The following is a 141553-nucleotide window of genomic DNA, read 5'->3' on the forward strand; positions in this document are numbered from 1 at the left end:
CCCCAGTGTACATACAGTGATTCCTTTTGGGGATGGGCTGAAGACCAGGGGAGGAGCCAAAGGTTGACAGCTGGAGTGACCAAGACAAATGCTCCCTGGCAAACGGAATCCAGTGGGTGTCCTGCCTAGGATGGAGGTGGGAGGGACAAATTTAGGTCCAGCTTGTCAGCATGCTGCTGGAATGAGGGTCCAAAGTGATCAGACCTCTGATTATTCAGGAGAAAAATCCACGCAAAATTTTCATGCAAAATCTCATGATTAAAGGTATGGTAAGGAGTATATAGGATGATTCCATTTATAGAAAATTCACAACAGGCAAAACCAAGATAGTGGTTTCCTTTGAGGGAGGTGGGTGGTGCCTGGGAGGGAACATGAAGGATTTCAGGAAGCCAGCAACATTCTCTCTCTTAATCTGGGTGTTGGTGGCATGGGCATGTCCTCTTTGTAATCCTATGCTTCGTGCACTTTTCTACTGTGTATTATACTTCAATAAAAATGCTAGAATAATTTTAAAGCAAATAAATCAAGGCTGCAGTGCTGGGAGAAAAGACTACCTATAGGGGCCAAGCTGAACACACCTGCAGGCTGCCTTCTGACTCTGGGCTGGGGACGTGAGGCAGGCATGGGTGCTCTTGGCCCCTGACACCCTTAGGGGGCAGGTGCTTCCTCAGCCACACAGGAGGAACGCCCATCCTGCCCCACCCTGCTGCCTTGTCCAGAGAAGGCTGGACAGCCACAGTTCCTCTTAGCCAGATCTGCTGAGCTCACATTCTAGAGAAACAGACAAGTTCTGTCACTTAAATGATAAAGTCCCCCCAAAAACTCACCCTTATTTATTATACATTTTACTTTACCAAGAATGCCCAGAGGACAGTAATCAAAAGGCAGACTCAGGCCGGTTGTGGTGGCTCACACCTGTAATCCCAGCACTTTGGGAGGCAGTGATAGGCGGATCACCTGGGGTCAGGTGTTCGAGACCAGCCTGACCAATATGGTGAAATCCTGTCTCTACCAAATACACAAAAAAATTAGCCAGGCATGGTGGCGGGTGCCTATAATCCCAGCTACCTGGGAGTCTGAGGTGAGAGAATCACTTGAACCTGGGAGGAGGAGGTTGCAGTGAGCTGAGATCGCACCACTGCACTCCAGCCTGGTTGACTGAGCGAGACTCTGTCTTAAAAAAAAAAAAAAAAGCAAAAGAGGCAGATCCAGTTATGTTTCAAAAAAAGGCTTCCTAGAATCTGGATTTCACCAGCCCACTGCCAGCCCTGATCACCCTCACGAGGTAAACCCAAAGGCTACCAACTTGTATCGTCACTGGTGCCCAGGAGCCCCTGACGTCACAGGGGTTGTGGTTGGCAGTGGAATTGCCCCAGCTCCACCCCTCTGCCTGGTCCAGAAGTCTTGGTTTTATTTTTCTTTTCTTTTCTGAGGGCCAACAGGAGATGCACACACCTCCTACATAAAGCGGTACTAACCAAAACAAATGCACATCAAATGCATGTATTTGCACAAACACTCATAAAAACTTTACCAGACACCAAATAATTACAGGAAGGGGCGAACCTTCAATCCGCCAAGCCACAGCATTTTGAAGTGGATTTAAGATAAAGATCAAATAGGATGGGCACTGGCCCCAGCCTCACATCGGGCCCCCTTCCCCAGACACGGGCCCATGAGATAGAGACCAGGGAACTTTCTGGGTTTTGTGACTCTGCGTCCAATTCATAGAAAATGTCTTTCTGCGAGTTATTCTTAGTGTCTTAATGTGGCTTTTATGGTTTCAAATATGATCCTGGGTCTTCTCTGCTCTCACTGTGGTCCTCAGCTGGGGAAGCTCCCAGTTCCAGACAGGCTGCAGAAATAATCCAGCCCATCCATTTGGCAAGAAAGCCAAAGATTCTTGAAGAAAATAAATTTTAAAATATGTGACATCTTGAGAATCCCACGTGGTTGCTTTTGATGTAATGGGCTAACGCCCCTAATTCTGTGTCCCCGCCAGGGTCCAGCTCTGAGCAGCTACTTGCAGGCCCAGGCTCTAGAGCAGGGCCAGTGGCAAAGGCTGTGCCGGGCCTCTGGGCACTGCCTGGAGGTCTCCTGTGCCCAGCTCACACCTTCCTGGAGCTAAGCTTCACCTGCCCTGGAGGAAGGTACACAGGTGAGCCCAGGGGGTCTGTTTGCCCTCAAGCCCTGGTTGAAGGAGAAGCAGGGAGCTGTGATTTCCCCAAGTCTTGGTAGCATGGCCCCTCTTCCATCCAATTATTATGATTACTTGAGACGGAGTCTTGCTCTGTCACCCAGGCTGGAGTGCAGTGGTGCAATTTCGGTTCACTGCAACCTCCACCTCCCGGATTCAAGCGGTTCTCCTGCCTCAGCTTCCCAAATAGCTAGGATTACAGACACATGCCACCATGCCCAGCTAATTTTTGTATTTTTAGTAAAGATGGGGTTTCACCATGTTGGCCAGGTTGGTCTTGAACTCCTGACCTCGTGATCCACCGGCCTCACCCTCCCAAAGTGTCCATCCAATTATTTACCAAATATGTATAGAGGCCTGGTAGGTGCTGGGTGTTGTGGTGAGCACTTACGTTTCAGCCTCTCGACAACCCTGTGGGACAGATGAGGAAGCTGAGGTGCAGAGAGTAGGGCAGGACCTTCCTGAGGTCCCATGGCCAGATCCTGAACCAGATCTGGGTGGCTCCCCAAGATCTGCTCTTGACCACTCCCAGCCACTGTGAGACCTCAGCACTGGGCCACCCCGCCAGGGCACCGTCTCCCTCAGAGCTCCAGTCCCGAGAGCTGACAGCAGCCTGGGCTCTAAGGGAGCACCATCTCCTGACCCAATGTGGAGGAATCCCATGACTAAAGACCCAGACCTTGTGCTGGAAAGTCATGGGTCTGTGGCCAGAGCCCCTACCCACTGAAGGGGAAGCTACAGGAAGGACTTAGGGGCTTTGCTGGGGCTGGCTGTCTCCCCACTGCACACAGACACACACACTTGCATGCAGCCTCAGAGCCCCAGCTCTGCCTCACCAGCAAATTCTGCCACAAATCCTGTCTCCCTGCAGCCCCTCTCCCATCAGGCTGGAAAACCCCAATGGGAGAGAGAACCAGTTCCCAGCCCTGATTCAAAGGACCCCAGCTGGGCGCCATCACTTTACTCCTGTGTGTGGGCCTCCACCTGGGTTCAAGGTCGCTGTGAGGTCTCCCACCGGCACAGCAAGACCACAGACATTTGCACCGCTCTGCGGCAAGGTGGCTGTGTTACTCTGTGACGATCACACACGGCCATCTCTAGCTGAGAAGGGCCTGACCCTTTGGCCCATGTGCCCTGGGGTCCAGCCCCGCTGGGGTCCAAAAAGCATAACATGGTCACTGCTGGCTGGAAAGTTTCCAGCACTCAGTCTCTGGGTGTTCCCGCTCCACTTCCGGAGTCAGTGTGGTTCTCCCAGGACCCTAGACCCGGGGCCACCTCCCAGGAATATCAGCCCCCAACCTGGCCCACTGCTCGGGCGGCTCTGGTCCCCCCAGTCTGGCCGCCTCTCAAGGATCTGAGGCTCGGCAGGGCTGATGGCGCCGGGACAGCGTGGGACGGCCCAGGCTCTCTGCAGCCCTGGTTCTCCGGGCAGAGTGGAATAGAGACACTCGCAGCTCCTGGTCCTTGCCTTCCCACTCCTCCGAACCCGGCCAGGACTGCACCCTGCGCTGCCCCAGATCCGTGCCTCCAGCTGGGATGGTAAACTGGGAGGGGGCAGTGTGGCTCTGGCTCTGGTCAGAAGCACAAAACAATCCAGACAGCCCGGAGCGGGATGGACAGGGCTGGGTGGGGTGGGGGAGGGCAGCTCATAGAGCCGTGCTCGAGGGAGGCGGGTAGCGCAGAGGAGAGGGTGCAAGGCCCTAAGAAGAGGAGCAGGGGGGACTAGGGCGGGGCTCAATGGAGCTGGGGCGTCCGCAGACTGGAAGGAGCCGGGACCCCCGCTCCAGAGCCTCCCTTTCCATTCTCGCTTCTTCCAGTGATTCCGAGCCCCCGACTCAGTCTTTCCCCCAGGTAGAGAGAATCCGAGGCTGTTTCTGCCGCTGAAATCTGAGCGGGAGAGCATCCCGGAGCCGCCTGCGTGGAGCGAGCAGCCCCCGCGTCGTGGGCCAGAGGCGCCCGGGAGAATCTGCGGGTCACGGATCGCACCCGCAGGGGCCTGGCGGAGCAAGGTGCGGTTCGCCGCCTGCGGGCAGGAGCCGGCTCTGGGCCTCGGCCCCTGCTGTGCCGTCCAGTCGGCCGCTTCTTCGCTTCTTCGGCAAGGGAAGCGGTGGAGAGGCGCGGGAGCCCCGATTGTGCTGGAGAGATCTGGGGCCTCCGCGCGTCTGCGTGCGAAGGACCCGAGACCGGCCAACTCAGCTGGGAGCACGGGACACGAGGAGTGAGGACAAAGGGCAAGGAACGGGGCCTATAGGGAGGGTGTGTGTGTGTGTGTGTGTGTGTGTGTGTGTGTGTGTGTGTGTGTAGGGGGAATGAATGGACAGCGGGGAAGGCATGCAGAGGGACTCAAGGGGTGTGGACTCAGCAGCCCCACCCCAGACCAGAGAAGGCAGCCAGGCTCTGGCGTCCACCGAGCCAGCGCCCCTATCTGGGCGCGGGCCGCATGGCGGCAGACCGCCCTATATCCGCCTTGGTGGCGTGGGATATGACTGGCAGGAGCGCGGAAGAGCGCTGAGAATGCATGCGCCCCCGGACAGACCAGACGCGGCACGGAGGGGGGACTTCCCACAAGTCCTCCTGCCTTGAGACCAGGCCTTCGAGTGGTCCGGGGAATGCGCCTCCGGGCACAGCCAGCGGCCCCAGATCGGCACGGGACGCCAGCCCGAGTTAGAGAAGGCTGGGAGGCTGGATCGCAGGGGCCCTCATTCAGCCAAGGAGGGGGAAAGGAGAGCTGTAGGGTAGGAGAGGCCAGGCACAGGGAAGGTGGGGAGGGGATGGAGCCTTGCGCCAGGAGTTGGGGGTGCAGGGCCTGTGACGAGAGAGTATTACCATGTGCACCCTGAAGGAGAGGGAGAGGGTCTGGGCCTGGAACGAGGACTCTCGCCTGCAGGCAGTCGCCCAGCCCCGGTTGCAGGGACGGACCGCGACCAGCAGAGGGCAGAAAGTGCCTGGTCCGCCCGCCGGCCCCGAGCCGCGCTCCGCGCCTCGGGACTCTGGCTCTGTGCGCCGAAGCCTTGCCCGCCCGGCTTCTCCCTGCAGCAGCCGCGCCCCCGCCCCAGATGCCCGGAGAAGGCGGCTCAGGCCCAGCCCAACTTCACGGGTCCAGGCCTGGGGTTTCCAGGTCAAGCAAAGAGGGGACCGAGATGTGGGAGAGAAACTCTACATTGACTGTCCACTCTCCCCGACCTAGCCACACAAAGGCGCCTAGAAATACACGAAAGCACAAAGCCCCCCACCACACACAAACACACACACACACACACACACGCTAGGAGACACGCGAGCACACAGAAGCATTCAGAACCCCGGAGATACGCACAGATACGCAAAGCTGACAGAGACACCCATACAGAAAAGGATCGCAGACACAATACAGAGGCTGAGACACGCACAAAGACTTAGGCCCCCGCATGAAATGATGCGGACACACACCCCAGACACAGGCACGAAGGACCCACACATTCACATACACACGGGTGCAGGGGACTCAGACACAGATCCGCAGATTCACCCCTGGGAGTCTGGAAGGTTGCAGGGACACACATACCGTGTGTGCAGAGCCAAGGAGCACACGGAGGCAAGAGCCGCAGAGGCGGGGGCCCGACACGCACAGACACACACAGATACCCACAGACACACACGCAGGTAGGGTGGGGCGGGAGCCTCTAATCCTCCACAAAGCCGGGCCCCTCCGCGGGGCCCCGCGGCGCAGGGGGCCACTTCTGACCGAGCCTCCCGCAGGTTCCAAATCCGATCCGCCCTTTCGCCTCCAGCGAGGTCAGGGGACCCGCCCCCCATGCCCTCCGCCCCCGCCCGGCTCCGCGCCGCTGCCTCGCTCCGGGAGGGGCCGGGGCCGCCCCGCAGCGGATCGCGGGGGGTCAGCCCGCCGCTACCCCGGGCCGCACCCGCCCCCTGCTCCCCGGTGAGCCGCGCGTCGGTGGGGACCACGGGCCGCAGACAGCCGGTCCGACGCTGTGGCCTCTCGCACCGGACGCGGGTGCCAGGCCTGGCTGGCGCGGAAGTCGGCAGCTCCATCTCGCCAGCTTTCGCGTCCCGTTGCCGAGGTCCACTTTGCCCAGGCTGGCTAGAGCACTGTCCTTGATCCGCGCGTCCCAGCGACCCCTGGCCGGGCACCCGACCCGCCAAAGGACCCCGGCCTTGGCAGCCAACCTAATTTCTTCAGAGCCGCTACCCTGGGGCCACCACTCCCTCCTAGCGCCCCTCACTGCAAACCCTAGGAGGCCCGGGTCTTGCCCACTGCTCCTGCCCCTGCCCGGGGACCCCTTTTCCAGCCTTAGTTGTCCTCTAAACTCTCGGTCGCCTGAACCCAGGCCTGACCTTCCTTGTCGGCCCAGTGTCCCCTATTCTCGATCCCGGGGCCCCAACATCCCATCGGCTCAGTCCCCCGCCCAATCTCTGCCAGGCCCGGAGCTTTCCCAGACCCCTCACCCACACTCCAGGCTCACTCCCCGTTCCTGGGCCTGGGCCCCCCTTGCACGAGTCCAGGGCCAGCCGTCCTCGCCTTCTGCCCGCCCCCGTCCTTCGTTCCTGGGAGCCGGCCCTCTCCGCGGACCAAGCCGCCCCGAGCAGGCGCCGCCGCCCGGGGGACGCCGACTCAGCCCCCGCGACCTACCTCGGCCGACAGTCGGGGGTTCCCGAGCGGCCACTCCCGGCCGGCGCCGTCCCCTGGCGGAGCCGCCGCGCTCCCTGCCGTCCGCGCAGTCTGGCCTCGCTCGGGGCCACTCCTCGTAGCGCTGGAGCTTTACAAAATATTAATAATAAAGAAGGCAGGGGAGAAAAAAGAAAGCCTTCGCTCCCCAACTCCCAAATCAATTTTTCAAGGGGGTGGAGCAGAAGGATTTGTTTCGAAGACGATCAAAACTTCTGCGAGGGGCCCGCGGGGCGGCCGGCCGGGCCGGGGAGCCGGGGCCTGCGCTCGGGGCCAGGCGCGGCGCGGGGCGCGGGCCAGGGGCGCGGAGCCCCGGGGCGCGCGGGGGGGCGGGACGGCACTATTTGACGTGGAGCCGGCGGCGCATCCCGGCGCAGGGATACCGGACGCGGGGTTCAAATGTCAGGAAGTTTCGGGAGGTGAGGCGGCCCGTATCCCTCCGCCGCCAGCCCCAGCTCTAAACCCGGCGGCTCAGCGGGCGCACCATGGCACTGGAGTAGCGCGGGGAGCGCGCCCGGAGCCCCGCGGCCCGCTGCGCCCCGCCCGGGACCCCGCTGCGCCGCGCGCCCCCCCCGCGGCCCGCGGGGCCGCCCCTGCACCCCCACCCCCTCCCCCGCCCGCCGCCACCGCCACCGCCACCGCCACCGCCGACGCCGCCTCCTCCCCGCGGCTCCGTCTGCAGCAGCCGCCGCCGCCGGGCTCCGGGACTGACAAGCAGGTGACAGAGGAGCCGGCGCGCGTGGCTGCAAGTGTCCGGGAGAGCGCGGCGCGGGCTGCAGCCGCCCCGGCCCGCCCGCACGACGCCGGGGCCCGGGGCCAGCGCGTCGCCGCTCCACGATCGCCGGGGGCCGGCGCAACCCCTGCCCTGCGGGGGCCGCGCCTCCCCGGTTCCAGGGCCGCGGCGGCAGAGAGCGGGTGGACGGGCCGGCGGGCGAGCAGCCCAGCCGGCGGGGTCCGCAGCGCGCCCCGCGTCCCATGGATATAGCAACAGGTCCTGAGTCGCTGGAGAGGTGCTTCTCTCGCGGGCAGACGGACTGCGCCAAGATGTTGGACGGCATCAAGATGGAGGAGCACGCCCTGCGCCCCGGGCCCGCCACTCTGGGGGTGCTGCTGGGTGAGTGCGGGGTTGGAACGCCCGAGTGGTCTCGGGCGTGGGATGGGGCGTCGTCCGGCTGTGGACACGGGCGTCGGGGCCAACGGATAAAGGAAATGGGTTTGCAGGACATGGGGAGGAGGCAGAGACAGGACTCCTGGAGTGATCGCCAGAGGGCCGCAAGTACGCCTCCGGCAGGCGTCCTGAGGGGACAGGACAGCTCCAGTCGCCACCCACCATCCTTTCCAGGCCTAGGTTCTAGAGCTGCCACTCCGGTGTGGTAGGTGGCGGGTGGCAGGGGTGATGGAGGACCTAGCAATGACCTTGGCGAGCTTGGGAGAGGCGCAAGGTCACCTGGGGTGGGGGAGATTCTAAGAGAAAAACGTCTCCCTGGTCACTCAAACCACAGATTTTGGGGAGATCGGGGATAGAAGACCACGAACGCCACCGTGGGGCGTGTCAGCCAGCGAGCACCCCAGCCTCACCTCGCCTGTCTTGGTCCCAGCCGGCCACCCTGCGCCGTGCTCGTTGTCATTTGTCTTAACACGGAGCGCGGATTCTCCGGAGAAGGGGAGAGCACAGCGCCGAGCCAAGGCTCGAGGCCCGCGGCCTCTCCACGCCGGAGCCTGAGGACTGGGACGGACTAGCCGGGGCCGCCCGGCCCCTAGCGCGGCGGTCCGGGGAGCGCAGGCGGCAGGCGGTGATCCCGGGCGGCCCGAGCCCTCGGGGCCGGGGGCTGTGGGCCCGGTGCGACCGGGACGCCGGGGCTGGGCCGGGCGGCGCTGACGGCCGGGCTTTCGCCCTGTGCGCTACAGGCTCCGACTGCCCGCATCCCGCCGTCTGCGAGGGCTGCCAGCGGCCCATCTCCGACCGCTTCCTGATGCGAGTCAACGAGTCGTCCTGGCACGAGGAGTGTTTGCAGTGCGCGGCGTGTCAGCAAGCCCTCACCACCAGCTGCTACTTCCGGGATCGGAAACTGTACTGCAAACAAGACTACCAACAGTAAGCGCTTCTCGTCCTCCTTCCCCGCCACCGCCCGGCACTCGAGCCCGGTCAGCCCCCTGCCGGGCCCGGCCCGCGCCCGGCTCTGCCGCCGGCTCTGTGCGCGGCTGGGCCGGGCAGCTCCAAGGGTTCCGAGAGCTGCGCGTCTTGGGGCTGGGGCGGACCAGCCCAGCCCAGCCGGCACTGATGGGGTCCTGGGAGCCTCCGGACGGCCCCCAGTTGCCATCCGTTGTCCCGGAATCCTGCGCTGGGCCGGCCGAGGGATTTGGTGCCTGGGTCCTGGGATATAGGTCTGGCGCTACGGAGGCCTGAATTGGGAACCCAAAACTGATTTCCAAAGGAAAATAATGTTTTAGGGAGCCAGGCCTGGCGGACTGCTTCAAGGGCCTGGTGTGTGGGGGTTTGGGATTCCTGGAGCCTGGAGCCAGGAGCCAGGAGGTGGAGTGCTGGGACACTGAACGGCCTGAGCGGCAAGGGAGGCCCCCTTTCTGCCAGGCTCCCTGCTGCACTTTTAGTCCCTGATGGAGAGAAAAGAATGTCCATATTCCCCAAACCGTTCCATGCGGGAATTTTGCACTTGCAGTTTTCTTTGGTTGGAGAAGCATTCTAGGAAGAGGATCTCAAAAGGTGGCAAGTTACAATTTGGGGCTCCCAATGGGAGTGAGGAGCTGACTGAATCAGCCCTCCCCACAAGGCCTCCTTTCTGGTAGTGTGTATTGAGGGGGGAGATGGCCCGCTCTGCCCTGGTATAACCCAAACCTCAGGGCTGAGGCCAGAGATGTGGGTTGAGCCCTTCTTGCTAACTAGTTTTTAGCTGAGACTGGATTTGTATGGCCGGGACTGGGGACAGACAACAGGACATGCAGGCTTTTTCTTTTGACCTCCTGGGTTTTCTGCCTGGCACTGCAATTGGGAGGGAGGCAGTGAGGAGCCACAACTGAAAGAGGGATGTGGGGATTCCCAAAGCTCTGTTGCAGACACAGTGGGTGCCTGCGAAAACTTTAGTGATGCCAGAAAACCGTCCTGGATGAGGCTGCAGAGCGGGTAGGCTGCTTAGGTGGTTTGGTGCTCAGAGAGTGCTGTGTATGCCCAAGCCTCCAGGGAAGGAAAAGCTGGGCTGCCGGCGCCTCGTGGTGAGTGCAACCTACCTGTTCTGCCCAGGGATTGTCCCCAATCCAGGGCCTAGTGGAAAGCAGCGCAGCCCAACTGTTTAACTGAGGCCTGGAAACAGTGCAGGCCAGAGCCCTAGAGAGGGCATCGGATTCTACCCCAAAAGGCTCTGGCTGTGCCTGGTGGTCTGGGGGCTGAGCCTGAGCTGCTTTTTGCACCTAGCTCTTTCTTCCAGCTGAGGGATCTTTGGGTAGGGATTGGAGTCCATTCAGAGGTTCAGCTGTTTTGCTGGTCCCAGAGTGCAGCTGAGGCCTTCCTCTCAGTAGGAAGCACCCCAGATTTAGGCACACTGCCGTAGGTCGGCTTTGTGCTGTGCTCTGAACTAATATGATTCTAGTTCCGGGAGAGGGAGACGCCAGTCCGTTCAGTCACAGCCCAAGCATAGAGCAGCACAAATTGAATGGGGAAAATAGTTTGGGGTAGATGTGGCTGTGGGCTCTGGGCTGGCTAGAGGAGCCCCTCTGTAGGGTGCACCAGCCTCTAGCCCCCTCCCCACCACGCCCTGCACCCCTGGCCTCACTCTGCTTGCCTGATCCCGAGCTCTGGCAGTGCCACTTACACCCAGCTCAGCCACCAGCCTTTACGACAACACATGGGGGAAGGGGGCCCAGGAAACTAGAACCGGCCTCCGAATCATTTGCATGGCTTAAAAAAAAGAAAAAAACTTTTTAATATATTGAAAAGACTTATGAATCGCGTGTACATATTCTGCCCTCCCCCCACTCCCCATAATTATTTACGGAGCTTCTCTTTAAAAAAAGGAAAGGATAACCCCTGGTTCTTCAGGCACAGAATGGTAAAGTCACGAAATTTCAGCTGGATGTTGCCTTAGAGATGAGCGGCTCACCCCCTCATCTTACAAAACAATTAAACGTTAAGCATTTGCTACTGCTTTGTCCAAAGTATATTTGTTTTAAAAAGAAAAGGAAAAAGTCACCTAACAGCCAGCTTCTTCAGTGCAGTCCGGTGTGTTGAGAATGATTTTTGGCACAGGGCGAATCTCAGGTCCGAAGACCTCACTCAGTCTGGATCCTGTGGGGCTGAAGCCTGGGGTGGGGAGTGCATTATTCTAGCTGTGGACAGTTCACTCCTCCACCCTCATTCTATTTTTTCCAATAACGCCAATTAGGTATCTGCGTTAGGCCGGCCGGCAGGATGTGCTGGGGGTGGGGGGGTGGGGGTGGGGTGATTGTTATCAGGACAAATAGCCAGTGAGTCGTTTCACAGGGAGCTGGAGCGCCGCTCCAGTCAGGCAGCAGCCACTGGAAAGGGATGTTCTTTGCACAATAAAATTTTTTTTATTCACATTTCTTTTTTTCTTTGAGAATTGCAGATGCATATTTATTTCATCTGTGCGTAAATGCTTTTCAGACAGGAATCCAAGCAAGCGGGCGCAGAAACGTGCCTTCTTGATATTGTCGAGTCTGTGCGTCAGCGGTATTGGGAAATTAACAATCCCCCCACCAAACACAACTTCTGAAAAATGTGTCCTCACCCCTGGCTGAGTTGCAGGGCTCCGTCCTTAAAAAGAGGTTGCCATTTTTAGTAAGTGTCTCTTCTTCCTTTCGATTTGTTCTCAAAGATCCCAGACACCCAGAAGTGCCAAGTTCTCTTACGCACCACGGGGGTGATTAATTGACACTGGGGCACATTGAGCCGAATTTGATAAAAATCCTCTTGTACATCCTTGGCGGGCAGAGCAGAGCGCCGGCCGTGGAGTTGGGCATTTTCACTCTTAACTCCAAAAGTCTCCTTTTTCCCCATGTGTGATTTTTGGGGGCTCCTTCAAAAAAAAGAAAAAGCAGCCTTTTCGGACAGAAAACCAGTTAGGAAACGGAGAGGAAACGCAGCCTCCCCCAAATCAGAACACCTCTCACCGTCCTCCACCGGAGAACAAATGAAAAATAAGGCACGTTCCCCCCTCCCATGTTTTTATCTTGGCGGCCTGGCCGAATAGAATTATGTAACTCTCTTTTCTTGCCGTCTGTCGCTCGTCTGGAAAGGGTTTTTATCCTGAAGAGGTGGAGAATTCCTGGAGGAGGCTCCGGAAGGGGGGAGGGTCGGTGGGAGAGTCCAAAAATCTGTCACAAAATGGAGTCTAATCGCTTGTAAGACAGTTCCCAGGTTTGGCGACCCGAGACCCGCTGGGGTGCAAGCGGGCGCCTTTGTGCACGGCGAGACGCGGGGTTCCGGCCCGGGCCGCGCTCCTACCTCGGCGGCGGGGCCGCGGCGTCCTTCCGCCCGCAGGGCCTGCCCGGGCGGCCGAGCCTCTCGGCGGCACAGACTTCCAGGGCTCCGCCGGGCCCGCTGGGGGCCCTTTGGGCTCGCCTGTCCAGGTAGGATGTGCCTACGTTGGCAGCAGGGGAGCATCGAGGCTTTGATTGAGTTTCACAAAAACCCCTCTTGAGTCCTGGGGTGAGTTTTTTAAAAATTTCCCCCAGCTGGCTGTGGCTCCAGTGGCCCAACCGCTCTGCCCTGCGCATTCCTTTCCTTGGAAGTGTTTACCCCGGGAAAGACCTTCTTGGGAGGCTCACCTCTCCCCCCACACTCCCCATCCAGCTCCCGCGTTCGGGTGTGGCCCAGGGGGAGAGCAGTCAGGCTCCGGCCTTCTCTGGCTACTTCTTCTGCCAGCCTGGAAGGCCTCCCATAGGCCCTCCTGCAGGGTGCCAGTCTCAAGCAGCACCCCTTCCCCAGTGTGTACCCCAACCAACGAGCCCCCCTGCCCCAACCATCAAACTCATTCAGGGCTGCAGAGCGCCTGTCCTGGAAACTGCTTGGGAGGAGGAGCCAGGACTTTGCCTTACAAAAAGGCTTCTATGGTGCTGTCTCTGGGGGCTGAGGCCCAAAGGGCTCACCCTGGCAGCCCAAGTCTGGGGACCCTCTGGCCCTTTGGAGGGTACCTCTCCATTTAACCCCAGCACCTTGGCTGTGTGCAAGACGGTAAGCACAGGCCTTCCTGAGGCTGCAGTCCCCTGCTGCTGAACGGAGGCATTATTCACAGTGACTCCTGGCTCACCCTCGACTCCCTGGGCGCTGGGCTGGTGTGGCCTTATTTGTTTGCCCTATTTTTCTTGAGTGGGGGAAGCAGGCTGGGAGGATCTCCTCTGGGGTATGTGATTGGTGACTGTCAGCTCTTTACTGCCCTGTCCATTGGAGCCAGGCTTAGAGACCACACGGCCCTGGCACCTACCTGATCCTCCTCTGTGAAATGGGGACTTATTCTGCTGGGGGCAAGTATTCTTATAAGGACTTGAGATAAGGTGCCTCAAAGGACCTGGCATCTTGCCTGGCTTGTTATTAATACTCTGGAAGTTATTGCTGTTACTCTTCTCACCATGAGCATGGCAGGGAATACCTTGTCTCCAAGGACACACACCACACTGCCAACAGGTTCTATACCCAGGTTCCATGGTACACAGGGTTTACCATGAGCCTCTCCATGCAGGGAGGATGAGGAGCACCCTGGGGAAGCCATTGCCTTTCCCTTCGTAGGACACTGTAAAAGTCTTGCCTTCCTCAGCTGTGAAAAGAGCTTTAGACTCGGAGTCAGACCTGAGTTCACCTCCCAGCCCCAAGTCTTAGCAGCTGTGTGATCTTCGCTAAGTGGTTGCCCATCTCTGAGCCGGGGCCTCATCAACAAACTGGGGGTGATGATGTGACTTTGCAGGGTGGTTGTGAGGATTACACAGGCACCTGGTGGAATTTTAATAAATATTCCATTCTCCGGGGGATCCATTATCCTCTCCTGTGCCTCAAGAGAGGTGGAAAACCTGATTGTGTGGGTGCGCACAGGTGCCAACTGCATTATCAGAAAGGGCCACAACAGGGTGGCCAGCTGTGCTGGGCTCTTTCTCCTTTGGGGGCAGACGGGTGTGCTGTGCTCTTTCTCCCTGGGGACAGACGGAGGGTGGCCGGGTGTGCTGTGCTCTTTCTCCTTGGGGGCAGACGGAGGGTGGCCGGGTGTGCTGGCTCTTTTTGCTTTGGTGGCAAACAGAGGGTGGTCCAGAGCAACAGTATTTCCACCGGGAAACAATTGGCGTCTCCAGGGCCTCCATATAGCTTGGAAAAGCTTAATAATTCATATTTGAAGAACTGTTTGTACTTACTGTTTTGTGATTGAAGCCACAGAAAATAAAGCTCAGCCAATGGAGAAGGGGGTAGGTGAAGGAGAGGTCCGGGGGATTTGTCTATTTCTCAGAAGGAAGATGAGGTTTGAAAGGTGGAGAGACACCATTCCAGGAACTCGGAAGACCCCTCCAGCTCGGGCTCTGTGGCCTTGTGAGGTTTCCACCCATGGGTGGCTGGCGATGCTTCTCCAAGGAGCTGCCTTTGTCCTGAGGCTCTGGAGTTTCTAAAAAATAAAGAAAAGGAAGAGCAAAAACACCAGTCCTACTTTGGCATCAGTTAGGCTGAAGGATGGAGGATACTCTCACCGACATGAGTTATAACTTCCAATTTGTTGGACACCACAGTCAAGCCTCAGCCAGGGGAGGGAGGAAGGGAGGGATAGTCTACTCATCCAAGGAGCCGCGTGTGAGCTGTCAGTCAGTTGGGGGTGCCCGAGGACCCAGGGCCCTTGGCTGTCTGGCTGACCCAGCCGGAAGTTCCTCCGGCCCTCTCCAACCAGATTCTGTGCTGATGGCAGCAAAGAGCAAAACCAAAATTATATATATTTATTACCACTGCAGTCAGAAGTGGAGAGACGGTGGTAGTGAGAGAGGGCTAAGGCTGAAAACCATATTTGAAAAAGTTGATTCACGAAGGTAGAGGAAGCAAAGTGGCAGACGTTTGCCATTTCATCGACCGGCTGGTGTTCTCCATTCATGTCATAAATGTCTCCTGTCATTTGATGCCAAAAGCAACATGATTTGGTTCCCCGGTGGCCTATAGGGTTTTTCTCTCTCTCTCTCTTCCTTTTTTTTTTTTTTGCAGTAAATGTTTATTTGTTAATAATATACTTTAAACAGCCTAGCCTTGACCTCAAGTCTCCTGAAGCATCCATCTTCTCTCAGAAAAATGTTTCAAAGTTTGTGTAATTTTGGGGGGAAGGTGTAACTGACGGGGCAGTGAAGGGCTTGTGTTTGCTTTAACTACTGCTGCGGTGAGGAGTGGTGGGGCATAAGGGGCCACTGTGCTCGGAATGGCAACTTTCTTGGGTTTCAGGCCGGCTGACAGCACTTCCTCTCTGCCCTTTACCTTTGCTTCGCCTGATCAGTACAAATAAATTTCTGCGTGGGCCCTTCCTTTGTTATTCCCTGGATAATATTGTATCCATTTCTGCTCAGCATCTTGACTGGCAGCCGCTGGACCTGCCCTGCTGACCTTGGGGCCCCAAAGGGAGGATGAGGGGCTGGGGATCTGGGGAGGTGTGGGTACATTTGTGGGGAGGCTTTGTCTCAATTGGGAGCTTGGCTCAGACCAGCCCTGGACGAATGTCCTGGCTGATGGCAGAGCACCTGGCTGGCCTTGGCACTTGGTGAACTGGGGGGAAGTGTTGCTGAAGGAAAAACCCGGTTCCTGGAGCCTGGTTCCAGAAGAAACAAAGATGTTTGCTTCCTGGCCGGGCCAGTGCTGTGAGAGAGGCTTCCCCGGGAACTGTGGGGAGGTGGCTAGCTGGGGAAGGTTGTGACGGCCACCTAGAGCAACAGCGATGCCCACTGGGGCTGGCAGGAATGAGGAGGCCACCGAGCTGCTGGGTAGCTGAAGATGAGCTGAGCATGCTGAAACACAGGGCCGCCAGGGGTCCCTCCCCCAAGCGCCTCCCCGGGAGCTTCAGCAGCAGTGACGGGAAGGGAGGAGCAGCACTGGGTTGGGATGGGACAAGTTGGGTGTGACTGCTGTTCCCCCCTTCTCCCGCCTCCTGCCTTCCAAGGGGACTCTGTGACTCTTGTCATGTGATTCCTGGATTGCTATAGTTACTGGGCTGTTGGGTGTGGGCGCCAGACCAGGACTGAGCTGCCCAGGCCTTTGGGGTTCCAGAGGATCAAGGTGCTCTGGGGTGACCTCCTCCAAATGGAGGGGTCCTGGGTGGGGCACATTTTCTCAAAGGAAGAGCAAGCTTGTTGGCAGTTACAGAATGGGGATCCAGAATGTCTCCATCTCCCAGTGACAAAGGCCAAGGGCCTTTAGGGAAGGACTGACAGCTCTTCCTGAGCCTCAGTTCCCTTCTCTGTGAAAAGGGGGTAGTAATTCCAATCTTACAGGGTTGCTCTGAGAATAAAGTGGAACAAACCCAGATGCCAGCCAGTGTTGGGCATGCAGTCAATGTATGTTTTCTTCCTTCCTGCTGGGAAATGAGCCGAAGGCAGCCCCCTCTGGCAGGAATGCATTGTCTGTCCTGCGTGGGAGGCCCAGAAAGTGCAGCCTCCTGAACAGGCCTCCCAGAGGGGTCTTGCCCACCCTTCTGTTCCTCACCCAGGTTGGGAGCTTGTGTTTTTATTTTTATTTTTTCCCTTGAAAAGGGCATGGTGCCGGTCTGGATGCCAGAGGCTGCTCCTCGGAGCCAAGGCCAGCCTGTGGATGGGCCCTCATTACTACTGAGACACGTAGGTCCCATTTTTTCCAAGAGACTCCTAAGCATGGTCAGTGTAGATGTGAACTTGCAGGAGCAGCGCCTTACTGAACAGGGAGGCAGCCCGCAGTAGTGCCTCTAGAAGGGCAAGGCATTGGCGTTTGTTGAGCCCCTGTGAAGTTCACTGTCTGTACCGTCCCAACCCTGTGGTTAGGGGAGGAAACTGAGGCTGAGAAGCTTGAACAACTTCCCCAGGCCCAGAGTTAACTCTGTAGCAGATTTTTCCCGGCCCAGAGTTACCCTGTAGCAGATTTCCCCCCAGGCGGGTCCAACTCCCAAAGCCGGATGGGTTCTCTAAGTCCTCCTATACCGACCTTCCGGAAGGTGCGGGCTCTACACTGTTGCTAATCTCCCCCAGAACGCCCAGCCTGGGAGGGGTGGGGAGGGGGAGTCGCTACCCGAGGGCTGGGAGCAGGGTGTCACTGACCTCCTCTGCGCGGATTGCGCCCTGTAGGGCCAGCCCTGGCCAGAGGAAGAAAAAGGTTAGAATAATTGCCTTCCCCTGGGCGGAGAGCTTCCTTCGACGTCCGGACACGCGGATGGGGCGGCTTTCAGCGGCCTCCACCCGCGCACCCCTCCAGGCCCACCTCTCGGCGGTTCGTGCACCATGTTCTTTACTGGGAGTGGGATGACACCATGCATAGGCTCCTGGGCTCCGCAGCGGAGCCGCGGGAGCCAGCGGCGGTTGATGAATTTCGGTGTCACCAGGGGTTTAGCCCGGATTTGGGAACCGCGCGCTCTAATACGCGCACACGGTCCTGCCCTTTCTAAAGCGCAGCCCTTTCACCCGGCAGCTGATTTATGGAGGAATTCGATCCTGGGACGCGCTGGGCTGAAGCCCGGAGTCCAGGGCCCTGCAGCAGCCTTCGGGCTTCTCAGCGTTTCGGGGACCCTTGGTGGCTCGGGGGCTCTCCTGGGCTGGGGTCGGGGTGCCCCGCCAGGTGGGGCCTTACGCGGTCCAGAAAGAGCCAGTGATTCTCCTTGGAGCCACTGCAGGCTCCCGCTGGAGGGAGTAAGACTGGCGGGGAGAGTTGGCATTTTCATTCCTTGTTGAGCACAGCCCTCGCCCCTCCCCAAGCCCTCCTGCCGACCCCCTCGGGCTGGCCAAAAGCAGCAAGTTCGGGAGGTTTGTTTATTGAGAGAACAGAAAATTAGGGGTTGCGGGGGAGAATCTAAGACCCTTTTCCCGCCTGAGAAATGTGCAAAGTCCCTCAGCTCCTGGAGGCAACCAGGCGGCCCGAAAGCCGAGTTCCCGGCGCGGATGCTAGGGCCGACCCCAGCCCCCTCCCTCCTGCGCCCCAGCCCGAGGGCGGCGAGTGGCGGGTTTTTTTTTTTTTTTTTTTTTTTTTTGGATTTGGTTTGCAGGGGGGAAATGTGGTTGTATCAATCCACAAATATTTACTCTTAACAGACTTGTATCTGTGGAGATTTCGAACAAAGACAGTTTAGGGGGATTACAAAAACCCTAAACCCCGTTTTTCTCCCGGACTTGGTGCTTTAAATGCCAATTATAGGCGAGCCATATCCAACAGCAACGGGGAAAGGCGAGCAGGCTCCGGGGAGGGAGGTGGGGGGAGAGTCCGGCCATTAAATGTAACTTTTCATTATGAAAAGGATTTCGCCGGTTTTATCTTCTAATAAGATTATGTCACGAACACAAGTACCTAGGATGGTGCTGAGTGACAGGGCTCTGTCGTTTAATCAGAGGCTGTGCCGCTCAAACCGCGGGGCCCTTTGTCCCACGGAGTGAACGACGGAAACTTGCCGTCCTAATCCCCTTATTCATGTCAAGCACAGAAAAGAAGCCGAGCACCTTACAACCGTGTCCCCTCCACCCCTTCCGAGGACGGCGGGAAGAGGGGGCTCCGGCCCTGTAGCCCCCTGACGCTTTTCGTTTCCGAGCGCGCTTGGGCCTCAGGAGCCCGAGCGTTGCCATGGGGGCGGGGGAAGGGGTGGTTTTGCGGGTGCCTTAATTGGCAGCGTCTGGAAAATGGGGATAATGACCCCACGACTAGAGGATGAATGGGGGGAGGGTTAGTGGGATGTGTTTGCCTCCTCTGACCGAGAGCACGGGTCCTGCTCTGTCCCCTCTTCCCAGGAAAGGTGGCACTCTGGGTGCACACCCACCACCCCCATTAAAGCGGGATTGACCAGAAGAGAGAGGCCGAATGGAGATGCCAGGCTGGGGCCCTCAGCGGGGCAGATTTCGTTGGATCCCTGGGACTAATGTCGCAGCGCTCGCACTCCTGCAGGTCTCCAGGGTTGGCCATTCCCGGCTGCATGCTCGGCCCCTTTCTTCCGAGGGCGAATTCCTTTGTTCGACCCCCACGGAAACCCTCTTCTCCGCCAGGCCCGTGGCGCCTTTCTCGCCACCTCCGCCGCCGCCGCCGCCACCACCCTCGACCCACCGTTTGCAGGGCTTTCCTGCGGCGCCCTGGTCGCGGAGACCCAGCCCTGTCTGCCGACTGGCCCTTCGACGTCGCCGCCGTGCCTGAGCCCCGCTGCCTGCTCGGACAAGCAGAACTCCGGCAGGCGCAGCGGGCGCCGAGGCTTGGGCTTTAGCCGTGGCGCTCGCCTCGGCGCAGTGGGGAGCCGCGGGCGTCAGAGAAGCGGCCGCGCTGTTCCGGGTCGCTGCACCGGCTGAAAAAACCAAAAGCAAAACCAACACCCAGGAACGAAGCCTGCGTGCCCCCGGGGGCTCCGTTTTGCTCCCCTCATGGACATGGGGGTGGGGAGCTCGTGGGGTTTCAGCCCAAAGGCTCCAGTCAGTGGAACCGGAGGGGGACTTCGGAGGAATTTGTCTCTGATGTCCCGGCTCCCTGGCCTCCTATTAGAACTCGTAGAGGATCCGCTCTGGAGTCCCCGTGCGCCCTGGCAGAGGTCGGGGACGCCAGAGTGCACGCAGTCTCCTGCGCGCCGAGCCCAGGCTCCGGGCGCAGGGAGGATCGGGCTGAGAGCAGGGTGTCACCTCGTAAAAGCGACAGGCAAGGGCTGTTTTATGGGGAGGGAGAAGGAGCAGGAAGTGATGCTTCCATCTCTGACAGCATAGGGACCGGGAGCTCCGATGGAGGAAACCCTTTCCGGGCAGGACGAGTAGAGGGACAGGACAGGGCCGGGGACCATGGGATTCGCTGCCATTAAGTATGGGACGGGCAGGCGAGAGCGGGGAAGGGGACCGATGGAGCCAGAAGCCCTGAGCTCACCTCCCGCCCGTCCTCTCCTGGAGCCCCCTCTGCAATCCCGGCTCAGTCGGCAACCGGCCCTTCCTTCCAGGTCAGGGGTGGGGGAGAGACTTTCTCCCTCGAAACACTTGATACCAACTTTGTTTTTTTGGCAAGAAAAATAAGCCTTGTTTGGAAAGGGGTGGGTGGGGGGCATCGAGCGAGCGAGGGAAGGAGCGAGGAGGCGGCGGCGGAGCAAACTCTGCGGATTAGGTTTCAGCGCCTCCGCCCCACCCCCAGCCCCGCGGCGGTGATTTGTGTGCGGGGGTCTGTGACCCTGCAAGCATCAAACGGCCCGCGGGAACCGGCCGAGTTCAGAGGGACAGTGGGCCGAAGGGCGGCCTAAGACAACGCAGATGGTTCCTATCAGCCCGGCCGGGCCCGCAGCGTCCGCCCGTCCGTCCGGGCTCCTCGGCCGGGAAGAGGCCTTGGTCTTGGGGGAGGCCCCCACCTGAGCATTGATAAGGGTCTGGACGCAACATCCCACGCCCACTCGGCCCCAGTGGAAAGGAGGCCTCGGAGACTGGTGTCAGAGGGTTCCTTGGCCAGGCTGTCCTGACCTCACTGGGCTCAGGAGGAGCCTGATGTGCCTGGTCACCAGAGTGGCCTCTGAGTAGGGACCAGCAGGAAGAGAGACCCTCCGGTCTCCTCCCTGTGGCCGGGTTACCCTGTCCCTGCCCTGCAGGCAGCTGAGGCTCATCCACGATATAGTGCCCCTCCCCCAGGGACCCTTCTTCCCTTTTTTACTCAGAGAGGTGCCCTGCCCTGCCCTCAGCCTGCTTGCTTCTGACTTCATTGATTCTATGCAGTGATAGAATGCCCTGCTTCTTCCTGCCAGCTGGAGCCCTTCTGCTTGGCTTGAGCTAACTTTGAGGGACTCTTCTATTTTCTCCCTCCTGTCCCCAAGGGAAAGCAGAGAAGGAGGCTCACTCATGCCTTGGCCCAGAGCTTTGCCTTGGTGCTGGGAGCCCTGCTTGGTCAGGGTGGGAGGGGCTCTTCCCCCACCAGCCCTGGCCTCTGAGCCTGCTCCCCTTCTTTCCCCAGAGCTGGAGCAGGGCTGTCAACCTCAGCAGTCCCAGGCCTCCCTGGCCTGATTTCCAGGGCCTGGCCTTCTGCGTGGCCTCCAGTGACCACAGATGAGTGCAGCAGGGCCACACTCACAGGGACCTTGGGCTGCTTTAGGATATCCCAGCTAAAGGGCTCTTCAGGATCCCAGTAGAAATGGGAAAACCAAGGTCCAAGTGCAGCTAGGACTTGTCCTGTTGTAGCAGAGCAGAGGCGGAAATCCCAAGCTGCACGCTACCAGGCTTGGGGGCTGTGTGGCAACTCCACAGTCCTTTTGAGAACCCTCTCCCAAACTCTGGCTTTAACACTGGCCTACTCTGTCTTCCCTGGGCCCAGGTCTCAGGGATGGGAAGGTTCTTCAATCCCAGCTCTTTAAGAAGGGGTGACAGGTGGACCTGGACAATGAAATGATTTTGAGAGTTTTCTGGATAACACGGGGCCACGTGGCTTGGGAATTCTGTCTACTAAACTGGGACCTTGGGGGACAAAAGCCAGGTGAGGACAGTGCCACATCCCACCATCTTTCTTGTCTCTGACTCCCACATACCCTGGGCTTGGCCCTTCCTGTCTATAGTGGGTCATGGGGAGGCCAGAGGCCTGGCTGGGGACTCAGAGGGCCAGTGGGCTGCTAGGACCTCTCAAGACTCCATCTCCTAGGGTCCCTGCCTCAGGGGAGCAGCCGGCTGGGTCATCTGTGCACGGAAGACACATCTGTCCTCCACATGTTGCAGGCCGAGCAGAGGACATGTGGTTTGGGTCGTGTTATCTTAATCATATTTATTAGCCAATCCTGGGGGAAAAAAGAGTTTGATATTGTTATGATTCGGAAAAGGTCCCCAAATCTACAAGGCGACAGATCAGGAGAGGCCGCCAGCAACAGCCAGGTCTCAGCTGGGTTCAGGACATGGCTCTGGAAGTTCTTTGGGTTGTCTTAGTGCGGTGGAATCTCCATGCTGCGAAACAACACTTACTGCTTTCATTTTCCCAGAGATCTGAAGCGAAATTAATTACCCCGCCTTGACTGATAGTTGTTCTGTTGGAGTATGGTTCTAATCCTTATTAACATTCTCTAAAGTCAGGCATGAAATATGACTTTTATACCACACTCTTTGGCATATGTTTTTCTTTTCCAGGATATTTTTCAGGCTATCTCTAAGCCTCACTGCTGTTCATTATTTTTGCCATAGGTCTAAAGTTGCCATCCCCAAAGCCAGTCCCGCACAGAGCACAGCCAAGCGGGGAGGGGGGTGTGGGAGGAATGACACATCTCTGCTTGCGACGCAAATTGCTTCTGATTATTGAGCTTTGAATATTTTTCTCCATCGTGTTTTTATTAAAAACTCCAGCATATTTACGCTTGATGGTGTCTTCAATTAGGTTAAAAAAAAAAAGCAGGGGTTCCCCTTTCTATATCAGTATGTAAGGAAAATAGTTATGACCACAAAATTACCATCCAAACCTGGTTCTAGTAAAGCCAGTCCTGCTTTGACAAGCCCAGCAGGCTGGGTGCTTTTTTTCTAAGCGTTCCAGCTGCTAGGGAAACAGACCAGAGAGGAAGCCCACAGAAGCCTCCATTCTGCACGGTACTTGGGGCACCTCTCAGGACCTAACACTTCCCAAGTTTGTGAGCCACAGAAGGAAGCCCAGCTGCATGGGGCTTTCTGACGGGCCGGGCAGACCTGGAGCGTGCACGACAGCAGCAGCAATAATAACGCCAGCTGATGCTTGTTTAGCACTTGTGGTCCATCAGGCACTGCTCTCAGCACTTTCCATTCTTTAATGACACTACGACATGGCTTCCATTATTATTTGCATTTTCAGGTAAGACAACCGAGGCACAGAGAAGTTAAGTAACTTGCCCAAGGTCACACAGCTAGTAAATGGAACCCAGGCATTGTGTCACGAGAAAACTTTCAGCAGCCTTTTGGGAGGGTGGAGTCTGGCCTCTGGCTGGGGTTGGTGCCCCGGTGGTGGGCTGGTACTGCAACCCAATGTTGTTTGTTGAAGAAATGGCTCCTAATGAATGTCCAGTGTTCATTTCATGCTGCTTGTGGTAAAGCTTTGATGGGGATTCACTCACTGAATCTTCTTACTGCTCTGGGGGCAGGTTTTATTAATATTATTTCCCATTTTGCCAACATCAGAGCTTGACTTGGGTGCAGTGATTTCCCCAAGGTGGCAAGCTGATGATTGCCAGCTTCAGATGGCACCCTAGATCTTGATGAGACTTCCTAAAAGCACTGTGGTTGGCCGGGTGTGGTGGCTCTTGCCTGTAATCCCAGCACTTTGGGAGACCAAGGCGGGTGGATCATGAGGTCAGGACATCGAGACCATCCTGGTTAACACGGTGAAACCCCGTCTCCACTAAAAATACAAAAACATTAGCTGGGCGTCATGGCAGGCACCTGTGACCTACTCAGGAGTAGCTCTCAGCTACTCCGGAGGCTGAGGCAGGAGAATGGCGTGAACCCGGGAGGTGGAGCTTGCAGTGAGCCGAGATTGCGCCACTGCACTCCAGCCTGGGCGACAGAGCAAGACTCCGTCTCAAAAAAAAAAAAAAAAAAAAAAAAAAAAAGCACTATTGTTTGCCTGGGTTTCCAGGTGACAGAATTGGGGCTCAGAGGGGTGAAGCCACACACCTAGGGCCACACAGCCAGTGGGGGGCTATGCAGCACAGAGTCAGCATCTGCAGGTGCCACAACCTGCCCTTGGAACCACTTCTCAGCTCCCGGGAACCCAGGCTTGGGGGAGCACGTGCACTGAGCCTTCTCAGTGGGTCTGACTTGGCCTGAACAACTCTCCTGGCAGTAGGCAGGGCACATTTCATCACTGGGGGGAGGGTTGTTATCTGTGACCTGTCTGGTGCCAAACAGGCATGGCGTCATCCCTTCCAAACCCCATTTTACAGGGGAGGAAATTAAAGCACAGAGAACCTAAGTGTCTTGCCCTAGGTCACACAGCTAGTGAGCAGCTGATGGGAATCACACTCAGGTAGCCTGTCTTTGGGGCGGTGCCTCTCAGAGAGAGGCTCTGAATCATCATCTTCGTCCTCAGTGTTGTCAGCTTTATGCATGACCACCCCTGAGTGCCTTCTGAGTACTTTGCAAATATATAGTGAAAGCAGCGAGATTCAGAGAGGGAAGGTGATTTTCCAAGGATTACACCACAGGGTGGGGCCGGCCAGGGTCTGCCCTCCTGCCCAGGATAGTGGAAGTCCATGCCATGGATGGGAGCGTGGCCAGCCCTCACAGGGCCACCTTTACCCCTGCAGTGCCTTCCTGGCTCCGGGCTGCCGGTGCAGCAATTCAGGGCAGGCGTTGTCTGGCCTTTGAAGGGACGGCTGTCTGAGTGTGTCACTTTGAACTGCAAAGGGGCCTGTGGTGAGGGCTCGGCCCCCTCCCACGTGCCCCCGCCTGCCCACCCCTCCAGCTCTGGTTCTAGTCGGCAGGCCTGGAGCCAAAGGGGCGGGCAGGGCAGTGGCCCCCCTGTGGGATGTCAGCCTGATAAGTGAGCAGCGACAGACCCCTGGAGGAGGATGGAGCTGGCCGCCCACTGGTTGGGCTGTCCCACGTGGCAAGAGTTCAGGCCAGTCCCCGAGGTGCCATCCTCCCACAGACATGCCCTTACGGCTGCAGAGAAACATCTGCCTGAACGTCAAAAGATTTAAATTAAAATAACAGTAATGATAGTAATAATAATGATTTGTAAAAGGAAACATCTTGCCTTGGGGCACAGGGAGTATCAGGGACTCAACCCTGTGTTCTGCTTGGGGAGTGCTCGTGGCAGGAGGTCAGGAAGAAGAGGTATTAGGTAAGAGACCTAATGCCTATTAGGTCTGGGCTGCTGATTCCCAGGAGTCCAGCTGGGGGCCTTTTGAGTTGCTCAGCTTCCTAGCTCAGCTCGGCTGGGATGGGGCAGGCCTATCCTGCCCTCAGAGAGCTCCCAGGCTAAGTGGGTGGGTGGGGTGAGGTGGGGATAGGGGCGAGGGCAGAGTTGAGCAGAAATGAAGCCAGCACAGTCCCTGTGCCTGCAGTTATTGGCTCTTGGATTTTGTGACCCCAGAACTGATTCCTTGAGAGGCCGAGAACTTAACCAGATTTTTCACCAGTGCTTTGGAACCTCAGGTTTTACCACTTCCCGCTGTGTGACCTTAGGTTAGAGGCTTTAAATTCCCTGTGCCTCAGTTTCTTCAAAGTTTACTAAGGACCAGACCCCTGCCTCCGGGTAAGGATGATTCAGAGGGAGCAGATGCCATTCCTCTTTAGGTGAGTGGTTCCTGCCGATTTTGTTACTGATGCTCCCACAGTCCTTTGTGCTGGGCCTCAAAGGGGGCCACCTTTGACCATATGTATTGGGTCTCAGCTAGAAAAGGGAACGGTAGGTGCTCGGTTCGTACTGAAAGAAAGTATAAGGGTCTAGAGCTGGGCTGGACTCTGGGCTTGGCCTCTTTCTAGCTGTGTGACCTTTGACAAATTCCTTAGCTTCTCAGAGCCTCCACTCCCTCGCAAGCAAAATGCACGTAAAGAACCTACCTTCCAGGTGGTGGGGAGAGCGAGATGAGATGCTGTGTTCAAAGAGCCATACCAGTCCATGGGAGCCGTTTTTCTTAGAGGGAAGAGTTGTGGGCAGGGGCCTCGTTAGTCACACAAGAAGGCAGCAAGAGTGTGTGCCAGCTTACGCCAGGCAGGTGCCCGTGAGATGGGAGGCTGCAGCTTGGGAGGATTTGGGGAGGGCATTCCAGGAGGGGGCCCTGGCAGCAGGAATATTAGGGGTTAAATGGGTGGGCTGGGACAGTGAGTCTGGCGGAGGGGCTGCCGAGGGGCTGCTGGGACTGGAGGCTGCAGAGCAGGGCAGGAGCCTGTAGCTGTGCTCGGGCGTTTGGATTTTATCCTGTGGGCAGGAGGGAGCTATTGAAGGTTATTGGACAGGGGAGTGACAGGAACTGGAGAGGCACTTTATGGAGCTGATGCTGGCAACATGTGCCTGGGATTAGACCGGCGGGAGGAGGCTATTGCCACCTTGGAGGTGAGGGTAGTTGCGGGAACCAGAGAGGGAACAGGGCACAGGGAGGGTCACAGAGGCCTGGGGCTTGGAGCTGGGGTGGCTGGAACCCCAGGTACTCAGCTGCCTGGCTAAGGCCTTGAGGTCCTGAGCACTCTGGGCTGGTCCCAGCAGGGGTGACCCACTTAGCTGGGTCCCTGGAAGAGCCAGCTTGACCTGTGCAGCCCCACTGGGCCCCACACCCAGAAGGGTCCTTAGCTTGGTTTAATGCTCCTGCTGTCACACTCTTAAAATTCTTAATTTTTGAACAAGTGGCCCTGCCCCTGCCTTTTCATTCTGTGCTGAGCCCTGCAGGCGAGCCGCCAGCTCACCTGCCATTCCCACATGTCTCAGACACTTGCCCACATCAAGGTCTTACTCAGGCTGCGGTGGTTGCCCAGGAGGCGTCCCCTGGCCTCCATCATCCTTTCTTCTTCTGGAAAACTCTCCCTACTCCCAAGGCCTGGCACAAGAGTCACCGGTTTCATGGAGTCTCTCTGGCTCTGAGCCCCACCCCCGTCCTCCAGGCTTGGATCTGTCCTGTAGCACTTGCTAGACGTGCAGAATCCTAGATCTGTGAGGGAACTCGAACTCTCGAGGTGAAGCCCATGAGTCTACATTTCCAGATGGCCCCTGGGGGAAGCCTTGCCTGCTGAGGTATGAGAACCTCTGCCCAGGGCACCTCCAAGCCTGGCACAGGGCCTGGTACTTGGTAGGTGCATCCGTGTGTCATGTCATTGTGAAGGAATGAATGAACTGTGGTTACCTGTCCATCTGGATGGATGAAGCTCCCTGGGCCTAGCTCATTGCCTGGCATGGGTGGGTGGGTTGCAGCAAGTCTGCCTCCACAGGACAACTGGGAGGACACCTGGCCAATCCTGGGGACTGGCTGGGGCAGGGTTCTTCTTCTTCCTGAAACCTCGGGACTTGGGGGCCAGGCTGGGGGATGGAAGGGCAAAATTAGTACCCTCCGGGAGATGGGAAGTGGGCAGAGGCCACGGAGTCCACCAGCACATCCTCCCTGTAGCTGTCCCCTCCTCCGAAAGGACTGCCCACTCCTGACATGGTTATACAGCACGCACATAATTATACAGCATGATGGAAGAAGAGAGTTTGATTGTTATTTCCAGAGCCTTTACCCTGTGCAGCCACTGATTTAAGGATCACATTATTTCATCCAACCGTAAGCCTCATAGTCTGTGAGGCAGAGCCTGTTATTATACCCATTTCAGTGATATGGAGACTGAGGCACAGAAAGGGGTAGTCGGCAGTCCAAATTCACACAGCTTTGTGTGACCCCTCTGCCAGTTGGCCTCCGAGATGCCTCATTCCCCCTGTGGCTCCCGCTTTTGATGCCTCAGGGATACACCTGGCACAGTATGTACTCAGCGAATGTTTGGGGAAGGCAGGAGGGGGGGAAGAAGGAAGCCCAGCTCACTCATCCAACCGGAAGGACCCCTGCTCCAGGCAGGACTGGAATAACGCCAGGACTCCAAATGAGCAAGATAGTCCCAGCCTGGCCTGCCTGGGATAAGGAGCGGGCAGGGAAACCCAGAGGAGAAGCACCAACTTTGGCAGGATGGGGCATGTGAGGGCACCTGGAAGGCACTGTGGTGAAGCCCGGGACTGGAAAGCCTCCTTGCCCAGCAGTGACGGGGGCGCCATGGAGAGGCCTCACCGGGCAGGTCTCTGAAGACAGTGTCAGTTTCATACAGGCATTCCAGAAATACATGTGGAACTTCCTCCCTCCACGCCCTGTGTGGGTATCAGGGAGGCATGGGTAAGAAAATGCTCCAGGTCCTGCCCTCGGCTGCCACCATGGTGCTGAACAGGGTGAGTCTAGCCAAGGGACGGCAGATGCCAGGAGCAGACCCGGTGCACAATAGGTGTTCAGGGACTGTCCCCATGGAGATTTTCAGTTACCCACCTCCTGCATTAGCCTCTGGTGCCAGGCTCTGCACACCCCCCCACAATGCCACATCCATGAGCCACTATCTTGAGTCCTTTGACCTCTCTGAGCCTGAAGTTAGTCATCTATAAAATGGGTACAGCTATTCCTACTGTCCAGGTTGTTGTAGGGATTAATTTTGTAGCGATTAATCCAGGGGAGGGCCCCGCTGCGAGCGTACCTGGAAGAAGGGGTGCTGCCTGGAGAGGTGGGAGAGCTTTTACCAGGCAGGTGACATTTGGAGTCACGAAAGGGGAGGAGGAGGGCTTTGCAGGTGTGGGGTACAGTGTGGGCCAAAGCCCAGAGACATGGAAGCTCGTGGCCTGTTAGAAGCACAGGGCTCCCCGCTCCTTCTCCTCTCCTCTCTGCCCCTGGCTGTCCTCTCACCCTCAAGCCGGTGCCAGTGTGGCTCTGCAGATTTGCTTCTAAGCCCTAGCACCCGCTGCATGCCAGCCAGGCACAAGCACCATATGAAGCCTGCTGACATGCCTGGGAGACAGGTGTTACTGTCATTCCCATTTCACAGATGAGGGGACTGACACCCAAAACCCAGAGGCCACTTACCCAGGGCCACACGGCTGGGGAGCTTCACCACCAGGTCTGACTCCAGCTCCTGCTCACCCTTCCCCCAGCCCGCCCACTCCTCTTCTAGTCAGCTACTTGCCCCCACTCGCTCATTGCCCACACAGGGAGCAGGCCCGGGGCTCACACAAAGGCAAGGGAGGTAGACGGCTAGGACTTGGAAGACTGAGAACAGCTACATAGAGGAGGCGGGCACGAGAAGCTTCTGCAAAACCAGTTGCAGTCGGAGGAGATGCTATGGCGAGGGCACTCCAGGCTGAGGGCACTGCCTGGGCAAAGGCATGGAGGCTGACAAGCCCAGCCATGCTGATGATTGATGTCACAGCACAGTCACACACATGACCTTTGAGATTCGGGGGAATAACTGTTTCGGAGGAGGCTAGTGGTCTCAACCTTGGTTCCATCATTTTCTGCCACTTACCCTGTTTTTTTCACCTGTAAAATTGTTATTCTAAAAACCCAAATCAGGGGTTCCAGCAAACGAGGAAATGCTAGCTGCTAGATGATTATTAGCCAAGTCTCACAAAATTGCAGCTCAAGAAACTGGGGCTCTGAGAGGTTAAGTTACTGCTCCGAGGCCACCCAGCTGGGGAGTGAGTTGTTTGGATTAGGGCCTGACTAAATAGCACCAAGGACTGCACATCTTAGGTGCCATGGGCTGTGGCCTCTCAAAGGAAAGGAGGGGAGGGCCTGAGGCTTAACTGAACACTTGCAGGCTGAGCCAGAACCTGCCCTGTGGGCTGCCAGCCCTTCAGGGGTGTGCAGGGAGAGGCGTCCCACTCCCATGGCCCAGGGAGGAGCACTGGGAATGAGTGATGGGAGTGGGAGCCACTTCCTGCTAGAAGACAGCCCAATGAGTTCCCTGGGTGTCCTTTACACTGGAGCCCTCCCCTCTATGACCCTTTTGGACCCAAGCCTTCTGCAGGCCCCACTCTCACTTAGGCTAGGACCCCACAAGCAGCTTCCTCCCTTCCTCCTTTCTGATACTTACTGAGGCTGCTGTGTGCCTTGTCCTGGGTACTAAAGACACAAGGCAGACACAGCCCTCCCCAGTGGCAGTAGCTTGTAAAGGCCCTGATGGAGGGAACACAGGGCATTGTGGTCCCAGAGGATAGGGCTCCTCACCCAGACTTAGGAGCTGGAAGAGGGCTTCCTGGAGGGAGAGCTGTTGAAGCTGAGAGCAGAGGAATTATCCAGGGAAAGAGGGCAGGAGAGCAGGTTTCAGGCAAAGATCAGCATGCACAAGGGCCTGGAGAGGTCAGGTCACAAAAGGTCTTGAAGTCTGTGCTAGAGAGTCTGGCCTTTACTCCAGGGCCCCTGGAAGCCATGAAAAGGTTCTAAGCAGGGGGGTGTCATGTCAGATTTGAGGTTACAACATGCACTCTGGCTGCTGTGTGGATTGCAAGGGGAGGTGGGGGGCCAGAAAAGAGAGTGGATGGAGGCTGTGGACACGGGGAGAGGGGCGCTACAAGGTAGTGTTCAAGTGCGTGCACCCTAGTGCACAGGACTGCAAGTACACGTGTGCGTAGGTGTGTGTAGGGGGTGTCAGGGACTTGAGCTGAATGAGAGCCCCACCTTGTCCTCTAGGTCAGGGCTCACCCAGCATCCGGCACAGGGAATGGCCCATGGTAGAGACTCAGTGAATATGTGCAGTTCAGATCTCAGTGGGCACCAGGCGTCCGTGGCTGTGTGTGCGTGCATGCAGGCACATGTATGTGCGAGTGTGTCTCTAGAGATGTATGTGCACATGACAAGTGGTGAGGTGGCATCTCTCTGGCCATACTCCCTGGGTGGGACCCAGGAAACCTTGGGCAAGAGGGTAGGCAGCTCTTGGCCTGGTCTGGCCTGGCCCAGCCTGGCATGGACACCTTGCACCCAGCCAGAGGCCACCAGCATAAGCTCTGCTTAGCTTTCGTGCCAGTGCTATCAGTCAGGGAGTTATCGCTGCTGCAAGCATACCTGCCTTACTCACTGCAGCTGAGCTGATCACAGGCAGTGGTGGGCGGTGGCACTGTGCTCTGGAACCAGCAGCATCTGGAGAGGCAGGCTCAGCTCCTCCTTGGGGACTCTGGCTTATTCTTCTGAATTCAGATGCCAGAGCATACGGCAGGAGCGGCACCTGTGTCAGTGTGTGTGTCCCTGTGTGTGCTGTGGGGGTGTCCCTGAGCCTGCACGTCACTCTCTGTGCCTGTGGCTGAGGGTGCCCACCTGTCACTTTGTGAGCACAGCTCAGGGTGCCCTGTATCTGTGTGCACTGGTGCAGTCAGGCGTGTGCGTGTGCATTTGTGTGTGGGGGTGGGGGGTTGTGGGTGATTCTGTGGTGTGTGGCATACAGGCTCATCCTGAGGATGCTGTGTGAGTCTGGGTGTCCGTGTGGTGTTGGCCATTGTGGGCTAATGTGTCAGGGCGTGGGAAGGGCGTGCACCTGTGTCACTGTGGGCCCTGCGGGTGTGATGTATGGATGCGGGCTGGGTGTGACAGGCAGAGCAGCAGATGGCCAATCCTGCCCTGTGACGTCCATGACCAAGGCTCTGAGAGCCAGCCCAGGTTTCGGTGGGAATTTCCTCTCACCTCTATCACGTGCAGGGGAGGGCGGGGTGATGATGGGTGACTGCCTTCAGGGACTGTGGTGCCTGTCCTCCCCCCCCACCCCCCGCTCTCTGTACTGGGAACAATACAGTACCCTCCCCTCCTCTCTGTCTTCTCAGGAACTTGGCCCTGCTGTAGCCTCAGGGCCAAACGGATGGACACCCAGGGCCCCCTCCCACCATGGGCCCTAAACCCCGAGAGGAGGCACAAACCCCACTCACTCCTCCCCCTCCGCAGCCCTGCCTGGGGACCTGCTTTGGCCCATGGCAGGCAGCCTTGTCCAGGCTGGGATCTCAGGGTCTGGAAGCACCCAGGCTGCCTGGGGAAGCATGGGGAGAGGGGACAGCAGTTCCAGGGCAGGGGGCAGGTTCCCGAAGCCTGAGGAACTCCCGGCCCAGATGAGCCCCTCTCTGCTGGTGTCCCTGGCAGGTGGGTCCCGACAGGAATGCCCCGGTGGGGGTGCCCTGCTGCTGTGCCCTCCCAGGTGCACCTGCCCATCTCTCCCAACAGGTGTGCCCTGACAGGTGTGCCCGGATGGAGTTTCCCTGGGAGGAGCAAGGTGAACGACGGGGCCTCCAGGGCTCCGCAGGACTCCCTGCAGCCTCTGCACCACCCTGCAGCCCAGGAGGCCAGCGCCCTCCCCGCTGCCACTGGCTGCCCTGCCCGCGGCCCTGCCACCCTGGGGAGCTGACCCCGACCCCACCCGGCCCCCCACGTCCCAGCTCGGGGGCTCACAAAGGGAGAGGAGGGAAGAGCAAAATCGCAGAGATTTGTCTTGTCTGGGGCTGACAGCGGAGCGAGTGATTGCCAGGCCCGCTTGGCAGTTTTTAATCATTTTATCTCTGTTCTCGGCTCTCCGGGGAGACAGCCAGTGCTTAGCAGTCTGCTCAGAAAGACCTCGGGGCGCGTGGCGCAGCGGCGGCTCGGAGCTCCCATTATTAGCTGTGCTCTTCGGAGCGCGCTCCGATCTCTCCCGGGGGAGCCGGTGAAAAATTAACACGGGCCGGCGGCGCGGGCGCCCGATGTAACTGTAATTACTCCATTGATATTCCTCACACAATAGCGCTGTCATCAGTCATTTACATAAACTTTCTCTCCCCAGGACGGGCGGAGGTGCCTAATCCTATTGGGCGCTTCCACTGCATGCATTATACATGGCAGCTCCTAGGTGCGGACTGAGGGAGGGGCGGATCGCCGGACTCTAGGTGAGGAGGGAGGGAAAGGGGGAGGGAATAATTGGGAAGGAGAATTGGAGAGGAGGAGAGAGAAGGGGGAGGAGAGGAGGAAAGGGGAGGGGAAAGGAGAGTTGGTAAGGAGAATTGGAGAGGAGAGAAGAGGCTGGTAGGAGAGGAGGGGAGGGGAGGGGAAGGAAGGGAATAATTGGACAAGAGAAAAGGAGAGGAAAGAGACTAGGGGAGGGAGAGACAGTGAGGCAGGGGCAGAGCCAGAAGCTATCTCTAGAGGGTGGGGCCCCCAGATGGGCTGGAGCCCAGTGGCGCTGGGGTCCCGCTTTGCCGGGTGAGGGTCCCTCTGCATCCTGGGGCCGGTCCCCGAGGCCTCGGTAATGGGGCTCCCAGCCAGCCTGCCCCTCCATCATCTGTCTGGCCTGGAGCAGGTGAATCTGATTCTCCAGGGGCCTCGAACAAAGCCCGGCCCATGCCCCACCCCTCTACCCGCCTGGAGGGTCTCACCCTAAGCTCCACTGGGCTCGGGCTGGAGGCTCTTCAGCGGCTAAGGAGTTAAAACCTCCCTGGAAATTATCCTGTAATGACCTAATTAAAGACTTCGGGCCACCTACTCTGGGGTGAAAGCTAATAACACACGCCCAACAATAATAATCCCAGCGGAGCCCCCCTGTTATTGCCGCAGCCTGGCCCCTTCCCACCAACCTCAGCTGACAGTCTCCCCTGGCCCTGCCTGTGCAAGCTGTTAGTGACTGGGGAGGGGGGGCAGAGGAGGGCTCAGGATGGGACCAAGGGGAGAGGCCCAGGATAGTCAAATTTCCGTTGCTGAATATTTAATGAGGCCCATGCGGTTTATTTGGTTGGCCTGTCGATTTTTATTCTTCTGTCAATAGCTTCTCATATGTGGGGCTGTGATGATCTTTAGCAGGGCCTCTCCAGGGACGGCTGCCACTAAATGCAATTATGGATTTTATACCTCAATGTGTTTGATATTTCCACTGATCTAATTTGCAGCCTGGTAGTTTATTGTTTGGCATTTTAATGGCGCTCAAATGCTATGGGAAATTTGATTTCTTTTTATAATTCCTCCTTAACGCAGTTAATGCGGGTGGCGGGATGGCCCAGATTTTAGAGCCCAATGTATAGAAAGAAGAAGGGAGGAGGAAAAAAAGAGAACACCCCGTTGTGTATATTTAAAGATGTGTCCGTTGAAGAGGGAGCCCTTTGGGCCCTGGGTCCCAGAAGTCTGCTGCTTCCAGAGCGGGGACCTCTGAGGACTGGCCTAGGGAGCTGGGGCTGAGGTGTGGGGGTGCTGGTGGTGGTACCAAGGTTCAGTCAGAGGGACCAGCAGGCAGCCCTGTGCCTCAGGTATCCTGAGCTCTGTACCCTGTAGGCCTTGGTATGGGACCCCTCCAAGTGGCTTCAGGTGACTGTCCTACCCAGTCTGGGCAGCTGCAGAGCCAAGAAGGCCAGTCCTTCCACTGGCACCAGTTTTTGTGTCCTGTATCTGAGGGCAGGGGCTGCACCAGTCCTGGGCCTTTGAGGGTGGGGGTGATTCTGTGACATGCCTGTCATGTATGTGACAAGACCTTGTGGGGTCTCACCATGTTCACCAGATGTGTCCTCTTCCCAAGTTCCCAGGCCAGGGGTATCTGCCTCTGTACCCGCCTGCACCTCTCCTTCTTGTCCTGGCCTCCTTGGGAAGGGTAGGTGTGGGAGCATGGCCAGGATAGGCCAGGGCTGATCACTGTCCCAGAGCTCTGTTCCAGGCTGTGCTGGTCCTTTTTTCAGGCTGGACTGAGGGCAGACAGGATGCTGGCGTCCCAGAGCAAGCTGGAGGCTCCCACCTCTTCGGGCAGTTCCCCCAAGCTAAGCTTCCTGCTTTCCTGACAGTGAGTCCGCAGGCTGGGTGGCCAGCCAGGGGTGGCCTTCTGCCCTCAGATAGCAGGGTGGGGTCAGAGGGGACACTCGGAGAGCCATATAGCAGGACAGCTCGGGCCAGACTACCAGCAATTGTTCTGGACTTTCTAAAACAGCCTCTGGGGAAAAGGAGTTGAGAGAGACTCCGGAAGCACTTCCAAGTGACCTGCCTGGAAGTGACCAGGGGAAACGGTCCAAGACAAGTACACCGAGTTTCTTCACGAGGCACAGAGCTGGGCAGGCTGCCTGGCACGGGGGCATGTGGAAGGAGCTGTGGGAAACAGCCTTGGGCCTTCTGGGGAGGTCTGTGCAGGCTCCTCTGGCCTGTAGGCCCCGAGTTCTGGTCTGGAAGGTCCCCTTTCCTGGAGCACAGGGGAGCCTGAAGTCCAGGCCTCTGAGATTATAGTCATAATTAAAGCTGCTGTTGACTGAACACTTTCTGCGTGCTGAGCACTGTACTAAGTGCCTTGCAACCATCATCTCTCTGCATCCTCAGGAAGCATAGGTACCATCAGTATCCTCCTCTTATGGAGGCACAGACTGAGGCTCTGAGAGTTTTATGTCACCTGCCTGAGGTCATAGCTAATAGCAGGAACAGAACATGAACCCATGTATGCATATCTTCATGGGCCCTGCACTTAGCCATGGTGCCTGATAGTATGGTCTTCTTGGGCCTGAGCTGGGCTGGGCTGGGTTAGGCGACCACCCCCACCCAGCTGGGTTCCTCCCCGTCTTGCCACCTCCCGCTTCTGTTCAGCAGCTCAAGTTTCTGTCCTTGAGCCAGTCCCTCCACCAGAACCCACCACGCTGCTTGCTCAGCTGCACTGGGGAGGCTCTTTCTTCAAGGGGACTCTCTTCTCCCTCCTCCTGGGGGATTCCAGTCTCACCATCTCTCCCAGGTTTCTGCTGGATCCAATCCACCTTCCACACAGCTGCTGTCCACAGCACCCAGCCTCTTGCCACTCATGCATGAGCAATTGTGGTCACAGCTGATGTGTCCCCATCCTGGCGAGGCCCTGGGCAGAGCACTTCACCCACATTCTCTCAGAACTCTGTGAGATAGGGACCAGCTTATCCCCATTTTACAGATGATGCAACAGCCTCAGAGCAGACCCATTCCTGCTGGGGTCCTAGCTAAGACTCACAGCTTCCCCCAACAACCCCTTCGAAGCCCCCACCTGGAACAGTTCTTCCACCCCACAGCTCTGTGGTGTGTCTCGTGGCACCTAATGCCAAGGCAGTTTGTGCTCATATGTGTGTCCCTGGCCAGCCTAGGAGGCTGGAGCTGAGTCTGTCCTGCTCGCAGTCTGCCTGCTGCTGCTACAACAGGGCCTGGCACACCCGGGCCTGGGAAAGATTCCTGAGCACGCAGCTGGCTGAGCGGACCAGTGAGTGCATATGTGTGCGTGAGTGAAGTCCCCAGAGCCTGTGTCCCAAACCTCTCCTCACAGCCATTCCAAGATCTCCTGGCCCCTTCCAGAGAGATTGCAGTCCTGATGCCAGGGCTTCAGGTGGTTCACCGTCTTTCTTCCACCCGCCCTCGGTGCTATCACCAGAGCTTCAGTGCCACCCACACTCCCACTTCCCCTGTCTACACTGTTTCCTCCACCAAGAACGCTTTTTTCCTTCTCTTCACGGGGCAAACTCTGCTTCTCCCAGGTCATCCCCCGAAGAGCCACCCCAGTTGCCTGGAGGGGCTGGCCCTGCCTCCTCTGGGCACCCCCAGCTGTCCCAGCCCTTGTCATGTGGCTTTGCCACCGTATCCCTCACTGCATGGGTGTTCCCGGAGGGTGGGTCTCTACTGCCATAACATAGACATTGGGGAGGGTCTGCTGAGTGAATGGAGTGAAACAAGGGGGAAGAAACGCTTCTGTTGATCATCTCAGATCATTCTCCTTGTCTTGGAGGCATGAGACAGACTGCCTTTCTGCTCATTCAGAAATTCCCACCCTGGGGTGGAAGGGAAAATGGACTGAAACCCCGTCAGCCCTGGTTGTGGACAGGGACCCCGTCCAGGGATGATGGATCTGCAGTCTGGGAAATCGGGAATCGGCCTCACCCTGTGTCTGGGTGTTAAGTGGACTGTGCTCTCTTCCCACCCCCAGTCAGTGAAATCAGACCTGAATAATCTGATGTTCCACTTAGGAAAGAAAACAGGATTCCCCAGCCTGGGAGGAGCTGAGGCTGCAGTGGGCAGGGGGACAGCTTGCTGGTGTCAGTATCAGCCATCAGGGGCCTGATAAGATCTTCACAGCTTGTTATCCCGGGTCAGGCTGACTTGTGTGCACAGCTGGGGGCTAGGGGTGGAGGCTGGGGGGCAGTTCTCCAGGTAGCTGGATCAGCTCTCAGTAACCTGCCTGTGGTGGGGTGAGGAGCTGGGTACTTTCCAGACAGCTGCAGGAGGAACTGGGGGTCTCAGGGCCTCTGTCTGCCCCTGGGAGCGCCAACTCTCTTTGAGGCTCGAGTGCACCTTTGACAGAGCCAGCAGAACAGATGAATGGGGATAGCATGGTGCAGTGGGTCATGCAGACTCGGCAGTGTGACCCTGGCTCAGTCACTGCCTGTTGTGTGGCCTTGGGCAAGTCACAAAACCTCTCTGAACCTCTGTTTCCTCCTCTCTAACTGGGGACCACAATCTCTACTCCCCTGGATTGTTGACAAGATTTAGTGATATCCTGTTTGTCCTTGACACAACTGAGCAGCTCAGCAAATTAGGTGTACATAGCAATCATTCATTATCCCAGCTGGGACACTTTTGGAGTGAAAGGGGATGTCATTAGTAATTATGCTGGGACCACAAGTATAAGCCAGGACTGTCCTGAGCATCCTGGGATCTCTGGTCACCTGTCAGTACAGGGCCACAGGGTGTGTCCGTGGACTCCTTTGTCTTTCCCCAGTACTTGGTGGTGGTTGAAGGGCTTCTGGGGTCTTAAAAAGGAATTAACTCGAATCAATACTGTATAACCTTTATGGAGCACTTCTTGCGTGCCAGGCACTGTGTTTTCTCATTGAATTGTCACAGTAGCCCTACCAGGTAGACGCCACTTTCATGCTCACTTTGCACATGAGGAAACTGAGGCTCGGGGTCAAGTGACTTGCCAAGGTCTCACAGCCAGAAAGTGGCAGAACTAGAAACAGGTCTGGCCAGCTCTGCCAAGGGAGTCTCAGTCACTGGCCCGCACTGCCCAGCAGCAGAGAGGAGAAGAGGCCCGGCTGATAAAGGCCATCTGGAGGCCAGGTGGGAGTCATCTCACCCTGCCAGGTAACGGGGCTGGTGGGCCCGTGCTGGTCTCTCCAGGTCCTCGGTGTCCTGCGCCCCCACCGGGGGGCATCTGCTGAAGTCGTTTCCCAGGCTGGAGAGTCTCCCCCATCAGCTCAGCAGCTGTCAGGATTAAAGAATGAGATGAGGAGAGAAATCCATAAAGTGCGAGTTTGGAAAAACCTGTTTGTTGGGTGAGCTATTGATCGACCGACCGGCCCTTCCCAAGTCAGCATTTAAGCTTTAATGGCCAACAGAGGATGGTGGGGTCAGGCTCAGAAGAGGGAGGGGGGAAAGTTCACTCTCTCCCACACTATTCTTCTCCCGCATAACTGGCTCCCTTCTCCAGGACGGGGTTAGGGAGTGCCCGCCCTTCCCGCAGCCTTAGGACAGTTATCTTTAGGGATCAGTTGTTCCCTAGTCTGAGGCTCGTTGTTTAATTCTGCAAAGCCCCATGGCCCCCTGCATTGTGGGATTATAGAGTGAAATGCTCAGAGTGGTCCCTCCATGAAACAGGGCTCAGGGAAGAGAATGGCTTTGCCTTCTGGCTCGGCCGAGTGAGAACTCTACTTTGCCACTTCCTGGCTGTGTCACTGCCCTTCCCTGAGCCTCGGCTTCCCTGTCTGTAAAATGGGACCACCACCCTCGCAGGGTATGTAGTCGGGGGTTGAAGCTGATGGAAGTTCCTGGCTGTAGCTTCCTTAGGCGGGAGCTGGTGGAGACAGGCGTGTTTCACCTGGGGTTCTCTCAACCAAGACAGGCCCTTTCAGCAATTCTGTTGAGTTCCTCAGAATCCCTGCCAAGCGCTGACAAGGACGGAGGGCCTGGGGGCTTCTCCTGCCCTCCTAGCCCACCTGCTGTCAGTCTGCCCTGATAGAGCCCCCGCCCTATGGAGACACTCGGCTCCCTGTCCCACCTGGCCCAGCGGCATAGGCATCCTGCCGCGCTGTGTTGTTCCAGCTCGCTTTGAATGGCGTTCATCTGGCTGGGTTCCCCCCCTACCACCCCCAACCGCCCCACTGGAGGTCCACATGGAAGAGCATCGCTCAGACCAGGGATCTCACCTCCCAGAGACCACCTCTCCCACACCAGATGGGCACCTTTCTCCAGAACTCTGCGCTTGATCCCTGGCAGACCCCTTCACTGGCATCTCCCCTGGGCCTAGTCAGCCCTGTGGAGGGACACAGGGAGGATTCAGACCCGGAGCCTGTCCTTGGGGAGCACCCAGTCTTGTCAGTCTTGTGAGGGAGACATACATGGGATCCCAAATCCCTGCTGTGCTTGAGTTCTGTCCTCCAGCCAGGCAGGGAGCAGGGCCATCTCTAACCCACTCCTTCTTGCAAGGGACATCATTCCCAAGCTGAGCACAGACTGAATTTCAACCCACTCACTCCTCCGAGGAGCATCTTGTTCAGTGAACAACCTACACAACCACATAGGGCAGCCTGCTGGGGGAAGATCCTCGGAGGAGAAGTCAACAGTGTAGATCCCTTAAGTCAGAGATGCTGCTGGCAAGGCTGAGGGTGGAAGACCTGCCCTCCAGGAGCCTTGAGCACACAAGGAGGGAGGGCAGGGGATGATGTCTCTGGAGAACCATTCCAGGAGGAGCTAGCGAGGAAGTGGGCTTTGTCCTCGGAATTCATGGATTCCATGTTTAAGAGTTGGAGTAGACTCTCGAGTCCAAAGGGAGCCACAGGGGATTTCCAGCAAGAGAGCTCTGGAACCCCAACTGCTTTGTGGAGGATGGGGTGGGGGAGAAGCCGCTGAGGGAGGGAGGTCAGGAAAACAGCCCCACCGTGCCCCTGAGATAGAAGTCCAGTGAGGGTAGGGCCTGCTCTGGCTCTCAGAACATGCTTGGTACCATATCTGCCACCTAGTAGGCACTGGAGAAATACTTCCTGAGCCGATTATTAAACCAGGGGAAAGGGTTAGAATCCTAGCTCACTTCTCATTTGAGGCCTGAGATCCCTGCCTTCTTGGCAGTGTGATTAGGGGCAGAATATTGGGCTAAACTCTGTTCCTCCTCTCAGAAAACCTCTTTTTGCTCTATGGTGATATGAAGTGACATGTCAGGGTAAAATATGGATGACAAGAGGGAAGTCTGCATGTCTAAAAAAGCAGGAAGGTGTGCCTGATCCCTCCCACTCTCGTTTGTCCATCCACCTACCTACTCATCCAGCCACCTACCTATCCATCCATCTACCTACCCATCCATCCATCTACCTACCCATCCACCCATCTATCCGCTTATCCGCCTACCTGTCCATCAGTCTACCCGTCCGTCCATCCATCCGTCCATCCATCCAGCCCTCCCTCCGTCTTTCCATCCATGCAGTAGTCACTCAGGATCCACTTCATACAGACCCCATGTTAGGCAAATAAAGATACAGTGAAACCTACAGGCATCACCTGCCCTCGGGGGCCCACAGTCCAGGGGAGAGATTGACTGTCCAGGTGGCCAGGTGCAGCCTGCCCCTCTCCCGTGGGGCCAGAGCCAGGTTGCACCCCTGTAAGATGAGCCCCTCAGCCCCTGGGTTCTACTTCTGGTGGATGAGCAGAGTCTGCCAGAGACTGTGTTCCGAGAACCAGACTCTTGGTCCAATCAGTAAATCTTTGTCAAGCTCCTGCCCTGTGCAGACCCTGCCCTTTCACTGAGACACAGCAGACCAGGTTCCTGTTCCTACTCACCCTTTGCTCCTTGTGCTGGCTCTGGAATCGCTAAGGTACATTGAACAACCGGCTCCTAGCACTGAGGTCACAGTCTAACAAGGGGGTAGGGGGGTGGAGCACACAATGTGATAGGTGCTCTGTCGTTAAGGTTCAAGGGGTCGTTAAAAGGAAAGACTAACACATTTTGCTTTGGTGGATCAGGGAAGGTCTTATGTAAGAGGAAACAAATGAGATCACTCTTTTGATCAAATATTCTTTTAAAAATTATTACAAAAGCAGTATGGTGCATGCCTGTTCCCAGCCAGTCAGGAGACAGGCTGGCGGATCACTTGAGCCCAGGAGTTCAAGTCTGCAGTGTGCTATGATGGCACCTGTGAATAGCCACTGCACTCCAGCCTGAGCAACAGAGTGAGACTCCATCTCAAGAAAAAAAAAATGCTAGGAAAAGTTCAAATAATGCAGACTATATAAGCAAAGAAATGAAAGATCCTTCCCCCTACTCCAAGCCTAGTCCCTGAAGATAAACTCCCTTAGAAGGTGGAATAACTTCCTCTGGACATTGTTCGACACATTTACATTCTGTTCTACATGCATAACTTTGGGACACGCCGGGACCGTGCTGCACATGCTTTTTGGCAGCTTGCATTTTTCACTTGCCCGTTCCTTTCACCTTGGCGCCTTCAGCTCCTCCTCACTGTGCACCGGCATAGTGTTCATTTAACTAGTCCCCTGATGATGGACAGTGGGGTTTGCATCCTGGCCTTTTGACCCCTTGACTTTCACTCAAATCTGCCTGGTTTAAGAATGGTCAGTGGCTCAGGTTGCTGAAGTGTTGTGTGCTTCAGGGGGAAATCCATGACCCAGCAGTTCCTTCCAGGAAGCCACGCAGGGAGGACCCTTGGAACTGATGGCTCCTGCACAGGGCAGTGTGGAGCCCTGGCCCAAGCATGAGGTTACTAGCTTCTTGGGGAAGCCCAGGGATGTTAGCACAACCCCAGGCCCAACTCTGCAAGCCCACACTGTGTCCTTTGGGAAATGAGAAGCCTCGAGCAGCCAGCCTGAGGCAGTTCCAGGCATGGACTGGGTGAGTTCACAGGGACACAGGCCTCTCTCCCCAGAGATCCGACATCTGCCCCCAACCCTCCATCCTCCTGTCCCCAGGGAGCTGCCGTCTGTGCCCTCCCACTCTGCTCTCCTGACCCTGGCAGCTCCCTGGGTGATGGGAAAGGCAGCTTTCCAGCTTGTGGCCCTGACTCTATGCACAATGCATTTTTATTTTTTCAGCACGTTGTGAAATTCATAACACCCAGTAATGACTTCCTCACTGAACTGGGAAAAGGGAAGGGGAAAAAAAGGGCCTAGAAGAAAAATGAACCGTGGCAGGCGTGGACTCCATTTGTAACAATATGGAAATTGATTGTTGAGTCAGAGGAATATTTTGTAGTTTGCTTAGCTGTGCTCGGCACTAATAGCCGGGAACATTAGTGAACCCAGGGAATGAGTTATAGGCGCATTAAGGAGGCTTCGAGGCTCCCTAGCCTCCCTCGAAGGCAGGTCCCAGCCCTGCGGGTCTGCCCACCCTGCCACTGGCTCCTTCCTGCCCTGGGAGAACCAGGCCAGGCTCTGTGCTAGAGAAAAATGCAAGCACCATCTTGATGGAGTGTTGGGGGCGGGACCCGGCTTCAAATCTCAACTCCTCCCTCCTGTGAGCTGTGGTACCCAGGGCAGGTGACTTGGCTTCTCCCAGTCTTGATTTTCTCATCTGTAAAATGGTGTTAATTATCCATCTCAGGGGGCATGAGAGGACTGGGGACGATCATTAATATAAAGCAAGGAGCACAGAGATTGGGCATGTTGGTGGCACAGCAAGCTGGATGGATAGATCGATGGACAGGTGCATGGGTGATGACTCTTCAGGTGAAGATGAGGGCTGGAATCTGGGGGATGCTGGGCTGCCCGTTGGAGGCACCAGGGGTGGCAAGGCTGCCTAGGACCATAGAGGTTACCAGGACTGAGGGGGCTGTGACAGTAGGGACTGAAAGTTGGGACCAGGTAATCGGGTGGAGGGAGGCAATGGCTTGCAGCCTCCTCTGCACGTGGTCAACTCCCAGAGGCAGAGCTCCACCCGGATCAGGCCATGCCAAACGGGAAGCTCTGCTGGTCCTTTAGAAGCAGCATGATCTGAAGTCATGGTCCTTACACCCGCCCATCCAGAACCTGGCCTGCTTGCCTGCTTCCTGTCTTGGTGAGAGGCACCTACCATCTTCCCAGGTTCTTAGGTCTAAGCTACCTGTGTCTTCCTTGTTGCTCCCTCTCCCTCACCTACAGGCTGACCATTTGACCCCGTGACCATCACTCAAATCTGTCCCCTTCTCTCCATCCCCTTCGCCTCCCCTATCCCAGGCCTCCCCATCCCTCCTCTGAACAACTGCATCAACCTCTTCCTGGCCTCCCTGCCTGCTCTCTGCCTCCCCGGCCCTGAAGTCAGAGTGAACTTTTTTAAGGTCTGACCCTGTCACTTGCTTGCTTAAAAGCCTTCCATGCTCTTATCACCCTTTCAGGGACTCAAGACCTCTAGGAATCTTCCAGAGGCATCTCTCCTGCTTTTCCTCCCTGCATCCTCCCAGCCCCGTCCCTTGTGTGCTCTAGAACCAGAGTTCTCCAACTCAAGCAGGCCTCAGAATCCCCTGGCAAGCCTGTTCAACTATGGATTGCCACCCCTACTTTCCCAGAGTTTCTGATTTAGTGAGTCTGGGCTGGGGCCCAAGAATTTGCATATCTAACAAGATCCCAGGTGATGCTGAGGCCACTGATGGGGGAACCTCATCTTGAGAACCTCTGTTGTTTTATTTTTATTTTTTTGAGACAGGGTCTTGCTCTGTCCCCCAGGCTGGAGTGCAGTGGCGCAGTCTTGGCTCACTGCCATCTCTGCCTCTTGGACTCAAGTGATCCTCCCCATCTCAGCCTCCCAAGTAGCTGGGACTATGGGCATATGCCACCATGCCTGGCTAATTTTTGTATTTTTGTGTAGAGACCAGGTTTCGCCATGTTTCCCAGGCTAGTCTCAAACTCCTGAGCTCAAGCAATCTGCCCACCTTGGCCTCCCAAAGTGCTAGGATTACAGGTGTGAGCCACCGAGCCTGGCAGAGAACCACTGGTGCAAGCACAACAAATTTTGTACTGTTCTCAAACATCAGTTTCATCCCTGCTTGCAAAGCTTGGCACCTGCTGTGCCTGCTGTTGAGAATGTTCCTTCTTCCGCTTCTCAGCTTGGTGAGCCCCTGTTCATCCTCTCCTACATCCCCCAGCAGAGGCAGCAGCCAGGAGCCCCTCTGTTCAGCAGCCTTTTATCTCTGTTTGTCCCAATGCTGGGGACTCCTGAGCCCACTGAGGAGGGCTGGGCATAGGAGACTTCAGATAAGGAGCTTCCTGCCCTGCCCCGAAGTCGGTGGCATGTCCTGGCACGTCAAGTGAGGGACTTGGCCGCCAGGGATGTGGGCCATCTGTAGGGTCACAGACCTTGGTCATCTTTTCTAGGGGCCAGAGGGAGCAGGGGCCTCTGGGAAGCCGAGACCAGAGCCGCAGCTCTGACCGGTCAGCTGAGAGGCAGGCGGGAGCTCCGAGGGGGCAGCCTTGTTTTGTTTTAATCATGGGTGAGATGCTGATGTGGCCCTCCCTGGGGACGATAAAGGGGAGGCAAGCCCCATGGGCGGTGGAGGCGCTTCTGCAAACAGCGAGGGAAACCCGAGTCAGCAGCGGCCAGGGAGAAGGACCAGTTGTCCTGGAAAGAGGATGTTAATGACACCGGAGGGCAGCGGGAAAGCCCCAGGCAGGCCTGGTGGCCCCCTCACTCCTGGCCTCTCGGCACTGCCCACCGCTCGGGCCAGCCCTTCTCCCTTCCTGAGGCCAGTGTGGCCGGGGCAGGCAGGAGCCCGCTAGGAGCCTCCAAGCAGCTGGAAGTTGTTGGCTGCAGCAAAACTTGCTGCGCATCCTTTCTGTGGGTGCCCTGGGCGGCCCTCGGCAGGCAGGGAAACTGCTCGCCATACCTATTTTAAACACCAGTGTAATGGTTTATGGCCCATAGAGGGATAATTACGGAGTGCAGAACCCAGCTTTTATGGCCCCTCCTCCCCGGGGCACACTTAGAGAACAGTATGTGTCATGTAGCCAATTTAGATAATGATTCTGATAAAGATAAACGGAATTGTTTATTATAAGTAATTGGGTCTGCTAAGGCCCAGATGAGGCGGTGATGGGGAAGGACTCCTAGGATGTGGGGACATGGGGACAGGTCCTGGATGGGGCACCAGGGCGGAGGAGAAGGGCCTGCCCCCCTCTCCCTCCCCATCTCTCTCTCTCTCTCTCTCTCTCTCCCCATCTCTCTCTCTCTCCCTCCTTCTCTCCGTGCTGGGGCTGACTGATCCTCCTCCATCCTGGGCAGAGGCTGCTCCTGGGCATAAATAAATCATGGGGTTTTCTGTTGAGTCAGCTGAGTGGGGGAGGCACCTGGAAGGAGGGACTGGGGGGTGGCTCCAAGCTGCCCCAGGCAGGGCAGCCTGGCCTATCTGTCCCCAGACCCCGAGGGCTGCCATCCTCCTCAGCAGGCAGCTGGCAGGTGCAGGGGGTGGGGCACAGGGGGCGGGGGTCAGCCCAGAGCTGAGACTGCAGGGTTGTCTCAAGGGGACAGTGGCCTCCTGTTGGGGGTCTTTGTGAAGGATAAACAAAACGAAGGCCCTTGGAGCCCACCTTCTCCTCCCCCCCCCCGCCCCCTCCCAACAACACACACACCTGAGACCTCTAATTACGCCTTAGCCCCAGGCAGGGCCATGGGAACGCTGCCCTGTAACCCACTGCCTGACCCCTCTCCCCTGGGCCCCGCTCCTCTCCTGAGGCCGACTCAGTTCTCACTGCAGGGAGGAGAGGGGTCCCACAGACCCAGATTCAGGAACATGGGGTGCTCAGAAATTAGAGCCTCTGAGAACAGGGTCCCTGTCCCCAGCATCTCTGAGATGAGGATCCCACAGACCAGGGTCTGAGCTGGGAGTTCAACAGGCGGGGTCTGCTCTGAGGAATCCAACAAACTGGTGAGTCCCCTTTGAGTAGGACCCTACAAGCCAGGGTCCTAGGTGGAGGATCCCACAATCTAGTTTGAACAGTGACCCTACCAGCCAGGGCCATCGAGACAAAAAGAAACCCAAATCAAACCACAAGCCTCGGTAGTGGCCAGAGATGGGAGGGGGCCTGCCTGCGGTAGGATACTCCAAGGCTTGGGGGTCCCAACAGCAGCAAGGAGGACCCTTGAGGCAGGGTCCTCACAACAGAGATCCAGTGGCCCCTCAGACCAGGTGGAGGGGCCCGGCTTGCCTGCCTGAGGCTGCAGCTCTCCCGATTGAAACCCAAACCGGAGGAGCTGCCTGTCACGGTGCCTGTGATCCTGTGATCCGAGGCATGATTGAGAGGGGGCGCGGCGGGAGGGGGCTGCAGGCCCCCAGGCAGCCCCTGTGTGGAGCAGCAGGAGTCTGAGGAGGGGAAAGGGGGGGGGGATTTTCTCTTTCTTCCCGGCCTGCTTATCTGATCACAGAGGAGGGAAGGGCTCCCGTTCAAAGGCAGTCTCTCCTTATCAGCTGGGGGTTTGTTTGGAACGATAACTGCACCTGGCAGGGAAGCCTTCCTGCAGGTGGGGGTGCGGCCGCATGGGCGGGGCTGGCTCCAGGGTGTGTGTGTCCACACGGGAACGTGGCTACCGCTAATGCTACGTGAATGTGCACCCCATGGTCTTCGTGTGTGCAGGTCTGTCCTCCGTCTGTACACATCTCCAGGCCAGTTTGTGCTCCCACCTGTGCGTGACTGTGTGTGTGTGTGGATGGGCACAGAGTACATCTGCCCTCGGCACAGGAAAAAGAAGGGACTCAGATCTGGGCCTGTCCTGGACTGGGCACTGCTTGGCGTCCACATGATGGGGGTCCCTGCCAATCCCACCCATGTCCTGTCTCCAGAGTGAAGTACCTGGAGCCTGTGGGAACAAGGGGATGGGTCAGGAGCAGAGGTTGTGACATCACAGTTCACTTGTGGGCACAGCAGGGACAATGGGGAAGAGGCTCCATGGATGCTGAGGTGTAGCCCCAGCGGGTGTTGATGGAGAAGAAAAGAGCCTGTGGAGAGGCCAAGGCACGGGCCAGATCACGGGAGCAGGATGGGCCAGCTGAGGGCTGGGCAAGACTGAAAACAAACCCAGCAAAAGGGCCCAGGGTTGCCTGAAGATGGGAACAGAGCGGGGCCTGGGTGTTTTTGTGCTAGGAGCTGACTTAGCTTAAAGCACATCCCCCATCCCAAACCCAAACCCATTCCCCTCTGTGTTTTGTTTTGTTTCAAGTAGATGCTTTTTTTTTTTTTTTTTTGAGACAAGGTCTCACTTGGTCACCCGGGCTGGAGTGCAGTGGCACAATTACAGCTCTCTGCAGCCTTGACCTGCCAGGCTGAAGCAATTCTCCTACCTCAGCTACCCCCGATGAGCTGGGACTACAGGTGAGTGCCACCACATCCACTAATTTTTTGTATTTTTTTGTAGAGATGGGGTTTTGCCATGTTGCTCAACCTGGTCTCCAACTTCTGGGCTCAATTGCTCTGCCTGCCTTGACCTCCCGAAGTGTTGGGATTACAGGCTTGACCCACCATGCCTGGCACTAAGTAGATGCTTTTTAATTCAGCTTTTTATTTTGAGATAATTGTGGATTCATAGGCAATTGCAAAAAAATAGAGAGGTCCCTGTACCCTTTGCCCAGTCTTGCACAGCTGCGGGACAACATCACAGCTAGGACGTCCACGTCAACACCGTGCCAACTGCACTTAGACTTCTCCAGTGCTGGGTGCGTTTGTGCATGGAGCTCTGTGCCAATTTATCACATGTGAACGTTCCCGGATCTGCCCCCACCGGATCCCTCCTGTTGCCCTTTCATGACCACACTCAGCTCCCTCCCACCCTTCATCCCCAGCCCCCTGGGTTGTGTTGTGTTGTTTTGTTATTTAATCTTATTAAATGGCACCTCCACCTCCCAGGCCCCCAAGCTGAACATTAGGACGTTGTCTTGGTATCTCTCATCTTTACTCCCCACCCCCCTGCATCAGGCCAATGGTTGGCCATCCAGGCCTGGACATTCACCCTACTAATCATTTCTGGAACTCTCCCCTTCTCTCCATTGGACCTGGACTCCCAGCCCCCAGGCTTGGTCTTGCCAATCCACCCAGCACTCACTGCCATACCCCGATCCCCTACAGCTCCACCATTCTTAGGATAAGAATGTGGAATATGCCGCTGCTGGGGCCCTACTCATCCCACCAGTCTCCACTCTCTGTGTTTGTTCCAGCCCTTCTGAGCCACTCCCGAGATGCCACACTGTCCTGGCAGTGCCCACGCGGGCTTCCTCCTCTTGGGCAGCTCCTGCCCTTGTGCAGGTTTCAGCTGAACGTCCTATCCCGGGAACCTTCCCTGACACTCTGCTCAGGGTTGCTGCCCCCTGGCTGGGCTCCCACAGACCCCCGTGCCTCCCCCACTCCAGCCCTGATTTCACGTATTGTCATGGTCTGTTTACTCAGCAGCCTTCCCCAGAGACAGCAAATAACTTGGAGGCAGAGACTGTGTCTGGTTTAGTGTGGTGAGCCTGTCTATGAGGTGGGGAACGGGCACCTGAATCTAGTTTGTGTGAATGATGAACGGGTAGGTTGGTGGTAGGTACCAGGTCGGCCTGGCATGCCCACTTAGGGTGGAGGCAGCCAGCCAGGGGCTGGAGCAGGTAGAAGGAGGGACTGTTTGCTTCTCTCTTGCCCAAACTGTAGCCACACATCCCAGAATGGAGCCTTCCCCATGTGCCCTCTGTCTTCTCCCAGTGACTCCACTGCCGAGGTCTGAGCACCTGGCTCTAGAGAAGGAAACGAGGAGCAACTGCTGAGTGCCTGCTGGATGCCAGACTCTGAGCATGCCACGGAGAGCCGGGTGGGCCCGTGAGAAGAGGAGAGCGTAGGCTTGGTATCTCTCATCTTTACTCCCCACCCCCTGCATCAGGCCAATGGTTGGCCATCCAGGCCTAGACATTCACCCTACTAATCATTTCTGGAACTCTCCCCTTCTCTCCACTGGACCTGGGCTCCCAGCCCCCAGGCCTGGTCTTGCCAACCTACCCAGCACTCACTGCCATACCCCCATCCCCCACAGCTGTGACACCCAGCCCTGGGTCTGTTGCTTCCTGTTGTGACCTGGGGCAAGTCCCTTTACCCTGTGAAATGGGGCGGTGGTGTTAGGATCTTCCTCATGCACTCCTGGGAGGAGCAAAGGAAGAGGTGATGGGAGTGAATGTGACGAAGACTTGTGCTTTTGCCATGGGATAATCAACTTTTTGGAGGTGCCCAAAGATGCCCTGGCCTGGGACCACTGTCAGGAGGTTGTCCGCAGCTCAGCCCTGACCACTGCTTGGCCTCGGAGGCCTTGTGAGCCTTGCCCCTCACCCGATGTGGTGGCCCCCTTCGATGGGGGCATCTGAGGGTCTTGGCTGCCCTAGACCACCCCTCCAGCACTGGAGGCAGTGGCAGGTGCTGGAGGAGGATGCCGGTGGGGGTGAGGGAGCTGGCCAGGGACACCTGCCCAGCACAGAGGAATTCTGTCTCAAGAGGGAAGACAAACAGACGGGAAGGGGAGCTTTAAGGTGAGCGTGTCATGGAGTGGAATCCCGGCTTTGTCCCCTACTAGCTGAGAGGCCCTCCACGTCGTAAGCAGCAAGGAGGGAGAGGTTTCTCCTGTTTTGTTCACGGATGTATTCTTAGACCCAGAGCAATGCCTGGCACATAGTAGGGGCTAAAAGAAGTGCTTGTTGAATAAATGAATCAACCTTGGGTGAATCACTTTGCTAAGCTTCCCTTGGAAATGGAGATATAATGATGCTGTTTGTTTTGTTTTAGGTATTGTTTTCATAACATAAAATTTCACATAACATAAAATTCACCATTTCGAAGTGTACAATTCAGTGGTTTTTAGTATGCTCACAAAGTTGGGTGCTGCTGTTTTGATCATTGAAAGTAGTGCCTGGCTCACAGCTGCGTCATGGATGTCGGGTCGTCTTTTCGTTTATGATGCACACCTGCTACTTCCCAAAAGGGTACAGACAGCTTCCAAGAGGAGGCGAAGAGTCAGTCAGGTTCTCAAAAATAAAAGCAGAGGATCAAATCCCTAGAGTGTACGGGGGAAGTATGTCAAATGCCCAGGCCAATCTCCACTGAAGTAGAGGATTAAATTGAACTCTGAGCATCCTGGCAGCCCAGATGGAAGGAAAAATGGGATGAGAGAGAGAATTCACATTGTCTGACCACAGGAGGCTGATGAGTTCATTGGGAGAATAGATATATTTTTACCAAATTTATTTTTTGCAGTTTCCTTAGATGAGGAATGGAAAACAGACAGGTGTCAATGAGCACCTCTGTTGAAGTGAAATATTAAACAAGATCTTCAGGCTGGATGCAGTAGCTCACACCTGTAATCCCAGCACTTTGAGAGGCCAAGGCAGGCAGATCACTTGAGCTCAGGAGTTCAAGACCAGCCTGGGCAACATAGTGAGATCTGGTCTTTAGATAGATAGATAGATAGATAGATAGATAGATAGATAGATAGATAGATAGGATAGATAGGATAGATAGATCTTCAGAGGCCATCTCCCCAGGCTCATGGTTTCAGACAGACAAGGATGAAGGCCTCAGAAGCCACTTGGAGGAGGCATTTCTGAAGGCCACTGTACCGAGGAAGGAAGGGATGCGATGCCTCAGGGAACTCTTGGGACATGGGGAGAGGTGGGAGCCTAGCTGGAGGGCAGTGGTGTGTTCCTCCTGCATGCTCTCAGCAGGTGAGAGCTGAGTTCTCTGACATATGAGTCTAAAACAGTTGACTGCAAGGTTTCTCAGGCTCAGCAGGTTGATGTGGTGGGTCAGCTCATGCTTTGTTGCGGGAGGCTGTCCTATGCATGTAGGGTGTTCAGCAGCATCTCAGCTGCCACTCACAGGATGCCACTGGCACCGCATCCCCCAGTCCATGGCCATCAAAAATGTCTCCAGACATGGCTGAATGCCCCTTGAGGCAAAATCACCTCTAATTGAGAAGCACTGAGTAGGGAAAGACACCAGGCCCTCTGACCTTCTATGTGCCAGACCCTCAAAACTCCCTCTATCCCAGATCTGGCTTTTTCCTATCGCCTGATGAAAGAAGGATTCACACTCTTAGGGGTGGCCCTGGTCACCTAACACTTGCCTGGCCCTACTGCCACCTTTTAAGCAGCACTTGTGCAATTTTTTCAATATTTTATTGCATTTTGTTCTGAGATTTTGAAAAAGTAAAATAAGTGAGAACTGGGCAAAATAAAAGCACTATTACTAGTAAGAAGAAACATTCTTCCCACAAAGGTAGACATCACCAGCTTGGCAAAGTGAACATAAGACTGTCTGATGGTGAAGAGAAATAATGACATTTAAACACATAAATATGGTAGAGCATAAAATGCTGGCAAGTATCTTTCTTGGTCAGGTATCTGATATGACGCACAAAATGCATGAAATAGGCAAAGCATATTTGAGAATCTGACCATACTTTCAGTTCTCTGCAAGCAGAACTCTGCTTATGTGCAAGTCTGTTCCCCAATGGTGACGTGTTTCCAGGATCACCTTATCCTTGGGAGCAAGGGATGCCTGCCTGCATCTGGGGTCAGGACTGGGGTTGGGGGGAGAAGATCCACAGACTTTGGATCCCAGAAGCCTCCTCAGGGAGGCTGGCTGGGCATCCTCACCACAGAGCCCTTGCCATTTCCACAGGGGCACGCATGCCCTGGCTCTGCAGCTCCCGGGCCAGAGTTTTGGAAGTGGGAGAATCTTGACGCATCCATTCATTCATTCAGGCAAGCATTCGGCCACTAGTGAGGACTTGCTTATGCGCCAGCCAGCGTATGAGATGAAGAACATACCAAGATAAGTCAAGGAACCGCAGGGAGCTCCCAGTTTTGTGAGATCACCTAAGGCTGTCCATTTCTGTGATGCAGGACATTCCCTGCATGAGGGCACCCAGCCTAGGAGTGAGTTGGGGACTGGACCTGGCACAGTCCTTTGTCTGGCCAGAAGAAGGGGTGCCTGCCTCACTTAGCAGTACAGTCCAGTGTGGGCTAGCCGTCCAGTGATCAGAGTTTCCAGAAGAGGATGGGCAAGAGGCCCTACTTAGGTCCTTGCTTGGGGGAATAAGCAGTGGGACGGGGAGGTCTTAGAAGAGGGGCCAAGGGACCTGAGTGGGAACAACCAAGCCGGAGACTCCTGGGTATGAAGGGCAGAGAGGGAATCCCCAGCCAAGTGCACAGGTCAGGGGTCTGTGTCTGGGGAATGTGGGGGCTGGGTTGTAGGAGTGGGACAGGGCAGGAGGGGGGTGAGTCTGCAAAGGGTACCAAATGTCAGGCTTGGGGTTTGGAGAAAGGGAGTCAAGCCTCTAAAAGGAGGGAGGGACTTACTAGCTCTGGATCCCTTTGGCCAGGGTGGGGAGTGGGTAACAGCAAGCCAGCCTCAAATTCGGCTGGCCCTCCCCCAGGCTGCCGGGCCTGGGGCACCCCTCCTGCTGACCCCCTGCCCTCCCTGCCGCCTGCCAGCCCCCTCCCTCTGGTCCACATTCCCAGCTCCTGATTAGATTTGGGAAGGACTAATTAGATATAATTCATTATCCTCAAAAATGAGATCAGAAATCAGGAGCTCTCCTCAGAAGAAGGTGGCCTCGCCCTCATCCATCATGCCTCTAAGTAACCAATTTAAAGGCAGGCGGCCGCACGCGGCAGCGTTATTACCTTGTCATAAATAGTTAGGGGAAGGCCCCCGAACGAGGCAGCTTTATAAATGGCTTTTATCACATTAGTTTGCAGTTATTTGTCATCCACTTTGCTTAAGATAAATGCCGAACAAATAATCAAATTATCAAGCCAAAACCTGGGAAAGTCATTTGCATTAATTGCAGCAGGAGAGACCGGGGGTTCAAATTCAGAAAGCCCCCTTGCCTGTATCAGGCCTGGTTTGCTGTGGAGGGAAGGAGGACTTCCTGGGGACATGAGAAGTCCATACTGGAGGCGAGAGGCACCCAGAGGCCCCACATAGGATGGGGCAGGCCTGATCCAAGGCTGGGATACAGGGTGGGAGGGACCCTTCAGGGGGCTGAGAGGCGGGTGTTCTGGGGCTGGGGTCTGCCGAGGTATCCTCTCCTTCATGCACGCACAGAGAGGCATGCAGACGCTCAGACGCACTCACAGGCACACTTCTTACTGTCTGTTGCTGGGAGCCAGGGCCTTTTGTCTAGCCCCAGAAGGGCCCTATCACAGGCCTGAATGGGCCCCCTTCCCCCATAGAGAGTGACAGCTTCAGGCAACTCATGCCCCAAGCCTGTCTGGTTCTTGTCCTGGCCACCAGTGCTGGGCAGGTGGTGAGGAGGGTCCCAGGCCTGGGCAGAACGTGTCCAGGGGCGCTGCTGACCCTCTCCCAGCTGGGCTGGGAAGGCTCCCTCCAGCAGCGGCTCCTTAGTGGAGAATGGCAATTTCACGCTGTCCCCAGGAGGCTGTCCTGTGCTCCAGCTGGGCCAGGGCTAGGTCGGCCCTGCAGGCCCCCATCCCTCCTCATCCCAGCAGGGTGGGCATGGCCCATCCAGCCTCTCCACACACTCTCATGCCAGGGGCTCTGCTGGCTCTGATGATGCTGGCTTAGCTTCAGAGGTGGTCCTGTGTGGGGGTGCCTATACCGGCCTTAGAGATTGTCCTGGATGTGCATCTATACTGGCCTTAGAGATTGTCCTGTGTGTGTGTCTATACTAGCCTTAGAGATTGTCCTATGTGGGAATGTCTACACTGGCTTCAGAGATTATCTTGTATGTGTGTCTACACAGGCCTTGGAGATTGTCCTGTGTGGGAGTGTCTGCACTGGCCTTAGAGATTGTCCTATCTGGGGTGCCTACACTGGTCTTAGAGATTGTCCTGTGTGTTCGTCTACACTAGCCTTAGAGATTGTCTTGTGTGGGAGTGTCTATACTGGGTTCAGAGGTTATCTTGTGTGTGTGTCTACACTGGCCTTAGAGATTGTCCTGTGTGGGGGTATCTACACTGGCTTCAAAGGTTGTCCTGTGTGTGTCTACACTGGCCTTGGAAATTGTCCTATGTGGGGGGCGTCTACAATGGCCTTAGAGATTGTCCCGTGTGGGGGTGTACACTGGTTTCAGAGGTTGTCCTGTGTGGGGGTGTCTACACTGGCCTTAGAGATTGTCCTGTGTGGGGGTGTCTACACTGCCCTTAGAGATTATCCTGTGTGGGGATGTCTACACTGGCCTTAGAGATTGTCTTGTGTGGGGGTATCTACACTGGCTTCAGAGGTTGTCCTGCGTGGGGGTGTCTACACTGGCTTCAGAGGTTGTCCTGTGCGGGGGTGTCTACACTGCCCTTAGAGATTGTCCTGTGTGGGGATGTCTACACTGGCCTTAGAGATTGTCCTGTGTGGGGGTGTCTACACTGGCTTCAGAGGTTGTCCTGTGTGGGGGTGTCTACACTGGCCTTAGAGATTTTTCTGTGTGGGGGTGTCTACCCTAGCCTTAGAGGTTGTCCTGTGTGGGGGTGTCTACACTGGCTTCAGAGGTTGTCCTATGTGTGTGTCTACGCTGGCCTTATAGTTTGTCCTGGTGTGGCCAAGGCAATGTAAGCTTTCTGTGGTCCGTGTACAACTGCTTGGAGCTGCCCAAGAAGTGACTTCTAAGGCCAATGTAAATAGTATAGCAATGAATGTGGATGCTGCAGCCAGGTGGCCTGGGGTCAAACCCCAGCTCGACTACTGTGAGACTTTGGACAAGACACTCACCCTCTTTGTGCCCCAGTTTTCTCATCTGTAAACTGGAGTTAGTAGCAGTAGCCACCTCCACTGGTCACTGTGAGAGTTAACTGAGTTAACATTGTGAAAGGCTTGTATCAAAGCCTAGAACATGGTAAACCCATAGAAGAGCTTGGAATCCATGTGAGGGGGATTGCAAAGGCTGATGTGAACCCTTGGGGTGATCTCCACTGAACTCTACTATTTATCTGCCCCTTCCTTCACCTAACAACAGTATTCCCTGAGCCCGTAGTGTGGCTGTGGCGGCAGCTCCAACCAAGCCAGTTGAAGTCAATGCCTGCTGTGGTTCTTGGGTTGGACTCAACACAAATGATGAAACAGACAGTGACAGGGCATTTTGGGAGACGCCATGATAGGGGACCCACAGGCGGCTGCTGGAGAGTCAGAACAGGAGTGCTCAACCAGTCAAGGGACCCCACAGAGGATGTCCCTACAAAAGCAACGTCTAAACTAAGAGCTGGGATCTGGGATGGGTAAGAGGTAGCCAAGGGAAGAAGAATGGAAATTTGGAAAACATCCCACATGGGACAGCCTCACACAGGGCAGCCTCTAACCGTAGTAGACACGCCCATACACAGGACAACCTCTGAGGCCAGTGTGGACGCCCTGACACAGGGCAACCCCTCAAGCCAATGTGGACACCCCACGCAGGGCAACCTCTCAGGCCAGCGTGGACGCCCCATGCAGGGCGACCTCTCAGGCCAGCGTGGACGCCCCGTGCAGGGCGACCTCTCAGGCCGGCATGGACGCCTCATGCCTGGCCCCCTTCAAGGCCCTGTTGGCTTCTCTCCAGGAACTCTGTCTGTCGGGGCCAGAGTGGGTTTCTGAGCAGTAGGACAGACTAGGCAGCCAGGATGGGGCAGCTGCTCTGGGTATGGTGGGCGGAGGGCCACTGTGGGGGGCACAGAGGCTGAGCCGAAGCACATGGTCGCTGTCTGTTTGTGGGGCAGCAGGAGCAGGTTTAATGGGCCAGCCCCGGAGGCCATGGAGAGGCGGCTTTCAGAGGAACCCTAGACAAGGGAGGCCCCTCCCTCCTGCCCCAACTGCCCCAGCTCAGCTGGGCCACCAGGAGCCTGGGGCTCTGTGGAGCCCTGTGGGGCCCCGCCCACCCCTCCCCACCTGCCAGCCTGCAGTGTGGCTGCGGGCCCGAGTTGAGCAGGCACCTGAGAATGCCAGGCCCCAGTGGGAGGGGCTTGGCCTGCCCCTCTCTATCCTTGGAGCCCTGAGGGTTTCCTGCAAGGTGTGGCCGCTGCAGAGGGGAGGGGGACACCTGGCCAGGCCTGCAGCGCCCCCTGGACCAGTGGCCCCTGCAGCCCTCAGCCGCCTCAATCAGTCATCTCCCTACCCTCTGAACAGCTGGTGCTTCCAGGGAAATTACCTAATGAATCAACAATGCAGGGATTGTGGAGGCGGAACTGCAGCAGGAAGGGGCCTTTCTCCCGCCCTAGGCCCACTAGGCATGGGACACCTGCAGGGCAGCCGAGCCCCCTGCACCCCTCCCCCACACAGCGCCCTGCAGAATAAAGAAAGCTGGAGTCAGACAGACACAGGGCTGCTGCTACCAGTCCCTGCTTTGCTGTTTGCCCGCTGTGTGTCCTTATGCAAGTGTCTTTACCTCTCTGGGCTTCAGGTTTCTCATCTGTACAAATGGGGTTAATATGGTGCCTTGTACTGGGAGGCTGTGCTGATTAAGAGTAGTGGCCCCTGTGTGGTGCTTAGCATGAGCCTGGGGCAAGTGACTGCTCAGTACATGGTGGTTTAATAATAATAATGATTATCATTACTATACCTTCTCAGGAGACATTCATCTGTGTATAGTTCCCAGTGATCCTTGTCAGGGAATTCCCTTTGAGCCTCAATTTCCTCGGCTGTAAAGTGGGGCCAGGATCTGTTTGCTTGAGGGTAGTGGCAGGGACTGGTTCCTGCCCCTGGAGACCTCCTGGCTCCCAGCCCAGTCTGGGAGAGCAGCCCTGAGAATTCTGCAGAACCAGTTCCCTGGTCTAGCCATGGGAGGCTTCCACGCCCTGCCCTCAGGAGGAAGGAGGCCTGCTCCCAGGGTGGGCACAGGGGCCCAGAGAGGTATGGGTGGAAGTGTGGGCTGGGCTGGGAGCCGGTGGGCGGCCTGTTGGAGCAGGCCCCAAGCTGGGCACAGAGGGCCCATTGTTGCTGGGCTCAGCCAGGCCAGGACCACGAGAGCGGCCACCGCTGCCGGGATTCAAGAAGTGTCTAGACAGGGCAGCCCCAGGCACTGGCCTAAGCTTCCTCCAGGTGGGGCTGTGCCACCGGGGACATATAGGGCGCCTGGTGCCCTCAGCTCAAATGGGACCTGACAGACAGAGGAGACTGAGGCAGAGGCAGGACTACCCGTCAGGAAGACAGACAAACACAATCCAAACACACTGCTGGCAAGGAGGGTGGCGTTGGCAGTGGTGACTCACTTGGGATCTGGAGAGGAGCTTGGACCTGGGAGTCAGAAAATCTGGGTTCCAGTCCTGGCTCTATTGCTGTGCAACCCAGGGCAAGCGAATGTCCCTCTCTGAGCCTTATTGACCTCAGCTGAACAACCTAAGGCTTAAGAATTTTGAGGCTGGTGCAGTGGCTCACACCTGTAATCACAGCACTTTGGGAGGTTGAGGCAGGCGGATCACTTGAGGTCAGGAGTTCGAGACCAGCCTGACCAACATGGTGAAACCCCATCTCTACTAAAAATACAAAGAATTAGCCAGGCATGGTGCATGCCTGTAGTCCCAGCTACTCGGGAGGCTGAGGCAGGAGAATCACTTAACCCGGGAGGCAGAGGTTGCAGTGAGCCGAGAACACACCACTGCACTCCAACCTAGGCGACAAGGCAAGAATCTTTCTCAAAAAAAAAAGAAAAAAGAAAAAAAAAGAATTTTGAGAGCAGAGGGACTTGGGTTAAAATCCCAGCTCTGCCACTTCCACAGTTGTGTGACCTTGGCAAGGAATTTGACCTCTTTGAGCCTCAGTTTCTCATTTATAAAATGCGGATAATAGTAACCCTTGTCTCTAAAATGAGATAAACACATACGATGTTTGGAGTAGTGCCTGGCGCCTAATGACTATGCAGTAAACATTAACGCCTGCCTCCATTGTTATCACCATTTCAATTTGTTTTGGTTGACACCAAGCTTGTGGATCGCTTGCCAGGCAGTGTCTGGCACATAGTCAACACACGGTACTTGAGAATGCTTTTCCCAAGACGATGTGCTTGGCCCTTGCCCTCTCCTTGGCCTTGGTTGCCCTGCTTGGGAAATGGGCTCATCCCAGACCAGGCCACCCATGGGGCGGGGCAGCAGGCCAGGCTGTCTTTGGGGAATCCCGGGGGCCTCTCTGCCTCCCAGTATGGGGCTATTTTTAGCCAGGTGGGTAGGAGTTGCTGCTCTTATCTCTGCCTGGTATTTTTGGCACATCTTGACTGCCAGGGCTCCTCTGCCCTCCCACGCCAGCTGCACCCATGGAGCCCAAGTCTGAGTCCTGTGCCAGGCTCTTGTCTCCCAACCCCAGCCCAGGGGATACCAGGTGGAGGATGCCTGTCCAGCCAGCCCTCGTCTGCCTCCAGCCACCTCCAGGCCACCCACAGCTGGCCCCAGGTCTGAGGCTGTCGGGGGGGTCTCACATCTGTAAAGGGGAGCCGCGCCATACTCCCCTCCCCCAACGCTCTGTGTCGTTTCCATGGCGGTGAGCACAAATCCCCCAGCCCTACACACAGGAACCTTGTTTGTTTCGCCTGCATAACTTGGAGACCAAATCACAGGACCAGGCCCCCCAAGTTACCCCCGCAGCGCAGCCCAGCCCAGCCCAATCCCCCACCCAAACAGACAGCCTCAGGGATGGGGGTGGGGAGGCAGTTATACCCCTTCCCCTTGAACCAGGCCAAGGGGCCCTGTGGGCAAGGAGCCAAGAGGTGTCACCTCCAAGTCCCTTCCCTGCTGGGAGTCTCACTTCCCTTGTCTGTAGAATGGGAACATGTCACAGAGATAGCGCATGGCCCATACTAGGTGCTTAATAAATGCACAAGTTGGCAGGGCGCGGTGGCTCACGCCTGTAATCCCAGCATTTTGGGAGGCTGAGGTGGGCAGATCACCAGGTCAGGAGTGCAAGACCAGCCTGACCAACATGGTGAGACCCCGTCGCTACTAAAAAATACAAAAATTAGCTGGGTGTGGTGGTGGGCGCCTGTAATCCCACCTACTTAGGAGGCTGAGGCAGGAGAATCGCTTGAACCTGGCAGGCGGAGGTTGCAGTGAGCCAAGATCACGCCATTGCAGTCCAGCCTGGGCAACAGAGAGACTCCGTCTCGAAAAAAATAAATAAATGCACACGTTGTGCAAGTATTTCCTGACCTTGACCAAAGTAATTCAGCTTCCTGAGCCTCAGTTTCTCTACCTACGAAGTTGGGATGAAGGTATCTCTCTCATTGGAGAGGCTGAAGCATTAAACACAGAGATGCCTGTACCGTCCTTAGCGCTGTGCTTGCGTTGGGCAAGTGTCCATTCAGGAATTGCTTGTCTTCTTCCTGCCAGTGCTGCTGTTCTTGTTAGTTTCATTATTATTATCCCCAGGTGGAGGTGGGGTGTTCCTCCATGCCTTCGCGCCTCTCTGGCTTCCTCCAGCTCCCTGGAGCTAGCTGCTGGCTGAGCCGGTCCCCCTCCTCCACGGTCCATCGTAACCTGATTTGGGGGGAGGGGCGGTGCAGCCTGGCACGGCCATTGTTGGGCCTCCCCCTGGAGCCGGGGCTGGGGCGGCGGGGGCGGGGCTGCCAGCTGTGCAGTGACATTCCGCAGCCCTGCTAACCGCTGCTCCTGACTCTGGTGGCTAAATTGAGTCTCGGTTTCCTTAAAATGACTATTTATTGCTTTAATGCAGTATTGAGTATTTACTGAGTGTTGGAGAAAAGGCTCGCCCAGTTTGGAGCTTGGCGGCCGCCGGCCAGCGGGGCTGCTCCGGGAGGGTGAGTCTGGAGGAGGCGGGAGGCTCCTCTTACCAGAGAAACAAAAGCGCCTCCGGTGTTCCTTCTGCTGGGCTGCAGGGGCGGGGTTGCCCTGTCTCTGATCTGGACCACTCCCTCCCCTGGGTGGTGTGTCTTTGGAAGGAGGGGTTCACGGGACAGCCTCCCACCCGTTTCACCAGCCGTGGAGAATCACTGGCCTTTGAACAGAGTAGGCACCAGCTGCCCCCTACCAACCCCCCGGGTAGCCCGCTACCTCGGTGGGGCCAGCCCATGCCAGCCCGGGGCAGCTCAGCTGTGTCCCCCTGCATGGAGACCTCCCCACAGCCCCAACAAGGCCAGCGTGGGCCCTCCCCGAGGGCTACACCATTGTCTCCAGGGTGAATGCAAACGCTGACTAGAACCCAGCAGGCAGCATGTGCGGAGAGGCTGAGATGTGCTGGTGAACAAAGATCGGAGGAGGAGGCCTCTCAGAGGCCACGCAGAGGTTCCCGAGCTAGGCGCTGTGCCGAGGCGGTCTGCCCTGCGCCTCAGTAACCCTCAGAACAACCTACCAGGCAGCTTCTATGGCCGGCCTATTTTACAGACGGGAAAACTGAGATTTGAGAGATTTGCTGAGAGGCACAGACGGGTCTGAACCCAGCTCTGGTGCTCTGCTCACCACCTCCTGGGGGCAGCCCGCTGGAAGATGCTGGGAGCAGGCAGGCTCCTTGAAGGAAGTGCCCATCGAATCCAGCCTGGAAGGATGAAAAGCATTCAGCTGACAGCCCTGGAGGGGCAGGGGGCAGGCCCAGGAGAGGGGACAGGGAGAGCCAAGGCACGGAGTTGAGGCCACGAACCTCAGAGTCCAGAGCAGCTGAGCCAGGTGACGGAGGCTGATGGGATTAGGGAGAGCCTGCCCTGGTGTGGCTGGAGCTGCAGATCCATTTCTGGAAAGAGGAAAGGGAGGCAGGAAGAGAGAAAGAGGGTGGAAAAGTAAGTGAGGGCAAAGAAAGGAAATTGAGGGCAAAAGGAAGAAGGGAAGTGTGAAAAACAGGTTGTTAAAATAATAGCAATGCTAATAATAACCTCGCTGGCGCCATTCTACGTACTTTACGTACGTGCTTTACGTACACGTTTTCTATGTGCTGCAGGCTGATAACACACTGGGTAGTCAGGGCTGCCCTGTCCTGTTGCGTGTAAGTGGAGAGACTGAAGACTTCTGAGCAGGCCGTGATGCAGTTTGATTTTCATTCTGAAAGAGACAGGAGACAGCAGAGGGGACAAGGAGGCCTGGGCAGGGCAGGTGTACAGGGATGAGGGCCTGCAGAGGGGCCGCGTGGGAAGAATGGGAGAGGAGGAGGCCTGGACGAAGGGTTCGAGGTTTCTTCTCTCTCAGCCCTGGGAGAACAGTCATTTCCAGAAGAGCTGGTTAGAGGGAACTGAGCTTAGGGCGAAATGACAAATCGGTCTCTTTTCTTCTCTGTATTTCTTATAGATTTTTTCTTTTTTATATTACAAAATCGTTGTTGCTCATTGTAAAATAAATTCAGGCAAAGCAGAAGTCAAACAAAATGGGACAGTCTTCATCCGTTCCCCCACCCCTTTCCCAGAGGCGGTCAGTTGACAGATGGGTAACATTCCAGGCCTTTGCTACAACATAGGAGCATGTTCTGTGCACATCCACTTGGTTTTCCTTTTGATGGGATCCATATTTCCTCTAACTGCTCTGCTTTGTACTGGCTTGTCCCACTTAGCAACACGCTGAGAACACCTGCGCACATCAGTACACGCAGATTTGCTGTATCTTGCAGCCACGACGTAACAGTCCAGGGAATGGGTGAACTTTGATTTATGAACCCATTTCCCTACTGACAGCCCTTTGGGCAGCTGCCAGTGCTTTGCTGTCACACACACCATACATCAGTGAGCATCCTGGTACATATATCTTTGTGCGCATGTGCCGCGTGACGGGAGCTGGAGTGTAAACACACTGGGCAGTGCTGCCTTGGGGGCATCCACAGAGCAGCCCAGGAAGCAGGCCAGTAAAGGGGTCTGGATCCCCAGAGAGGCTGGGAGCTTGAGGGAGGGGCCGGTGCTATAGATCTGGAGGTGGTGGTTTGAGAGCTTTTGGCATTAAGTGACACTCAAAGCCATAAGAGAACAAAAACCCTGAGAGTCCTGGCATTTAAGAGCAGGTGGAGAACTAGGAACCCACAGGTCTCTGGGGAGAGACCAAGACTGTGTGCCTTCAGAGAGTTTCCAGAAGAAAGGGATGGCCAAAGGTGGCCAGTGGCAGAGGGCAGTGTGTGCTTAGTTGTCCAGCCCCTGGCACAGTGCCTGGCCCATAGTAGCTGCTCAGTAAGCAAGGGCCAGTTAAATAAATCAATCAATGAATGAGACGCTCGGGTCTGGAAGGTGTTGTTTGTTTTCAGCTGAGTGGTAGCTTAGGGAAAGCGGAGGCAGCTGAAAGCAGGTTGATTGAGGAAGGAAGTGCAGGTGATGATGTGGTCCCACTGGGTGTGGACAGAGCAGGGCTGGCCAGGGAAGGTGAGAGGGGGGCAGGTTGAGGGACTGAAAGGAGCTGAGTGTCCTGGCAGGTTAGGAAATGGAGGGCAGAAGAAGAGCTGCTGGGGAAGTACTTTGGTGTTTGGGGCTCAGGGACAGACACTCTTACTGAGACCAGGGCTCTGCAGAGACCTCAGCATTGCAGGGAAAGATCCCTCTGGGTTGGAAAGGGTGGCTGATTCCGGCTGTGTCACTTCCTGAGCACAGTCCTGGCCACTCAGCGCTTACTGTCTCATCACACCTTCACCAGAACGCTGCAGAGGCAGATCATAACCTCCCATTTTACAGACAAGGAAATTGAGGCTCTGGAGGTGGAGTCACGGGCCCAAGGTCACAAAGCTAAGACTTTAGCTTTACAAATACAGAAGCAGGATTTATTATTATTAATATTATTATTATTATTATTATTATTTTGAGATGGAGTCTCGCTCTGTCGCCCAGGCTGGAGTGCAGTGGCACCATCTCAGCTCACTGAAACCTCTGTCTTCTGAGTTCAAGCAATTCTCCTGCCTCAGCCTCCTGAGTAGCTGGGATTACAGGCGTGCACCACCACACCCAGCTAATTTTTGTATTTTTAGTAGAGACGGGGTTTCACCATGTTGGCCGGGCTGTTCTCCAACTCCTGACCTCAGGTGATCCATCCACCTCAGCCTCCCAAAGTGCTAGGATTACAGGCATGAGCCACCGTGCCTGGCCCAGAAGCAGAATTTAAATCCACATCTTTCAGACCCCAAAGAGGCCCCACTCACCTCTTGTCCCCCTAACCCCACATCCCCCAGGCCCTCCTGGGTGGTGCTTGGCAGGGGATGATAGACAGGCAGGGAGAGGGGCCTTCTGGAACCTGGCTCTTTGTATCCACAGTTGGGAAAAGCATGCTGCACTTGCCCTTTGTTACGCCATCAAGAATGCTTGACTGGGTGAGGAAACTGAGTCATGGCCAGACTCGTTTGCTGTTTAGAAATGGACACGGAAGCAGCAGCTGGCCTGGGGTCCAACCCTGCCAAGGGGCTCTCTGGCAGCTTGAGCCCTGAGCAGTCCTGGACCCTGAGGGCGGAGGACGAGGGGACGAGAGGAAGATTGTAGCTGGCATGGGCAGGAAGGTGGAAGGGCATTCCACGCGGCGAGGGTGCACCTGAGAGGGCATGGACTGGCTGGATGGTGAGGCTGAAACAAGGCCTGGCCGCGAGGGTGGAGACAGGGATGAGGGCTCCTGTAGATATGAGAACTCCCGGCGGATGAGGCCTGGGGAGAGGGAGGGGCCAATCTGTGAGTCGGGAGCCCTGGCCTCACCACTAACCAGTCTCAGACTGTGGGTGGGTCACTGCCCTCTCTGCCTGGGCCTCCCTGGACTTCTGAGAAAAGTTTCCTTCGGGTCTGCGTTGTGTATTTGTATGCGCGCATGTGTGTGTGTTCACGTGTGTCTGGGTGTGTCCCCGGGCACCTGCAGCCTGCTTGGGCATCCATGTGGGCCTGGGGGGGTCTTCGTTTTGACGCGTCTTGTTTGTCCAGCATCTCATGTTCACGTGTGTGAGTGTATACCTGGGCTTTTGTGCTCCTCTGGGTATGTCTGTGCACACTGTGTGTGACCCCAGGTGCCTGTGTGTACGTCTGTATATGGCAGTATGTTTCTCTGTGTAAGTAGGTGCCATTCTGGTCACCTCATGTGTGCACATGTGTTAAGGTATGTGTCCATGGGATGAGGGCTGGGGTCAGTTGTCTCTAGGGCAGGGCAGAAAAAGAGGTCATCAGAGCCCAAAGTTCCTCAGGATCTGGGCAGTCCGCTCATCTGCCCTTCCCCCAGGATGGCCCCCAGGTACTCCCCAGGCCATGAGGCAGGACAGGAACCATAGTGGCCATGGTTAGAAGTGGAGGGGGCAGGAGAGAAATGAAGCCTTCCGAGGAGGCTGAGGGCAGGGCTCCTGGGTGGAGGATTGGTGACAACTAGGGGTGAGGTCACCCAACAGACAGCGAGGAGACCCCCTTCCTGGCAACTTTTCCAGAAACCTGGCACTGGGAGGGCCCTAACCCAAATCCCAGTTCCCAAGAGAGTCCCGGCGTGTGCCTCAATCTCCCAGAATATACCAGCTGGGCCCCCAGAGCAGTCACCTGATGCTGGGTCTGAGTGACCCCCTCCAAGGGGCAGAGCCCTGAAACAGCCCCCACAGCCGCCTCCCATGGCCAGACATGTGCGTACATGAGTAGAGGCGGCAGACCTCCCCACGGGTGGACACGTGTGCATGTGCATGTACAAATGCATCAGCAGTTGTGCGTGCGTGTAAATGTGTGAGCACACTCAGAGAGCAGCCTGTAGAGTTGTGCACATACGCATCCTTGGTGCGTATGAGCGTGCATGTGAGTGTATGTGGCCAGTATGTGTGCATATGGGTGCAGACGCGCTCAGATTTGCCGGCATATTGTGCTGGCATGTGTGGGCATGTGTAAACAGCAGGCTTGGGCAGATGCAGATGGACGGGTAGGTGTGAGTAGGTAGACACGCTTGAGTACACGTATGCACACATATTGTCAACATACACATATGTATTGACAGGCATGTGTGAGTGGACACGGGTGAGGGCCTAGACTGTTGACACATGCAATACAGGTGTGCACACATATGTGGTACCTGGGTGCTGTGGGTGGCAGTACAGTCAGTCCTCCCTCACCTTCTTGGATAGGTTCTTGGAAACTGTGACATTAAGCGAAACCACAGACAGCAGGTCCTCAAATAACATTTCCATATAACACGGATGAAAAAAGTTTATTTCATTATATGGCGTTTCTCTTAAAGTCACAGTTTCCAAGAACCCATCCACAAGGGTAAGTGAAGACTTACTGTGCGTGTCACAGGTGAATTATCATGGGTGTGGGTATAGCTGTGGGTAGGCATGAGGATTGGGAGCCCAGCACACACAGACCTCCCACGCTAGCTGCCACCACTGTGGTTGTCTGGAGGGGAGTGCAGGACAGATACACAGCCAGGGGCCATGCCAGGTGGCAGAGAAGGGGGCAAGAGAACCATCAGCTGGGGCACCTCCCCTACTCTCCAGAGTTTGGCACCCGGGCACAGCCCCATGCCCAGCTCACCAGCCGTTGGCAGGAATTCAATCCCACCCCAGTAAACCCAGCTCTGCTTCGCCACTGCCGAGCTCTGAGCTGGGGGGAGGGGACCCCGCTCGGAAATCGGTCATAAATTTCTTGAGATGCTTTAATTTCTTAAAAGCCCCACGTAGATGCTTTGCATTGCGAAAACCCACAAATATCAGCTAAATGAGGTGCGCCAGCAGAAGGCCCGCCAGGCCCACAGCCCTCCCCTCCCAGCAGCTGGGCCCGGGCTCAGCTGGGGCCCCTGGCCTGGCCAGCCAGGGCCGAGGGGCCCATCTTTGTTCCGAGCAGAGCTCAGACTGCAGAGTGGCTGGGTAAATAGTCGCCGCAGTAATCGCAGGCTGATTCCAACTAATTAAATCCTGCGCCAAGAGCCCACTCCAGCCAGTATCCCGAGAGGCCGCAAAAACACAGACACCCCAGACGGGGCACTGCTCCAGGCCGGCTCTGGCTCTCTAATCCTGTATCTTTTGAAAGATAGGCGCGCCCCGGGATGAGGGGTCAGCGGGCCTGCCCTGTGCCGAGCGGTGGAATTTTTCAATAACCAGCAGCTGGGTCACCAGGCACACAAAGGCAGTGTAATATCCTGTGGGCTTACTCGGGGAGAGTGAGCGAGCCAGCTCCCTCCAGGCCAGGGCAGTGGCCCCCCACAGCCCAGGCCCCCAGTGGCCCAGAGGCCACTTGGCCAGGCCTCCACTCCCCTCCCTCCAGAGGGGCAGAGAGGGAATAGAGGTCGGCATTCTCCACCACCCCCTTCTCCTGGACTGGGGCTTCCAAGTAAATTCATCTTCCTTATTAAAAACCAGCCTTGATGCTCCCAAGCCCCAGCTGTGGCCGTGATGGGACCTGCCTGGGGCAGGGCTGCTGGGGCCGGGCTCCTTCCAAGGGGTCAGTGGATGCTCCTCACATAGGGAGGCCACACCACAAGGGGTGAAGGTCTCCAGCTCTGGAGTTGGAAGGACCGGGTTCAAATCCCTTGGGCCTGTCTGCTGGAGGCCATCCTGGCTAGCCCAGTACTGGCTGGTGACCTTGAGCAAGGCACTCAGTAGTACCCTCTGTGGAATGGGATCATGAGTTACAGTTATTAGAGGGACTGAATGAGAGCCAGTGTCTGGTAGCTCCCCCAGCCTTAGTTTCTCCCACGGAATAATGGAGACCAGGGGCCTCCCTCACAGGCTCTAGGTGAAGCAGGGTTTGTGCCCATGCGGGGCTCACACACTGTAGAGAGCTGTCCTTGGCGGGACCTGTGCAGCACATGTGAGAGTGATTAGAAGCTGCAGAGACTCAGTTTATTTTATTTTATTTTATTTTTTTTTCCCAGAGAAACAATAGTTGCCCCTCTCCCGAGTCTGGAATGCTTTACGCCCTGGGTCTGGGACCCCTCATTTAAATTGGCTGCGAAGGGACAGGCACTGTGAGCCTGGAAGGGGGTTGTTAGGGATGGAAAGCCGGGGCCCAGGAATTTACAATCCGTTACTTGAGGGATGTCCTGCCTCCCTCTCGCCCCATTCAGGGCTTCTCAGACCCAGCATGTGCCGTAAAGATGTCACATGGGGTGCTGGGGGCTGAGGAACAGTCCAGGGCCTGGCCTTAGGGAGGGGGCGCACACAGCCCAGGACAGAATCCTGGCTGCACCATGTCCTGGCCAGCGGAGCCTGGCAGGAGCTTCCCTCCCAGAGGCACCGGTAAGCGGAAGCGTTGGCTTTTATCGCTTGCTGGCCCCAGTGATGCCAGAAGTGAGGCCAGTGACGTGCCCAGACACATGGCACTGGCATAGGACTTGGTCAGAACGGTGCACCTCTCGCCGCCCACCTGTGGACTCCTCGCCCACACAAAGCAAGAGGCTCTTTTTGGCTTTTGCTCAACCACATGCTGACCTATCTCTTACTGGGGGCTCTGGCACTTTGTAGCTGTGAGGCTTGGCACAAGGCTCAGTTTTCTCATCTGAGAAATGGGAAGACTCATTCTCCTTGCCTTTCAGGGTCGAGAGGAGATGAGAACTCCAGAAGCTCGGGCCAGAGCCTGGCTCACAGTAGGTATCCATGCTGGGGTCTGGGGGAGCCTAGGGGAGGGGCATTGAGGGGACCTGTCAGAGTGAATGGGGAGCCACCCACAGAGGGTAGGGAGGGCTCTGCGTGCTGCTGGCTGGACTTCCTGGGCGTCTGACACACCAGGCCCCACAAACAACTCCGCACCAGGGAGCTGGGCAGATCTGAGAGCCGCACAGGAGGCCAATGGGGTCAAGCTCAGGGACCAGTGTAGAAAGAGGCTAACCCAGGGCTCCCTCAGGTAGGGCAGAAGGTAGCTTTTGGCACCATCAGGGAGGTGGAGATGGACAAGGGGACACAGATTTGGGGCCAAACATGAGGCCAGGGGGTTTTTGAGGGGGTGGTTCCCCAGGCACCCAGCTTCACCAGGTCCCCGGGCTCTGAGACACTCCACCTCCACTCTGGGCAGAGAGGGGGCATCGGGGGCATGGCTAGGGGCCAGCACTGTGCTTCCTGGGCGCCTCACCTCCTCCCCGACTCCTGGAGACTCCCAGCCCTTGTCTGGGAGATGAGCATTTAGGAATCTGCTTGTGCAGGGGTGGTGGGAGGGGCCGGGGTGGAGGGCGCATCCCCACGGGGAGATTGGATGGAAATGGCCTGCCAGCGTTTGTGTGAGTGTGCGCCTGTGGCGGCAGCAGAGTAAACAGCCGCTGCCCTGTCCTCTCTGCGGCCGTGGCCAGGTACACAGGCCTGTTTGGACAGCTGCCTTGTCTGTCCGTCTGTTTGGGAGATGCTGGCTGATAGATGGGGATGGGTGGACTGTTAACCCCTCGTTGCCTGCACTGCTATGTGCTTCCTGCCTCATCCATGGGGTACAAGGCAGCCAGAAGGTGGTCCTGGCTGTGCCCCCAGCTCCTCTCTAGGGGGGAAACCTCTAGTTCTGAGTCAGGGACAGAGTGAGGAGGGCTCCAGGGCATCAAGAGCTTGCTCCTCCCCCCACCAGGGAGCCAAGGACAGAGGAGAAGGGGGTCTTCCCCAGCGGTGACTAGGGGCAGAATATGTCTCTGAGTGAGTGTCTGGAGCCCTCCTCACCCCAACACCATGCCCTGTGGAAGCTCCTCTTCCTTTATTAAAAAGTTACTGCCAGGCTTTCTCAGGGCTGCTCTTCTTCAGGAACGCCTGCTCCACTTGTGGGGTGGGGTGGAGGAGGTTTGGGGGGCGTTCAGGAACACCAACAACAGGCCCCTGCTAAGTGTGAACAGGCAGAGATGGGGCCTGGGGCCACCTGTGGGGCAGCTAAGTTCCATCTGTCTCCTCTTAGGCATCAGAGAGCCTGGTGTGGGGAGATCCCTGACCCAAAGATGAACGGATGCTGTGCTGGCAGTCAGTGCAGTGAGCCATGTGACTGCCTGCCTGGCATCTCCACGTGGTCCCCCATCTGCCACCCTGTGCTCCCATCTCAGGCAGGGCTCCCCCATCCACGTCCACCAGGCACCTGACAGGGCCGAGGGAGCCACTCCAGTTTTCCCATTCAACCCCAAAGCCCCTGTCCACTTCAGGAACTCCCTACATGGCTCTCTGGTAAACCACCCCCTCTCCCACTCCAGGATCCCAGCCAGGACCCGCTGTGCCTCTTACCTGCAGGGCACCAGCCTGGACCCTCTTAGCGAGTCTCCCCACAAATGATCTTTAAAAAATGTAAATCACTCAAGCCACTCCCTACTTAAAACCTTTCAATGACTTCCCCGTGGCTCTTGAGATTAAGACAAAAATCCTTTAAATGGCCCACAAGGCCATCAACAGGGCATGGGTTAAATAAATTAGGGTTTGCCCTGTAATAGAGGATCAGGCAGCTGTAAAATCAGGTGCTGTTGTTCCGAGGTAGAGTCGTCTCCAGTCATGGGGTGGGGGTGGCGGTTGTAGAGCATATTAGCGTTTGTATAAAAAAGAAAGTGGACAAAAATCCCAATCAGTCCTCATTACCAAAACAAAACAAAACCCCCCAAAATACACCCAAAACCAGGCCGGGAGGGGAATGACAGATGCACTCCGCTTGGTGTATGTGGGCTTGTGTATGTGTGATACGTCTCTGGAGGAGGGTCAAATGAAAGACCTGGATTGCCTCTGGGGAGGGGACCGATGGCTAGGCATGGGGTAGAGGAGGATGCAGAGAACGCCCTTTTGTATTTGAACATTTCAGTATTAAATTATGGAATGCATTACCTCTTCAAAAACAAATTCAATTATTTTTAAGATAAAAAATATTGGCCCGGTACGGTGGCTCACGCCTGTAATCCCAGCACTTTGGGAGGCCGAGGCGGGCAGATCACAAGGTCAAGAGATCAAGACCATCCTGGCCAACATGGTGAAACCCCGTCTCTATTAAAAGTACAAAAATTAGCTGGGCGTAGTGGCGCACGCCTGTAATCCCAGCTACTCAGGAGGCTGAGGCAGGAGAATTGCTTGAACCCGGGAGGCAGAGGTTGCAGTGAGCTGGGACTGTGCCACTGCACTCCAGCCTGGCGACAGAGCAAGACTCCATCTCAAAAAAAAAAATTAAAAAAAAAAAGATAAAAAATGTTCAGTAGACAGTGTGTAAGACCCTGCACACTCAGGCAGGCTCCTGTACTCCCCAGCTTCCTCTTGCTCCAGGCACCCGCCCTTCCCTCGCAACCCTCTGCACCTTTTATTTCTCATTGATTCTCCCTGTTTCTCAGGACCTTTGCACACAGTGTTTCTCTCCTGCCTGGCCTCTCCGTCACCTCCCATCCTTGCCTGGCTGATCGCCCTCCCCTCCCCATCTCAGCCCAAATCTCTGTCTTCCGAAAAGTGGCCTTCTCTGACTCGCTCCCCACCACACTCCCCAGGATGGGCTGTCTCCCAGCGGCTTGTTCGCTGCTGTCCCCAGCACCCAGCACCGCACCTGGCACACAATAAGCACCGCATCAGTATTTGGGGGAATGGATGAACTGGCAGGAAGTGGAGGATACCCTGGGAACTCCATGCCATGGGGCTTGGGACGTGCCCACCTGGCCTTTGAAGGATGAGAAGCATTTTGCCAGACTCACAGCGGGACAGTATTCCAAGTAGAGCGTGGACAAGGTGCAAAGACCAGGTGGCTGGCTTTCTCTAGCAACCTGTCTGCCACCCCAGTTCTTCCATGACCAAACTGGGTGTATTGAACAAGTTACCTCCCCTCTCTGAGCCTCAGTTTGCTCATCAGCAAAATGGGGGTGTTGGCAGAGACCTTTCAGACCTTTCGGAGTTACCAGGGGTGGGGTCCACAGATCCCCATAGGGAGGACTTGCGCACAGTTGGCGCTGGGTAAATGCTGGGAGAACTGCTGCGGGCGAGGGGAAAGGGTTAAAGCTAGGCGCTTTTTAATTGTCAAATGACTGCGGGCGATTAGCACTGGCAGCTTCCTCAATAATCGCTCTTCTCTGTACCTGCTGGGAGCTTAATTAAAAAACAAAGAGGCTCAATTTAAAGGCCATTACTATGCTAATGCGGCCGGGCGGGCGGTGATTAAGCGGCTCAGGCAGGCAGCGGGCGGGTGGGGCGGGGCATGGGGCGATCAGTTACCCACTAAATGGGCGGGCTGTGTGCCCTGCCTGTCCCGAAGGCCGAGCCCTGACCTGCCTCGCCTGCCCTTTGCCCATCCCCAGCCAGAGCGCAGGAGACCCAGGGATGTGGTCCCCCAGATTCTCTTCTCCATCCTTGGGAGACGGTCCCCATCTCTGGCAGGAAATGAGTGGCACCCACACTTTCATATACCTCCTTTTAATTCCTGCTCCTGCCCCCTCCTCTCCGAGCTCCCCTGGGCTCAGCATGGAGTCCTGCTCCTCTCTGGCACCCCCTTCTCAAGATATTCTCTCAGGCCTCTGTAGATGACTCAGCCAGGGGACTCATCTTGCCCACCCACTACTGCTATGTCTCCACAAAAAGCCCGGCACAACAGGTCACTGGCTAGAAGCAGGTATCAGGCTCCCAAATCTCTGGGTCATTTGCTTCCCAGTCCCCAACTACCTTCCCAACCTCCAGGAAGGCAGGAGAATGTGGTGGTTACCAGCCCAGCTGACCTGGGGCCCCAGCTCTGCATTTCACCAGCTGGGTGACCTGTGTAAGGAAGAGAGTCCTACCTCCGGCAGTGGTCATGAGGCATCGGTGAGGCCCATGAGTGTGAAGCTCTGAGCACAGGGCTGAGCTGGTTCCCGTGAGTGTAACGTCTAGTAGGAGCGTCTGCCAGCTTCATTCACAGCCTGCGTTCAAACATTCGAGCAGGAGCACAGGGCATGTACTCAGGGCATTGTGGGGAGGAGGAAGCTTAGTCCAGATCTCAGGAAAGAGACTGGGTAGTAAGGCCCTCCATGATTGGGCTAACAAAGTTGGTGCTATCTCTGGCTGCATTAAGAGGAGCATAGGATGGGAAATAAGGGAGGAGATGGTTGGTCCTCCCTCTGGAGGAGAGAGCTACTGGACTCCATGCCTCAAGGGCTTATATGGACAGACTCAGGCTCATTCAGAGGGTGATTAGAATGTGGAGAAACTGCTGGGCATGGTGGCTCACTCCTGTAATCCCAGCACTTTGGGATGCCAAGGCAGGTAGATCACTTGAGGTCGGGAGTTCGAGGCCAGCCTGGCCAACATGGTGAAACCCCATCTCTACTAAAAAATACAAAAAATTAGCCGGGCGTGGTGGCCCGCGCCTGTAATCCCAGCTACTCGGGAGGCTAAGACAGGAGAATCGCTTGAATCCGGGAGGTGGAGCTTGCAGTGAGCCAAGATCATGCCATTGTACCCCAGCCTGGGCGACAGAGCGAGACTTCGTCTCAAAACAAAAAACAAAAAACAAAAAGACTGCGGAGAAGCTGCCACAGGAGCCTAACCAAGAAAGGGAGGTGTCACTGTCTTTGAGTCTCTGAAGGGCAAGAAGGAGCTCACTTAGTCTGTGGGGCCCCAGCTGAAGCGGGGCATTTGAACCCAACATACGACACCCCCAAATCTGTCTCAACCCCATGCTTTTTACCCTGAGCATGTTTTTATCACCTGCCTGGTAAAATTTGTAGTAATAAACTTTGGTAATTTTGTTAACATTGAAAACCACCCATCCTGATCCTGGGGAAAATTTAACTTGATAAAATAATCCATACAAAATATAACTGACAATGGTGACACGACCACAGTAAGATGTGTCACTGGCCACAAATTAACCAAAGAGTCCATCAGCAGGATCCAATACAGGCAAAAACCTGATGCTAGAGGAAAGCTTTATAGAAAATTTTTCATGAAAAATAATTATCTCAATGAGAATAATTTTAGGGAAATAATGGGGAAAGTAGAAAATTATTTGACTCTACTAGAAAGAAAATTGATTTAAAAAAATGCTTTAATGGAGTTTGTTCCAGAAAACACTTGCTCAAAGAAAGTTTATTAGTGTTGTTATAGCCCTAATTAAAATGCTATGGTCTATGTACAGCAGTCTAAAATCCTTAAAGTCATAATGGTGGGGTCAAAATATCAGCTGGGTCAGCCACTTGGACACTCTAGTGGTACCCTGGAGATCTGACAGTCCGCTCGCATGGAATACCTGCTCTCCCATTCTACCAGGAGTCCCCTGAAGACTGTGACCCTGCTGATTCCCCATCACCTAGCACAGAGCTTAGTCATGGTGGCTGCTTGCTAGTGCCTACAGAATAGACAAATCATATAGTGTAAGTTTCAGCCCTTTCAGGAGGAACTGAGTCACTACATGGCATTTGGCACAGAACAAGTAGCTAAATATTTGTTGGACGGATGGAGGCATGGATGTTTGTATGGATAGCTGGTGGAGAGGGTGGATGTAGCTAAGTATTTGTGAGCTGGATGGAGGCATGGATGTTTGTATGGGTAGCTGGTTGAGAGGGTGGATGGATGGGGGATGGGTAATATATGGGTGGTGGATGGATGGGTAAGTAGAAGGATAGATGCATGCGCGCGTGGATGTTTGTATGGGTGGATAGATGGTTGAAGGGGTGGGTGGATGGGGGACAGGTGGATAGATGGGTAGGCAGATGGGCAGATGAGTGGATGTATGGGTGGATGGATGCATGGATGGATGGGTGGATAAATGGATGATTTTATGAGAAAAAGAGAGGTACGACCTATCCTCCTTAGCGCAACACACAAGGTGTCCAGCCTGACCTTTCTTTCTCGCCCACACTCCAACCTGACCCACTGTCTCCAACCTGACCCACTGTCTTCCTAACCCTGAAAATGGCCTCCATTCCCTTCATTCCATTGCAGTTTTTCAACTTCTGCCTCCCAGAATGGGCTCTCTGCTTTTCCACCTCTACACAGAGCCTGACTCTGGCCTCAGACACACACATTCCCATCCCAGCCCCAACACTTCCCCCATTGGAATCCTCTGAACTCTTTGAAGTCTCCAGAAAGTCCTTCCTGCCCCACCACTCTGCCCTCCACCCGGCTGAGTTTGAATGTCTTCAGACTGCCGTGGAGCTCCCACCCCTTACTGGGCACCTGGCTCGGGGCCTGGCCTATTCTGGCCATGCAGGGCCCCGGAGAGAAGTCCAAAGGCCTCTGCCTCCCGTGGCCCGGGGTTTCTCATCTTCCACGTGCGTTGTCAGCCCTCTGGACTGTGGGCGCCATCATCCCCCCATAACCCTGGTGCCCCCAGCCCAGGCCAGAGGCCCAGCAGCTCCGTGCTGATGAAGCAAGTGCAGAGTTGTTTTGGGAGGTGGCCAGGGCAGATGAGGTTAAAGCAGGAAAGGCCTTCAAGAACAGGAAGGTCCAGGAAACCAAGCACAAAGACTGGGAGGATGAGCAGGAGCTGGGAGGCCCAGTGTGCCAGGCTCAAACCCCAGCTCAGACACTAAGCAGCTGTGTACCCTCTGCAAGCAGCACTTTCCTCTCTAGCAAAGAGAGTGATGATGCCTACCTCGCAGGGGTCTTACAGAGGAGGAGTCCATGGGCAAATAAAGCCCAGAGCCTGCTATGTGGGCAACAGTCAATACACCTTAGTAAGCAATAACCATAATAATGAATGTTGGATTTGGCAACCAGGAGCTGGTGACCTCAGTGAGAATGGGGGAAGGTACCTGGGACTAGCTCAAACGGTTTGATGAGCAGGTGGGAGGAGAAGGTTCCTACTGCAGACCAGGAGAGGGCCTGGCTCATGGTAGGTGCCGGGTAAACGTTAGATGAATGGGTGAATCACCAAATCATCAAATGTATTGAATTCACTAGTGAAGGGGCAGAAAGAAGGGGGAAGAGGGTGAACTCAAAGGTCATGAAATAGCACAGGTAAAGCCCTTCGCACAGTGCCTGGCACATCATAGCTCGCAGCCTCCCTGATGCCCGGTTGGTCCAGGACTTCCTGAGGCTCTTCTAGCCTGGACTAGAGTCCCAAGTTCAGCCAGAAACGATGCAGGGAAGGATGGTCAGAGGGATGTGATGCTCCACCTCTTACCTGCACCTGACCTGTCTCGACAATGGCAGGAGGGCTCCTGCCTGTCACCAGGGAAGGTCTGGTCCCCACAGAAGCCTCAATATCCCCACCACCCATCGGAAGTCAGAGCCCCAAAGGTGGGAAACCAGTTGTCAGATGCCAAGCCACATGGACACGGCTGCTCACCCTGTAGCAGTGTGTTGTGTAAGTGTATCTGTGTGATTGTATCTCTGGGTGTGTCTCCATCCTGGCAGCATCTCCACACAGCATCTCCAGTCTGTGCCTCTCCCTGAACTCCAACCTCACACAAGCAGCTGACCCTGGACCTATCTGTCCACATGGCTACCTAGAAGGCAGCTCAGACCTAACACGTCCAGGGCTGCACTCCCTATTCTTCCCCTGCCTCCCCACAGACGCCATGTCCTCTAGTGGCAACTCCATCATTCCGGATGCTCAGCCAGGAGATCTGGGACTCATCCCCGATGCCGTCCTTTCTCCCGCGTCCTCTCGGGCCCCTGTCTGCCTTCACAAGGCTTCCCCTGCCCTCCTGGCTCTGAGCCAACACCTTCACTGTGCTAACTTCCCAAAGCCATTCCCTGCTCCTCCCTCTAACCCGGTGCCCCCCCTACAGGTGCCTAAGGAACCTGGTTAAAATGCCAATCAGAGGCGGACACAGTGGCTCACGCCTGTAATTCCAACACTTTGGGAGGCTGAGGTGGGTGGATAATTTTAGGTTAGGAGTTCATGACCAGCCTGGCCAACATAGTGAAACCCCATCTGTACTGAAAATACAAAAATTAGCCGAGTGTGGTGGTGGACGCCTGTAATCCCAGCTACTTGGGAGGCTGAGGCAGGAGAATTGCTTGAACCCGGGAGGCAGAGGTTACAGTGAGCCAAGATCACGCCACTGCACTCCAGCCTGGGTGACAGAGCGAGACTCTGTCTCAAATAATAATAATAATAATAATAATAATAATAATAATAAAGTAAAATAAAATGCCAATCAGATCACACCCCCCCACCCTTCCCAGGGTCCCTGTCTCATGTGATCTGTCCCCTTTGCCCCCCAGCTCTACCTGCACCTTGTCCCCATCACTCATCTGCTCCAGCCACACCCCAGATACTTGCAGATACTTGGTCCCCAGGGCCTTTTTTTTTTTTTTTTTTTTTTGATAGAGATGCGCTTTGGCCATTTTGCCCAGGCTGATCTCAAACTCCTGGGCTCAAGCAATCTACAAGCCTCGGCCTTCCAAAATGCTGGGATTACAGGGGTCAGCCACAGAGCCCAGCCTCCCCAGGGCCTTTGCACTGGCTGCTCCCTCTGCAAGGAGCCACTTCCCCCGATATTGTAGATACCATCCCCCAGGTGACTGCTGGAATGTGTGTCTCATTCATGCCTCTGACTGTCCCTTCTAAAGCTGCAGCCCCATCTCTCTTCCCTGTCTTCACTCTTCTTTGCCTTGTAGTCACCATTCGTCATACTCTGTATGAAATGGATTTATCTACGTGTTAAAATAGATCAGTGTTACTGTCCTTCCGCCTATGAGAAGGTCCTCCACCGGTAAGAAGGAACTGGGGTTGGGGGCTTTGGGAGGGGCTGTCTCTCTTCTCACTGCTCTAGCCCCGCCTCCAGACAGCACCGGCCCGCACATAGTAGACGCTAAAGAAATATTTGTGGGACCGTGTGCGGTGGCTCACGCCTGTAATCCCAACGCTTTGAGAGCCCTAGGTGGGGGGATCACGAGGTTAGGAGATCGAGACCAGCCTGGCCAACATGGTGAAACCCCATCTCTACTAAAAATACAAATATTAGCCGGGCGCGGTGGCGCCTGCCTGTAGTCCCAGCTACTCGGGAGGGTAAGGTAGGAGAATCGCTTGAACCCGGGAGGCGGAGGTTGCAATGAGCTGAGATCGCGCGACTGCACTCCAGCCTGGGTGACAGAGCGGCACTCTGTCTGAAAAAAAAAAAAAAAAAGAAATATTTGTGGAATCGCCAAATGTGCATGTGGGCCTCCCTGGCCAGGCTGGCCTGGGATGGCTCCCCGGGCTCCCGGCTGTGCCCGTCCCTCCCTGTCCCTGGCCCGTGACCTCCAGCCCCGGCTGGGGGCTCCCGACAGCGCCCCTGGCGCGGATCAAAGGGCCGAGGGGCCGGCGGCCCCGCACAGCTTCGGGCCGCAGGAAGCGCAGGGGCAGCCTTCGCTACAGGCCCGGCCCCGACGCGGCGAGGAGGCCGGGGGAGGCCGGGAGGCTGGGAGAGGCCCCGCGAGGCCCGCAGAGCGCGCCCGTCTCGCCGCGCATTCCAGCCGCGTGATTGACGCGCGTACCGGGGCCCCTGCCCGCGGCTCCCGCCGCCGCCCGCCCGGCCCGCGGCCGCCGCATCAAAGCAGATGTTTGCAGCTGGTTTGAGTTGGATCCCCATCAACAGGCCCTTTTTTGTCTCAAAATAAAAAACAGCTACGCCCGGAATGATAAGGACGCGGCAGGCACGTGGGGGAGATGTCAGCGAGTCCGGCAGGGAGGAGGCCGGGCGGCTCCCTCTCTAAGTGACAGGCTGACTCTAGCAGCAGCAGCCGTGACCCCCAGAGTGTCTAGGGTCCTGTCGCCTAGCTCCTGTGAACTGCAGCTCATCCTTCAGCCGGCATCATCAGAGCCCAGTCCCGCCCACAACCATAACCTCAGCCACCACACTGAGTGCTTACTGTCCGACATGCTCTACAGCCTGCCATCCTGGGCACCTCGCCACCAGCCTAGGAAGGAGGTGTGACACAGGAAGGTCAATACATTATGATGATTACCCATAAGGTGGGAACTGCGGTCGCCAGCTTTCAAATGGGAAAACCAGTTCAGAGAGCGGAGGGGGCTTGTCCCAAGTCAGGCAGCTAGGAAGTGGCAGAGCCCGGATTCGAATCCATTCCTTCTGCTCCAGAACCAGGTTCTTAGGTATGTGTTATGTCACCTTTTCCAAGAAGTCCCCAGATAGACTCTTGGTGCTTTCTGTGCCTCTCTGCTTGCCCAGCATGCCCCAGTACCCCATCCAAGCATGTGTCTACGGGATGAGATTCTAACTCCATGCCCCAAGTCCGTGAGCCCAGCCCAGAGTCAGCCTCCATGGGTGTTTGCTGGGTGAATGTGAGAGGGTGTAGCCGGTGGGAACAGAAGGGCTGCAGTTGCAAGGGCCAAACCTCGTGGTCCCCATGGAGGGAGGAAGGTGTTTCCAGCAATGGTTGCTGCAGGGACCGTGGGCTTGGGCATGGAGAGGCCCTAAAGGAAACCAGCCTAGAATCTGCCTGGTCCCCAGTGCGGGGCATACCTGTAAAGGAACAGACAGACAGACAGGGAGAGCACAGACCCAACAGTGCAATTACGGGGCTTCAGACAAAAATGGGAGGTGGGGAAGAGAAAGTTCCAGAGACTTAGACTGGGGAGGAGAAGAGAGCACACACCTATTAAGATCCCTCCTGTGCCAGACGCTGGGCCATGCCTTCCGACACTGGTTAAAATCACCAGATTCTCAATTACCCAGGGAGGGACAGGTCAAACCCCCATTTGACAGAACAGGAATCTGAGGCTTGGAGAAGGGATGTGAATCACCCGAGGCTGTGCAGCTGGTAATGGAGGTGTGGCAGCCACACCTGAAGATGGAGTGGGGGCTGACAGAGCTCTTGAGTGTGCAGGGGAAGGAAGGGACACAGGACAGAGGGTCTGATTGGCCCCCCTTGAGTCAGATGTCCAGGCCTGGTCCAATCACTTCTGGTCACAAGAGTCACTTAGTACAAACATGCCCCCCCCCCCATGGTCTTTCCCTTGGTACAGGGGATGAGGGTGCTTTTGGGGTGGGGGACTCCCAGCCCTGCAGGAGGCATGCGTGGAACTCCACTGATACAAATTCAACAAACCGGACCCAAGTTGTGTTGTTGTGAAGGGGCTGGGGGCAGGAGGGCAAGTTTACTTACCTTGTTACCTGGTGGCAGTTTCAGACCCCTAGGAGCATAATACCTGGTGTTTTTTTGTGCTACCTGGCTGCCCATTTAGTTTCACACATGGTTGTTCATTCATTTGACAAACACTAACCACCTCCTCCATTCCAGTAAATTAGACCCAGTATCTGATTTCTGGGTTGGTAGGGACTTCAGATGCACAAATAACTCGAGAGTGGCTGGGATTCTGGCTATCAGGGAAGGCTTCACAGAGGAGGTGACACTTGAATTGGGTCTTCAAGGATGAAGAGGAGTTTAGCAAGACGCAAAGGAAGGGGGCAGAGAAGCCAGGCCTTGGAAGCAGATGGAATTTTAAGCACTAAGGAGGCAAGAGGGGACTTGCTATGTTCAGGGAGTAGTGAGAAGCCTGGCCAAGAGAGCTGGGTGTCACGGGGTGGGTGGGGCCTTGAGTGCCACAGCGAGGTCTTTGGGCTTATCCTGACATTTTGGGGTACTCTTGGACATTCAGAAATGAAGAGGGTTTGTAATCTAACTTCATGAGGAGGCAAGACCAAACTTTGGGTGTCTCTCTCCCAACCTTCTGCTTTCTCTCTGAAGTGGTAGGTGGCAGTGTCCTGGACAAAGGCTGGGAGTTGCCCTAAGCTGTGGCGGAGGGGCTGGACAGGGCTGCCTTGAGGAGTGGAAGAGGCCTACTGAGAGTAGAGAGACCTGAGTGGAGTGTGAAGTGTGAATTGTTCTGAGAACCCAAGGAAGAGCCACATCAACTGTAAAGGGCAGTGACGGGGTGTGGGAATGGCACCCTCAGAGGAGGGTAGGAGATCTTGACTCAGCAAGGGTGGTAAGCGGAGAGTTAGGGTGGTAAGTCCTGGAGAGTTGATAACAGTGATCATGATCACTGTTTATTGAGCCCAGCCCTGTAAGGCAGCCTCTGTCATCATCCCCATTGGACAGATGGGGACAGAGGCTCAAGAGAAGGGACTTGTGCAAGATTCCCGTGCTAGGAAGTGGTAGGGCTGGGATTCCAAGCCTGGTGCATGCTGTCTGGACCTTAAGATCTGGGCATGAAGACCTGCTTGGAGAAGCTGGAGTGCTCCCAGGACATTAGGAAGCCAATGTTACTGGAGGTGAAAGAATCAGCCATACCCTGTGTGTCTCTGCAGCTGCCAGTGATTTAAGTCGAGACCATCCTGGCTAACACGGTGAAACCCCGTCTCTACTAAAAAATACAAAAAATTAGCCAGGCGTGGTGGCGGGCGCCTATAGTCCCAGCTACTCGGGAGGCTGAGGCAGGAGAACAGCGTGAACCCAGGAGGCGGAGCTTGCAGTGAGCCAAGATTGTACCTTTGCACTCCAGCCTGGGCGACAGAGTGAGACTCCATCTCAAAAAAAAAAAAGAAAAGAAAAGAAATTAATCAGATTAGTAATCCATGTTCAAATGCTCCTGAAAAAATTGGCTTTCAGAGTTTTATTTATTAGCCTTATGAGTTTAATAAATTGAGCATTAAACAAATAAACCCATAAAAACTCAGAGGATATGGAGATATCTTCTCACAGCCTGGGACTCTTCAAAGGAGGGACATCCCTGAAAACGGAATTTCTTACTCCATAATATCGGATGATCCCCTGGAGGGGAGAAATGTGTTTGGAGGTGGGGGAGATGTGTATGGCCACCCCCACCTTCTGGAGGCCGGGCTGATGCTGAGTAATAAGAATTTGAGGTGAATCGGGCCCCAAGTCTCAGGGACAGACAGACACGGGCACGGTACCCAGGGCCCAGGGTAAGGGCAGCTTATGAGCAAAGGCACACGGCGATGCACAGAGCAGGGAGGGAGTATCTGGAGCATCTGGTGATGCTGCCGTGTGACCTTAAAAGAGTGACCTGGCCTCTGCACCTTTCTGTGCTCATCTGTAAAATGGGAATGGAAACAGCATCTTCCTTTGAGGGTTCTGTGAGGATTGAATGAGGTGATGCAGGCAGCTGATAACTGAGCATTATTAGTCCTCAATAATGTTCTGAGACTGATAACGGAGCCAGGAGTGCTCTGTCCAGATCAGGCCAAACAAGCTAGAAGGGCTAGCCGGAACCCGGGGTGGTGGTGAGAAGGAGGCACAGCGGGACCCTGTAAACCCAGTCAGCGTCGGGGAGGCTGCCCGCAGGAATCATGGAGACTCTAGCAAGGGTGAGCAACAAAGGCGTTTTGGGCACACACCGAACAAAAGAAATGTGGGGTACCTGGAGTACCTTCTTCATGCCAGCATGGTGCCGAGGACTTTAAATGCATCCAGCCCCTGCCAACAACCCCATGGTCGGGGATGATCATTCCCATTTTTTTTTTTATTTTTTATATATTTTTGAGACGGAGTCTCTCTCTGTCGCCCAGGCTGGAGTGCAGTGGTGCGGTCTTGGTTCACCACAATCTCCACCTCCCAGGTTCAAGTGATTCTCTTGCCTCAACCTCCGGAGTAGCTAGGATTACAGGTGTGTGCCACCATACCCGGCTAATTTTTTGTATTTTTAGTAGAGACGGGGTTTCACCATGTTGGCCAGGCTGGTTTTGAACTCCTAACCTTAAGTGATCCGCCCGCCTCAGCCTCCCAAAGTGCTGGGATCACAGGCATGAGCCACCACGCCGGCCTGATCATTCCCATTTTATAGATGAAGAATTTGAGGTTCAGAGAGGTCAAATGCCTTGCCTAAAGCCGCACAGCAAGGACGTTATGGAGGTTGTGCCCGCCACACCTGCTGCTTTACACTGACAACTCGCTACATCTTCATGCTGAGATGCAGGCAGTGTTGTCCAGCCCATTGTATAGATAAGTGAGCTGAGGCTCGAGAAGACAAATTACTTGCCCGGTCACCAGCTAGCAAGTGGTGGGACAAGGCGTGGAACTCAAGTCCATGTGATTCCAATGCCACCTGTCTGTGGCTGGGCCTGCTTCTCAGTGGCTGGCTCCATAGTCCTCCGTGGTGTGAGGCACGAAGAGAGGGGGAATGGGGGCTCACAGAGAAGAGGGGACCCCGCTGGTATCCCCAACCCCTCCCATACACACCATTAGTCGCTCTCACCCCAGCACAGTAGACAAAGGCAGCCCCATAATTGGGAGTGAGTATTTCATGCATCCCCCCCCGATGTTTTATTGGGTGGAGAGATGCTTGGAGACCAAACGGATGGCGCATTCTGTTTATAAAGTGCATGCAGTTTGTTTTATTTCCCGAGTTTTTGCAATCTAGATAACAGATGATGCCCTGAGTGGCTGGCGCTGCCTCCGTAATGGCGGCACCGAGCCTTTGGAGAAGTATTAATAATAGATTGTGTTGATGAGTTTGGAGAAAGTAGCAATCGACCCCCTGCTGCCAAGGCATTAGCGCGGCTGTTCTGAGCACAGCCAGCACTGTGGCTTTGACTGCAAATGCAGGTCACCCGCCCTGCTGCCCCCTCCCCAGCCTAAGAAGGTTTCCTCTCCGGGAGTCACCCAAGATGTGCTGACCCTGGCCTGGGACCCTGGGACCCTGGCGCTCCCATGCTAGCAGCGACGTGGCCAGTGTCTGTCCACTCAGAGGCCGCAGAGGTCAGGCTGCAGACCTTAGTGTGGCCACTAGGTCAGGTGGAGTGTGGGGAGGGAACAGAGGGGCAGTAGGGGTTGGGGGAGGACCACCCTCCATGTCAGAGCACCGGGTTCTACAAACCCAGGCTCCTTCCTCAGCCCCTCGGGAGAGCTGGACAGCCAGCCAGATTCCTAGGGCCTCTGCCTAAAGCTGTCACTGGCAGTTGGGTAGGTTGTGCCCTGAACGAGGGGATTCAGCCAGAGGGCCAAATTAGAGCCAAAATCCAGCCCACATTCCCCTTGCAGAGCCATGCCCTGCAGGCTGGTGGGGTCCAGCATGCCCGGAGCAGAGCCTGGCCTCAGCCTCAGCTCACCCCAGGCCTTTACTCACCTACTCTGTAAACACTCATGGAGGCCCCCTTGAGGATCAGATGGGGCCAGGTCCTGTCTCATGGAACCCTGGTAGAGGTGGTAGAGTTGGGCACCAAGAGGGACATGCATTGTCATTCTGCTGTGATACCCGTGTACTGAGTTACATGCTCAGCATCCTCGAATCCTGACAACAGCCTTCAGGAAGGGCTTGACATCTCCATTTTACAGGAGTAAACTGAGGCAGGGGAAGCTGAGGGGAGCATAGAGGAGGCCACCTCCCCCAGACTGGGGCATCAGAGAAGGCTTCCCAGAGGAGGTGGCATTGGAGTTGGGCATTGCAGGATGAGTAGGAGCCTGCTGGGTAGAATAGAGGTGGGTGGCAGGGGTTGCTGGGGATGCCCCCTGCTGAGTGCTCTGGCCAGTGCCTAGGCAGCATGCAGAGCTCAAAGTGGCCCTGCCCACTTCGCCCCACCAGCTCGCCGTGGGCGGTTCTGATGGCAGCTCCAGGAAGGGAGGCAGGTGAGTGCCTCCCATTTATGGCCATTTCTGTTCCAGAACCGATTAGTAGAGAATTGCAGCTGTAATCTGTGCCCGTGATGGTGGGCCATAAAGAGGGATGGGATGTGCACAGCGCTCCCAAGGTGGCGCCCGCAGACATGGCCCGGGGACGCCGGGAATGAAAAATGGTTTTAATTCCCTCCCAGCAGCAATAATTTGATTCTTCATAAATTTTTCCATCAAAGTGTTGTTGAGCTGAGTTCCCACAGAGCAGGACACGTGACAGGGTGGGGGAGTGTCGGGAGGACCGGTCAGCAGACACAGCAGAGGAGGGGCCGTGCTGCCCAGCCCTCCTGCTAGTGCTGACCAGGGCCCGGAGACCACCTCTCCCGGCCCTCGTTTGTCTGCAGAGATGATGGGAGATGGGAGATGCAATCACGTTGTCATGTGGAAGCTGGATTAGGCCCAGCCTGGGAGTTGCCTCCAGCATTTACTACCCATGCGACCCTGAGCAAGCACCTCAATTTCCTCATCTCTAAAATGGGGTTAATGTTCATTCTCTTCTTGCAGGGTTGTTGCAAGGATTAAATGCGTCTCTGCACATAAGATGCTTAGAGCAGGGCTGGCACTCTATACGTGCTCAGTGAATATCTGTTCGTGATGGAGATGCGTAAGCTGAGACGGAGGGATGGGAAGGTGTTAGCCAAGCCAAAGGACAGAGAAAGATGGGTCGAAAGGCTGCCATGATAGTGCTCTGGAGAAACTGCAGGCTGTTCTTTGGGGCTGCAGCCTGGGGAAGCAGAGGGTAGAAAGGGAAGAGGCGGGATCATGAAGGGCCTTGAGTGCCAGCCTCAGGAGCTCGGATGGTCTCCTAAGGGCACTAGGGAGCCATGGAAGAGTCTGGATCAGGGAAGCAGCTTGATCTGATTTGTACTTTAGAAAGATCCCCCTGGCTCCTGTGTGTGTGATGGTTCCTGTGTGGACTGGGATTTGAAGGATTGAAGGGGCCAGGAGCCCAGAGAGGGGACCAGGCAGTTGCTCGGGCAGGAGAGGAGGGGCCCAGGCTGGGCAGTGGGTTGGGCAGGGCTGGGAATTGCTTGGATGTGTTGGTGAGGGAGGATCAGAGGAGAGGCAGACCAGGGAGCTGAGGTAGAAAGGATCCTTTCCAGCCGGGGGATGACCTGGCCCCCAGGGAAAGTTTGAGTGGACCCTGCACACTGCCCTCTAGTGGCCACCATGTCTCTGAGCTGGAAGGGCCCTGAGCTGCCACGCCCGGGACAGGTGACTCTAGGCAGGATGCCAGCACCCACCCCAGGGCCACTGGGGGCCTGTAGGCAGAAGAATAGGGCTGCAGGGCCCTTCTGCTGTCTGACCCGGTGCCCAAGGAGGGCCTCTTCCTCCCACCTGGGCCTGAGGGTCAGGGTGGCAAGAGGGAGAGGCCCTTGGCAGGAGTGGCCTCTGGGAGGGACTTCTGAGCACCGCCAACACGCCCGCTTTGTGCATCCGCAGGCTCTTCGCGGCCAAGTGCAGCGGCTGCATGGAGAAGATCGCCCCCACCGAGTTCGTGATGCGGGCGCTGGAGTGCGTGTACCACCTGGGCTGCTTCTGCTGCTGCGTGTGTGAGCGGCAGCTACGCAAGGGCGACGAATTCGTGCTCAAGGAGGGCCAGCTGCTGTGCAAGGGTGACTACGAGAAGGAGAAGGACCTGCTCAGCTCCGTGAGCCCCGACGAGTCCGACTCTGGTGAGGCCTGGCCTGAGCTGGGGGCAGGCCTCAGGGACGGGGGTTGCTGGGGTGTCCTGGAGGGGAGTCCCGGCTGGAGAAGCCACCTCCTGCTTCCAGGACCTGAGCTGCACGCAGATGGTACATGCATATCCAGATGCACACGCGCACTGACGTGTCCACCTGTGTGCACATGACACGAACATGCATCCCCCCAGGCACACTACCCCTGAGACCTACGCATCCATACATATAAACATATGTGTGATCACATGTGTGCACACAAGCACATGAAATGCATGCAGGAATACCCCTACCCTGAGTATGGATACATGTACATGTATGTGGAGATATGTGTTCACATACCCGGGAATGCAAAAGCCACACCCAGGTCCACACACACAAGTGTACACACTTAAGCATACATACACATACACACATGACACAGCACACTTGTGCACTAAACACCGATCCACATGGCTGCACATATATGTTTGTCCACATGCTCACATGTACTGTGGATTGTGCTTGTGGGCACACACACACCTCTTGTTCTCTGGCCGACCCCCCTTACCCTCTCTGCCTTGATGGCCCCCCGCCAACCCGCAGCCCAGCTCCACAGGGGTCTTCACCAGCACCCAGTCCACAGGCTGGGGATGCCTGAGAGGCAGGGAGCTGATGTGCCTTCCCCTTCTCAGCCCCCTGGAGCCTTCAGCAGTGAGAAGCAAACAGCCTTGAGCCAGCCTCTGTTTCCCAGCCGAGGGGAGGGGGCTGGGCCCTCTGTGCTGGAGGGAAAGACCCCATTTCCCAGGGTGAAGGACCCTCCCTCCTCTGCTCTAGCCCCCAAAAGGACGAGGCCAATTTGAAGGCCTCCTGGCAGACAGGGCAAGCCCAGCCAGGAGTGAGCCTTAAGGAGGGAAAGCCCAGGAGGTGGCTTTGGTCTTGTTCTTCCTGGGAACAGTGGGGAAGGACTGGAGCAGGAGGCATGGAGAGGAGGTGTCCCGGTCTGCCAGGCCCCATGGGTAACCTGGAGCCCTCTGGCAACAGGATCTGCCACATGGGAAGGGTTTTCCATGGCCAGGGCCTGCATGGAGGCAGTGAGCCCGCCACCATCTGTCCCTACCCATCCCTGGGCAGGGCACCGCTGCAGCCAGCTCCATGGCTGCTGGCTGCCTGGACTCCTGAGGAAGAGCAGAGGCTGGCCAGCCCCAGCAGAGGGGGTCTCAGTGGGAGGAGATCACCCGCCTCATACTCCAAGAACAGGATTGAAGAAAGGAGACCAGCCTGGAGGGCAGTGGGAGGCCCAGTGGTGGCTGGGGAGGCTTGGCCATCCATATGGGGCTGCTGGCATTTCTGAGACCCAAACCTGGGGCGGGGAAGTGCCGTGTGTGCATGGTGGGTGTGGCTGTAGCACTGGGAGAATGCACATGCTTCCGCACGCTGTGTGTGTCTGTCCAGATGCATGCATGCCTGTACATTCCTGCCCGTGAGCATGGGCCCATGTGTGTGAATATGCCTGTGAGTTGCACGCGTGAGGGCCTTTGTGGGCCCACGTGTATGTGGCAGCAGGTGAGTGTGCATCTTACGAGTGTGTGTGTGCATACACTGTGGTCAGAAGCACTCTTGTGTGAATATCTGCGGCGTGTGTCTTTGCTTGCACACTTTCGTGTATGTCTACACAGCCATGTGCACAACCGTGCGTGCACCTGTGTGCCTGTTCCCCGAGTGGGCCTGCCTTCCTGAAAGTGTGTGCAGCCACATGTACGTGTGTGCACGCCTGTGCTGTGGTTGTCCGAGGCGCACCTGTGTGAGTTCCTGTGCAGGTGTGCCTGCGGCCCAGGATGAGGAAGTGAGGCGTGTGTGCCGGGGAAGGGACTCGCAGGGTACAGCAGGCAGGAGACCAGGGCCCAGATGAGGCAGGGCCTGTGGGCTACGGGAGGGAAGGAGACCTTATCCTGGGGCACTGGGGAGCCACGGCAGGTGTCAACAGAGGGGACAGGCTCCTGTCGGGCAGCAGGTTGCCGAAGGGGACGAGGCTGAGGCCTGGGCTGCCCCCGCCCCTTCCTCACAGGCCGGGTTGTGTCCCCCACAGTGAAGAGCGAGGATGAAGATGGGGACATGAAGCCGGCCAAGGGGCAGGGCAGTCAGAGCAAGGGCAGCGGGGATGACGGGAAGGACCCGCGGAGGCCCAAGCGACCCCGGACCATCCTCACCACGCAGCAGCGAAGAGCCTTCAAGGCCTCCTTCGAGGTCTCGTCCAAGCCTTGCCGAAAGGTGAGGGGCGGCCGGGGGGCGGGACTGAGGCTGATGCCCGCACACCCACTGCCTTTCTGGAGACCACCCCCTGCTCCTGCTGGGGGTAGGGACATCCCTCCATCCTCCATCTCTCCGCACATCCCATCATACCCCTAAACCCACCATCTCCCAGTTGCTGCCCCTGGAGGGCCTGACCTGTTCCCCTCTCTCTGGGCCAGGTCCGAGAGACACTGGCAGCTGAGACGGGCCTCAGTGTGCGCGTGGTCCAGGTCTGGTTTCAGAACCAAAGAGCAAAGGTAAGAGGCCACCCCCCAACCCCACTGGCCCTGGGTAGGGTGGGACTAGAGGGGGCAGCCAGAAGACTACAGTCCAGGGGGCGTGGGGCTGGCTGTGCCTGGGGGGCAAGGGGCGAGGGGCAGCACTGGCCTGAACTGCGCTCTCCCTGCAGATGAAGAAGCTGGCGCGGCGGCACCAGCAGCAGCAGGAGCAGCAGAACTCCCAGCGGCTGGGCCAGGGTGAGCCGGGGCCGGGGCCAGGGCTGGGCCAGGGTGAGCCGGAGCCGGGGCCGGGGCCGGGGCTGGGCCAGGGTGAGCTGGGGCAGGGGCTGGGGCTGGGTGAGCCTGGGCCAGGGCTGGGACCGGGGCTGCACCTGTCCCAGGGCTAGGGACAAAGGGGCCCGGGATGTTTCTTTTAACAAAACTTCTGAAAAGCCTTCCACCAAGGCCATCAGATCCCAGGGAACTTCTGCTTTAAAACCACTGAGACAGAGAAATAGAGAAGCCATGGGGACTAGGGGACCCAGGGAGGAGAGATGGCAGAGTGGTGGCCTGGAGGGTTGGCAGAATTTCTGCAATCAAAACAGCAACAGTCTACTCACACTCACTGCGTGCAGACACGGGTCTCAGCCTTCAGCACACCCCATCTCACCCTGTCCTCGTAAATCACTGCAAGGAAGGGTATTGCCATGTCCCATTTCACAGATGAGGAAACTGAGGGACTGCCTGGGATCCCTCAGCCAGTAAGGTGCAAAGCTGGACCTCAGCCCCAAGCCTGGAGCTCAAGCCTGTACCTTTAACAGGATGACACTACCCCACTGCTGGAATTCTGCAGACAAAGCTTGTCAGGGCGTGAAGGGCCTGCGGAGTCGGGAGGGACTAGCTGCAGGGGCATGAGTCAGGCCCCCTCATCACTGAGCTTTACCAAAAATCGTGTTTCCACATCAGAATCTTGAGCCAGGGCTGGTCTCCTGGGCCTTCAAGGCCATGAGGGAGGAGCAGGGAGCTCCCTGGGACTGCTGAAGCAGGCGGGGGACAGAGCTGCCTGCGCCTTGGTGAGAGGGAGGCTTCTGGGCAGGTGCCAGGGCACCAGTGGGCAGATACCAGGGCACTGGGGGCCAGGCCAGTGTCCCAGGCTGGACTTGGCTTCTAAGGACACAGCCTTAGTGCCTGCTGCTTCCTCGCTTCCCCCTCTGCCCCTCCTGGGGCTGCAGTCACTGCCTCTGGTCTCCCAGCCATGTCCTGGGCTATGTCTCACCCCTCAGTGTTCCCAGCTGCTTCCTGGACACAGCCTCCCTAAGAAGGTCCCACAGTCCCCCCAGCTCATCCCAACCCGTGCCGTATCCTCCATCCTGCCTCCCTCCATCCTGCCCACATGCACATGGCATGCCCTGCTCCTCCCCACCCTTCTCTGCAAATGGCACCACCATCCGCCCTGTCCGAGCCAGGAACCAGGAGCCACCTCTGACCTTCCCCATCCCACACTGCTGATCCACTGAGGTGCCAAGCTGGGAAGTGAAGTCTTCTCATGTCTCTCGCACCCTCCTAGGAGCTGTCTCTCCCACAGCCACCTTGACAGAGACCCCACCCTTCCTCTGGCTTCCTCACCCACTGGCCCCAGCCTTGGTCTCCTCCTCCAGCCTTTCTCACCCTCATCTACCAAACCCTCCAGCGGCTCCCAGCGGCCTCGGGGACCCCCACCCAGCTCGGCGCCCCAGGGCTCCCCATGACCTGTGGTCCCTCTCAGCTGGTCTCCCCCACACCGACCTCTCTCCCTGCCTCTTGGCCCCACGTGCTGCACCCTCACTTACCCGGCGGTCTGTCTCCTCCATGCCTTTGCCGCCCCTCAGCCTGGCTTGCCTCCCCTGCTCTGGCCTGTTGAGCCCCTGCTAGTTCTTTAAGTCACATCGGGGCGGGGGCCCTTTCCTCCAGGAAGTATTCCCGGGGCCTTTTTGGCCTGGGTCTGGGACCTTGGCGCTCCCAGGTGCAGCATAGAATCACTGTTGCCTGTGTGGGGTCTACCTCCTCCCTGGATTCCCTGGAAGGGCGGGGTGGTGGGAGGAAAGAAGATGAGGAGGGGAGGACTCTGGCTTTTGGTAAGCTGAGCCTGGAGGAGGAGCTGGAGTGTGCACCTGGGGAAGGGGCTGGGGAGTCAGTGTCTGGACAGCTTCAGCCAGAGTGGGGTGCCTGGGGAGTCCCAAGGAGATCAGAAGGGGAGGCTGCTGGGGTGTAGCTGGGAGGGCGTGGACTAGGCCAGTGGGTGAAGGCTCACTGTGCCCCCAGAGGTCCTGTCCAGCCGCATGGAGGGCATGATGGCTTCCTACACGCCGCTGGCCCCACCGCAGCAGCAGATCGTGGCCATGGAACAGAGCCCCTACGGCAGCAGCGACCCCTTCCAGCAGGGCCTCACGCCGCCCCAAATGCCAGGTGACCACATGAACCCCTATGGTAAGCCGCCCTACCCCCACCCGCCCACCCCAGCACAGCCCCTGCCCCCTGCCAGGCCAGGCAGGCCTGGTGCCAGGACAGCCACCTGCTGCCCTAGGGCTCAGGCAGCATGGCCAGCACAGCCCTCCTGCCTCCTGCTGACAGGAAGGGCCCCAGTCCTTCTTGGCCGGCACTAGCCAGCAGGCCATCCTGTCTCTCCCTGGCCTCCAGTCACACAGCCTACAGGGCAAACAGGGCCCCCAGGAGCCCCAGCCTGTACCCCGGTCCTGACACCCCTTCTGCCCCCCAGGGAACGACTCCATCTTCCACGACATCGACAGCGATACCTCCTTAACCAGCCTCAGCGACTGCTTCCTCGGCTCCTCAGACGTGGGCTCCCTGCAGGCCCGCGTGGGGAACCCCATCGACCGGCTCTACTCCATGCAGAGTTCCTACTTCGCCTCCTGAGAGCCAGCCAGGCGCATGGACGCTTGGGCAGGGGCCTGGGGGGGACTGCCGGCCTCTGCGGCCAGCCTGGCCACCCCCGCCCTGCTCTCCACACAGACTACAGACAGCCATACGGTGCCCTCCCCTCGGCCGGCTGGGCCTGACCACTGTGCCCGTTGGGTACAGCCAGACCGGTAGATGGGCACAGCCTGGGCAGGGGCTGTGTCCTGCCCACAGAGACCTTGTCATCCCCAGGGACCCAGAGCTCTCGGACGGCCACTCGCCTCCCAGCCCCACCTCGGCCTCCATCGCCTCCTCCCCATCTCTTTTTTGGGAAGCTTAAATTCTCTCTATTTTTTTAAATGTCCTCTCTGTGTCCATGGCCCTCCATGCAAGCCCCAGGACAATGGTGTCATGAGGCGGTGACCTGAGAAGCGTGTGTACCTGTGCCCCAGCAAGGGCAGGGGTGGCCTCTGGGGGCAGGCCCACTGCCTGGAACCGCACGCCCCTCAGCCTGAGTCTGGAGCAGCAGTGGGGAGGGGCCTGAGGGGAGGCACTGTCAGGAGGCGGGCTCGGAGCCTGAGCCTGGGCAGGCGCAAAGGGGGAGAGAGGCACGTGCAGACACATGCACACTTGCAGACAAACCCACGCAAACACACACACAGCTGTATGGGGACACCAGAAGGGACAGGGATGCTCAGCGGGTCTGTCCTGCCTTGTCAGAAAGAGAAAAGGAGGCCAGGCAGGGGTCCCCCCAGTTCTTAAGAGCGATTGGAAAGGGAGGAAGGGGAGAGGAAGAGGCGAACTTGAAGCATCAGACCCAGTTGTATCCCAGCCTGGGCCCAAATGGGGGCAGCCTGGGCAGGGAGGGCAGCCCCAGGCCCCACCAACTCTAGAGGCAGATGGAGCCCCCAGAACCAGGTAGCATCAGACCAGACAACAGAGCCTGCAGTGGTCAGGGACTTCAGAAGCACCTGCTGGGCACCCCATCTGCAATGTGGTCCTCTCCCCAGCCACCTCTGCCTCCCCTCACATACCTCCAGTGACAAGGAGCTCACTAGGTCAGCGAGCCCACAGCAGCTGTGCTGTCCTGCATCCCAGAGCCAGGCTTCCCCAGCTCTCCCTCTTAACACTGTCCCCCAGCAGGCCTCCGGCTGTCCCTCTAAAGGTGTGGGGCAGGTATCACTTCACCTTCCCACTGATGTCAGCCGGCCAGAAGTGAGCAGGCACATCACCTCTCCTGCTGTGGCACCCTTCCTCTGTTAATTTGGCCCAAAAGACAATGATTTGGCCACATGACCTTAAAGATTCACCCTGCCCTGCTGTAACTAAATCCCCGGGCCCCACACGCAAGTGACAGCTAAGCCACATCTGTTTTCTGTGTATATGCAGGATGGGGGCACCTACTGGTTTTTTTTGTTTTGTTTTGTTTTGTTTGAGACAGAGTTTCGCTCTTGTTGCCCAGGCTGGAGTGCAATGGCGCGATCTCAGCTCACCACAACCTCCGCCTCCCAGGTTCAAGTGATTCTGATGCCTCAGCCTCCCTAGTAGCTGAGATTACAGGCATGCGCCACCACGCCCAGCTAATTTTGTATTTTTAGTAGCAACGGGGTTTCTCCATGTTGGTCAGGCTGGTCTCGAACCCCCGACCTCAGGTGATCTGCCTGCCTCGGCCTCCCAAAGTGCTGGGATTACAGGCGTGAGCCACCGTGCCCAGTCTGCACTTACCGTTTAGACTGAATGAGGGACGTGACCTCTTTCCTTTTCCATTCCTTCTTACTCGATTCGTTCCAGCCTGTGGAATTTCTCTGCACCCTGATTCAGTGACCACTGCTCTCCTCTCTCCCAGCACATCTGCCCAGTGAGGAGTTGGCCCTGGGTCTCACCTGAGGTGTGTGGACCGGGGTGGCCTCTCCCTGTTTGACATTGGCCCATTAATGCATCCTCTTTGGGGGACACATTCCAATTGCATTTCCTGCCCCCTTCCCCCAGGGCAATTGCAGAAGATTGTGTCAGGCGCCCTGCTGGAAGCCAGGTGCACTAGATCCATCCCCAGCCCCAGTCTGCTCAACTCTATCCCTGTCAGAGCAAGGAGGCTGGGCTGCTGGGACCTGACTGGTGAGCCCACCCTGTCCCCTGGTGATCACTGTGTCCCCTTGTTCAGGTGCTCACAACCCTGCCTTTAACTCTGAGGTCAAGCCCTAGGTCACCACCCTAAAGTCTGCCTGGTCCAACCTTTGAGCGAGTAAGGATGATGAATGTCCCTTTTCCACCTTTGGGGCCCTCGGCCTGGATCTCTGGAATCCTCTAAGTTCAACCTGTTCTGTGATTTTGCTCCCCTGTTTGCTGGGAAACTCAGTCCCCCCAGAATGTCCTGGGCCAACCTGCTCGCCTGACATGTGGCCTCGTGTCACCCATCGGGCCCCAGCAGCCAGCTGGCCCTTCTGCAGCTCTTCTTACAAACAGAGCCTCTCCAAGGACCTCAGTTGATGTCCTGGTCCTTCTGCCGCCTCAGCCCACCAGGGTCCGTGCCACCATGGGTCCCTTGAGCAGCAGCTGCACTGGCTTCTGGAGAGACACCCCTCTTTCTCCTTTTGCACATGCACCATCTGAATCGTGCCAGGGACATTCTGGGCAGATTCAGGGGTAGATGCCCTATCCACCAGGAGACCTGGCCCTTCTCTCTCAGACCTGATAAGTTGGAAGGGACGTCAGAAGCGGTCATCTCATCTGCCCCTTATTTTATAGTTGGAAACCCTGAGGCAAGAGAGGGAAAGAGGCCTGTCCAAGGTCCGGGTTAGTGACAGAGCTGAGCTGAGAACAGGGACGTTGTGCCCCACTGTCCCCTGTGGTTTGTGAATGACCTCCAGGTCAGGGGGTCACAACTTGTTCTTAGTAAACTTGCCAGCTGTTGGGGTCACATATTCCCATTCTGGGGCCTCACAAACCCCCGAATCCAGCCGGGACCCCATACCAGGAGCTGGTCTAGGGACAGCATGCCTGTGACCCACAGACTGTTAAAGCCAGAAGGGACCTCAGAGAGTCCCTTATGCTGGAGGTGCCCTGTCAGCCATGGCTAGGGGCCCCTTGCTCTATGCTGTGCCTTGCTGCCCACAGGCTCCCAGACACCAGCGCCCACTCTGCCCAGCCCCGGACTGGGTGTGGCTCGCAGATGAACAAGATGCAGGGCCTGCCTTGAGGAGTGTCTCCTAGAAGGAAAGCCAGACTCTCCGGCCCAGCCAGAGAGTCCAGACATGGCAGGGACCCGTTTCTCAGATGAGGAGCCTGAGGCTCAGAGAAGGGAGGCGATGTGTTCAGGGCCACCCAGCAGAAGCCTGCAGGGCCGGGCAACCTTCTCCCACTTTATGGGAGGAGCTGCAGCCTTGGCTGGGAGCTGGGCGGGGAGTAGCCAGGACCACCCCTCGCCCGTGCCGTGACATGGAACCTTCATCACTAAGGGGGCTGGAGTGGGAAGAGGGAGATAACTGTGTGGTCTCCAGAGCAAAAGAGAATGAGAGGTGGGCAGGGGGAGTCTTGGCAAAAGACCAAGTTCCACTTCCCTGCTGGGGAAGTCAAGGCTCAGAAAGAGGAAAGAATCGCCCCAGGTAACACAGGGCAGAGGAGGGACAAGAAGCTGGGCATGGCCCCAGCCAGAGCCTCATCTGCCTACTCCGTGAAGCCTCCCAGGTACTCTGCTATCCTGGGAAACGCACAGGGAGGCCACACAGAGACACTGCTCACAAGGGTCAGACCAAGGTGCCAGCACAGCCTGGAAAGAGCTCAGAAAAGGGGTTGGTGCACGTGGCTGGGCATCTTAGGAGGCTTCCTGAGGGTGGGTAAAGGTGGGAAGGCCCTGGCGCTGCATCAGATGAGCAGGGCGTGGCAGGGACAAGCCTCTTCTCCTTTGGGAAGTCCTGCAGCTTCCTAGCAAGAGGCTGATTCCCCACTCTGCCCCCATCTGAATGTCCTTTTCATGTTGCACGCAGGGAACCTCGGGAAGGAGGATTGCCTGATGCCTGCCTGGCTCCATCCTTGAGCTCTGGGCACCACCTAGGGTGAGGGAGAGATTGCAGCTCTGGGGCTAAGTCTGCCCTGGGGGGAAAGGGCTCCACGCTCACACACACGCGCTCGCACACACACACTCACACCTGGACGCACACGGAGGCTCGCGGACCCATACTCACAGGCACCTGTGGCCTGGGGACTGGGGGAGCAGGAAAGACCCCTCCAACATTTGGCCCTTGGAAGGCGCCATTGCCAATGAGCCTCTTTGCTGGTTCCCCCGACCCCACCTGGGGGTCCCATGGGAGCACAGCCCAGCCAGGTGTGGGGATGGGCCACCGGCCATTCCTGTTTTCCTTGTACAGACAGACTCTCACTACCCACCCGCCATCCCCAGACACATTTTATTTAATAACTTGTCATTGTTAAATTATTTATTAGCGTTTACCACACCACCACCCCCACCCTGCCCTCCACTCTCACCTTCCACCTCTTCCCACAACAGCAGAAAATGGAAACAACAACAAAAAAAGATGAGACATCAGTATATTTGTAAATAAACCGACCTGTACACTCCTGTGGTGCTTCTCCTTGGTGGGCAGGGCCCGGGTGGAGGAAGGGGCTGTCCTGGGCCTGGGCCGGTCTTTGCACATGACATTAGCAGATTTGTTGATGGCCACCAGGGACAGCAGGTCCGGAGGCGGGAGGGCTTGAGGTCCCCATTCTTGCCCAACCCTCCTGTGATTCTCTTCTCTTCCACCTTTGTCTCATCCCAACCCCGAGCCATCTCCAACCTTAAAAGAAACGCATTCACCCCATCTCCATTTCACTGTATCCCATTCTCCAACACTTTCATTCATTCAATCAACCAGTATTTGTGAAGGCCCCTTAAGTGCCAGCCACCAGGCTGAGAACTGGGGATTGGCTATTCCCGCTTCAAGGAGATCAGCAGTGTGATACGAGCTCAGTTGAGGTACAAAGAAACCCTGTTGCCCGGGTACCCAACCTCGTCTGGAGGGTGGAGCATCATGGAAGGCTTCCTGGAAGAAGCTACATATTAAGCTGTGATCTGAAGTTACCTGGCATCAGGAGGACTGAGAGTGAGAAGGGGTGTCTGAGAGCATTCCAGACTTGTCCAAAACCTCAGAGGCAGGCAAAATCTTGTGAATCTCCTAAACTGCAAGAACAGCAAAGTTTGAGGGCAGGGCCAGACCATTCAGGGCCTTGCTGCCAAGTAGAGAATAGATCCGATTAGATCAAGGTGACTGGATGGAAGCAGGGAAGTCAGTTGGGTCACCAGGTGAGAGGTGACGATGGCTTTGACTAGGGTGGCAGTCTCCAGGGCAGATCCCGGAGATATTGGTGAGGGGGGAGTCCAGGCAGCATCTAGGTCCCTGGATCACCGAGACGGGGGCACTGGAGGCACAGGGAGTGGGGAGATGTGTGGTCTGGGCGTGTGAGCTTAGGGTCTCCCAGGCATCCAAGTGGAGATGTCCTGGGCCAGGGCTGGGCCTCAGAGTGACCAGACGGGATGCTGAGCACCCAGGTCTCCAACCAGGTGGCTGGCATGGGATGGCTGGCTCCAACCAGGTGGCTGGCAGGGTGAGGCATGGGATGGATGAGTTCCCCAGAGGAGTACAGCATGGGAGGAGGAAGAAGCTGAAGCCAAACCCTGAGGAATCGTGAGGACTTGGGATGGGATGTGGCTGTGGGGTCTCTAGAGATGGTGGCAGGGATGGGGAGTATGGTGGTGATGGCAGAGACTCGAGGGAATTTGGTTTCCAAGGTGCATTCCTTGAAACTCTCAGGGTGTGTGTGCATGTGTGGACGTGTGTGTGTCTATGAAATAGCTCTGTGGGCCGGTTTGCCTGGATATGTCCTGCATGAAGCTGGGGGTCTGCAGGTGTCAGACCATCGTGCATGGCTGTGTCTCCTGGCGAGGCCACATGTCTCTGCACCTGGAGACACGTGTCCCTGATGTGGCAACGTGCTGGTGGAGATGTTTGCATACCCCACACGGCGTCATTGCCTATCTTTGCATGTCTGCATCTGGGAGGCCTCTGGGCCTCCCGTCCGCAGACCTGACGTCCCAGTGTTCTCTCCCTTCTGCCAGCCCTCTGGTTGCTCCCCGACCTCCTCTCCCCACACCTGTGGCGGGGACCACCCGAAGGCCACCTCTCATCCCTGGATGCCAGCGGGCACCAGCGCCCCCTAGGGGCAGGCCCCGCCCTGCACCCTCTTCTGGGCTCGCCATTCACAGCCGTCCCCGGGCAGTTCCAGCTGCCTCCAGAGTCTAACGACTTGGAGGACCTCCGGTTCATGTCCTCCTCTACACTCCAACAACCCCAAGAGGCAGGTCCCCATGTTTCTGAAGGGAAAACCCAGGCTTGGAAGGCGAAAGCGACCAGCCCAATGCAGCAAAGCTAGCAAGGGACAGCCGAACCAGGGTTCGAACCCAGGTGCAGTTGCAAACCCATGGCCTGGCCACCACCCCAGCTGTCTCCCCAAGACCAGACTCTCTGGCCCTGCGATCCGGTCCTCCAGGTCAGGCCCAGGGTCCCGGGAACAAGGAAACTCCTACCTTCAGAGTGCCTCACTGAGGCTCAGAGAAATCAAGTCGCTCAGCCCAGACTGCACAGCACAGAGGGAGGATTAATGGGGCTTTCTGTCCAAGCCACAGGCTGGGCTCATGTGAGGAGCTCTCTAAGCTCCACCCTCGCCCATAATGGGCTGACAGCTCTCTTGCCTACAGCAACCGTTTAAAATCCTGTCACTAAAAAATGTGGGGTGAGGGGTGAAGGGGAGGAGCTGTGCTAATCCGTCTCTCCCTTGTCACCTGCCTGTCTTCTTTCCCTAGCCCAGAAGGTAAAGGCATGGGTTGGCAGAGAAAATGTAGGCTGAGTCCCAGGGAATAAGCGGTCACCCTCTGAACCCCCTTTCTGGGAGCAGATTTTTAATTTTGACTGTCACCCAGGCTGGAGTGCGGCAGTGCAATCATAGCTCACTCTAAACCCAGACTCCTGGGCTCAAGCAATCCTCCAACCCAAGCCTCCTGAGTAGCTGGAGCTACAGGCACGCGTCACCATACCCAGCTAATTTTTTAAGTTTTTCTGTAGACACGGAGTCTCTGTTGCCTACGCTGGTCCTGAACTCCTGGTCTCAAGCAACCTTCCCACCTTGGCTTCCCAAAGCACTGGGATGATAGGTGCGAGCCGCTGTGCCCAGCCCAGGGGCCAGTGTTAAACAGGACGGACGCTAGTGGAATGCCTGCCCCTGCCAGTCTCAGACTTTGGGCCACTGGCCCTCACAACAACTCAGAACAGCTCCTAGCCCATTGCACAGATAAGAAAACTGAGGCTTGGAGAGTAACTTGGTTCCGGAATGATTCCTCCCAGGAATTTGAGGTTTAGGCCATGGATCCTGTGGAGTTGAGAAAGGAGAGATCACAGGCAAGGAGTATAACTCTGAGGTCACCCTACAAAACTTATCTTCAATGACTCTGAGAGCCCCCAGTCCTGCCTCTGGAACCCCTCACTGCTGCCAGCCCCTGTCGCGCACCCCAGATTGGAGAAGGTGAGGTATGTGCAGCAGCTGTACAGATTGACAATCAGCCTGGACAGATGGGCATATGGGGGACGGTCAGGAGGAGGGCCACCGCATAGGGCCATGCGATCCCTAGCATCATGTGAGTGGCACCCTGGATGCAGGCAGTGCAGTGGCAGGTCAATGCCTGGCCTGCAGGATGGTCAGCTGGTGGAGACGCAGAGCGTTGGGAGAAGGCTGCTGGGTTCCCCTCAGCTCCTCATCAGCAGGGAAGGGAGCACTCCCACGCACCTGACACTGGCTGAGCCTCCTGTGTCCTGCCTCACTGACACCTCGCAGCCCCGGGGGCAAATGATGTCCATTTGGAAGATGAGGACATGGCCCTCCAACCTCCATTCCTCCCAGGACCACATGTCCTCCAGCTGCCACTGGTCTGCCCCAGAAGCCCCCTTTGGCATGAGTTTCCCCTGACTCTATGCCAGGCAGACCTTGACCCCAGGCATTGATGGACACAGAGACTCTGTTCATGGCTTTGACTTCAGAGAAACTCCTGCAGCCTGACAGAAGGGAGACCTGCCCTGGGCTGCTTCTTGCTTTGCCCTTCAGCCCTAGCTTGGCAGACCCTTCCCAGACCCAGCCCACCTGGGCGGAGCCTAAGAAGGAGTTAGGAGAAAGACTTACAGGACTCAACGAGTGGCAGGCTGATGGCTGTGCCTGGGAAAGCAGAGAAAGCCTCCTAAAGGAGGGACGTTCGGGCTGAACCTGCAAAGATGAGTCAGCGTGCGTGGGGTGAGAGGAGGCGGGTAGGTGGAGCACAGGCTCAGAGGTGGGAGCTGCAGAAGTCTGGGGCAGCAGGGCACAGCCAGCTTGGATTCACAGTCTGAAGGCTGGAGGTGGCAGAAGGTGAGAGCCCCAGCACTACCACGCTGGGCATGCCAGGGTCAGTCATGTCCTTGGCAGCAAGAGACACTTAACATGTCACATCCTGTTCTTTGATTTAGCAGGGAATAAAATGAGCACACTACGAGATACTGGAAATGCAAAGGAGTGTATGTATTCTCAAACATACCTATTCATGGCCTAAAGAGGAATGACAAAAACCTCTTTACCCACTTACTAGACAAAGAAAATGTACATTTTTAATTCCTTAGAGTCCTGGGTGTTCCCCTACCATAGTTTCAAGAGCCTTCATTTCTTCACTGGGAAAACTGATCCCAATAGCTCAGCCACAGCACAGAAAGCCCAGAATCTCGTGGGAACGGGCCCAAGGGAAAGCGGCCCCTGGTGCATCTTCCCTCTGCATCGAACATGCAGGTGGCTTGCTGTGAGGAGCACTCCACTTTCACTCGTCGCCCCCAATCCCCCTCCCCTTATCAAATCTTGGGGTGCTTTGCTGTTAAATCCCCAGAACAGACCAGAAGCGCGTTTGAATTTCGCTACAAACCTGCAATCACCCGTCAGGCCACGAGGTGGCGATCCGGAGTCAGTCAAGTGTAGCCCACGTGGCCGGCGGAGCGCTGAGGGGCGGCGGGGACTGCGGAGGCTCCTGATCGTGGCCAAAGAAGGCAGGAGCGAGGACGCCGCCTCCGCAGAGGCTTCTGTGAGCCCCGCACTGCGTGGGAGCTGCTCACCGAGGACACCGCGGATTCCCCCACGCAACCCTGAGTGGATGGAAGCGCGCGTTCCCATTTCACAGGACAGGAGAGCGGGCTCAGAGATGTTAAGGAGCCTGCCTGAGGCCACACAGCTGGGAAGCGGCAGGCTGGGGTCTGAACCAGGGCTGGGGCAGTGCAGAGACACACGAGGAGGAAAATAGAGGGAGATAGGCAGGGAAAAACCAAAAACGATAGCAACCGCTTTGGAGCCTTGTTATGCCTGACCCACGGACTCCTCACGCCGACCCGTGCGGCGGGGACTATTGCCACCCCGTTTTATTGCTGGAGATGGTGAGGATCAGGAAGGCTAAAAGCCTGGGGGGCGCTGCTTACCCGCAGCTCCGTGGCCCCGCTTACCCGCAGCACCGTGGCCCCGCTTATCCGCAACACCCTGGCCCCCGCCTACTGCGCTTACCCGCAGCTCCTCGAGCCCAGAGGGAGGGCCATGAGGAGGAAGTAGGGGACAGCTGAGCAGCCACCCCCCACCTCCCACCCCCATCCCCTGAGCTGCCACCTCCCACCCCCACCCGCAGCCCCAGCCCAGCCGGCCCCTTTTCCCTCGAGCAAGGTCAGCAGGCTTAGGCCATCCCCAGGCCCCAGGCCAGCTTCCCCTTCCCCAGGACCGCCTCCAGGCACATGAGGGGGTCTCCCCGACCAGAGCGAGGCTCATCCCTCCAGGGGATAAGCCGTCCCCTGTGGATACCTCCAGAGCAGGTGGATACCTCCTTTAGGCCAGGGAAGCTTCTGCCAGCTGTGTTTCCTGTGACATCAGCCTTCCCTGCCCCATCTCTGAGGCTGATGGGCAGCTGTCAGGGGAACAGACACTTGGGCCTCCCGGAACCACACGGGCCGCGCCAGAGGCGGCATCGAGGCCTGGGCAGTGGGAGCTTGTGCCTGCCAGTCCGCCAGCTCTGAGCCTGGTGGCCAGAGCACCCCATTCCCTGTGACCCGTCCAAAGCTGAAGTCAGGGCCCCTTCTCGGATCACAGTGCAGGGATGCTCTCAGCCATGTTCCTCACCACGCGGGGGAGCCCTAGAGCTCACGGTCAATTCACAGGCAGAAGGAAAAGAGTCAGAGAGAGGGGCGGCCCCAAGGCTTCAGTTTATGGAGGCATTGAAGGGCTAACAAATACATGGCCAATAAAGCACTTATTGCTTAAGCTAGTTTGAGTCTCTGTCACTTCTTACCAAAGAGTCCGGATTAAACCCCACACCATCTCACAGAGTTTTGGGGTGAATAAATGAGATATTTTTAAGTTTCTGGTATAAAAATCAGTGCTCAAAAAAAATAGTAGCTAAAATGATTCTCAGCAGAGCACAATGACTGTCTTTGCACTTTCTCCTTCACATTTCACAACATCACTCCGTCTCACTTACACACACATGGTCTGCGAAAACTCTACACCTCACCTGTGCACAGATTTTGAGCCTGTATTCAAGAGGAGGCATTGCTTTGGAGACATTTTTTCTGCAAATTGCATCCAACAGGATATTGTCAAGAGATTTCCTGGGAACAAATGAAAATGATGATTTTTGATGTAAGATACGCAATGGACAACATATATCATCGCTGCAACAGAGGTTCCTGCTATCACAGCTCTCGTGGTCACCAGCACCTGCCTGGTGTGGGGTCTCCTCTGGTCCCCCTCACACACACAGAGCAGGGACAGCTGTGATTTACCCACAGCTGGAACTTGAGTCTGTGCCTCAGGGACAGGCAGCAGGGTACTTCATATGCAACAGAGTTCAATTGAAAAAGTGAATTATTGGTGCTGAGTTACTAATAAGCAAATAATCAGTTTATACCCATCACAAAAATGTCGACAAACAGAGTGATTGTGACAAGGGCAGAAAACTGCAATCATGCTCTGCAAAAATGAAGTGAAGCTGCAATTCTGCACGAAGGCAACTTATTGCATTTGATCTTTTTGCTTATAAAATGCCCTGCCAACACCTAGTAATAGTGTTAATAACGAAGATGACCACAACAATGATAGCTGCTGGACTTTGAGTACTTATCATGATGGGTCAGTGCTTCAGACATTATCTCTTTTTTTTTGTTTTTTGTTTTTTTAGACAGAGTCTCGCTCTGTCACCCAGGCTGGAGTGCAGTGGTGCGATCTCAGCTCACTGCAGCCTCTGCCTCCCATGTTCAAGTGATTCTCCTGCCTCAGCCTCCCAAGTAGATGCGATTACAGGCGCACGCCATCACACTGGCTAATTTGGTATTTTTTGGTAGAGATGGGGCTTTTGCCATGTTGGCCAGGCTGGTCTCAAATTCCTGACCTCAAGTGATCCGCCCGCCTAGGCCTCCCAAACTGCTGGGATTACAGGTGTGAGCCACCACGCCTGGTCCAGGCATTATCTCATTCAATTCTCACTCAGAGTGTTATTATTATCCCTATTCCATAGATGAAGACACCAAAGCTCTGAGGGGTGAAAGGGCTTGTTCAAGGTCACAGAGCTGGTGGACAGCACTTACTGAGAGCAGGTTACCAGCGTAAACAAGCAACTCTGCCTAGAAGAAAAGCCGGGACAGACCCAGACAGGAAGAGCCCCAAATTTTCTGCAACTATGCCATTCTGAGGGGTGGGGCAGCCTTCACCAACCCAGGCTCTAAGCCAAGGAGTGCCTTGGAGTGGCTTGAGGGTCGCAGTAAAGGCCTCTTTACAGTGAGGACTCAGCGGCAGGGCTGAGAGGTGTGGCCCCTCCTAAGCTGCTCCCTGGGCACCAGCCAGCAGGTTGGTTCAGACATGACAAGACAAGAAGAACAGGGAGAGAGGGAGACTGACGGCCAGAGAGCCACGCTCCTTCTCTTGGCCCATCCCAGCCCCAAACAGGAACAATCTGGGCTCCTTACATCCTTGCCTTGTGCTGTTCAGAGAGGAAGGGCAGAGCTCAGACTGGTCAGCAGCTTGCTAAGGTCACATAACCAAGCACAGATAGGAAATGCTTTACAGAGTTGGAAGGGAAGGGAAGAGAATTTTCACTTTTTACAGAATAAAGGCCCTTCAGGAAAAGGCACTGGGTAGCGTAGGAGCCTAGAAAGTTGGTGAACAGCTGGGCCTGGTGGCTCATGCCTTTAATCCCAGCACTTTTGGGAGGCTGAGACAGGTAGATCGCCTGAGCTCAAGAGTTTGAGACCAACCTGGGCAACATGGAAAAACCCCACCTCTACCAAAAATACAAAAAACTAGCAAGGTGTGGTGGCATGCACCTGTGGTCCCAGCTACTCGGGAGGCTGAGGCAGGAAGATCACTTGAGCCGGGGAGGCGGAGGTTGCAATGAACAGAGATCATGCCACTGCACTTCAACCTAGGTGACAGAGAAAGACCCCATCTCAAAAAAAAAAAAAAAAAAAAAAATTGGCCAACAGTAGGCAGGTGATATGGTTTGGCTGTGTCCCCACCCAAATCTCATCTTGAATTGTACCTCCCTTAATCTCCATGTGTCATGGGAGGGACCCAGTGGGAGGTGATTGAATCATGGTGGGGTAGGGGTGGTTTCCGGTGCTGTTCTTGTGATGTGAGTACGTCTCATCAGATCTGATGGTTTTATAAAAGGCAGTTTCCCTGCACATGTTCTCTTGCCTGCTGCCATGTAAGACGTACCCTTGCTCCTTCACCTTCTGCCATGATTGTGAGGCCTCCCCAGCCATATGGAACTATGACTCCATTAAACCCCTTTTTCTTTATAAATGACCCAGTCTCCGGTATGTCTTTACTAGCAGCATGAGAACCAACTAATACAGCAGGTCAGGAGAAGCAGGAAGGAGCAGGGATCATCCCATGGGGAGGCCAGATGTAGGAACAGATGTAGGAGCTGGGATTGGGAGGCTGGACAAGACCAGACTGGGACCACTAGGGAGCCTGGCCATACTCCTTGGTCCCTTTCCAAATCACTGGAGAAGGTAGAAACCTGTCCCAGTGTTCACGTAACCTGTCAGCACAGATAGGAAGATGCTCAAAGCCAGGACTTCTCAGGCCAGGACGCTGCTCAGGAGGGATGTCCTACCACTGAGCCGGAAGATATGAAGACAAACTATTGTGATTTTTTTCCTGGAGTTTTTGCAAACAACACAGCAGCTATATATATATATATATATATATATATATATATATATATATATATATATACGCACACACACATATATATATGTAGCTGCTGATATATATGTAGCTGCTGTGTTGTTTGATACAACAAAATTTATGATTGTTTTATGTTCCTTGGGGAAGGATGTACATTTCTTCATTAAATATTGTCCCTCTTTGTTCTGTTAAATGCTTTTGTCCTTGAATTCCACTTTGATAATATTGTTGATACTCCTATATTATTTTTTATTTACCTTAATCTACTATTGCTTTGTCTTTGTCCAGCCCTTTATTTAACAATCTTTCTTTGCCTTTTTTTTTGTTTCTTATCTTTCTTTTTTTAAAAAAAAAAAAAAGCAGCACAATACTGGAGTTTATTTTCACTGTGTTATATTTGATACATACACAAAGAAAATATACAATTGATGTAAGTTATTAAGCATAATAAAATGAATACCTATGCCATCGCCAACCATAGGAACTAGAATATTGACAAAACCATTGAGCCTTCCTGTGTATTCCACTCCATCCCATCTTCCTATCTCACCCCTGAAGATAATCACTATCTTATGTTGTATGTTTATCAATGGGTTGTTTTTATTTATTTATTTCTAATTACTATTATTATTTTGAGACAGAGTCTCACTCCGTCCCTTAGGCTGGAGTACAGTAAGGCAATTACAGCTCACTGCAGCCTTGAACTCCTGGGCTCACATTATTCTCTCACCTGAGCTTCCCAAGTAGCTGGGACTACAGGTGCGCACCCCTGTACTCAGCTAATTTTTTATTTTTACTTTACAATATAGGGAGATGGGGTCTCCCTATATTGCCCAGGCTGGTCTTTAACTATATTTATGTTTACTTTACAATATAGGGAGATGGGATCCCCCTATATTGCCCAAGCTGGTCTTTAACTTCTGGGCTCCAGTGATCCTCCCACCTCAGCCTCCCAAAGTGCTGCGATTACAGGTGTGAGTCACTGTGCCCGGCCAGTTGCCCTGCTTTTTTAAAAATAACTTCTAATCCCCTAATTATATATTGTTCAGCTTTGCTTGTTTTTGAGCTTCATATGAGTGATATCAGATATGTGCAGTCTTCTGCTAATTTCTTTTTTCCCTCAAGATTGTTTCTAGCATGCACCCACATTGCTGCATTCACATTGCCACCATTCACTAAGCTATATATTAATGACATTCCATTTGTTTTTGTTGTCATTGTATTTTGTTTTTGTTTTTGAGATGGAGTCTCTCTCTGTCACCCAGACTGGAGTGCAGGGGCGCAGTCTCAGCTCATGAGAATTTATTTTTTGGATAGAGATGAAGGAAGGATCCAATGTCCTATTTTTCCATGTGGATAACAAATGATCCCCGCACCATACATTGAATAGTCTAGCCTTTCCTGGCAATCTGAAATACCAATCCCGTGATATGTCAGGTTTCCATCAGTGTGTTTATTACTGTCACATTGTTCTGTTGATCTGTTCCTGTGCCAGTCCCACATAGTCTTAACTACTAATATTTTATAATGTCTCTATTGCACTTAGAACCGGTTCTTCCACCATTTCTTCTTCAGGAGTGTACGGCTACTCTTGAGCTTTTTCTCTTCCGTATAGGTTTTAGAAAGTTTGTAAAGTACCTTGAAAAATTCGATTGGGATTTTGATTGAAATTTTAATCACTCTTTTGATCAATATGGGGATAATTGATACAATTATGGACAATTTTAGTGTCTCCCCCCTTGAAAAGAATAAATCCCCCGTTTATTTAGGTCTTCTTTAGCTTTTTTTTTTTTTTTTTTTGAGATGGAGTTTTGCTCTTGTTGCCCAGGCTGGAGTGCAGTGGCGCAACCTAAGCTCACTGCAACCTCCACCTTGTGGCTTCAAGCGATTCTCCTGCCTCAGCCTCCGGAGTAACTGGGATTACAGGCATGCACCACCACACCTGGCTACTTTTGTATTTTTAGTAGAGATGAGGTTTCACCATGTTGGTCAGGCTGGTCTCAAACTCCTAACCTCAAGTGATCCGCATGCCTCGGCCTCCCAAAGTGCTGGGATTACAGGTGTGAGCCACCATGCCAGGCTCTTTAATTTTTTTAACAAAGTTGTATCATTTTCTGTATCAGGTCTTGTACATCTTTTATTAGACTTATTTTTAGATTCCTTTCTGTCTGTTGCTATTTTAAATATTGTCTTTTCCTGGATTGTTTACTTTTACAAAGAAGTGTGGAGAAAAGCAATTTAGCTTTGAATATTGGTCTTATATCCTGCCACCTTGATTAACTCTTTCATTAATTCTAATAACTCTCAGTAGATTACTTTGGATTTTTCTATGTAGATAATCATATAATCTGGAAGTGATGATAGTTTTGTTTCTTTCTAATCATTGTACCTTTTCTTTCTTTCTTTTGTTTTAAACACCTTGGCTAGAACTTCCAATAAAATGCCGATTAGGTAGCTATCAATTGGGATCCCTGCCTTGTTCTATTAAGGAGAAGGTTTTTTACTTTTTTTTTTTCTTTTTTCTTTTTGTGACGGAGTCTTGTTCTGTCACCTAGGCTGGAGTACAGTGGCGCATCTCCGCTCACTGCAATCTCTGCCTCCCGGTTTCCTGCCATTCTCCTGCCTCAGCCTCCCGAGTAGCTGGGATTACAGGAGCCCGCCACCACGCCCGGCTAATTTTTTGTATTTTTTTTAGTAAAGATGGGATTTCACCGTGTTAGCCAGGATGGTCTCAATCTCCTGACCTCGTGATCTGCCCACCTCGGCCTCCCAAAGTGCTGGGATTACAGGCGTGAGCCACCACACCTGGCCTGTTTTTTACTTTTTACTACTAGGTGTGATTTTGCTAAATTTTGCAACTTAAAAATAATTCCCTTGTATTCCTAGTGAGATAAAAATTTTAATCATGAAAGGATATTGATTTTTATTAAATGCATTTTTGCACAGATTTTCTCCTTCAACCCACTGTCACTGAATATATTTACACATTTCATGTACATAAAAATAGTATTATATGACATATAACATGATATTCTAATGTGTAATATAATGTTATATGTATAAGTAATATATAAGCCATATTTCTGATATTAATATGATGTTAATATATAATATGTATTAATGTTTAACCACCCTTGCATCCATGGTATAAACCCAGTTTGGCCATATATTTTAAAGCGTTTTGTTGTATTCAGTTTTCTACTATTCTTTCATGATCTTTGCACCTAGGTACATGCATGAGGTTGTTCTGGTTTGGGTGATAAGGTTATATTGGTTTCACAAAGCGAGCTGATGAGTGTTCCCTCATTTTTTTCCTCTAGAAGAGTCTATATAAAATTATAATATCTGGCCAGGCGCGATGGCTCACACCTGTAATCCCAGCATTTTGGGAGGCCGAGGCAGGCGGCTCACGAGGTCAGGAGATCGAGACTATGGTGAAACCCTGTCTCTACTAAAAATACAAAAAATTAGCTGGGCGTGGTGGCGGGCACCTGTAGTCCCAGCTACTCAGGAGGCTGAGGCAGGAGAATGGCGTGAACCCGGGAAGCGGAGCTTGCAGTGAGCTGAGATCGTGCCACTGCACTCCAGCCTGGGTGACAGAGCGAGACTCCGTCTCAAAAAAAAAAAAAATTATAATATTATAATAGCTAATCCTTGAATGTTTAAAATCATTTGGGCTTCGTGTTTTGTTTTGTTTTGTTTTTTAACCTTTTTTTGTGTGTGTGTGAAACAGAGTTTCATTCTGTCACCCAGGCTGGAGTGCAGAGGGGCGATCTCAGCTCACTGCAACCTCCACCTCCTGGGTTCAAGCGATTTTCCTGCCTCAGCCCCCCGAGTAGCTGGGACCACAGGTCTGCATCACCATGCCTGGCTAAATGTTGTATTTTTAGCAGAGATGGGGTTTCACCATGTTGGCCAGGCTGGTCTGGAGCCCCTGGCCTCAAGTGACCCATCTGCCTCGGCTTCCCAAAATGCTGGGATTACAGGTGTGAGCCACCATGACTGGCCAGTGCTTGGTGTTTTCTATGTAAAAATATTTAAACTACCACCTCAATTATGTTTAATGGTTATGAGACTATCCAGGATTTTTATTTCTTCTTGAGTCAGTTTCAGTAAGTTATGTGTTTCAAATAATTTATCCATTTTGCCTGTTTTTAAAGGTATTAATACATCTTTTTCATAGTTTTTGTTACTCCTTTTACTTTTTAAAAAATTGATGGTGGCCAGGGGCATGTGGTGGCTTACACCTGTAATCCCTGCTCTTTAGGAGCCTAAGCTGAGGGGATCGCTTGAGGCCAGGAGTTCGAGACCAGCCTGGGCAACACAGGGACAAAAAATTAGCCGGGCATTGTGGTGGGTGCCTGTAATCCCAGCTACTTGGGAGGCTGAGGCAGGAGAATCACTTGAGCCCAGGAGGCAGAGGTTTCAGTGAGCTGAGATCGTGCCACTGCACTCCAGTCTGGGCAACAAAAGCGAAACTCAGTCTCAAAAAAAAAAAAATTTCCATGTGATGTTTTTCATATTTATAAACATATGGGAATTTTTTATTTGTTGTTTTGTCTTTAACTTTTAACTTAGTTGCATTGTGAGTCACAGAAACATGACCTGTATACTAGTTATTATAATTTGTTCAGAATTACATTATGTTATTTTTGTTGTTGTTATTGTTGTTTTAGTAGAGATGGGGTTTTATCATGTTGGCCAGGCTGGTCTTGAACTCCTGACCTCGTGATCTGCTCGCCTCTGCCTCCCAAAATGCTGGGATTACAGATGTGAGCCACAGTGCCCAGCTGAGAATTACATTATGTCCTATGACCACAATATATAGTCACTTTTTATAAATTCCCTATGTGTTCATGAATACATTTGTATTCTCTAATTGTTGGATTTAGGATTTTATTTGTATCCATTTGTTCAAGTTTTTTAATTATGTAGTTTTAACCTTATATATCTTTCTTAATTTTTACTTTGAAATATCAATAATTAGAGGAAATATGTTGAACTCTTCCATAGTAATTATAGATTTATCAGTTTTGCTCTGTGTTTCTATCCCTTCTAGCCTTGTATATTTTGAGGCTACTTTATTAGTTGAATTGTTATATCTTCCAGGTGCACTAAAACTTTTATCATTATTAGGAACTTTCTTTATCTCTTATAATAATATTGACCTTAATGACTATTTTTTGATACTAATAAAGCCACTGTTATTTTGATTGGTATTTTTCTGATATACCCCTTTGAATATCTGTATTTTCAGCTTTTCAGCGTGCTTGCATTTTAGGAGTGGCTCTTGTAGGCAATCTATACTGAATTTTTAAAATCTTACATCTGATAATCCTCTCTTTTTTTTCTAACTAAGGAGTTCAGTAGCACATCTACATTTCCTAAAAACTAGTGATAAATGTGGACTTGCATTTGCCATCCAACTTTGTGCTTTCTTTTTGATTCACCCATCTTTTTCATAGTTTTTGTTACTCCTTTTACTTTTTAAAAAATTGATGGTGGCCAGGGGCGTGTGGTGGTTTACACCTGTAATCCCTCCTCTTTAGGAGCCTAAGCTGGGGGGGATCACTTGAGGCCAGGAGTTCAAGACCAGCCTGGGCAACATAGGAACACCCTGTCTCTACAAAAAAATTTTAAAAATTAGCTGGGTGTGCACCTGTAGTCCCAGCTACTCAGGAGGCTAAGGCAGGAAGATTCCTTAAACACATGAGTTCAAGTTAATAAAGAGCTATGATTGTGTTACTCTACTCCAGCCTGGGTTACAGAAGAAAAAGAGAAAAGAAAAGAAAAGAGAAAAGGAAGGAAGGAAGGAAGGAAGGAAGGAAGGAAGGAAGGAAGGAAGGAAAGAAGGAAGGAGAGAAAGAGAGAGAGACAGAGAGAGGAAGGAAGGAAGGAAGGAGGGAGGGAGGGAGGGAAGGAGGGAAGGAGTGAAGGAAGGAAGGGAGAGAGAGAGAAAAGGAAGGTAAGGGAAGGGAGGAAGGAAGGAGTTAAAATTAATATAAAAAAGGAAAAAAGAATGATGGCTTTCTCTCTTTTATTTCACTTATTTTCCTGTACATACTTGGTAGTTTCATACTCCTTTCCTATTCTTTTAGTAATTACCTGGAAATTTTGCCTTGCACATTTAAAAAAGTCTAAAGTTAATAATTATCTTATCCTCCTGAATAATGCAAGGTGCTTAAAGTGTATTAACTCCAGTCATACCTTCCAACTTGCATACAACTGATAACCAGTATTTGAGTCCTGCCCTTTTTTGTCCACAAAGTAGACATTATTATTACTATTGAAACTATTTTATACAGACAATTTTTACTTAGATTTACCTACATGTTTGCCAACTCTTTTGTCATCATTTCTTCTTGTATGTTAGAATTACTTTCGGGGATCATTTTCCTTTCATTTCCTTTAGTAAAAGTCTAACAGTGGTAAATTCCCTCAGTTTTGGTTCATATGACGATAACATTATTTTGTTCTCATTCTTTAAAGATAGTTACACTGGTTGGGCGTGGTTGTTCACACCCAGCACTTTGGGAGGCCAAGGCAGGAGGATCACTTGAACCCAGGGGTTGGAGACCAGCCTGGGCAACATGGCAAAACCCCGTCTCTACAGAAAATTAAAAAATTAGCCAGCCATGGTGGCGTGCACCTGTAGTCCCAGCTACTAGGGAGGCTGAAGAGGGAGGATCACCTGAGCCTGGGAGGCAGAGGTTGCAGTGAGCCAAGATCACTCCACTGCACTCCAGCCTGGGTGACAAAGTGGGATTCTGTTTCAAAAAAAAAAAATGATAGTTACATTGAGTGTACAAGTTTAGTATAGGAAAAAGAAAGAGAGATCAGACTGTTACTGTGTCTATGTAGAAAGGAAAGACATACGAGACTCCATTTTGCAAAAGACCTGTACTTTAAACAATTGCTTTGCTGAGATGTTGTTAATTTGAAGCTTTGCCCCAGCCACTTTGACCCAACCTAGAGCTCACAGAAACATGTGTTGTAGGAAATCAAGGTTTAAGGGATCTAGAGCTGTGCAGGATGTGCCTTGTTAACAAAATGTTTACAAGCAGTATACTTGGTAAAAGTCATTGCCATTCTCTAGTCTCAATAAACCAGGGGCACAATGCACTGCGGAAAGCCACAGGGACCTCTGCCCTTGAAAGCGGGGTATTGTCCAAGGTTTCTCCCCATGTGATAGTCTGAAATATGGCCTCGTGGGATGAGAAAGACCTGACCGTCCCCCAGCCCGACTCCCATAAAGGGTCTGTGCTGAGGTGGATTAGTAAAAGAGAAAAGCCTCTTGCAGTTGAGCTAGAGGAAGGCCACTGTCTCCTGCCTGCCCCTGGGAACGGAATGTCTCGGTATAAAACCCGATCGTACACTTGTTCAATTCTGAGATGAGAGAAAAACCGCCCTATGGTGAGAGGCGAGACATGTTTGCAGCAATGCTGCCTTGTTATTCTTTACTCCACTGAGATGTTTGGGTGGAGAGAAACATAAATCTGGCTTACGTGCATGTCCAGTCATAGTACCTTCCCTTGAACTTAATTATGACATAGATTCTATTGCTCACATGTTTGTTGCTGACCTTCTCCTTATTATCACCCTGTCCTCCTACTACATTCCTTTTTGCTGAAATAATGAAGATAATAATCAATAAAAACTGAGGGAACTCAGAGACCGGTGCCGGTGCTGGTCCTTAGTATGCTGAGCGCCGGTCCCCTGGGCCCACTGTTGTTTCTCTATACTTTGTCTCTGTGTCTTATTTCTTTTCTCAGTCTCTCATCCCACCTGACTAGAAATACCCACAGGTGTGGAGGGGCAGGCCACCCCTTCAGTTTAGGATGATAATTACTTTGTCTTAGGACTCCAAAGATATTTTTCCATTTCTTAGGGATTTCCATGGTGGCTGTTGATAAGCCACTAGTATTTTATTTATTTATTTACTTATTTATTTATTTATTTATTTATTTATTTATTTATTTATTTTTGAGTCAGAGTCTCATTCTGTCACCCAGGCTGGAGTGCAGTGGCACAATCTCTGCTTACTGCAACCTCTGCCTCCGGGGTTCAAGCAATTCTCCTGCCTCAGCCTCCTGAGTAACTGGGATCACAGGCATGCACCACCACACCCAGCTAATTTGTTTGTATTTTTAGTACAGATGGGGTTTCACCATGTTGGCTAGGCTGGTCTTGAACTCTTGACCTCACGTGGTCCACCTGCCTTGGCCTCAGTTACTAGTATTTTAAATGTCATTCTTTTGCAGCCAACTTGTTTCTTTTCTCTGATAAATTCCGAGGTCTTCTCTTACCTTTTGGTCTTCTGCAAGTTTATTACAATGTGCCTACGTGTGAATTCATGTTTCTTGTAAGTTCTGAAAAGTTCTCAGCCATTATCTCTTTGAATGTTACCTCACCTTTGCTGTCTCTATTCTTTCCTGTGGGTCTTAGTTATATAGTAGACCTTCTCATCTTTCCCTCCCCTCTCTCCTAAGCGTCTTTCATATTTTACATCTCCTTTTTCTGTGTTGCAAATTATGCAGACATAGGTACTTTTGTAGATCCATTTTCTATTTGGTTGGTGCAAAATTAATTGTGGTATTGGCCATTACTTTTAATGGCTAAAATCACAATTACTTTTGCACTAACCTAATAATTCATAATTATCCCTTCAGCTGCATCTGATCTGCTATTTAATCATCTGATGAGATTTTTGTATCATCAATTATAACTTTCATTTATGCAAGTTCTATTTTGGTTTATTTTCCAGTCTTCCTGGACATTTTTGATAGGTTTGTATTCTGCATTCAGGTGTGTGTGTGTGTGTGTGTGTGTGTGTGTGTGAATTCATCTTGCATTTCTTTAAATATTTTCTACATAATTATGTTATTTTCTGTATTTGGTCATTCCAACAGCTAAAGTATTAAAGGGGTATGTCTACGCATATTGCTTTATTTGCTGACTCTCACTCACAGCGGCTTGTTTCCGTGTAGTTTGGTGACCACTGATTGTGAGTTCATATTTTGTTGAACTTAATCTGTGGGAATCCTGAGGGCCTACACTGGACTTACATTCCTACTGAGGCATTTGCATTCGCTTCTGCCAGGAGCCAAGGGGCTGCTATCAACCTGGGAGGACTTTAGCCACCTTTAAATGACTCTGGCACAAGGCAGGAGTCTCAGGTGCTCTCACCTTGCCTCTGCCCCAGACTTAATTTGCCTATCGCAGTGCTTATTTCATCATTTAGCTCGATTTTCTTGTTTACCCATTAGTCAACGCTCCATGCTTTAGCTTCAGTTCCCCACTGTCTTGCCACGCTTTTCTTGGCAGAGGACACTTAGTCCTTACAGATTTCCATTACTCTCTAGGAAGTCCAGCAATGCATTAAAATAATGGTTTTTTATTTGTTTTGTTTTTGTAATTCTTGTTTTTGTTGTCTTTGTTTTGAGCGGAGTTTCGCTCTTGTTGCCCAGGCTAGAGTGCAGTGGCGCTATCTCAGCTCACTGCAACCTCCGCTTCTGGGGTTCAAATGATTCTCCTGTCTCAGCCTCCCAACTAGCTGGGATTACAGGCATCCGCCACCACACCCAGATAATTTTTTGTTTGTCTGTTTGTTTGTTTGTTTGTTTAGTAGAGACAGAGTTTCACCATGTTGGCCAGGCTGGTCTTGAACTCCTGACCTCAGATGATTCGCCCGCCTCGGCCTCCCAAAGTGCTGGGGTTACAGACGTGAGCTACCGCACCCGGCCTTGTTTTCGTAACTCATGCAGAATCCAGTTATATTTTCATGGGGTGACCTTTGAGACCCCTAGTCCACCATCTTGCCAAAAGTAGAAATTCCATGGTGCTACTGGGATCCCCATTTTACAGATCGAAAACCGAGACTCATAAAATCAAATATGTTGCTGGAGACCACACAACACTCAGGCTGAGTGTTTAACCAGAGGCTGATGCTCCCCAAATAAGAGGAAATGTATTTTCAGGGTTGCAGCCTTGGCCAATGCTCTGGGATAAACCCACAAACTTCTGCTAAGGAAGGAATGAGGAGACCCAACCCAGCCCAGAGTGGGCAGGCCCCAGGCACCCAGCACCAGCTCAGCTAGTCTGCACGGGGCACTCCGCCTGCACCTCCTCCCACCCTGGGAAAGAGCCAGCAGCGCTTCCGGCACTTGGGTTTCCATGGCAACCAGTCACCCTGTGTGATGAGATGCAAAAGCCACAGGCAGTGAGTGGAACATTCCTGAATCTGAAGCCCTCATTACAGGTGGGTCTCCTGCAGCCTTGGGGACAGTGTGAGGGAGGCTCAGAGGAGAAAGAATTTGTGTGAAGGGGTCATGTTCAAACTAGCCACAATACCACTTGCTAGCCCCTTTCTTTTTGCCTATACCCCGGTTATGATGGCCCCAGAGTCCCAGGTCCAGGAAAGTCCAGAAACAGGCTGGAGTCGGCCTGCTGCTAGGTCCCACACAATACCAGCTCTGCCTTTTTCATTCAACAACAGTCCCTTCATGCCTCCTCTGGCCAGGCCCTCAGGATCCTCTGACAGATGAGGGTCCCTGCCTGCGGTGAGCTATCTGGCTAGTGCAAGACTCAGACAGGCCCTAAAAGCCAATTACAACCAGGGGACAAGGGAGCACAGAGGCCATGAGAGCACAGAAGAGCAAGTGCTCCCTGCAAGGAGGCTTCCCAAAGCAAAGATATTTGAGCCAAGCAGCAAAAAAATTAGTATGGTAGAAAAGGGAGGGAAGGGCCAGGCACGGTGGCTCATGCCTGTAATCCCAGTACTTTGGGAGTCCAAGGCGGGTGAATCACGAGGTCAGGGGTTCAAGATCAGCCTGGCCAACATATAATGACATCTCATTTCTACTAAAAATATGAAAATTAGCTGGGCGTAGTGGCGGGCGCCTGTAATCCCAGCTACTCGGGAGGCTGAGGCAGGAGAATTGCTTGAACCTGGGAGGTGGAGGTTGCAGTGAGCCGAGATTGCGCCACTGCTCTCCATCCTGGGTGACAGAGTGAGACTCTGTCTTAAAAAAAAAAAAAAAGAAAAGAAAGAAAGAAAGAAAAGAAAAGGGAGGGGAGGGCATTACAGGCAGAAGGAAGCACAATGCGGTGGGCTCACAGGAACGAAACAGCAGTGACTTTAGTAAAACAAGGGAAGGGAAGCAGAAAAGGTGACCAAAGAGAGAAGCCACAACAGAGCTTGCAGGACACTGCTGTGAACTTGGGCCTTATCCCGGAAGGAGTGGGCAGCCTTAAATGGTTTTAGGAGAGTGTTGTCTTCATGGCATTGAGGATGGATAGGAGCCAGGGAACCCGGCAAAGGGCCCCTTGCAATAATGCAGAAGAGAGATCACAGTAACCAACATAAAGGGTGTAGCTACGGGGATATGCAAGGAAGGGGCAGATTTGGCTGGGTGCCATGGCTCACACCTGTAATTGCAGCACTTTGGGAGGCCGAAGCGAGTAGATTGCTTGAGGCCAGGAGTTTGAGACCAGCCTGGCCAACATGGTGAAATCCCATCTGTACTAAAAATACAAAAAAAATTAGCCGGGCGTGGTGGCACACGCCTGTGATCCCAGCTACTCAGGAGGCTGAGACATGAGAATCATAGGAACCCAGGAGGCGGGGCCAAGATCGGGCCATTGAACTCCAGCCAGGGCAACAGAGCCAGACCCCGTCTCAAACAAAAGGGGGGCGACAGACTGGAGAAATGTTTAGGACAGAGCAGCTGGACTTGGTGAGATATTGGGGCAAAAAGGATGGTAGCTCAACCTGAGAGGGGGCACAGGAGCAGGGAGGGACTAGGGTAGGGGTGGCCATTCAGGCCCCTGCTGGGTCATGTGAAAGTGACCAGATTTCCTCATACAGATGCTGGGGCTGACCTCCCTGGAGTGTGATATCCAGGACCTTTTCTCTCCAGGTCAATAGAGAAAAAGAATGTTCCAGAGCCTTCTTCAGCCTGGAAGCTTCTGGCAGGTTCCAGTCACTCTGTGGGCAGTACCAGCTGCAATCTTGCCGCCAGGCCCCACCCACTCTGCACTGCACCACCCCTGGCATCCCACAGCCTCTGCAGGGGGCACCCCAGACACCTCCAGGCCACTGGCCCCTGCATCTTCCGGACCAGTGGAATCAAATTTCTGTTCCGTGTACTTCTGCTCCGTGTCCCATTTCCTTGTTCTGGTTACATGCATGTCACAAAGTTATGTCTGTGGCAGCTAGCTGTGTAGCCTGGGGCTGAATTAATAAGGAGTACATTGTAGAATCAAGTTAATGACTGCAACTCTAAGACAGGTGGCTTGGGAGTCAGACAGAACCAAGTTCAAATCCTGACTTACTAGCTCTGTGTCTTTAGGCAGTGACTCCTCAGACCCTCCGTGCCCTCTGCTCACCCTTCCTCCTGTCTCACCCCTCTGCGGTTCACAGCCCCTCTTCCCTCAAACCCCTCTTGTTCACACTTATCTCCTGTTCATGTGCCCCTCTCCTCCTTCGACCCCACCCCCAGGCCACACGCCTCTCACGCCCACACCTAGGGCAGGTTCCCCACTGTCTCCAGATTGATACTGGTCAGTTACCTCAAGGTTCTGAAGGAAGAGCGCTGGGGCCCAGAGGCCACCCCATGCCCCTCCCTTTACCTCCAGCCCCCAACCTGGTCTCCAGGCAGGTGCCAGCCCGGGCCGGCCTCGGGGACCTGGCTGGCCTGCCTGGCTCGACTGGAGTATTCCGCCCTGACTCAGGTCTTGGGAACACCGCTCTGCCCCCAGGGGAAGTTGGGGGTGGCGGTGGCAACTGGGCTTCCAGGCTGGCCCGCATTTCTGCTCCTCTGACTCCCTCCCCCAGCAGTCCCCTCCCACCGCCCACCCCGCTGCGCTCCCCGGGAGCAGGGGAGAGGCGTGGCCCGAGACGAGGCCCAGAAAGGGGGCGGGGCCGGACTGAGACGTTCCGAGGCCAGCCCCGCCCCCTGGGCCCCGACAGCCCAGACCCCTCCGGGAAGGCCCCGGGAGCCAGAGTAGGGCACAGGCCGGGCGCCCCTCGGAGTTCGGACGCCCCGGGCCTGACCCGCACCCGGCCTGCTGGGGCCACCCCTCGGCCGGGGAGGCTCCCAGAGCCAGCACCCGCTTCCTCCCCAGGGCGGGGCCCGGCGGCCACGGGCCAAGCGCCGTAAAATTTAAAGAGGTGAGAGAGACACTTCGCAGAAACCTCAGCGGCGCGAGGAAATGAAATAAGGCCTCCCCCCGGGGCGCCCGCCCCCGCCCGCGCTGCCCAGGCCCCAGGTCACCCTGGAGGGTCCAGGTGCGGGCCCTGCGCACAGCAGCCTCTCCCCGGGCGGGCGAGGGCTCTCTCCCTTTCCAGCGCTGCCCCAGGCACTCGGGAATCGGGACCCAGCCAACGGCCCCAGTCCCAGGCGGGGGCCGAGCTGGCCCGAGAAGGTCTCCCCCTCCAGGGCAGAGAGCGTCCCTTCCCCCACGTGGAAAAGCAAACCCAGACCCCCCTGCCCCACTAAAAACTTGTCCCTCTCCTTTCTCGGTGTCCATGGTGGGTCTGGTTCCCACCGCTCCCTCCCTCCCCGCACAGTCTGAGACACCCCCCCCCCCGGGCCGCCCCGTCGATCCCAGGTGATGGATGGAGCCTTCAGGGAGCCCGCGCGGGCGGGCTAGGCTCGGGCGGAAATGAAGAGGATAAGATCTGCGAGCAGAGCCGCCTGACACCGTGATATCCGCCTGGCTCGCTGCGCTCCGGGTGATGGATGGGGCGGAGCTCCCCATCCCCCAGCCCCGGAACCTGGCGCCCCTCACAGAAACACCGCCCCGCTGCCACACACGCGGCCGCCGGACTCCCGGCCACCGGCGCACTCACGCGGCGCCCCCCACGCATCAGCCCGGCGCGCACGAAGGGAACCGTTCCTCTTCCCAGTCCCCTGGCGCTAGCACCAGCAGGACTGTCCTTAGCGCACACCACACCTTACCCACTTGCCCATCACACAGCCTCTTCCGCGCACGCACATACACATGCATGCAAGCTGCACGCCACCCCTCCCGCCCCCCAAACATGTGTTCTTTCCTGAGTCTTGGAGCCACTCAGGAAGAGAGTTTGACTACAGTGAAACTCAGCCCTGGGCGGGGGTCTTGGGACAGGGAACAGAACAGCAATTGCTAATTGTGCTCAGCATCTTGTTCGGCCACTGAGCAGGTCGGGCTTGGCATGGACCACGGCAGCTGAGGCGCCAGGACTGTCCGAGCAGGCCTCACCATCAGTGTTACCATGGTTACCATCTTCCTAGAATTATCACTCAGCGACATCATCGTTACCATGGTTACAGGCACCGCATCTCCCTCTTCCGCGCTGCTGCCATTTGATTCCCATCACCATTACCATTCATTCATTCACTCATTCGTGTATCATTCATCCCCTCTATTCATCAGCTGGGGATAGAAAGATAAGTCAGTCGGTCCCCACCTTTGAGAGCGCACAGCTGAAATAGGCGACGCAGAGGTAAGCAGCCAAGAGCCTGGTGCATTCTGTAGAGCCCTGAGGAACAATGAGGCCTTGCCACATAGATGGCACCAGGCAGGAAGGACCACAGTAAGAAGAAAGGCATGCAGCTGTCAACAGCGTCATCGCCACCACGGGGTGCTCCATGTGCTTGGAGGAGAGTACACTCTCCAGGGCAGGCAGGCAGGGCAGTCATGGGCAGGCAGTAAGGAGAGGAAACCGGTTTGGGCCACACCATGAAGGTTTAATGACCCAAGGTTCCTGTGGCACAGTGATTAAGAGCCAGCCTTAGGGAGTCTGAATGAAGGACCTGGACTTGAATCCTGACTTTGCCACCCCCTGGCTTAGGGACTTTGGGCCCGTCATTTCTGCAGTGTCTGGCACTTTGGAAGTGCTCTGGAAGTCATTGTTTTCATTACTATTCTTTTTCCTAGAGGCCACGCTTTTGGCCTCTAGGAAAGCTCAGGTTCCTCTCTTCCCTAACCTACCGCTAAGCCACACCCCTGAGGAGCCAACGTAGGTGGTTAAGGCCAAGGGTATTACTGGAGGGTGAAGTCTGGGAGCGGAGCTTTCCTAGAACCAGTCCACCTGTGTGTGCCCTCTCCTTTGTTTCCGTGTGGCTGCAGGCTGGAGGACCAGGGATTGTCTGTCATAAGGAAGGAGTTCCTACCCCTGCACATGCTAGGCAGGTAAAGGCTTGTTCCCGCTTACCTGAGCCAGGGATTCAACACCATGATTGGAACCCAGGGCCTTAGGTGATTGTTCTTTATCCAGGGTTTCCATCAGAACCACTGCTGGATTTTTTTTTTTAAATATGGGTGCCTGGCGGCCTGGAAAACATAGCGAGACATCGTCTCTACTGAAAATAAAATAAAATAAATTAGCAGGATGTGGTGGTACACACCTGTAGTCCCAGCTACTTGGAAGGCTGAGGCAGGAGGATCTCTTGAGCCATAAGGTCGAGGCTGCAGTGAGCTGTGATTGTGCCACTGCACTACAGCCTGGGTGATACAGCAAGACCCCTTCTCAAGAAAAAAAAAGAAGAAAAAAGATTTGTGCCTTATATCTATCTGATTGTGCCTTCCTTGTCTCTTTTTATTACCTTCTTCACGCCTACTGACTCAGAAGTGACTACGGTTTTTTGTTTTTGTTTTCTTTTTGTTTTTTTGAGATGGAGTTTTGCTCTTGTTGCCCAGGCTGGAGTGCAATGGCTCAATCTCAGCTCACCGCAACCTCCGCCTCCTGGGTTCAAGCATCTCCTGCCTCAGCCTTTCCTGAGTAGCTGGGATTACAGACATACACCACAACACCCGGCTAATTTTGTATTTTTAGTAGAGATGGGGTTTCTCCATGTTGGTCAAGCTGGTCTCAAACTCCCGACCTCGGGTGATCCTCCCGCCTCAGCCTCCCAAAGTGCTGGAATTACAGGCATGAGCCACCATGCTCGGCCAACTACTGTTTTTAGCTGGTGTTTATTCTGCCTGTTCTCATGTTTACACTTTTACTATAAAGGTACCTGTAAAAATGTAGCATTATTTTGTGTATTTACATAAGTTGTTATAAACTATCATGTACATATTTACCTGAACAGAATCATTCCCAACTTTTCACTAAACATTATTTTCTAGGATTTGTCCACATTGATGTATGTAGCTTTTGTTCATTCCTTTTATCTGATGATAAGTAGCCCATTGTACAAAACGACTGAAATTTCTTTATTTACCCCACTGTTTGTAGACATACAGATTGTTTTCTGGTTTTGTTGCAATTACAAATGATCATCCTCATGCATGTCTGTTTGTGTATTACAGCAAAATGGCTCTGGCGCATACACTAAGGAGTGGAATTGCTTGGTGCCAGGGTGTGCATATTGTCAAATTGTATTTCCAAATTGCTCTCCAAAGTTGTTGCCCTAATTTACCGTGCCACCAGCAGTGCGCAAATCTTCATGTCTCCACATCCTTACTAATACTTGCTACTGCCAGACTTTTAAATTTTTGCCCATTTGAAGGATGTGATATGATATCTTGTTAATCTTTTAACTGTGGGGGTCTTCACCCAATTATGAATGAAGGTGAGCATCTTTTCATATGGGAAATTCCCATTTTCTCCTTTGCGTATTTGCTGTTCGCACCCTTCGTCTATTTTTCTGCTGGTTGTTTGTCTTTACCTTATTGGACTGAAGAAGTTGTTTACATGAACTGAATATAAATCCTTTACATTTTTTATTGTGAAAATATTTTCTCCCACTTTGTGGTTTTAAAATACTTTTGAAGAGTGTTATTTCAAATTTTATTTCATTTTTAGATGACAAAAAATAGCCGTATATATTATGTATTTATGGGGTACAATGTGATGTTTTGATATATGTTTAAATTGTGGAATGATCAAAGCAAGCTAATTAACAAATCCATCACTGCACATTCTTAGTTTTTCATGGTCAAAACATATAAAATCAACTCAGTAATTTTGATAAATTTTTTTCTGTACTTCAATGGATGTATAAACTTTTTAAAATTTAGGATGCCTTTATATATAATGGTTTTGGCACAAGGATAGGCAAATAAAACAATAGAACAGAATGAAGAGTCAGATTTATCAGTCTTCAGAGTTAGTGCTTTTCTTCCTCCCTCCCTCCCTCTTTCCTTCCTTTCTTCCCTTCTCTCCTTCCTTTCTCCTTTTATTCCTTCCTTACTTCTTTCCTTCTGTCCTTTCCTCTTTCCTTCCTTCCTTCTTTCTTTCCAATACTTAAGAAATTTTTCCCTAAACAAGACCATGAGATATTCTTTAATAATTTCTTCTATTTTATTTTTTATTTGTATTTATTTATTTTTTGAGATGGAGTCTCGCTCTGTCACCCAGGCTGGAGTGCAGTGGTACAATAGCCCACTGCAAACTCTGCCTCCCAGTTTCCAGCGATTCTCCTGCCCCAGCCTCCCGAGTAGCTGGGACTACAGGTGCACGCTACCACACCCAGCTAATTTTTGTATTTTTAGTTAAGATGGAGTTTCATCATGTTGGTCAGGCTGGTCCCAAACTCCTGACCTCAGGTGATCCACCCACCTCAGCCTCCCAAATTGCTGGGATTACAGGTGTGAGCCACCTCACCCAGCTGAGTTCTTCTATTTTAAATGCTTTGATTTTTTTTTTTTTTTTTTTTTTTTGCATTTAGGCCTTCAATCACCTAGAATTTATTTCTATATATGATCTTCCAAATATTATATATTATTTTATATTGGCTTTCATATTGATAGCCAGTTCTTCCAGCACTATATATTACATGGCTCCCCACTTCTGCACTGATTAGTGAAGCTGTCATGGGTATATACAGAGTTTTCTCTGACATATGGAAGTCAGTTTCTGGGCTCTGCTTTTTGTTCTATTGATCTACTTGTTTATCCTTTGCCCCACCCACACAGTTTTAATGACTGTATCCGTATAAGAAATCTTGATGGTGGGCAGATGCAACAGAGACTGGCTAGCTCTTCACTACACCTATTTCCTCTTGTTCTTGGTACCACAACTGGGCTCCATCTCACAACCTCTCTTGTAAGTAGATGTGGCCACTTAAGTGAGTTCTGACCACTGATGCGAATGGAAACAACGTACACCATTTCTAGGCATTGCCTATAAAATGTCCCATGCATGACCCTTCATCCTCTTTCTCCTCCCACCACCTTGATGCAAACAAGCATGATGACCTTGAAAGATGAGATCCCAGAATGGAAGAAGCCTGAGTCTCCAAATTGCTACATAAAGAAAGCTGCCCACTGAAAAGAAATGTCCATTTTGGATTTTACACCAGCTGGAAATAAATTATTATTATTATTTTCTTTTTTATTATTTTTTTTTGGATGGAGTCTTGCTCTGTCGCCAGGCTGGAGTGCAGTGGCGCAATCTCAGCTCACTGCAACCTCCATCTCCTGGGTTCAAGCGATTCTCCTGCCTCAGGCTCCCGAGTAGCTGGGACTACAGGTGTGTGCCACCATGTCCAGCTAAGTTTTGTGTTTTTAGTAGAGACGGGGTTTTGCCATGTTGGCCAGGGTGGTCTCGATATCTTGACCTCGTGATCTGCCCACCTTGGCCTCCCAAAGTGCTAGGATTACAGGCGTAAGCCACTGTGCCTGGCCTAGAAATAAACTTTTATTACGCTTGGGCCTTAAATATGTTGAGGTTTGTTTGTTTCAGCAGCTAGTGTTACCCTAATACAGCATGGCTAAGTGTGTACCTACCCTCCCCCTTGTTCCTCCTCTTTAAAATTGTCTCTACTGTTCTTGGCTCTTATCCTCATAGGAATTTTAAGATCAATTGACGGACTTCCTTAAAAAAAAAAAAAACTTGCTATGTCTTTGGTTGGAATTCCATTTAATTTTTATATTAATTTGTGGGGACTTACTATTCTTATAATACTGAGTCTTTTCATTCATAAACAAACACAGTCCACTTACTTAGATATTAATTATTAAATGTTATTAGATTTGGTTTGATTCAATATTATTAGATTAATATTTATAATTTACTTTATATATAGGTCTGTGTATCTTCTATTACATTTAATTATAGTTATGTGGATTTTGTTGCCATTGTAAATTAAATATTTTTCTTTTTTACATTTTATGTCTTAATTGGTTTCTGCTGTTGTATAGAAATCCAACTGATTTTTGAACATTTATCTTGTATCTAGCAACCTTGCTAAATTCTCTTCTTAATTCTAATATATTTTGTAAATTTTCAATGTAGAGAATCATATCAAAGATGCTTCCACTTGCTATTCCTTTTGCCTGGAACTCACTTATCCTAGATATCTGTATAGTTCATTTCTTCACAACCTTCAGGTCTCTATTCAAATATCATTTAATCAGTCAGACCTTCCTTGACCTCCTATATAAAGTAATACACATGCACACAGTGCTCTTTATTCCATTATTCTACATTATTTTTCTTCTTAGGACTGATGTAAATTGTTCGCTTATTTTTGCTTGCTTCCTGCACTAGAATGTAATTTAGTGCAGAAAGTTTTTCTGTTTTACTTACTTCTGTATCTCCCAGTGCTTATTTCAATAGATCATTTTTAAATGAATAATATCAAATGTATTATTTCCTTTCCTATCCCTAATCCTGATTCCTCTTCAGTACAAAATCAAAGGGGTTGCTTCTAAGATTTCACCATTATATTCTTTGTAATAGGCTTGTGATAGGTTCACTTTATCTGGTTAAAACATTTCCTTTAATATCAGCTTTTCTATGAATATAGTTTTTCTATAAATATGTCATTTTCTAAGAATTTAAAATATTTTATTATCATTGCAAATGATTTTTCTCCATCTATTGATGTTAAAAATTATTTTTATTTTCAATCTGTTAATGTAGTGAATTGAACCAATAGATTTACTAGTAGTTAGCTATTCTTGTGTTCCTGGGATAAATTCAATTTAGTCTTGGTGTATTTTTAGTGTAAGATTTAAGGTTCATTTTGCCAACATTTTTAAAGGATTTTTACATCTACGTTCATAAGTAAGATTGGCCTGTCATTTTTATTTCTCTTACTGTTTCTTCTAAATCAGATATCAAGGTTATCTTAGCCACAGTATAGATGGAGGTGAAGGTTCATTCTCTAAGCAGTTTAAATAAGACAGGAGTTACCTGTTTCTTGAAATTTTGGTAAAGCTCACCTAAAAATAAATCCAAGTTCTGAAGTTTTTTTGTTTTTGTCTTTTTTTTTTTGAAACACAGTCTCACTCTGTCACCCAGGCTGGAGTACAGTGGTGTAAGCACAGCTCACTGCAACCTCAACCTCCTGAGTTCAAGCAATCCTCCCACCTCAGCCTCCTGAGTAGCTGGGACTACAGGTGTGTACCACCATGCTTAGCTAATTTTTGTATTTTTAGTACAGACTGGGTTTCACCATGTTGGCCAGGCTGGTCTGGAACTCCTGACCTCAATTAATCCACCCGCCTTGGCCTCCCAAAGTGCTGTCTTTACAGGCCTGAGCCACAGGCTCTGGCCGGCCATGAGGTTTTAATTGTAGGTCAAATTCTTAAGTGGTTATATAAGTGATTATAGAGCGACTTGAATTTTCTATTTTTTCCCAAAGCTGATATTGATCATTTTTTAGATTTCTAAAAAAGGTTTTATTTCATACAATTTTTTTTCTTTTTTTTTTTTTTTTTTTTTGACAGAGTCTCACTCTGTCACCCAGGCTGGAGTGTAGTGGTGCAATCTTGGCTCACTGCAACATCTACCTCCCGGGTTCAAGTGATTCTTCTGTCTCAGCCTCCCAAGTAGCTGGGATTACAGGCATGCACCACTACGCCCAGCTAATTTTTGTTTTTTTAGTAGAGATGGGGTTTCACCATGTTGGCCAGGCTAGTCTCAAACTCCTGATCTCAGGCAATCCACCCGCCTAGGCCTCCCAAAGTGCTGGGATTACGGGCACGAGCCACCATGTCTGGCCTTCATACACGTTTTTAAATGACTTGGCAAAGAGTCAAAGTAGTCCCTTATGGGCCCAGCGTGGTGGCTCAGACCTGTAATCCCAGCTACTAGGGAGGCTGAGGCAGGAGAATCACTTGAACCCGGGAAGTGGAGGTTGCAGTGAGCCAAGATTGTGCCATTACACTCCAGCCTGGGCAACAGAGCAAGACCCCATCTCAAAAACACACACATACACACACACACACCCCACAAAAGCAACAACAAAGTAGTCCCTTATGATCCTTTTCATCTTTACTGTATACATCCCTTTGAAAAAAATTCTCTCTTTTTTTCTTCATTTAATTTGCTAGAGGTTGTCCATTTTACTAGTCTTCTCAGAGAACTAATTTTTTACTTTGGTGGTAATTTCTGTTGCTTCTTTGTTTTCTAGTTCATTTCTCTGTCTTCTTGAGTTGAAAATTTGGTTCAATTGTTGTTGGTCATCTTGTTTTTTCTAATACAGGTATTTAAGGCTATAATGTTCTAAGTTCCACTTTGGCAGAAACCCACACGTTTTCTTATGTAGAGCTTTTATTGTTCTTCAGTGGTAAAGATTTGTAAATTTTTGTAAGGGATGTTACAGTTCCTTTTTTAACCCACTAACTATTTACAGATAGTCCTGCACTCTAGTTAGCGTTTTACAATTAAATGCTAATTTCATGAGGTCTGCACGATAGTGCTTCTTGGTTACTTTTGTTTCTTCGTTTATGTGTTAGAATGGGTTGATTTTTACAAACATTCCACATATTCAGGAAGAGAATGTATATGCTCCATTTGCTACATTCAGAATTCTACGTGGATTCTTTACATTAGCTTAATTCTGTTATTTAGTGTTCTATATCTTCTTTATCTTTACTAGTTTTTTTTTCATATTCCCTCTGCTAAAAAGTGTTAAAATCTCTTAGTATAATTGAGGATCTGTCCATTTCTGCTTAATGCATTTCAGGCTACATCAAGTTCAGTTTTATATGTTCCTGGGAAGTTCTTTTTATAATTAATTACCACCCACTTTTCTTGATAGTTCTCTTTTCCCTGAAGTTTGTTTACAATTAACATTGCTATACCTGCTCTCTTTTTGTTACTATCTACTTACTGTTTGTCTCTTTCCATACATTTATTACAACTCATGTCATTCTTGTAGATGTGTCTCTTGTAAAGAGCACTTATAGCTGATTTTTTTTTTTTTTTTTTTTTTTGAGATGGAGTTTCACTCTTGTTGCCCAGGCTGGAGTGCAATGGCATGATCTCGGCTCACCGCAACCTCCACCTCCCGGGTTCAAGGGATTCTACTGCCTCAGCCTCCCAAGTAGCTAGGATTATAGGCATGCGCCACCACGCCCAGCTAATTTTCATATTCTCAGTAGAGACAGGGTTTATCCATATTGGTCAGGCTGGTCTCGAACTCCCTACCTCAGGTGATCCACCCGCCTCAGCCTCCCAAAGCGCTGGGATTACAGGCGTGAACCACCTTTCCTGGCCTTATAGCTGAATTTTTAAACCAATCCGAAAATCTCTGTCTTTCAGTGGGTGGATTTAATTTGTTCATATTTACTGTGACTCTTATTTTATTTAGAACTATTTATAACATCTTATTTATGTCTGCATGGGTCTCTTCACTATACTTTTCTTTGTCCCTTATTTCTTTTTTTCTGTCGTCCATTGAATTAATCATTTCCCCTTTTCCCCTATTGGTTCATAAATTATATATTCTATTTATATTATTTGAATAGTTATCCTTAAATTTTAACATAATTGATATAACAAAGCCAAGAGATAATAATCAGTATCTCCGTAATAATATGAGAACTGATATTTAATTCATGTGTCAGCCCCATCATCCATATCTTTATTGCCTAGCTTTTAGTTTCACCTTACTTTTTTTTTTTTTTTTTTTTTTTTTTTTTGAGACGGACTCCTGCTCTGCCGCCCAGGCTGGAGTGCAGTGGCGCGATCTCGGCTCACTGCAAGCTCCGCCTCCCAGGTTCACGCCATTCTCCTGCCTCAGCCTCCCGAGTAGCCGGGACTACAGGCGCCCGCCACCTGTATTTGTATTTTTTGTATTTTTAGTAGAGACGGGGTAGTTTCACCTTATTCTTTACTCTCCCATTAGTTAGTTATGTTTTAGAGCTAAAGCTTACCATATTTTATCAAACCTGAGATTTCAGCAATTGTAAGAAACGCTATTATTTTATGGTCCCCTAAGAAAAAAAGGGGTTGACATCAGCAAAAATGGCAGAGTAAGGTCTTCTGAAAGTTCCTTCCTTCATAAAAGCAATGAAAACACTGGCAACAATTGTCAGAAACAACTCTTACAGAACTCTGGAAATTAACCAAAGGCTTGCAGCAATCTGGGAGTACTAAAAAAAAAAAAAAAGCCAACAGCTAAATCTCAGTAAGAACAGCGAGCTCTGTGGCATTTTAACTTTTCCTATTTCCACATCCCCCGTCCCCAGCTCTCCAGGAGCCTTTTCACTGCAATTACAGTAAAAATCAACAGTCTGGTAACCAGTGGAAGGGACAGAAGGGGTTGGAGCAGTTCAAAGTCCCATTCCCAGAGAATTGTCAGTATTTGACTTGTCTGGTGGTTCCACGGAAGATCCCACTTAGAAAGCTGTCTTTATTCCACCTGATTCAGAGCTCACCCAGTGAAAACAACTTTTCTTCAGGCCCATATGCCCAAAACATTAGAGGCAATTGTTGAACATTGGGTGCCAGAGGCTGCCGTAGCTGTTGGGGCAAGCAAGAAGCTGAGCAAAAAGCTTAAAAGGAAAATCTGGGGAATGAGATGACAATAGGGGGCCTTTTAAAAGCTCCGACGTATCCCAGGGAATCAAGAAAGCCAGACACATCTGTAGGGCTGTGCACATGCTCTGGAAAGATGTGGGAAGGCCTTAAACTCTCACCTCTGGCTAACCTTGAAGCTCTGCGTCAGCAGGAAGTGAAGGCAAAAGCGGAGTTGTACGCTGCCTGACTGGATGTTGAAGGCATGCCCCAAAACACACATATACACAAATATAGCCCCTCAAAGAGACTTAGGGACTTATTGGTTCTAGGCATTTAAGAAAATGTCGACTGGGCACGGTGCTCACGCCTGTAATCCCAGCAATTTGGGAGGCCGAGGCGGGTGGATCACGCAATCAAGAGATCGAGACCATCCTGGCCAACATGGCGAAACCCCATCTCTACTAAAAATACAAAAGTTACCTGGGCATGCTGGTGCGTGCCTGTAGTCCCAGGTACTTGGGAGGCTGAGGCAGGAGGTTCACTTGAACCCGGGAGGCAGAGGTTACAGTGAACCAAGATCATGCCAGTGCACTCTAGTCTGGCGACAGAGTGAGATTCCATCTCAAAAAGAAAAGAAAAGAAAATGTCTGTCCAGCTGTTACCTGGCCCACTAAGGTAACAAATGAGAGATTTCAGTAGCCACACATGACAAGGAATATGTCACAGTAGCCACACATGACAAAGAATATAGACCTTGCAGAATTAGTTCAGAAAAGTCACTAAACAAGCAACAAAAAGCTACCACAAATACAAACCTTGGGGGGCAGAAAGGAGAGGAGGAATTGGATTTCCAGAGTTGACACATTAAATTATTTGAAATGGCCAATTTTCAACACAAAATTGAGACATGCCAAAAAAAAAAAAAGCAAAAAATATGGCCCACAAACAGCAAAAAAGCAATAAATTGAAACTGTACCTGTGGAAACCCAGACATTGAATTTATGAGGAAAGCAACTTAAATCAGCTATCTTAAGTGTGTTCAAAGAACTAAAAGAAACCAAGTCTAAAAACTAAAGTGAAGTATGAAAATAATGTCTTACTAAGTAGAGAATATCAATATCAATAAAGAGATAGACATTATAAGAAAGGGCTGTGCAGTATGACTCATGCCTGTAATCCCAGCACTTTGGGAGGCCAAGGCAGGAGTATCATTTGAGGTCAGGAGGTTGAGACCAGCCTGGCCAACATGGTGAAATCCTGTCTCTGCTAAAAATACAAAGATTAGCTGGGCATGGTGGCACACACCTGCAATCCCAGCTACTCGGGATGCTGACACAGGAGAATCACTTGAACCCAGGAGGCAGAGGTTGCAATGAGCCAAGATCGTGCCACTGCACTCCAGCCTGGGTGACAGAACAAGACTCCTTCTCAAAAAAAGAAAGAAATTATAGGAAACAACCAAATAGAATAGTCAAAAAGTAAAGTAGCAGAAGTAAAAAATTTACTAGAGGGACTTAATGCAGATTTGAACAAGTGGAAGAAAGAATCGATACACTTGAAGACAGGTCAACTGAGATTCTCTAGTATGAGAAACAGAACAAAGTGAAAAAAAAAGAAGAAAAATGGACAAAGCCACAGAGACCTCCAGGACATTATCAAGCAAACGAACATATGTAAAATGGGAGTTCTAGGAGAGGAGTAAGAAAGGGGCAGAAATAATATCTGAAGAAATAATGGCTCCAAAATTTCTGAGTTTGATTAAAAATGTTAATCTACAAATCCAGAAAGCTCAATGAACTCCAAGTCAGATAAAATCAAAGAGATCCACACCTAGACACATTATAAACTATTAAAAGACTATGACAAAGAAAGAATCTTAAAAACATCAGAAGTAGACTCAGGATGGTAGCTTATGTCTGTAATCGTAGCACTTTGAGAGGCCAAGGTGGGAGAATCACTTGAGGCCAGGATTTTGAGTTCAGCCTGAGACACATGGCAAGACCCTGTCTCTACAAAAAAATTTAAAATTAGCTGGGCATGGTGTCCCATGCCTGTAGTTCTAGCTGCTTGGGAGGCCAAAGCAGGAGGATTGCTTGAGCTCAGGAGGTCAAGATTATAGTGAGCTATGATCATGCCACTGCACTCCAGCCTGGAAGACAGAACGAGACTCTGTCTCAAAACAAAACAAAACAAAACAAAAAGTAAAATGACTCACTACAGATAAGGATCCATAATAAGATTAACAGCTGATTTCTCATCAGAAACCATGGAGGCCAGAAGACAGTGAGATGACATATCAAAGTACTGAAAGAAAAAATCCAAGTCAACCAAGAATTTTATATCTAGCAAAGTTATCCTTCAAAAATGAAGAAGAAATTAAAACATTCCCTCATAAAGAAAAAAATCCTAGACAATTTATTACTAGTAGGTCTGCTATAACCATACAAGAAATAACTAAAGAAGTCCCTCCAATGAAAGGACCGAAATGCAAGGACACTAAGCAACAATTCCAATCTGCATGAAGCAATAAAAATCACTGGTAAAGGTAACAACATAGGTAAATATTAAAAAATAGTATAAATGTATTTTTTTGTTTGTAACATTTTTCTCCTATATGATTTAAAAGACAACTGAATAAAGCAATAATTTTAAATCTGTGCTGATAGACACTCAATGTATAGAGATGTAATTTGTATAAAAATAATAGCACAAAGAAGGGGAAGGGGATGGAGATATACAGGAATAAAGTTCTTGTATGCCATTGTAGTCGTACTAATATAAACTAGATTGTTATAAGTTAAAATGTTAATTACAATCCCTAGAGCAATCACTAAGAAAACAAATCAAGTAAGTTTAAAAAATGACAAGACAATGAAATGATACACTGGAAAAAATATATTTAACACAAAATAAGGAAGTAATAGAGGAATAGAAGAACAAAAAAGTCATAGGACATATATAAAACAAATAGCAAAATGATAGATTTAAATACCACCTTATCGGTAATTACATTAAATGTAAGTGGATTGAGCACTCCAATTAAAAGACAGAGATTGGGAGAACCATTTATTTAAAAAAAAAGATCCAACTATATACCGTCTATAAGAGACAAACTTTAGATTTAAACATACAAATAGATTGATAATATAATAAAGGATGGAAAAATACATACCATACCAACATTAACCAGAAGAGAACTAGAGTAGCTATCCTAATATTAGACAAAATAGACTATAAGACAAAAAAAGTGTGTGTATATATATATATATATATATACATATGAATCATACAAGGTATCTCTTCTCCAACCACAATGAAATGAAATTATGAATCAATAACAGAAGGAAATTTGGAAAATTCGCTATGAAATTTCAACAACACAGTCCTAAATAACCAATGGGTCAAAGAAGAACTCAAAAGAAAGATTAGAAAATACTTTGAGATGAAGTAAAATAAAAACACAGCATACCAAACTTAGCTAAAACAGTGCTAAGAGGTAGATTTATAGCTGTCAATGCATGTTTTTAAAAAGAATGACCTCAAATCAAGAACCTAAACTTCCACCTTAAGAAACTAGAAAAAAATTAAACTAAACCTCCAAAAAAGCAGAAAGAAAAAAATAATAAAAATTAAGTTGGAAATAAATGTGATAAAGAATAGAAAAACAACAAAGAAAAATCAACAAAACCAAAAGTTGTTTCTTTAAAGGATCAACAAAATTGACAATTCTTTAGCAGACTGACCAAGAAAAGAAAGGATTCAATTATTAAAATCAGAAATAAAAAAAGAAGAAAATGTTACTGATCTTATAGAAACAAAAAGGAATATAAGGGAATACTATGAACAAATTAAATAACCTACATGAAAAGGATAAATTTTTAGAAAGACACAAACTACTGAAACTAACTTTAAAAATTGAATGTCTGAATAGACCTATAACAAACAAAGGGATCAAATTAGAAATAAAAAACTTTCCACAAAGAAAAGCCTAGGACCAGATGGCTTCACTGCTGAACTCTACCAGATGTTTGAAGAAGAATTTATACAAATCCTTTACAAACTCTTCCAAAAAACAGAAGATGAAATGTTACCATGCATTCTATGAAGCCAGTATTATCTTGATACTGAGACACCGACAAAGAAATCACACAAAAAGAAAAGTACAGAACAATATCCCTTATGAATATACATGTAAAAGTTCTTAACAAAATATTAGCAAACCAAATCCACTAACATTTAAAAAGGAGTATACACTATGACCAAATGGAATTTATCTTAGGAATACAAGGTTGGTTCAACATAAGAAAGTCAAACAATGTAACGCGCTATATTAATAGAATAAAGGACAAAAGCCACAAGGTCAATAAATACAGAAAAGCATTTTACAAGAAAGAATGAGATTAACAAAACTCTGATGCAGTGCTTCAATTTTACACTTACTGAAAGCTTTTTAAAAACATCTATTAGATTTATTTTGACATAGATGTTTATCATATATTACTCTCATGAATATATAAGAGGAAAATATAAGTGAAATCAATGAATTCCTAAAACTTTTCACATTCAGAGTACAACTCTTCTGAAGAATTGGTCAATATATATGTATATTCATATATTCATATCAAAGTATGGAAGGAGTACTAAAAAATACTGCAGTCCTTATTTCTGCAATGGGTGACATAGTTATCGTCAGTTTTTTAAATTTCCTTCTTTCAACCACCTAGTTCATAGTCCCTTTGCACTCATCAAGCACTCAACTCGTTGTGGTTCCTCGCCTTCTGGATTCACCCTAGCTTTCATTCTGAAGGTCTGTGCCACTAGCAGCCTTGTCTCTATTGGGATGTGGTGGTTCTTCATTAACCTTTATTCCAGGACATGAGACTACTAAAAGGTACCCCCAAAAGACTTCTTGTATTCCACACAAACTCCTTCCTGCCGTTATTATAGAAATCCAAATTCTGGACTGATTTCTGGATCAATCAACCTAAACAGTACAATAAATCCTTCATTGCCTATTAGTTCATTGGTGTGAAGAGCCCAGTGTGGCCAGCTGGCAAACTCAGCTTCCAATTTAATGAAACCACATCTATACCCACTAATGAGAGCATTCCTCCCTTTGGAACCAACACCTCTAAACCAGCAGAGCCCCAAGTGTCAGGGACACGAAACAAAAATTTTGCTAGTGAACCATTGGGGTAAAAGTGAAGAGGGCCACTCTCATTTCCACCCTTTGATTCCAGGACCTTGAATCCTGTTTATGGAACAAATGAGACCACATATTGGTCACAATGATTCAGAGCATATACCATATCTTAGAAGGTTCTGCCTTAGCCCTACAAGATGTTGCCACACACCTGGTGTCATAATTGAGTCTTCCAAAAGCCATGTCATTATTTTATCAGGCCAGCTGCCACAGAGTAATGGGGAACCTGATAAGTCCAGTGAATTCCATGAGCCAGGAGCCTTCTGCCACACTTACTCATTTTCTGTAAAATGAGTTTTCTCTGGTTAGAAGTGATGTTGTGCAGAATGCGATGACTGTGGATAAGGCTGTTGCCATAGTTTGAATATGCTTTGTTTGTCCCCACAAAATCTCATGTTGATATTTGATCCCCAAAGTTGGAGATTGGGCCTAAATAGGAGATGTTCAGGTCATGGGGGTAGATCCCCCATGAATAGATTAATGCCCTCCTCAGGGGTTAGGAGCGAGTGAGTTCTCACTCTATTTGGTCCTGAGAGCTGATCATTAAAAAGAGCCTGGAACTTCTCCTGCCCTCTTGCTTCCTCTCTCGCCATGCTCTCTGCACATATGGCTGCCTTTCACCTTCTGCCATGAGTAGAAGCAACCTGAAGCCCTCACCACAACAAGATGCTGGCACCATGCTTCCTGTACAGGCTGCAAAACCATGAGCCAAATAAACCTCTTTTCTTTGTAAATTACCCAGTCTCAGGTAGTATCCCTTTATAGCAACACAAAACGGACTAAGACAGCTGTGGATGGTGATTTTGAAAGAAGCATTGTGAGCAGAGAAAGCAAATCCACATCCAGAGTATCTATTCCAGTGGCAACAAAGTGCTGCCCCCTTTATGCTGTAAGTAGCCCATATAACCAAACTGCCACCACATGGGGGGAATGGGCCCCCCACTGGAGCCTATGGGGAATGGGGCCATCTTGGGGGCTCAGTGTTGGTCTCTGCTGCTGGCAGGTCAGGCACACAGCAGTGACTGTGGCCAGATCAGCTTTGTTAAGTGTAAGTCCATGTTGCTAAGCCTATGAATAACCTCCATCCCTGCCTACATAGCCACTTAGTTCATCATCCCATACAGGAGTAACTGGGGAGAGAGGTTGACTGGAATCCAGAGAATGGGGCATCCTGTCCACCTGAGTATTATGATTCTTCTCTGCTAAAGTTGCTCTCTGACGAGCATTTGCATGGACACAAATATCTTCACACCATGTGACAATTTAGGTTCATTCACATATCTCTTCCCCAGATCTCTTTGTCACCAACTATGCAATCTTGTTCTTTCCAAGTCCCTGACCATCCAACCAAACCATTAGCCATCTCCTGCAATTAATTTTTATTAATCACCTCAGATCTATACCTCTTGCCAGCTCTCCTTCCAGGAGAAATGAACAATAAGGTGCACTGCTCAACTCTCCACTGGGAGGACTTCCCATTCCCACTGCTCTTCGGAACCACCCCAGAGTGTGGTTTAGTACTACAGTGGTCCACCTATAGATTGTTCCAGCCTGTCTTGCAGAACCATTTATTTTCCAGTCCAAATGTTTTCTTTCTCAGTTAACTGGTCACTGGGAAACTTCTCATGACTGCACAGGTACAGACTGAAAAGGAGGAGGCAAAGTAGGAGAACCAGGAGTCATTTGTGCCTTTCAGATCCACTCAAGCCCAACCTAGTACAAAACACTTCTGCTTGCTGAGGGATTGATGGGATATGATGATGTGGATACTGCAGAGTTGTCTGTGGGCCCACCAGGCACACAGTGAAGTTGACACAAGCCAAAACTCCATTAAGTCACCCAATTGCCATAATCCCCTTCTTTCATTGGTGAACCACGATGTCATTTTGGGTCCCCAAGCATGCAGTGATCTCCAAAAGTCTGGTTCTTTCCCCCTCCCCAGTGTATAGCCACCCTGGGAAATGGCTGCTGGTCCCTTTAGGAAGGTCTAGGAGGAAGAGTCATGATGTATTGAAAAAGTTGCAGTACACACTTTTGGCAGTAGCATTCCTTGTGTTGATTCAAGTCAGACTTCCATTCACTGGACCTAGAGCTTTTTTGCTTATCCGAATCAAGCAAGACTTTAATAATCAACTACCAATGCTAAAGCATTCTTCAGATCAGACCATTCTGGATACTGCTTTGGCTTCGCTGTCCATTATGGGAATCATGCCCACCTTGTCTCTGTTAAGTGCTACCACTTGGTCCCTGCTACCCCAGGATCCCATCATCCCTATTGAATCCAGAGAGCTCAGTTTCATGGCTCATGGCATCATTTCCCACTGTAATTCCTCTCTTGAAGAGAACTGATACTATGGGACTCTTCGGAGTTGCTGAGACTCCCTTCATCAATACCAATGCATTGCTTTTTCTTTTCTTTTCTTTTCTTTTCTTTTTTTTCCTGAGACAAGATCTCATGTTGTCGCTTGATCATCAAGCTCATTGCAGCCTTGAATTCCTGGGCTCAAGTGATCTTCCTGCCTCAGCCTCCTGAGTAGCTGGGACTACAGGCCTGTGCCACCATGGCCAGTTCAGTTTTTTTGTAGAGATGGGGTTTCACTGTGTTACCCAGGCTGGTCTGAACTCCTGGCTTTAAGCAATTCTCCTGCCTCAGCCTCCCAAAGTGCTGGGATTACAGGAGTGAGCCACTGCACCCGGCCTTATTTCTAAAACCCTTGGTGAGCATATTATTTCCTAAAACTAATTATTGGTGAGCTAATTATCTCCTAAAGCCTTGATAAGCATAAACTTAGGGCCCTCCTGGGAGACATGGAGAGGGGGTGGGTGAGTAGGACATAAACAATGAATCTCTTCCAGCTTTCTGCCCCTAAGTTTCGGATATCTCCCTCTATAGTATATCAAGGAAGTCATGAAATTTCAGCCTTATTCAGTATGGTCCATATATGGATCCAGGTTTCAATCAACCAACTGAGCAACTGTTAGAGTACCTCTCAGCCACTCAAACTACTGCAATAAATCTAGAGTCTTCACTTACACATTCATGTCAATGAATTCAGCCAGATTCTACATTATATTGCTCCCACCAAAATCTGACAGTTAGGGCCCATTCCCATGTTGATACAAGTTGGAGACACCTTATAATTCTTTTCTGTATGTACAATGCCTCCTCATGGGTCACACTTTGTGCTTGATCCCATGAAGCTTACTGGGTGTTGAGTCTGGTTATAGTTCTAGAAGCAATGGGTGTGTATGCGGGGTGGGGGTGGTGTAGGTCCTGAGGAAGATGGCCATTCCCCTGTAGGAATATCACCTCAGGAGAGGCCATTAGAGATTTTCCAGGCAAGTGGTGAGTAAACTCCCCAGAGGGAGAGGAAGGGATGCTTCCACTGACAAAAAGCTTGGTGGGATTGGGAGTTCAAGGTTCTTATCTTCATCGGAATCTTCCCAGATACCCCCACTCCAAATTTTAGGGTCCCACTCCTTCTCAATCAATGACCTCTAATTTTAACACGAGACCTTCCAAGGTTGTAAATTCAATCAGCATCATAATTTAGCTACCCAAGGGATTAGATTTAGAGCGTGGTTTTTAGAAATCAACCTGCAGCTCCAGGAGGTGAAGTTTTTTCTTTTCAGAGCAGATGGAAGTGCTTCTTGATTGTTTACCCATTTCTTCATCTGAGAATTTAAAGCCCTGCACTCATCATCATCCTCTCCAAATTTTCCAGTGCACTTAGAAGCAACCAACCTGTTGGGCACAGTGGCTCACACCTGTAATCCTAGCACTTTGGGAGGCTGAGGCAGGCAGATCATGAGGTCAGGAGATTGAGACCATCCTGGCTAACATGGTGAAACCCTGTCTCTACTAAAAAATACAAAAAATTGTCCAGGCGTGGTGGCTAACGCCTGTAATCCCAACATTTTGGGAGGCTGAGGCGGGCGGATCATGAGGTCAGGAGATTGAGACCATCCTGGCTAACACGATGAAACCTCGTCTCTACTAAAAATACAAAAAATTAGCCAGGCATGGTGACATGCGCCTGTAGTCCCAGCTACTCAGGAGACTGAGGCAGAAGAATCACTTGAACCCAGGAGGCAGAGGGTGCAGTGAGCCAAGATTGCGCCACTGCACTCCAGTCTGGTGACAGAGCGAGACTCCGTCTAAAAAAAAAAAAAAAAAAGTAAAGAAGCAACCAACCAACCCCTGAATCCTTGTACCATTTATTTCCACCAAAATGTTCTATGGCAGTAGTTACTTGGTCAACAAAAGTCATGCCTTCCGTAGGCCTTGATGCCAAGAGTCTAAAGATGATAATTTAATAGCTCTTCTCTAGCACATGCCATCAACCACCGGCATCCCCTTTACTCCTAAAAGCAGTATCCTTAATGCCTCTATATCTACTCGGATGGGAGAACCAAACCACATTCCCATCCTTAACATTCTCTTCCCTGGAAAGCATCATTAGTATCAATAACTGCATCAGTCAGGGTTTGGTTAGGGAAGCAAAGCCACTGTGAGTGTTACAGGATACAGATTTATTACAGAGATTAGGCCTGAACAATGTGGGTAGAGCTAGGGAAGTGAAGATCATGGGGGGAATTGGAGGATCACAGGCAAAGTCACTAAGTCATCCTCCTCCTGATGCATCGGAGGCTTGGTTGGAATCGAAACCAAACACATCGAGCCACTAAAAATGGAATTGCAAAGGGGTCATTGTAGGGAGGTCCATGGGATGCTGTTGCCTCTTGGTAGCTCCTCCTCTGTGACTCCACAGTTAAGCATCTTGTAGGGGACATCGAGCTGCTCTTGGTGAACAAGAAGAGCCGGTTGTGGAAAAGAGAACAAGGAAGACAGGTTGGGACCCACCCTGCACCTCATCATCTGTCTGTTACCATACTCGACCACAGTGACAATCAGGGAACCATGGCAACTCCTGCACTTCTTCCAGCCACCTCCTGTCTTGGTCAAGTGTCCCCTGGAAGGAGATTCTGGGAGCGGTAGTTCATAGCTTAACCAAGCTGGCACTAGAACATTGCAGTACAGGGAATATAATGGCTTTAGAGCTCATAAACTTGCAAGTTATTATTTCAGATGCCGATTGAGACTAGATTGCTCTGTCAAAGCATTCTCCAAATGGCATGGAGAGAGAATCTGATGGTCTCAGCTTGGGTCCTGTGTCCACTACTTGTTTAATCAGCTATGCCCAAGGGACATATGTCACATTATGGCCTGTGGCCCTCCCCTGAGAATCAAGAAAAGGGAGTTGGTTCACAGCCCTCAACTGGTATTGTGTAAAATCGAGGACTTTGCTAGAATTTTTGTTTGTTTGTTGGTTGGTTGGTTTTAGAGACAGAATTTCACTCTGTTGCCCAGGCTAGAGTACAGTGGCATGCTCATAGCTCACTGCAGCCTCGAACTCCTAGGCTTAAGCGATCCTGCTGCCTCAGCTTTCCAAATGGCTAGGATTACAGGTGTGTGCTACCACACATGCCCAGGTTTTTAAAATTATTTTTTGTAGAGATGGAGTCTCATTATGTTGCCCAGACTAGTCTCGAACTCCTGGCCGCAAGCTATCCTCCTGCCTCAGCGTCCCAAAGCATTGGGATTACAGGCATGAGCCACACACCCAGCCGGAACTGAGAACTCTGCAGAGCTGCTTACTAATGTGAGGTACCCTGATCACAAGAGAAAGTAGAGGCTGTGTGCATAGAAGGAGCTCACGCTCCACTCTGGGTGCCAGGATGGCAGGAACCAAAGGGAAAATGGAAATCTTCAAAAGATTTTCCCCATGGGCCAGGCACTGCATTAGGCTTCGGAACCAACACAATATCAGCTTTTGTGGAACTTACAAATTAGAAGGTTTTAAGTAGTTGGAGCCTGGCGCACAAAAGAAGGGATCAGAAAAGACATTGAGCTTGTTGGTGCTAGGAGACAAGTAGCTTTTCCCGTCAACAGGCCCAACAGTCCCCTGTGGCATGCTCATCATTGGGACCACCACTGCCCCTTGCACGGTCACCTGAGAAGCTTACGTGTACAAGCAAAAAAGATTTCCTAAACATCTGTTGCCATGCTAGGAGACTATTCTGTCTTCTTTTAGGTGATGGTCAGTTAGGTGGGGCCACAGCGGGAGACATAAGAGAGGCTCAAGGGAAGAAAGTTTATTATTCTCACAGCTCCTGGAGAGACAGAATCACTGCAGGAGGACTCGTGGTTGAGTGCCCTTATCAAGGGTCAGGGTGAAGTGCACAAGAAAAGGTGCAAGGGAATTTCATTGGTGGATTTGAATGTTACCAGGTCACAGTCAGGGGAGGACAGGAGCCTACCCTATCACACAGGTCACCTGGCAGGGTGCTTTCTGCAGCCTGTTTGTGGAGGCGACAGGAAAAAATATAAAGTTTTTAAAATATGCAATACAGGCCAGGCACAGTGGATCATGCCTGTAATCCCAACACTTAGGGAGGCCAAGGTGGGTGGATCACCTGAGATCGGGAGTTCGAGACCAGCCTGGCCAATATGGTGAAACCCCGTCTCCACTAAAAACACAAAAATTAGCCAGGCATGGTAGCGGGTGCCTGTAATCTCAGCTACTCAGGAGGCTGAGGTGGAGAATCGCTTGAACCCCGGAAGCGGAGGTGGCAGTGAGCCAAGATTGCGCCACTGCACTCCAGCCTGGGTGACAGAGTGAGATTCTGTCTCAAAAAAAAAAAAAAAAAAGTAATACAGAGATGGAGCAAGGGCCTGGGAGAACGTGCAAGAGAGGAAGATGCTGGAAAGAACTGAATCAACACGGTGGTTTGAGATCAGTGAAATATGCTCAAGGTCTTCTTTTTTCCCTCTCTCCCTCCCTTCCTTCCACTTGCCTTTCTTTCCTTCCTTCCTTCCTCCCTCCCCGTTCCCCTCTCCAAGAGAGATAAGGAGGCTGGGGCAGTCTGCGGCTCAGTGGTTAGCCATTATATATTACTGGTCACATATTTTACACTCGGCAGCATGAAAAAAGGGCATAAAACTGCAATTAAATGTCTGAACTGTTGCTATTTTGGAAATTAAAACAGCCTACATTATCCTCGGTGTAACTCCGATTACTGACTCAGGGCTGAGGAGCAGTTATTCCCACCACTTTAACCGACTTCTTTCCCATAAAAACCCGTTGTTAATGGGTCCCCGGGGACCTCTGAAAATAACAAGATCTGTAATAAAGAAATTAATAACATGCAGAGCAGGCCACAGCTAAAAAGCTTTTTAGAATACATTAATGGTTCTGTTCTGAATGAGGAATACTTGTACCCAAATTCCTCCCTCCTGTGTTTGATTTCTGGTTGATGCCAGGGGATGGGGGAAGGGGACTTTCTGGCTGCAGTGGCAGTGGGAGGGTGGTCCCCAGTGGTGGGGGGAGTCACCCACTCCCCAGTGTCAGCCTCCCTGCAGACAAGGGAGCTGGCAGTCCGGAACGCTGCCCCGCCTCTGCCTCCTCTTCCCTCTGCCTCTCCTTAGTCCTCATGATTTCTCTCTCAGTCTCCTCTTCCTCTGTCTCTGTCACTTTCTATTGCCATCTGTTTCCTCTTTCTCATTATGACTTTCTCCTTCTTCCTGTCCTTCTTTCTTCGCCGCCCCCAACCACCAACCACACTCACTCTCTCTCTCTCCCTCTCTCTTCCTATCTCAGTCTTTCTTTATGTCTCATCTCTCTCTCCATTGATGTCTCTGCATTTATGTCTCTCCCTTCGTCCTTCTCTGTCTCACTGTATTCTGTTTTCTCTCTCTTCATTTTACATTTTTTTTTTTTTTTTTGAGATGGGGTCTCAAAAAAATGGTGACAGACAAGACTCTGTCACCCAGGCTGGAGTGCAGTGGCACGATCTCAGCTCACTGCAACCTCTGCCTCCCAGGTTCAGTGATCCTCCCACCTCAGCCTCCTAAGTAGCTGGGACAACAGGCAAACCACCATGCTTGGCTGATTTTATTTTATTTTATTTTTGTATTTTTGGTGGAGACAGAGATTCACTGTGTTGTCCAGGCTGGTCTCGAACTCCTGGGCTCAAGTGATCTGCCTGCCTCAGCCTCCCAAAGTGTTGGGATTAGAGGTATGAGCCACAGCACCTGGCCTTCATTTCACATTCTATCCTTCCCTCAGTTTCTCTGTCTCCACTTCAATGCTTCTCTTTCTGTATTTCCGTCTCTCTCTGCCACTATCTTCCTAATACATACATATATATGTACACACACGTGTGTGTGTGTATGTTTATATATCCGTACATATCACATATATTGTATGTGATCTTTCTCCTCACCCTTTCTCAATCACCCTCCTCCCACATCTTGGTCTCCCTCCTGCCCGTCTGTCTGGCCTCATCTCCCCTAGCTTTTCTGCCTCTTCGAGTTTGAAAGTCATACATTCTATATCTGTTATTTTATTGGTTATCTTTCAACTTTTTTGCCCTTATATTTTTTATTTTTATTTATTTCTTTATTTTTGAGACAGAGTCTTGCTCTGTCACCCAGGCTGGAGTGCAGTAGTGCGATCTCGGCTCACTGCAGCCTTTGCCTCCTGGGTTCAAGCAATTCTCCTGCCTCAGCCTCCTGAGTAGCTGGGACTATAGGTGCGCACCACCACGCCCGGCTAATTTTTGTATTTTTTTAGTAGAGACAGGGTTTCACCATGTTGGTCAGGATGATCTTGATCTCCTGACCTCGTGATCCGCCCACCTCGGCCTCCCAAAGTGCTGGGATTATAAGCATGAGCCACCGTGCCCGGCCTGCCCTTATATTTTTGATGCCCGCTATTAAACATGCGTTTTTCAAACAATGTCTAAAGTTAATCAGTCTATGTAATTCACCCCCAAAAAATCCAAGAAATTGGATATTTTTCTGATTCTCTCTTCTACACACATGCACACACACATGCGTACACACACACACACACACATACACAGACTTTCAGGTTTGAATTGTGGTTTCAGCTTGTTACTTAAATAATTCTTGACTATCACTAGTCAATAAAAATTACTGGCATGTGTTATCATTCCATTGCCTTGCCGTTGCTTCATATAGTCCACTATTTCCTTCTGGCTTTATTTTTCTTCTCTCTCACTCTCTCTCTCTCTCTTTTTTTTTTTTTTTTTTTCTTGAAACAGAGTCTTGCTCTGTCACCCAGGCTGGAGTGCAGTGGTGCGATCTCAGCTCACTGCAACCTCAGCCTCCTGGGTTCACATGATTCTCGTGCCTCAGCCTCCTGAGTAGCTAGGATTATAGGCATGCACCACCAAGCCCAGCTAATCTTTTTGTATTTTTGGTTGAGACAAAGCTTTGCCGTTTTGACCAGGCTGATCTTGAATTCCTGTCCTCAAGTGATCCATCTGCCTCAGCCTCATGATTTCTTTCTCAGTCTCCTCTTCCTCTGTCTCTGTCACTTTTGTTGCCATCTGTTTCCTCTTTCTCATTATGACCTTCTCCTTCTTCCTGTCCTTTTTTCTTCCCCCTCCCCCAACCAGCCTCTCTCGCACGCGCTTTCTCTCTCCCTCTGTCTTTCTTCCTATCCCAGTCTGTCTTTCTTTATGTCTCATCTCTCTCTTCATTGATGCCTCTGCATTGTGCCTCTCTGTCTCACTGTATTCTGGGATTTTGCCCTTCCCTCCCCTCCCTTCCCCTCCCCTCCCCTCCCCTTCCCTGCCTACGGGATATTACAAGCGTGAGCCACCACAGCTGATTTTTCTTCTTTCTGGAATTCATTTTTTATTAGCCATAAGTGGATCAAT

The 141553-nt window shown here is 52.7% G+C and overlaps 1 protein-coding gene and 2 long non-coding RNA genes across 6 annotated transcripts; 2 read left to right on the plus strand and 1 right to left on the minus strand.

The window, feature by feature from the left end:
* Positions 1-1506: 1506 nt before the first annotated feature.
* On the minus strand, positions 1507-7182 carry LOC115935762 (uncharacterized). The gene is made up of 3 exons (XR_008668733.2): positions 6828-7182; positions 2538-2608; positions 1507-1902 (listed from the first exon to the last, which is right to left on the minus strand). It is a non-coding gene; the product is annotated as an uncharacterized lncRNA (long non-coding RNA).
* A 128-nt stretch (positions 7183-7310) lies between these two features.
* Positions 7311-94206, plus strand: LMX1B (LIM homeobox transcription factor 1 beta). 4 transcript variants are annotated; one of them, XM_055351926.2, is made up of 8 exons: positions 7311-7977; positions 8772-8958; positions 84011-84243; positions 86315-86496; positions 86697-86774; positions 86927-86993; positions 89037-89201; positions 89491-94206. In XM_055351926.2, the coding sequence occupies exons 1-8, from the start codon at positions 7839-7841 to the stop codon at positions 89646-89648; spliced, it is 1209 nt and encodes a 402-aa protein (XP_055207901.1). In that variant the 5' UTR covers positions 7311-7838; the 3' UTR covers positions 89649-94206. The 4 variants fall into 4 exon arrangements, with proteins under 4 accessions (XP_055207901.1, XP_055207903.1, XP_055207904.1 ...); XM_055351928.2 differs by having other exon boundaries at positions 89037-89180; XM_055351929.2 differs by having other exon boundaries at positions 7585-7977; positions 86294-86496.
* LOC129524800 (uncharacterized) lies at positions 46305-49066 on the plus strand. The gene is made up of 2 exons (XR_008668734.2): positions 46305-46702; positions 48062-49066. It is a non-coding gene; the product is annotated as an uncharacterized lncRNA (long non-coding RNA).
* Positions 94207-141553: the final 47347 nt, after the last annotated feature.

Source organism: Gorilla gorilla, chromosome 13 (genome assembly GCF_029281585.2).
Source record: "Gorilla gorilla gorilla isolate KB3781 chromosome 13, NHGRI_mGorGor1-v2.1_pri, whole genome shotgun sequence".
NCBI lineage: Eukaryota > Metazoa > Chordata > Mammalia > Primates > Hominidae > Gorilla > Gorilla gorilla.

What these genes read in the sequence shown, in the direction of transcription:
- LMX1B (XM_055351929.2), top strand. Translation starts at nt 7,839, where the DNA reads ATGGATATAGCAACAGGTCCTGAGTCGCTGGAGAGGTGCTTCTCTCGC. An exon ending in CCCCGACGAGTCCGACTCTG is followed by an intron (nt 84,244 to 86,293) that starts GTGAGGCCTGGC and finishes CCTTCCTCACAG; the next exon opens with GCCGGGTTGTGTCCCCCACA. An exon ending in CTCCCAGCGGCTGGGCCAGG is followed by an intron (nt 86,994 to 89,036) that starts GTGAGCCGGGGC and finishes CTGTGCCCCCAG; the next exon opens with AGGTCCTGTCCAGCCGCATG.